The 144179-nt window shown below is 40.2% G+C and overlaps 3 protein-coding genes across 3 annotated transcripts; all 3 read right to left on the bottom strand.

The window, feature by feature from the left end:
- Positions 1-7135: 7135 nt before the first annotated feature.
- On the bottom strand, positions 7136-19666 carry fgf24 (fibroblast growth factor 24). Its single transcript, XM_080035660.1, has 5 exons — positions 19617-19666; positions 19396-19432; positions 14445-14622; positions 10664-10770; positions 7136-8999 (listed from the first exon to the last, which is right to left on the bottom strand). The coding sequence occupies exons 1-5, from the start codon at positions 19646-19648 to the stop codon at positions 8721-8723; spliced, it is 633 nt and encodes a 210-aa protein (XP_079891786.1). The 5' UTR covers positions 19649-19666; the 3' UTR covers positions 7136-8720.
- A 25622-nt stretch (positions 19667-45288) lies between these two features.
- Positions 45289-66822, bottom strand: npm1b (nucleophosmin 1b). The gene is made up of 11 exons (XM_080035712.1): positions 66746-66822; positions 66360-66442; positions 65270-65389; positions 64741-64834; positions 64208-64296; positions 64012-64070; positions 63860-63932; positions 57708-57806; positions 50639-50734; positions 50473-50547; positions 45289-48071 (listed from the first exon to the last, which is right to left on the bottom strand). The coding sequence occupies exons 1-11, from the start codon at positions 66792-66794 to the stop codon at positions 48018-48020; spliced, it is 891 nt and encodes a 296-aa protein (XP_079891838.1). The 5' UTR covers positions 66795-66822; the 3' UTR covers positions 45289-48017.
- A 5876-nt stretch (positions 66823-72698) lies between these two features.
- Positions 72699-84051, bottom strand: tlx2 (T cell leukemia homeobox 2; the record flags this gene model as incomplete). The annotated part of the gene is made up of 4 exons (XM_080036181.1): positions 72699-72915; positions 75453-75687; positions 76458-76670; positions 83544-84051. The coding sequence occupies 4 exons, from the start codon at positions 84049-84051 to the stop codon at positions 72699-72701; spliced, it is 1173 nt and encodes a 390-aa protein (XP_079892307.1).
- Positions 84052-144179: the final 60128 nt, after the last annotated feature.

The following is a 144179-nucleotide window of genomic DNA, read 5'->3' as shown; positions in this document are numbered from 1 at the left end:
AACGGCGTAAATAAAAAGTGAGCCCTTTTCTCTTTGTACAATGATATGATAGGGGCGAGGGGTAAGATTTGGCACAGGAAGTAGCTGGTATGGTCTCTGAGCTACACCAAGTTGGTTTTATTGACAATGTGGGGGCATTCTCAGCCTTCTGATTTGCTCCAACCTGCCCCCCAACCCCTTCCCTCCAACTGCATCCCCTCACTGGACCCCCAGAGCCCCCGCACTTCCCTCCCTCTCTGCCTCTTTCATTCTGTTTTAAAAGGGATTCTGTGAGGGGGAATCACTTGACATCATTAGTTTTGGAGAGCGGCCACCATGGCAGGGTTGCTTGTCTTGGCTCATGAAAACATATGTCAGATTAGCAGCAGAGGACCTGTGCTTCGACCTCAGGTGAAAGGTCTGCATGAGTGTTTTTTTTCTTTTTCTTCTGTTACCTACTGTTCTCCCCTTTCTCTCCGACCCAGATTAGATACAATTCCCAAATAAATCATTGCATTGGTTTTAACTTGACTGGAGGACTAAATTATATTTTTGCAGAATAATACAATTATCTAAGGATTTGGCATCTTGCTGTATGCAGGCAATGCTATGTGGGCTGTTCTTTATCTTTTGTTCTAAGAGCTTTATGTGGCCATATTAACCCGCCATGGGGTCCTCCTGGGGCAAGAATCAACTCTAGGTCCCTGCCAGCCCCCCTGCTGTGAACATCTCTTCCCTCACCAAGTACCATACTGGGTACAGCATGCACCTTATAATATTATAACATCTCCTGTAACCCTGCATTAACTTGTGATGTGGAATATATTTATTTATGTGTATATATGCATATGCCTGTGTGTATATAAAGACAAAGAAGAAACATATTGACTTTGGTCTGCAGTATTTGCATTTCCCCGCTGCAGAATCACATACAACACAACGCACAAGCAACACATCTAAAGTTCAATAAATAAATACATTGGAAGATTATTACATTGTGGATGGTGGAGTGGTGGATACAATTGAACAATTAATTTAAAAATTATTTCAATTGATTCCCCTGTTATGAGTTATATTATATCTTAGCTTAAAGGAATACTTCACCCATACGGAACCGGCATTCTATTATTATAAAATCGCTATTATAATATAATGAATTAGGTTTTTCTTCCCTCAGTCTTTCCTCAGTCTTCCCTTGGTCCAGCTGTCCTGTTAATCCTAACCTTATATTTGTACTAGTGTGATGTCACACTAGTAAGGTGTAGGGTTAGACAATGAGAACATAAAACACTCGTTCTGCCTTTTCTCAGGCTAGGATGAACCGATTTCAAAAATGTTTGCACATTTATACGACATAGGATCTCAGAGTTCAATGCACCTTCATATTCCCACCGATGAAGTAGGTCTTTAAGTTTTCCCACACAGGTTTAATTAAATGCAGTGGTAAACATTTCAGGAGATGAATATGATTGGGTCAATGTTAGTTGCTAATCCCAGTCCTGGTTCCATGTTAAGTGTTTGCTTTATGTTCAGTGTATGCTAATTTGACAAAATAGCCCCCCTGTTGTAAAATGGATTGAAAACATAAATTAATGGTGAATAATGTGGTTTTGTTATCATCTAAAATATGTGAAAGATTAAATTAAAGTTATCCTGATTCAAAAGCCTTCAGTGTAAAACAGAGATAGCAACCACATAGTATCCCTACTGCCACAATGTTACTTTTTTGTTGTGACCTTTTGATGTGGTTTCAAGCTCCAAATGTATCTTTTCACACTTGCATATCCTTTCTAATAATTTTCACTATTTAAATTGTGGTCTCTTTTTAAAAATGTTTTCATTTTTTATTCTAGTTTAGCAGTGTTATCTGTTAGTCTTGTGTTCCTCATGTAGTTGATTTAATACAATGGATTCTGAATACACTTTCCACTGAAAACGTGCTGGAAGAATCAATTTCAGAAAATATACAAATAGAATCCTTTTGAAAGAGGATTTTGAGGGAAAGATAATGAGAGCGCAGATAGCATTAATCCTTGTTCAGCTATTTATAGTTGCACATATTGTAGTCCCATCAGTCAAAAACCCTGAAATTAGAAGACAAATCAAAGCTAGCTCTCTGAATATATTAAATAACATGAGGCAAACTGCATTTGGAAATATTGTATATATGATTGTTTTCATATAGGGGAGAACGGGGGAATTTGAGGCATCGGGTAATGTGAGCCACCCCCTGTATCTAGGCAACGGAAAACATTTGTGTTCATGTGAGATATACAGTATGTTTTCAAGCCCCTCTCATTTCCCCATGGCCCTGAAAGAGAGGACCTCATGGTGCTGTGGTAAGCATGTTTTTTTCACCAAAATAGGTATTTTGCATGTAAAAGTTAATTTTCTTGCTGTCAACTTAATCAACTGTTGTGCCAAAGCAAATGTATTCACGTAGAAAAACTTCTATCATACGTGTTGATGAACTACCAACATATGAAACCATGTGATGCTGATAACTGAAGATTAGCCTGAAATGCTAAGAGATGTAGTTTTTTCTCAAATTGTGGTGGTGGGGGAAAGTGAGCCAAATGCTGTGGGGGAAAGTGAGCCACTGTCTCACTTTCCCCCACCATGAGACACAAGTTAAGTTTAGTCTTAAACATATTTTAATGTAATATTACATGACATATGTTTTATTTTAATGTCATACACATTGTAGAAAAGCCATCATGCCAAGGAAATACACCAGGAAGACGACCTGGGGCAACCACACGGAAAGAGCACCTTCTCATCTTTCCCTGTAACCTTCAGGGCTGGAAAGTAGAGTAGGCCTAGTTGTAGAGTATGACAGGCTGATGTTATGATCCAGTTGGGTCTTCTCCTGTGTTCTGAGTCCCAGGCTGTTCTCACTGGTTCTGATTTTCCTATGCTTTGACCCCCAGACACTAGCTGGCTCTAAGGGTCCTGTGTTCTGACCCCAGACTGTGTTCTAATCTAATTGGTTCTATCTTTCATTTGAATCTTATTAAAACCTTTTGAATTATAATATGTTGTATTTGATTTTGTTCAGAGTTACTTTCAAGTGTTTAGAAAATTTGCTTTGCTTAATTGACCAAACCCCATCATTCTTTTACGAGTCCAACATTAGTTCTGGAATGTGTGGCTAGCTTTCAGAATTCTTACTGTTACAATATGTGTTGTTATGGTAGTTTCAGAGTGGAAAAAGTAAGTGGATCAGTTTACCCCACAGCTGGGGTAAAGTGAGCCACATGACAACTTTTTTTAAAACAATAATATTTTCACTGCCCTTTGTCTTGAAAAAATTCTGCTAATGCCCATTTCTAGGAAACATCCTGAATTAATGGGAAATGTGTAAATTTGAGTGATACATCATTTTAGCTCGCTTAGAGGGGAGCAAATGTAAAAAGTGGCTCAGATTACCCCGTTCTCCCCTATGTGGAGCTCCAGACAGGTGGAGCTTAACAGATCAGGACTGCTCAGATGTCAGGTACGATTTTTTTTAAACTCAAGTGAAAGTCCCATCTTTGTGGCACTGCCACTCACTGATTTGTTTTCATAACAACCCACCCCCACCCTCCCACACACACATTTGGCACTTAGGCAAACTAAACCAAGCCATAATAAGTGTGTTCAAATAATATCTGAATATACAGTATACCTAAAAGGATAAACTGGTGTAATGCCATCATGATTTCTCATCCCACAAATGTAGCACTATATTCTTGAAAACTATTGTTGTGTCCTGATATATGTAATACTGAAAAAAGTCACAACTTAGAAATTTGGCCTTGATAGACTCAAGCGGTTCCTGCCCATTGGTGGGAAAGTGCTGATTAATTGTGTCGTAGCCCTGTGAGAAAGTACGCCCATCGCAAAGCACTAATTATGGGCCAGCCTGGCTGAGAGAAAAGGGGGCAAAACTCCCAACAAAGGCTCATCTCATATCTCAAGACAATGAGGAGCCAAAAGAATAGGAGAAAAGAGAAGTTAATGAGCTGTGTCACCTGGCATCTGTTGATTCTGGGACATGGCTTGACTGGAGTGTTTGTGTGTACATTTGAAAGAGAGATGACGTTTATTTTTATGTTTACATGTTTCTTTGCTTTGCAGAAAAGGGACACACAGTGAGTGTGCCCCTTTTCTTCCAGCGACATTACCTAATGGAATCAACAAAGCAGCAGCAGGTACAGGTCATAACTCAAAGGTGCAAATAAAAAACGATGGGAAAAAGTATTTTACTTTGTCCCCGTCTTTGGTGCCATGTGATCACTGTGTTTGAGAACTTTATATTTCAGAAATATGTGTGTAGTATGAAGCCTATCTGTTGACATTTACATTATATTAAATTTATTTAGCTGACACTTTTATCCAAAGCGACTTCCATTAAGTGCATCCAACCATGACGGTACAAACTCAGAACAAATGATTGTCTTCTCTGGTGTTTCAGCCACAGTTGCTGTCACTGCCTATTCCAAACACCCTATTTATTCTACACAAACAAAGTTTAAAAAAGTTTTTGCTTTTTGAAGAAAAAAAGTACAACACTTGTGTGCAACTTAGGACTTACGAAAAATGTGTACTCAGAAAATCTATTTAAGTGGTCAAATACCTTTTGGATTTGGGGAATTAGCTGTTAGGTTGAATTTAGATTAAAAAAAAATCATATTGTATATTTAGTTAGAATAAAATGGAATAAGGCTTTCACTTACACCTACTGACCTTTATTTTGACCCTCTTTCACAACACGCTAGCCACATGTTGTTACGAAGAGAACACAGAGGAGAGGTCTGGCTTTCCAGAAACTGTATGTACAGTAAGCACATTTGTAATCCTGTATAAACACAACTCAGCCATGTGTTCAAAAAAATTCTTCGAGAATCACTGAGTGTTTCCCCTGTGGATTTCGGTCATAAAAGCAGACCAGTCAACTGTGGTTTAGCGTTTAGCATGAGTTAGAAGGGCGGTAGCAGCAATGCTGTTTTGACAGTAAATGACGTGACGTGAAACTACATTTAATGGCACAAGGTATAGTTTGAACTCTATTATGTTTGGCGATGAAGTTTTGTTTTTCACTGACCTTGAGGGACAATTTCAGTAATATTTAGAGAGACAAAACTTGTTTTATGTCTCAAACAGAACACATTTCTGTTGACAGGGCTAATTGTAAAGTGTGTGGTGGCTGATCTCGAGGCCAAAGAACCACTTTTGGTTGTTCCACTAAATTTTGTATAACTTATGCAGAACCACAAAGATTTTCTCTAAATTGACACTGCTTTTCTGGTCATACTGTATCCATTGTGCCCAGTTTCAGTGTGCTGAGATTTACTAATAATAGAATATAAACTACTTGGCAAGCGGCGACTGCATTTAAAGATTCCGTCTCCTTTGAAAAAGGGGCTGGGCTTTGCAAAAGGGAATTCAACGTTTCATTTTGAAGTATTGGTCCAGTTCCAAGACCATCTAGCCTCCAATGATCAAAGGTCGAGTCAGAGAAAAGCCTAGCGGGAGGCTTATGCAAAAATGTCGTCTCCTTATTGCAAATCGCCCAACGTGGTGTTGGAAACCATCGGCGCTCGTTTAAATTTCAATATACCCAGTTGCAGTTTGGCTGTGCTTGGTCAACTTTGAAGTATGTGGATGAGACAAAAAAGAAGAAGAAAGAAAAAGAAAAGCTTCTTCCTTCGCATAAATAGAATTTGGAAGGTTTTGAAAGTTGCTGATTAAATTCCTTGACCAAGTACTGAATTTAACTCCCAGTCCTCCAGGATTAAACTAAAGCAATTTCCATGACCTAAAAGTATTTATTTTGAGTCATTTTAATCTTTTTAAAGGGTGTCCTTGCTGCTAGGACAAATGTAATACATGTTCTTGCCTACTGTTGTATGAGATCTTCCCTCGCAATAATATCATCATTCAGTTGTACAGAGGAGATAATAAGCAGTTAAAAGAGATGATGACAAGATGGAGGGACATAAAACATCCAATGAAATTCAGAAGTCATCTCGCCCACTTTTCTCACTGCCCCCCTCCCCTTCCCTTCCCAGCCAGCAGGACCTTCCGCACTGATCCATTAAGTTAATGGTGAATTACTGGGTCACACATCAAGCACTATGTTTCCACCTAAAAGCAGGCCAGACGTCCAAAATCCCATGACGGAACGGGGGACTTCTGGCTTCTTCTCTGTTGGAGGTAACTACCGGAGTGGAGTGGAGGTGGATGGGGGAGGGGGGCTGATATGATCGGGAGGAATTTAAACAAAAGTATTTTTTTCTCCCTCAAAGCCGCCATCTTTCAGTCTGACGGTTACTGTAAACATCATTCCAGCACACAGCATTATAAGACATGCTACTCCACATTCCTTTAGCGCTTTTAAAAGATGGAAACATTTCTTAAAATATTGGATGTTTACTGGTCTTGAGGATAGAGCATTTACATCAAAGTAAGTTGTGTTTTTAAGTGCTCGAAGGTTAGCAAAGTTCAACCCTGATCATCTTCTTCATTCTCTACACATAATAAGATGTTTTGTGTGTGTGTGTGTGTGTGTGTGTGTGTGTGTGTGTGTGTGAGAATGTTGGGACTTCTATGCCACTCACCACAGCTGTGATGCAATATTTAATCATTCGTTTCATTAAGGCATGTGTATCTTAGTTTATGACTCCGTAAAGAGAACATGGACAAAGATAAAATGTTACTTTCTTTGCCAGAAATATCTTTTATAATTATGTTATGATTTCAATGTTTAAAAAAAGCACCAACTGTGAAGTCTCAATGATATAAAAAGCCTTCAGAGGTGTTGCAATAGGCCTTTCTCGATTTAAAAAAAACACACTGCCCTTAAAAGCAGTACTCACACTTTGGGTTTGTATATAAAAATGCATACCTTGGCAGTATGCAAAGAAGGGAATGTACTCTATGTTCAACCAATCGCTACCTGCAGCATTTCTCTTCTAGGCAGTATGCTATTCCGCTTGCACCTCATATCATTCCAGTTGAAACTGGGACATTTTACCTTTCTCCACAAAACAATGAAGACATAAAATAAGTCCTTTTTAAAATATAGTCCTCATTTTATTAACAGAGGCCAAATAAAACTCATCACATTTTATTTACAAAGGGAGGCAATAAATATCTTAATAATAGTCATAAAATTATTTTTTGCTTACATTTGTTTAAAAAACACAAATCATAAATGTGTCATGTTGTTAGTAGCAACTCATACAAAACCCTGCCAGCAAACAGGTGAATATATACTACTGGTGAAAAGAGGCTGAAGTTCTGTCATCAATGAGAGAAAGGAATGACCCAAGCAACAGACTTTTTCCCTTTAGAATTCAGACACTAGCTTTACCACATGTTCTGGACAAGTTGCTCGTCCGAGGAGTGAAGTCTTAATTGTCAAATGTAGATTTATGAAGTGGTCAGGGTGGGTCAGAGCCAGAGGTATTCCCGCTCTGTGCATCACTGATCTGACACATAAGCACAGGGCTAAGCTCTCCCAAAAGCATCTCTGAGACTTTTCTTCCAGTGAGAATAAAAGGAGTGAAGATGAGCTCACGGTCAAAAGATGATTTTGGAAGGAGACAAAGAAGAGCTCAGTTCAGCTCCGCGTCTGCTGAAAGCTTTCTCCAGATGAACTGAACACAGACAGTCAGACTAGGTTAAAGATAAACAAAAAAAAAAGAACAAGGAGGTAGAGGGAGTCTTCATCACCAACCCCAAAACATTAGCTAGCTCACACTCAAAAAGAATCAAGGCATCCTGTTCTGGAACAACTTTTACTTTTAACACGTGAGGAAGAGCTGTTAAAAAAGTGAGTCCAATGGGAGAAAAAAAAGAAGAAGAAAAAAAAAAGAGAACGCCCGTCTCCCAAATGTGACGAAGTTGGAAGACTTTGTGGAATTATCAATCACGTCATCTGTAATATTTTTGTTTTGTATTGTTTTTTTCTTTTCTTAGGGTTTAAGACTAAAGCCACGGCCGGTGCCTGACTAGTCAAAGCATGTCGTGCTTTAGCTGAATCACAGGCTGCATGGAAACGTCAAGGAAATCACACACAGTACTCAGAGGTTCAGCGCATTCCAGGAGCCACACAGTGAAGCTGAGGTTGAGAGACATATGGGGAGAAAAAAAATAAGAAGGGAAAGAGAGAGACCTGTAAAATATTGCACTCAAAGCTACACATTTCTCCCGGCAGCGGCAGTTTCACCTGCGACTGCCACCTCTCTCTCCCGTTTCATCTCCATGGTGTCTGATTCCAGTGGAAAGTATGGGATCCGCGTTGTCAGGGGCAACACAAACAAAAACCGACAGGTATTCCAATAAATCTCTAGTTGGCTGATTTTTATAACATTGCATCAGCTCCTGTGTCAGCCCCCATTGTCAAAAAGAAAGTATGCCTTCAGCTCGCAGTTGAAACGTAGTTGAGGACGACAGCGACAGGAATTCTCTCTGAGGTCCTTTAGTTTATCCAGTATAAATAACATGACATACACATTAGCACAATGACATCAACCCAGAAGAATCCAAGAGTAAGGAAATGTTCAGTCATCCTGAAATACAAAAATAAAACATCTTTGACTTTTTTTTTGTTCTTTTTGTCCGTCTTTCTTTTACAGAAGTGAAGTCTTTAAGGTGTTCCTTTTGAGACAAGAAGCTTGAGATTTTCTTTCAGTTACTGTTTGTTTTTTCCGCCAACCCCTTGAGGAACAGTAGTGCTGTCCAACATGGTCCCATCAGTTCCTCTTGGAGTTGGGTTTTAATCGCCGAGCCCTTCGTGTCCGCTTAGTTACTGTGGTGAAACGAAACTCCTCCAGAGGGTCCAGCCTACCCTTGGGCGGGCGCTTCATGAAGTGGACTTCCTGCTGCCTCTGCGTGGTCCGCGAGCCTTTCTTGGGCCGACCCTTCCTGTTGAAGCCCAGGTACCATCCTTTGTACTTGGCAGACACAAGAGCTGTGTAGTTGTTCTCCAGGAACTCCTCGACAAAGACGCACTCCTGCTTCCTTCCATCGGGCTGTAAGAGGGGAAAGAAATAGGGACATGAATTAATTATTCACATTGCAGCAATGACCCCTTTTTCAACTAACATTGGCATATTGGTGTTTTTGGGGCTCTGAATGTGTTTGGGGTAAAACAGCATTAGGTGATTATGACAAAGTGATTATGAGGCAAATGTCCAAATTATAACAGGTTAAATTAAAAAGTTAGAAAGCAGATACAGTTTCTCTATGCTGGTGTAATATAATGGAAGCATGACATGAAGTTTGAATCAGGAAGTAGTTTTTTACTTAGTTAAACTTAAGTATTCACTGTCACATGGCTAAAGCCTTCACCTGCATGCCTTTACTCTCGACTGCACAATTGTAACATGAAACTAAACCCTGTGTAGTTGCGCCTTTTCACGGGAAAGTGAAGGTTTTTACTCTCTGGGCGCAGACAACATTAAAGAAGTGTTTTTTAGACAAATATTTTGTGATTGTGAGAACAACACATAATCACTTTCTTGCCACCTTGGAGAAATGAAATATCAATTCCGTGTTTGTCGCATAGGAGATGGTTAGCTTAGCTTAGCGTAGCTTAAATACACTATAATAAATGGATAAACAAAGGAGTGTAATACAGTATGTCCTCTAATCTTACTCTCAGCAAGAAAAGGAATTTTTGCCTGTATGTTTATGGAAATAGAATTTGAAAATCTGTCTTCCTAGCTGATAATGTACTGAACTATGACCACAGGAACATTTGCAATGAAAAACGTGCAATTACAACAAGATTGCAACTCTCTGTCAACAGATTTAATGGAGTATTCTCAGTGAAATTTGTGGATTAACCAAGGTAACAGCACAATGTTTGTAGGAAAACACAGTGGTGGAGAATTTTAAAAATTAGGGCGGTTGTTAAAATCTCTGAGAAAGATATCTCAACAGCTGGGCCCATAAAAACCGAAATTATCTGCATGTGTACAGAGCATTGGGTGTATTTCTGTGATTTACAGTAAAACTTAGTTTTTATCATTAAGCAAGCTGAAAGCCAAAGTCATTTTATCCAAATGTTTTGAATACTTCTACAGTGGCTTAAAGGAGGAAGTCAAAGAACATTTTTTAAACACAAGAGGCCCCAGCAAGTAAAACTCAAAATACATGTTTCTAACAGATGACCATGATGAGAGAGTGAAAACTTACTGCAGCCCCACCAACGCTGACAGCATGAGTTATTAATGCAACAAAATCACACGTGTGCCTCCACAGTGTACACTTTCAAATATTAACTTATTTTCCATATCGGAGCACTCGTCCGCAGAGTCGCATGCAGTCATCCCGCGCTTGTGGCCACCTGGTGTGACTAAGTGATATAATTGCAATGGCATTCCTCCTAAGTGACCATTAGTCTCTCAATGCATTGTGGTGATTGCAGTCCGTAATTGACTGATCGAGTGTCAAAGGAGTAGGCCGATTACGTAATGGAAGAAGGGCTGTGAGTTATCAAAGGGGTTTTGTTGGGGTGTACAAAAAACAGCAGGAGAAAGCAGATTGGAGGCTGCGTTCAATTTAGCCACGGATAAAGAGCTTCCATTTAAACTATTCATATTTATATTAGAAACTGGAAATGTACTATTGTAAAGGGAAACACTCAGCTAGAATATCAGTTTCTACAATTAAAAACCCAAAAGATACTCACCCTTCCGACTATTTTGCCCTTCTCGTTCATGCAAATGTAATGCTCACTCTCTTTTCCCTTTATTCGGATGTGGCTACCGAAGGTTTCTGTCTCGACAACAAGAAGAGCTGAAAAAAAGAAAGAAAAAGAAGACTATTAGGGGAAAGTTTTCCCTCTCACGCAAACATGGTTTAAGGATTCCCTTAAATAAATATATATGAAACCGATTTATATTTCTCACGTAGTCAGTACAACAGTATCTTTATTACTGTTCTTTTTTCTTAAAAAATATATTTGTTGGATTTTTCTATTTAATGCACGGAACAAACATCCAAATGAAGCACCCCTCCAATACCCCATAACACAACATTCTCGGTCCAAATAAGGAATGAACTTGCATGCAAGATATACATATAGACCATCACTCATTAACAAACACATATAAAAAATAAAGAATTAAAATGTAATTATAATTCAGTTATTCTATGTTCTCCTACATTTACCATTTCCTCTCTTCTTTTTAACTACTGTACTTTTTTTCTTAATTTCTTTATTTTAAACGTTTTATATTCTTTGAATTCCCCACATATTTATGATCATATTTGATTTCCAGTCGTGTAAAGGAACCCTGCCAACTGAAAGTTCCACAATCGAGGGGCTGACAGAAGCACTGAGCCCCACAGACATATTGAGCCTTTGTGCTCTCATTAAATTGTTTACAGTAATTAAGTGTTAGGATATTGATCATTCACAAATGGTTCGTTCTTTTTAATCATATACACCACCACAAAGCAGGATTTTAAGTATACTCCTTAGGTATAAGGAGTTATCAATAAATTGACTTGAAAAACACTGCAAATGTACATATTTGTATCTGTGAATATGGAAAAATGTATTAATAGAAATGTTTTAACCTTTTTCCCCAAACAAAAATGTAAGAGATGAACTTTGGGGTCTCCAGAGCAAATAGTGCAAGTCGTTTAAGTCACATTAAGTGTGTTACTTTCTTTATACAATACCATATACGCATCAAAAAAACAATACCACCATCACTTCAACCTGACACAGCAGTAATCCACTCTCGAGACGCATCCCGGCAGCTCTTTTATTCCCCCCACCTCCCCATCCCAAATGTTAACCCCTGCGAGGTCACCTTTGTCTCGGCTCGCCCCTCCAACAGCAAAGAGATCTGCCAAACATTTGTGGAGCGGTTATGTGCCCCTCAGGATTAGGTTTCAAGTTCCCTTTAGTCTGTGCTCACTCAATCAAAAAGTTAAGATGATCCATTTGTTTAACACACAGGGCCATTCAGTAGCGCTCAAGGGAGCAGAGGAAGAATAGGCGAAGGGGATGGGACGGGCTTGAGGGCAGAAGTAACTCCCCTCCTCCATCTCCTCTCCCATAACCCTTAAAGCCAACCTTGGGAGGAAAGTGGGAAGAAGCAAACCTGTCTCAAAGGTGAAACGAAGGGAAGGCGGAAGTTAATCCTTCTGTTGTTTAAAAAAAAGAGATTTATGCTTGTACGTCGTATTTGGAAGCTAAAGAGTAGCATTTCTGACTTTTTTGGTCGCTGGAAAGATCATTGTCGATCTATTTGGGGTCCTTGAGAAGGCAAAAACATCTGACAAGACTGGTTTGTACATGAAGTGGATGATGTCTTAAAAAGATACTTCGACTCTGCAAGTCAAATCAGCATTCTTTTGACAACACTGGCCTTCTCGCTCTTTGCTGGTTTTTGAATGGGGACCAAAAAAATTCCCTGTCGACCCAGAACATCAGATAAAACAATAAATCCCTCCCTGCTGTAAGTCATCCTCTGTCAGTGGCCCCTACCAAACCCTATATTCGCTAAATGTATGAACAGGACACTTCATTAATCTATTGGAAGCCCTCGGAATGCAGGAGAGTTTTGTGCTTCCCTGTGCTCATGGTGATATAACCAAATAAGTGGTGTTGTTTTTTTTAATGTCACTGTGATGTTGTGTGTGGTGGCTGTAGATATTCTGTTGTTTTCTGTCTCAGGCTCAAGACGCAATTTATGGCCATAGTTGGTCAGAGGGGGGTAATTTACCAAATTTGACATTTAGAACATCATTTAACATTAAAACCAACTTTCAGTGACCTCTTAACCAATGCAATGTTTTCTTCCTTGGTGCAATATGAACAATGTGGGTCCATGGGCATTTAGCATTTAGCCTTAGCATGGGGGTCACCTGTCAAAATAAGCTAAAAACTCCTCTTATTCCACAATGCAGCGTTTATCAGTTTAAAAGCCTTTGCAGTGACCGGCCATCTGCTCTGAGTGGACAACAAGCTTCACATACGACGGATTGCTGGGAGAAAGGATTGTTCTAGTCTTCAAAAGTAATGAATATGCTACGCTAATACCTAAAAAGAATAACTCCCACACGTTGACCGCACTGCTATGGACTTAGCTCTACATCCAAGTAATATATTACTTTGGTGGTTTGTGGCCCTCTGCCGTATAGGTGCAGTGACTGAGTGTGGATTAAAGCAAGGAAACTGTCTTCCTGAGCTTTGCTAGTAAGTGCAAAGGAGTTCACAGGTGCCAGGTACTGCAGCTGGATGAGGAGGATGAGGAGGAGGAAGAGGCGGGGGCGGCAGAAGGAGGAGGGGCAGAGGGTAGAGTTGGCAAGGACTCATGTGAAAAAATTGGATCTGCTTCCACTCAAGCTCTAACAAGCAGTGAGGAAACTTCGCCTCGGTGCATCCGTGATTGAATACACTCACTCAAGAGACATTCAAGACCAGCAATTTGCGAGCCGTGAGTCAGCTGTTATGAGCAAAATATCTGCAGGAAAGCACAACACAAACTCAGCTGCCTTCTGTTTTCTACCACTGCATCAAAGAGTGCTTCACTGACCGTCAATTTACTCATTCCTTCAAATGTGCTTTGATTAAAAAAAATTATGATTTGTATCATTTGTTTAGTCTATACAAAAAGCTAAATGAGTATATCAAAAGTTATTTGAAGCATTACATTGACTATGAACATTATAAATTCATGTATACGTTTTGTCATTGTAATGTTTCATGCTTAATATAGCCCAAGTTGGCATGAAATACTTCTCCCTGCTTCACTGAACCAAAGCTCCTTGATCGCTTCTTTCAAACATTAAATGCAATCAAGACCATTGCAAACCACTATGTAGTAAAGAAAATGAGAATGTTCATTTAATTTTAACTTCCTCTTACTCTTTCAAGTTTGAGGACAATACATTCCAAGACTTTGGATTTGCACCTCCCAATATGGACAATCACAGTCCCCTTCCATGTGAACACAACCACATTGTATTTTTTTTAAACTATAACAGAAAGTTGAGCAATGCCACATGCAGGATTGCATCCTAAATCAAAAACCGAAAAACTCAAAAAACAACAGCAAATAATATTTTGCCAGAAGGCAAACCAACAAGTCAGTTTTGGCTCGTATTTGTTATTATGGTAGAAAATCATTGGCTATTTATCTACCAAGAAAAGAAAATACAATTGCTTTGGATCCCCAAATAGTAAACATCCAAGGTCACCAATTTCATAATCTTCCCATCCGCCCTAACCAAGAGTTGGTGGCTCCAAAAAGTCATTATCCACTTTGCCCAACCCAAACACAGAGCATAGAATACCCACCCCCAAGCAACAGGAAGTAAACAGCCAAAATGTCTGAAGAAGAAAGAAAGAACCTCAAGAAGCACCCATGCCTGGCTGGTAGGTGGCGGTAAGTCATCCTGTTATAACCAACTAGCTAAAGTGTCAGGTGAGATGCACAGGAGTTATCCCATACCATACTTGCCCCCATCATCTCCGTTGGCGTTGATTTTCTTCCCCAAGATCTGGACATGTTTCCCTGTGGTTCTGCTGTAGAGCTGATAGATTCGGACCTGCTTCCGGCTCAGGTCGTCCGGGTTCCTTGTGTGGTTCTCGATGTAGAACCTGAAATCAGGTGAACTCTGCTGGGACTCCTGTGTGAGACAAGAGGAAACAAGAGAGAGAGAGAGGAAAATGAGAAACATAGAAAGCTAGATCGTCAGAGATCATCGTGGCACAGGTGTTGATAGTAATGTGTGCTCTTGCTTTTATGGGCCCTGTGTCAAACACATTGTGCCTCAGGGGCTAAAAACCGAGAAACCAACCTGAGAATTTTGCTGTGGCATTTTTATGTTTCCCTTCTTGCTTTCAACTGGCACATTTTATATGCAGGGCATTTACAAGCTGATTACTACACTACAAGATGTTTTAATGAAGTCACCCTTTGAGTAATAATCCCACAGAACAAGTGCAAAGCCTATAGTGCAACCTTCTGTTGCTTTGTGTTGAGACAGCAGTATACTATGTGCCCCGGGCGATATTGAGAAACCTGTACTCCATTTCTACAAGCAAGCAAGCCACCAGCAATTATACACCTGAAGCATCCAGACCTGTTGCACTATCATCAAACAAATATCTGCCCGCGGGCGAAGTGAGGTCCATAAATTAGGAAAGGCAGCAGGCGGAAGGCAAGACTGAAAGATGGCAAGAGGCACCATGGAGCACAAAAACGTCTTTTGGATAAAACTGTCCAATTCCACCTTTCAGGATTCACTAGCCTGGTGTTTATGAGTCACCTTAGACCCGACATAAAAACAGAGGAAATCGCAGACTTCGACAGCATGTCAGGAAAGCAACTGTGTCACCCAACACGTGGAAGTGTAAGAGGAAACGTATACTTTCAGAAGCCCTGGAATCTCGGTTCACGCCAAGATCCCATTTCCCCAGCTGTATGGTGTGGTAATTGCACAGTAATGGCTTTTTATGTGGCTGCTCTCAGGTGGCTAATTATATACACATTACATACCCCAAGTCCTTGTTATTCTAACTTTAACAAATTAATGACATGTAGCAAACATGATGTGGCCTCAGAAGAACAAATTCTTAAAGCCAGAGAGGAAAAATAAACAACTCATGCTAATCTGAGAGCAAATCTTATAGAGGCTCCAAACATGGCCATTTGAGCCAGGTGTCGTACAAGAAGTGCCCAAATGCAGGTGCTTAATCCTTTTAAGAACACCTTCCATGGAGATGGGTCCTTCAAGTTGGATCTCCGCTGTCCCCCAAAAGCGATGGTACAACTTTCCAGAAGCCAAAACCAATGGTGAGTTTGGGCAGCAACTTCTATTGTCAAAAAAGTGTCCTCAAATGCCCAATACATTGTTAGATATAACATTCAGCACCATTTATCTGGCACATTTGGAAAGGCTATTGAAATAGGATTGACTTGTTGGCTCATTATGACGTATTCAGTCTAGAAATGTGGACCTCGGAGGATCCAGCCCCTGAACTAGGACACAGCTTCTGTATCTTGACATTTAAGTAACACGCCCGTTATGTTACTTTTGGCAACTGGCAGTGTAGGAAATAAGAGGCTGGATATCAAAATGCATTACATACTGATGCAACACATTTGTATTGCTAATATTGACTTCAAAGTATCAAGTATCAACATTAACATGATTTTAATCCATGCCTAAAGGGATTTTTATTGGTCAAATCATTATTTTATGGTCAATCCTAAGTGAGTTGTAGATGATTCAACTTGTCAATGGATAATTCATTTTGTCTCAAAGCAAAGACATCAAACGTTTCCTCTATATGCTCATAGGTTTCAGCCCAACCACTTTTTTCTCAAAGTAAGTATTTCCTGCATCACAACCTGCATGAAACAACTTCACAGCCATGGTTGTATTTTAACTGTCTTATCCCAGTCAACTGAATGTTGAAACCAAAATTAATCCAGACCAGTACTTTCTGGAGCCCAAAACTGTAACCCTAACCCTTGAACAGTTTTATGGCAATACGAATCACATTTGAACCAGATCAGGGGACCGATAATTAAGCAGCAACTTATTCAGTTGCAGACAAACTTGCAATTTTCAACAAACCTGCATGAGGCGTTTAGGGAAACACACAACTGTGGTAGAGTCAATAAATGCATACAGTCAAAAAGTGTCAAACTACAAATGTCCTATTCATTGAAATAAAGGCGACGTTGAATGAGCTATGTTATTGGAGACCAAGGAGCTACAAGAATAAGTGAGAATTTTCAAAATGCTTGCTCCCAACAAAAAGTAACTAACACTCATAGAAGCTTTCACATTAAAATCCAAACAGTTGGTGGCTAGTAGGAATTCCCAAAGGAAACTCCAGAAAACTAAGCATTTTAGAGCCCTGCAGTTAGCATGAGAAGAATAAGGCACAACGGCTGAACCAACAAAAAAATGCATCACCTACAGGACTTGTTATCCTCATAACAAGATATCGTAGTATCCCTCAAATTATGTGGCAGCTAATTTTATCAATTGCACTCCGCTAATACAAAATTTGGACAAAGGGTGTCAAAAAGAAAGAAGCTGGATAAAAATGAAATGCTGTCAAAACATGTTTTTTAGAATTCATCTTTTATGTGTCCTAACCGAAACTACACACAAGTGTGTTGTAAAGTATGCATCCATTTCAAAAAGTCACTCGAAGTTGGCAACTCTCTCTCAAAGTGAACCTCAAAGCTGATTAGCAAGAAAAAAAATTGGCCTCACTGGGTTGCGACGGGATGTATCCCAAATCTTCCCATCTCTAAACAAACACAAAGGTGTGTTTGGTAGACAGTTGCATTTTGCGTCAAGAGGGAGGCAAGCCTAAGCACATGGCTGAGGTGAACACCAGCGACAACAGTTTTTTTTTTATCATGCTGTCTCCTTTCTTCAAAGACATGGCATGAAAACGGATATGGTTGAAACTTCAAAAGTCTGGCGCTCATCTTCACCCAGGAAGCTTAGTTGTCGCATCCATCTAAGATACACCTTGCTATCTGTTTGACATACACCGACGGGGTCACACACACACAAGTAGGGAAAGACACACGCTCACATGTTGGCAGCAAATTCAAAGTTTACTTCCAAGAGCGGTTGCTTCTGTTGCTTTTCCTCATGGAATTTTAACCACACTGTGACGTGTAAGAGCCATTAACAGCATGTAGCAGTGCTGAGAAGCAGAATGGGCCAACAACATGGAAAGGCAATGAGACAGGAGGGCTATTCCTGCATGTTTTCCTTTACTTTTGATTATTACTCTGAAAGCATTCAAAGTGCCACAATGCATTTCCTTTGTTTGTTAAATGCCTTTATCTAATCTGACTTTTTCAAAACTGCAACAAATATGCCACTCACTTCTTAAAACAGCAAAAAACATATACATATAATTTGTCAGTGCACCATGTGTGTCTGTTGGGCCAAATTCTGCATGAACCTGTCCCACAAGTGAGGAGTGGTCAGTCGACACTAAAACTTTGTTTGTGCCAGCTCTGTTAGAAGAATCAGAGCACAGAGACTTGCATAACTTCGCAGTTTTATATATTTTTTTCGCTTTTAAATTAAGTCAGAATTTCATAAAGAAGTCCTGGAAAAGGGTACTCAAGGGGTTCATCCTCTTGTCTCTGAGAGCTATTGGCTCCCTGATACAATGCACTAAATGAAAAAAACAGCAACTTAGCACACTAAAAGTTGTAAAACTAATACAATTTATTTTATATGGGCCTAGTTTACTAACAAACTTTTCATCCTGCATGGTTGTATTAGCCCTTAAAGGTCAAATGTTAACTGTCCTTTGTATAATTCAGATTTATTTGACAGAAATTAATCTTTCTTGTAATCTGTTAAAATATATAATAACATAAAAACTCAAATCAAAATGTTTCCAACCATAGGATGCCTGTGTGTAAGAACATTACATTTTAGACTCTTTACTTTTAATATTTAGGATCAAAACAACGCCGACATATTTATTTTTCAAAAACAGCACCTGAACGATTATGAACAAACACGTCACACCATTAAAGTGATCAGATAGCTTTATGAGTGAATGGAGCGTGCTCTTTGCATCTTATCTGAATCACAGCGCGCAATTAGGTGAGTGGATGCCTGCAAATCATTACTGTTCAAAGTGAAACGCAACTAGTAAAGAAGAAAATGAGGCAACGTGCGCCAAACGAGCCCATCTGCTCAAAGAACAACTTTTAACCCCAGGGATCAAAATATTTATTGCACAATTCTGTTGTAAAAAAAACTGCTACTTGAAAAGAACAGGTTTTAATTCGTTGCTGCCATATAATTGATAATATTGAATGAAGATATTTGTAGCTTAGTCCGTGTAAAAAACAGCTGATACCCTCAGACTAAAATTTCCTCCGATGCCGAATCCCGTCAGACGTTTATTTATGACTAGGGGTTAAGGTTCGGCATTTTAAAGGGATTCAAATAATTGCATTTATCTAACTGTAGTGTTTGTACAGTGCTCCATAAGGAGGTTGAATAAAGTTGCATTACATTTGCTCAGTGTATGACACTTTGTCTAAAATCTCCCGTCGCTAAGCAAATTTATGGAGCCTACTGTATTTAGTATTTCCCCGTTTTTACAATATTCTTGATCTTTTTATTATTTGTTTTTCGCATATGCTTTTCTTATACAATTATTATTACCTTTATTAGTAGGCTATTACAACTTTTTCGGGGTACTCTTAGAAATATTAATCAACATGAATTTAACTCTCAATTTAACAAGCAAGTCAACCCTGCGTTTAATACTGTGGTGCTGGAAATAACCCATAGTCCTACGCATCATCAGTATCAATAACATTAAAAAGATGCACAGTGACATGCAAACAAATTCACACACACAAATACAAAAAATAGTGGCAATAAACATACCTGTAGCTGGAAATAGAGTACCAGAAAATGTAAACACCTACATGAGAGAGAGGGAGAGAGAAGAGAGGAGGGGAGTGAATCACACTGGCAATTACAGGAAGAATAAACGCAGCCTTCCCGGATGAAAGCAATGCGTAAAATATCCCGCTTTTGGCGACTTCTATTGGTAAGAATGTATGATTTTATGTGCAAAAGCCAAACAAGAGATGTGGAACACTTACACGTATATGAATCTCGAAGGAAGCAGAGACATCTTGACTTCCAGAAATACACCTGCTTCCACAGATTTAGAGCCCCGCGAAAGGTTGGCGAAATCGCCCCCCTCTCTCTCACACACTTTCGCTCCCTTTGCGCGTCCTTTACGCGCACAACTCCGGGGGTAGGTAGGAGACTGATTCCCAGTGTAAGGATATATCACTGGAGAGCAGCAGCAGAGTCACAGGGTGCAACATTAGGTGCTTCCTTGTGTGTGTGTGTGTGTGTGGGGGGTTATCCAGAAGATAGTTTTTTACAGCTGAGTCTCCTCCGCTCCCTCAAATCCCGCAACGTCTCCGTAAACCGGTGCCAAAGAATGGATTCAGTGTACAACCTCTCCAAAAAAATCCACTGGTTCAAAAAAGTATCCTCCGAATTCTGCGCACCTATATTCAGCCAAGTTCCCTCTATCAATCCCGATCTCGCTGCTCCAGAGATCACAGGCTTCTAAACTCCGTCCGTACCTGCGGGGGATTTCTACACCTTGCATGGGTCATTTTATTCTACCAAGTGCTAGCGGTGGGAAGGGGAAAAGTGGTGGATAATAAAACGCCCTTCCATCAAAAAAGAAAGTAATACGTGGGCAAACGAACTCATCCAAGCATTGGAAGAAAAAAGTTTGTTGAAAAAGCAGTTTGGAAAACGCAGCGGTAGCAGTGGATCTGTGGAGAGGTTTAGGGGCTGGTGATGGCGCAGCAGTGCCTGTCAGTGGTGTTTGTGCGTCTGCGGCTTGAGATTTGGGCACATAGAGGCTTTTTTGTTGTTGGTGGGTGGAAACATGTCAGCGGTTTGCACCTGATAGGATAATCTTGGAGGGACCATCAGCATGGAGAGGGTTTTTCCCTCTCGGTGGGCAAAGCGCTGCGCATATGAGAACAAGAACAAGGAGATGAGCAGTGTTTTGGTTTGTTTTTAAATGGTATTTTTATTCATAAGAATTTTTATCGAGAATACGTGTTTAATTGGAATTCTGTCATTGACTAATACAACTATCCACGTCCAACTGGAGGCACGGGATGATGTGAATATTTCTTTATTTCTGAGTTTTCATGTAACTTGAATATTACGTCAAAACAATATTTTAAGTGTGTATGCATGTAAAGCTAATACTAAAATGTAGTTTTACATTCTTACCGTCGGGGAATTTAAAGGGAGTTGCTGTGTTGTGACATCTACAGAAACTGCATCTCTCAACGTCTGTTATTTGGGCTTTTAAACCGATGCTGGTTTGTGGATTGGCCTCGGCTCTCCCAGACAGCATTCAAATGCAGGTTGTTGTCGACCTCGATTTTTTTTCAATAACGTGCTATAACTTATCCCGCATTTAAATGAAAGAGAGGTGTGAATGTGTTTACGAGCTGGCAGCAGTAAAGTGAGCCCACATCCCTGCTGCCATTAAAAAAAAGAAGAAAAGAAAACCTTTGTGGTTCGCCTTTATTGTCCCATTAAAACTGGATCCTCGGCATTCCTGTCCCATTGATATTCAAAATGATTCTAAATGATTACATACATAACTTCCCATGTTGGCTATTTCAAAGGGCCTCCTGTAGTGAGTTTAGTGGGATATGAGAAGGAGCATTACACTATGACTTCCAGCTGCTGATTAACATGATGCAAACAGCCAGCAAAAAATAAATAAAAAATGTATCCATAAAAAAACTTAATTTTAAAGACTAAATGTATATAATTTATAATGACTAGTTAAATCACAAAACCATGTCCTGTTGTCTGCAAGCACATATGTGGATAATGTCGGTTGATGTGGGTTTACCCTGTGATTCATGGCTGTGTGCCTAACAAGAAGACTTGATCCTGCCAACCACTAATAATCCCTGTAACACAACTGATGTATAATGTAATTTAAAACATGACTAATTTAGCCTTGCCTGCCTTAGGGTTGGAAATCACAGCAAAGTAAAGAGCAAATAGTAATTATTGAGAAAAATATTTTGATGATCTCTTTACAAGAACAAGGCTTTAGGTTCTGTTAGATCACATAAGAATTAAAATAGCCGCTGCACACCGCCGCTAAAGATGTAGAAGTCCAAAATAAAGGCACCTGATAAGTGATTTAGAAAAGGCAGGATGATAAACAGCAATTACAACACCGACTGCGATAGAGCCAGCATTGTGGAGTCACTCATCGCCTCTTAAGCTCATGTTTGTGACAAAGTTCTCAGAGCATGACTGTAAATCCACAACTGAGAAAAGAGAGTCCGGGAGCAGGCTTGGATGTGGCCACCTGGGAGGAGGGAACGTATCCCTGCTCGTGGCAAAAAGGCAGATCCAGCATATGTTTAAACACCTTTTATCATTATATCAGTCTTAAGGTTATGGAAAATAATTAATGGCCGCAGGATTTTTTTTTTGCATGGTTCTGCCATGCACTTGACTGGACTAGCAGTCATTTGGGCTGCTGGCCAATCAGGAGTCAGATGGACATATTTATTCCAGAAATGTAAACTTGTGTGGCACAAAAGCAAGCAAAGTGGACTTAAAACTAAATTTCTTCCCTATCTAAACATAATTTAACTGAGGAAAAGGAATGTATGATATAATTTCCCCTTTGAAGACCCACTTGTCATTTTACCATGTTTATCCATGATCTGTAAGCTTTTTAAAAAGTTGAACTGCATTTTGAGAATAAAGTGACAAAGGATGTAATACAAGGCAGTTTCTTTTTCAACTTCAAATCTTTTGGATTTCAACCAACACCCCAATACAGCAAATGTAGCTCCAGTCATTGACAACATGCTCTGTGGATTATCCACAGTGAGTGGGACACTGTTTTAAAAATGTAGTATTTCAATGCTTTCAGCAGAGAAAAGTACATTATATGTCGCTGGTCGAGCATAACAGAATTGAGCTTTATGAATGGGTAGAACTGTTTCACAGTCCAGTTTCTGAGGATGGATGGGGTAGCAACTCAAGAGTTGGGATAAGGTTACCCACAGAGATTAGCCGACAAGAGTGAGGGAGTGAGAAAAACATGCAAGCAAGTTAAAGGTCTTAGTTTACCTGGCTTGCTGTGCTTGGCAGCCAATGAAAGTGCTCTCAAACCAAAGATTCAAACGGAGCCTGAACTGATCCTCTGCAGCCGAATTCACCAATTCTATTTCAATTTTGATTGAAACAAATTGAACTTTTAAGTCTAGAGAGCTGCAAAGTGGTGAATTATGTTATTTAGACAACTCTTGGGCTCCTTTCAAGCCTTTGAATTTGAACCACGCCACGTCCGTGCAGCTATGCGTGTCTGTCCGCAGCGACGGGACTGTGGGAATGTCACCGAGGATATCTCATTGAAGCCAAAGGAGGAGGCATCTGAGGGCGGGCGAGCGCTCAGCGGTTCAAAGGGCCCTAGCAGGCATTTAGGGCTTGACAAAAGAACTTGGCAGATCAGTAAGTGAAGCCCAATGTACTACATTAGTGTCAGGACCCCCTCCGCGTCCCTCCCACTTTGCACTTTCATCTCTGACACGGACATATTGACTTAAAGGAAAGGAGGGGTGCCAGGGAAGCAAAGGAGGGGTGGGGAGTTGTGGTGTGTGCCGAGAGGGGTGGGGGGGGTTGTGTATGTGCCCTATTCAATTCCCAAGGTGAGGCGATTGATGCAAAGGGGTGACCACTGACTCATATAAGCCACCCAGAAGCCTCTTTTTAACTAGAAGTCACAGGCCGACAAGTGCGTGAGACCTAAACGGGACGTCCCTCTTCCTCTCATCTCACTGAAATCAGCCTCACCCCATTAGTATATGCTGACCCCACCCCCGCCTCCCCACACACACACTCACATCCTTTTTCACACTGTCGGACATGCCCTTTTGCAGGCTACTGAAGTCCAACGGCTAACACGGGTTTGGGTCGTAACAGGGTCGTGACACCTTGACATTGTGGAGGGTGACAGAGAGAGGATCCAGAGGAGGGAGGGTGCAGTTAGCCAGCTACCTCAGAGACCTTTCAAGTATCACCCGAATGAGAGGGAGGTGAAGAAAAAAAGAAGCAGGAAGTGTTTTAGTAATTTGTCCCCCGTCACAAGTTGTTTGCATGGAGTCATTAAGAGTCATTTAGATTTTGCCTTGAAGGTAAGTTTGGTGTGGGCACTCTTTGGGGGACAAAAGGGTTAAAATTATAGTGTTGCTCGTAAACAAATCATCCATGAGCACCATAGGACGTACAACATATTAATGTTTCCACAGACTTCAATCACCTGTTTGACCTTAATGATGATTTAATCCTGGGGGGCGCCTTTAGCTCAGTTGGTAAGGCGTCCCCCTCCCGGGCCGGGCCCAGCAGCAGACCCGGGCTCGATTCCCACCCGTGGTCCTTCTCTGCATGTGACCTCTGTCTCTCTGCACTATCAATAAAGCATAAAAATGCCAAAAAAATATCTTTAAAAAATATATATATATATGATTTGCTCCATCTCATCCAGCGCAGAGTCCAGAGATCTTCAACAACATAAACAAAAGTATGGTCTCTGTTGTTGCTAGTTGCTAACAAGTGAAATAACTATATGGGAAGACATGCATTTCGAAGACATTGCAGAAGTGTTTTTGCTTGGACAAATTATTTGGCCATTGTTCAGTATAGAGGAACTGCCAAAGTGTGTCACAGTGATACAGTTGAATAATAATCAGCTGACCGACCCAATGTGTTCTAGGTTTTTGGCCCGTGTTCGACAGATGAATATCAAGTCATATGGACGAGCAGAGGTAATGAAAAAGTCATTTCTGTACAGACTTTTGCTGAACATATGAGCGTCTTAATGACATAATAATATGTCAAAGCTGGGTGGACTAGTGGTGAAAGTTTCAAGGTTCAAGGTTCAGTTTGGGAAGTAATATGATGTAAGTGTTTTTTTTGTCAGCTTTCTTTCTGTTTCCTCCCTGAATTGAAGGACCCCATAATTGTTTTACTGGACAGCAGTAATTACCAAAGGAAGGCGCTGGTTGTTTGTAATGTGACATAAAATTGCTAAGAGCCTCAGAAACAGGCCAGAAGGTTTGACTCATTCACGCAAACTGTGTTATTTGACATTTATTGAAAACACCTAGCTGCTTAAATGCATCTTCAACCCTTGACGAATTGCAGCCTGTCGCTCTCATTAATGACATGAAGGTCCAAAGTAATTTAAAAATCAGCTTTAAAACAGCTTTGGAAAGGTGATGCTTTGAAATCAAAAGGATGTTGAAGCCCACCAAAAGTGTGACCCGGGCTCACCCACATAATTTGATGACGACTTTGATTTTAAGACATTACCTTCATGTTAGGGGTGAGAAGTACTAAGTGAGTGTTCAAAGGCGAAACCTGTCAGGCTAATGTTTATCTGATTACTGTGCAATCTGAAAAGCACTTCCTCAGGTGCGACTGGTCTTTTGTGCCCTTGTTGGGGCAACGCATGGGATCAGTCTCATCTAGTGTAACTATCAAATTCAGGAACTTTTTAATTATTACAATGTAATTTGCCAAAACTGTGGGATACTACTGTATTGATTAAATACATCACCATACACCCGAATAACTTATTTTTAAAAACTATAAGGCTATGTGCTGCATTTTGGTTGATGTAGGGTTATAATGACCATTTTCATGAATGGCAAAATAAATTAAATCCAAATACAGTTTTCAGTTTTGGTCCAATGGGACAAACCTGGATCCAGATCAATACAAGGGGTCAGTAAGTCCACTATACAACTACTAATGTTCTCCCTTACAATTTTAGTTCAATAATAAGTTGCATTGGAGTGCGGCTGCTGCACACAAGTCCTATTTTTCTAGTCACGAAAGGTCCCACTGCAGTTGGACTGGAGTCCCTACTTGAGCTGCCTGCCTCTGCTCTCGTAAACTAGCCTGAACCTGCAGTTCCACTCATCCTAATCGCTGAGCCCAATCCATTCCCCTGTCTAGCACCTCTTCAGAGGCCGCTTGCCCCTTTGTTCTGACAATACACAAACGACCATTCAAATGGAGGGACTCTGTAATCAGTGAAATACTAGCCTCTGGGCTTTGTAGAATAGAAAAAAGGGAGGGAGAAAGAGAGAGAGCAACATAGAAAGAGAAGAGAAAATCCATCCATGACCAATCAAGTCTAACTACCTGTCTGGCTTTTTAGCTGCAGATGTTATTTGGAAAAGAGGGGAAAAAATGTGCCCATTCCAGATGTAAGATGTACAAAGGGAAGACAGGATGGTACCTCCACCCACCGAGAAAAAGGCAGGGCCCTTCCACACCCAACCAGCTTTGGTATGGCTGATGTTGTTTTTGCCCTTGCCTACGCCATTTCCTTCAAAGAAATATGCGATGCATTGCATCACCTCACATTTAATGAAGACTGAGTAAATGATAAATAAAATATGATTGAGTCTTCATGTCAAATCATGCAGAGATCTAACTGGATCATGTGGTGCTGAACTTCACTGGGGCATGTTTCTGGATCTTCTACACAGGTAAATGAATATGAATATCCAAATAAATGCATTTATGGTGAAAAATAGAAGCGTTAAAAACTTTCTGTTATTAGATATCCAGGGTGTTGTTGTGGATAGATGTTTGCTGGTTACTTTCAGTAAAAAGGTACCCAATATACACATATAAATGGTTGTTGAATATGGTTTGTGTGCGTTGCCTTACTTAAATGCAGTGCAACGGTAGAGCAAGATCACTTCTCTGGATGAAAGACATTGCAGAATAGATCACTTTGTTGCATATGTGTATTCGGTTCATGCAGTTTCACCTTGCACCACAATCAACATCCAGTGCTTGTAAACAAAAGACACACGGTCAGATTGTGTATTGCAAAGAGGTTGGCTAACCTGTTGTTGGGTGCTGTCACTTGCATGGTAACAGGTTTTCGTTTCTAACCATAGTCCTGTAATTTCACCTATGATGTAGCGCTGGGTGATATATGAATATAATGTTAATACAGTGATGTTAGTTATCATTTAAGTATTTAAGACCAATGTCAATGAACTAATAGAGTTTTGCGAAGTCACTGAGTTGATGAAAATTTGGTCGATCAATGTATCCATATTATTAATTGTTCGATAACCTCTGGCTCAGTCTGGAGCAATGTCCAAATCAACACCGACAAAATACATAATTCAGAATATGGTGATATTTTAGGGAAAAAAATGCTGTAAAATAATGTGCATGACCACTCAGCTCAATTTATAGTGATTCATTTTTGTTTGTGGCAACAATTATATGTTCACGAGATATCTGAAAATTAAATACGCCATTAGTTAGGTTCATGCTGGTAAACTAGCATGAACCGAGCATGTAGCTAAAACGAAAGCAGTTAAACACGTAAATCAGGTTAAAGCATATTGCAGCGTTAGTGAATGTGTGTTGTATGTCAAGAAATGCATTAGCTTGACCCAAAATAAAGCGTGGGAGGTTTTCCTTGGCATGTTGTAAGTCATTCCTCCTACATACTCCTGTTGTGAAAACCATTTTAAATTGTGAATCATATCTGTCCAGCCCTGCGACTTTTCCTACCTGTGCAGGAACACGTGGCTAAGTCAATATGTGTGTGTTTGGTTTTCAAGGTATAGAGAAGCACTAAGAACTTATTAAGGTTTAAACAGTGCAAGTGTGGAAACATCCCATTACTGCATTTTCTCCTATTTTTGGCAATTGTATGTGACGGATAATTTTAATGTTTACTGTATTTCATTGTTTCCCTTTTATCTACGATCCCATTGATCTTATTCTTAGACTTCATGTTGAAAATAAGATAACTGATTGCAGTCCCAGAAAATCAAAATTGGATAATCCTTTCCTTTTATCTGTTGTGTCGTTAACACATTCTACTGGACTAATGTTGGGTGATAATATTCTAATCCCTTTTGACGTGTATTCAATATAAAACAGTACAGACACATCATATATATTTGTTTAAAATGATAAACTTTATTGTTTTTTGTAAGTATACACACATTTTAAATGTGGTGTCTGCAACACATTTCAAAAAAGTTGGGACGGGCATTTTTACCATTGTTTTATATCAGTAAGCGTTTGGGAACTGAGGACATTAATTGTTGACATTTTGAAAGCAAACTTATTTCCCATTCTTGCTTGAAATAGAACTTCAGATGCTCAACATTCCGGGGTCTCCATTGTTATATGTGGTGGTAATGTGACAGGATGTGACTTCCCAAAAATTGCAGTGTGACAGGTACACACAAGTGAAGGAATTTGCTAATTTTAGAAGCTTGATTTTTGTTACTAAAGGTGAGTTTAAACCCATTTAACAATTTTAATTTCTTAATAGTGTGTCCTGTACTACATGTAACCTAGTCTGACCATATTTCATGAACAAATCTATATAGAACACGTTAGGAAAATATAGCTGTGATGTATACGTCACATCGGGCCTTTAGCCAAAAAATAGTCATGGAAATCCTGATGTAACATATGTGTCACAATACCAACAATGTGTTTCAAATATATTACAAAACTATTTTTGCATATCTGTAAATAAAACAAACACAATATTACTGTCCTATGCTGGTCCCATTTGAATGTAGGCTAATTGTTTTACTCTTCCAGTAGGGTTAGGGTAACCTACTTGTATTTTTTTTTAAAACATCAGAAATATATTCTATGTGGTCCACTTGGTCTGTGTTACGCTGGCACCGCCCGCCCACATTCTTCTGCTCAATTTGAATTTCCGTTCAGTAGTCAGTCTGGATGTGTGGTATATTAGTGTGTTTTCTCCAGCAGATTTATGCCGGTCCAATCAGCGAATAGAGGGTGTGGCTGAGAAGAATGACGTTGAGTTTCAGTTTTAGTCAGAAGCCAGCGGATGACGTGTCACGACCAGCCGTTATGCGATTGGTCGGCAGTAGGCAGATCCAATAGTTTTAAACTTCAACAGACACCCGCTTTCAAGTGAGGTAACGTTTGTCAATTGAGCGATTCCAGACCTTCTGTACAAACGAAACAAAGTACGATGGTCTGGTAGGACCAGGCTAGGTCTGTGTTATGCTTCGTTTCCACCGAGTAGAGCGGGTCGGGTCAGAGCGGCTCAGAGCGGGACAGCTCACTTTTAAGAATCTCAATGGTGTTTCCACCGCCGACCCTACCCTTACTGGTGGGGCGGGGTTTAGGCTGGACTGCGATAGCCGCCGCCAGAATGTGGGTCAAACTATCGGGCTGTGGAACAACTGTGGTCAAGCCAGAGGTCTCTCGTTTTTGCTTGGTCAAACCAGCCGCTTCTTTATTTATTCCCCCCGTGTTGTTGTGAGCACAGAGACGGCTCGGTGCAACTGATAGAGACAGTGAACGAACAGCGCTGGCTGCGGCAGCTACGTGAAATTGTAGCATTGTGACACAGTGTAGCCAACTGATTCATTTAATGACGAGGAAAAACACCACACAATAAACAGTGCCACGCTCACATTTTCACCAAAACACAAGACTCTCTTCACTCTAGCCGAGGTGACTACACACGGCGGAAATTATTCTTTCGACCAACTGTGGTCAAGCCAGCGGTCTCTCGTTTTTGCTTGGTAAAACCAGCCGCTTCTTTATTTATTCCCCCCGTGTTGTGAGCGTGTATTTAGCCTAAAACTATCTAGGCTATGGCGTAAACACAGAGACGGCTCGGTGCAACTCAGTGAGCAAACAGTTTCCCACACAGCATTTGGCTCACTTTCCCCCACCACCACAATTTGAGAAAAAACTACCTCTCTTAGCATTTCAGGCAAATCTTCAGTTATCAGCATCACATGGTTTCATATGTTGGTAGTTCATCAACACATATGATAGAAGTTGTTCTACGTGAATACATTTGCTTTAGCACAACAGTTGATTAAGTTGACAGCAAGAAAATTTACTTTTACATGCAAACTACCTATTTTGGTGAAAAAAACATGCTTACCACAGCACCATGAGGTACTCTCTTTCAGGGCCATGGGGAAATGAGAGGGGCTTGAAAACATATATCTCACATGACCACAAATGTTTTCCGTTGCCTAGATACAGGGGGTGGCTCACATTACCCGATGCCTCAGATTCCCCCGTTCTCCCCTATGTACTTTTCAGCATTAATGACGCCTTCACAGATGTGCAAGTTACCCATGCTTTGGGCACTAACCCACCCCATACCCTCACAAACGCTGGCTTTTCAACTTTGTATTGGTAACAATCTGGGTGGTCCACAACGTCCATGATTTACAAAAACAATATGAAATGTAGACTCGTCAAACTGTTCCACTTTGGACAATTTGGACCCGTTTTCAATCAATCTCTCTGCACTTATCATATCAAAACAAATAAACCATATTTTTAATCTTCCCATCTCCTCTGGTATTGTTCCTAAAGTCTGGAAAAAGCTCACATTATCACATTGCATGAAGGTGGTGACAAAAGTGATCTCAATAATTACAGGCCAATATCCAAACTCCCATGCCTGGCAAAAAGTAGAATCACTATTTTCATCTATCACTTATTAATAATCAGTTGAAAACCTTTTTATCCAGTGCTTCCATTTGCAAAAGTCTTACTTATAACCCTGCACGCACACCAAAACCTCCATGAATGTTAGTGGCAGCCGGCAGTCATTAATTTTCACTTTATTTTTCGTTACGAAGGGCGATTGCAATTTAATGCATGTATGCATTTAAACGTGGTCAAGACAATGTACTGAAGTCAAACCAGCATCAGAATGGGGAAGAAAGGGGGTATAGGTGACTTTGAACATGGCATGGTTGATGGTGCATGGCAGGATGGATCCATACTTTCATGTTGTTTACGCCAAATTCTGAACCTGCCATCTGAATGTCGCAACTGAAATCGAGACTCATCAGACCAGGCATGATTTTTTAATCTTCTATTGTTCAATATTGGTGATTCTGTGGGAATTGTAACCTAATGTTCCTGTTTTTAGCTGACAGGATTGGCACCCGGTGGGGTCTTCTGTTGCTGTAGCCCATCTGCTTCAAGGTTGGTCGTGTTTTGCGTTCAGAGATGGTATTCTGCCTACCCTGGTTGTAACGAGTGGTTGTTTGAGTTACTGTTGCCTTTCTATCATCTCAAACCAGTATGCCCATCCTCCACTGACCTCTGACTTCAACAAGGCATTTTATGTCCACACAAATGTCGCTCACTGGATATTTTTTCTTTTTCTGACCATTCTCTGTAAACCTTAGAGATGGTTTAGAGTGAAAATCCCAGTAGATCAGCAGTTTCTGAAATACTCATAACAGCCCTCCTGGCACCCTCAACATTGCCATGTTCAAAATCACTTAAAACCCTTTTCTTCCCCATTCTGATGCTCAGTTTCAACCTCAATAAGTTGTCCCGTCCAGGTCTAAATGCCTAAAGGCATTGAGTTGCTGACATGTAATTGGCTGATTAGTTATATTTGTTAACAAGAAAATGAACTGTTGTACCTAATAAAGTGGCCGGTGAGTGCAGCTTTCTTTGTGGATGTAGTGACGAACTGTGTTTACAAACAATGGTTTTCTGAAGTGTTCCATGGCCCATGTAGTGATCTTGTTTATAAAATATATTATTTTCATATCCCCTTTATATCCATTCATGATCATCTCACCTATTACCAGTTCACATGTTTATGCGAGTATTTAAAAAAAAATATTCTACAGCTTTCCCAATCTTTTCCTCCTGTCCCAACTTTTTTCAAATGTGTTGCTGGCTTCAAATAGAGTATAAGCATATAGTATTTACAAAAGACAATTAAATATAATATATTGCCTTTGTATTGTTTTCAACTTGATTGTATGTGAAAAAGAATTAATAAATGATTACATAACGTCTCAACCTTTTCAGAATTGGGGTTGTACAGTATATGCTCACTTCTTGTCTTATCCGTGTGCTGTGGATAACCAGACAGTAAAAAAACAACAACTGCACTGGCAGAGAGAAAACCTATCATTGTAGTTGAGGTTAGTGTACAATTGGCTTTAATTACAAAATGGAAGCATTCACTTTGTCAAAACCTCCAGGATAATATGTTAGGGAAGCTGGAAAAGATGTCAAGTGAGACAACATGCAGCCTCATAGAGCTTCAGGGCTGAAGTCATTACATATATCAGCTTTTTGAAGTTTGGGGACTGACAAATTACCTTGTTGAACCACACTGGTTTGAGTGAGGCATGTCTCTCAAATATATAATACAAGTGCTGCCTAAGGCTGCTGATGATCTTAGACTGATTAGTGTGAAACAGATAAATGTGCCTTCTGTGTTGCAGTTGTAAATTAAAATGTAAGTTAATTTAAACTCTTACCTGTGGTCACCACAAGGACACTACATTTTTGTTTAAAAAATAAAAATTTCATAAATACATTTTTCACAGAGTTTATTTACATAGTTTTCTCCATCGTGAAGTATGTTGTCACAAGCTGGGTGTTGCTTGCCCAGAGCCACTGCCTTTAGATAGCCATTTGCAGAGCCTTGGCGGTGTATAAACACACACATTCTTTCAGCACGCACACACTGCAGGCAGGTAGCAGATGATGAGATATTAGCAAATTTTTACAATAAGTGTTCTGGATTACAATGACTGAGTCTATCTATAAAGCAAGAAATGTGTGTCTGTCTGTGTGTCTGTCTGCAACTCGCATCGAGTTTTAGTCAGATAGGCCTGAGCTACCGGATATTGCTTGTGCACGGCACAAAAGGTGTACATCCTTAATTTTGTCGTTTTTTGGACCAAATATGTAGAAGTTATCATATTTATATCATGCTGGCGGCGCATATACACATTCTGAAGGCCACAGTAACGACGGGCATGAAGTAGTCTCCGGCTAAACCCCACTCCCTCTGATTTGATTGGCTGCTGCGACCAAAGCTTGAACTGACGAGCGGGACACACACAGCAGACACAGCCTGTTTTTACTTCCTCATGCAATGCACCCAAATTCCAAGCAAAATGTTCTTAAACCTTTTCACAGACATCACCAACTCCTAAAAGCTGTCTGCTTTAGGGGCCACTCACACTAGGGCCGCGGCCCCGTGCCCGAGCTCATTTGCATACTAAAGTCTAGAACGTTTTGCTAGTGTGACCACGCCATCCGTATTCCAGCACGGAACAGCCCCTTGGCCATGGCACACTTGGGAGAGGTGTGCCGTGGCCAAAGCACAGATGCTAATGAGATGACACGCGCACAAGCAAGCGCACAGGCGGCGTTCCTGACGTGAATTTATTAAGGATGCATAGTCCGTTAACGTCCGCTGCCTTACAAGTCGGCACCAGAATTGCCCACCACTTGGACTTGTAGCTACATAAAATGTGTGAGAATTAACGTGTGTGTAGGCCTAGGTGTGGGCTAATAAAAGAGGAAGAGAGCTAAATAGGTGAGCGCATAAAGCAAAGCAAAAAGGTTTTCGTGTTTACTCACGTTCGTTAGAGGATTTTTTTCTTTTTCCTCCCGGCAGCTGTCATAATACTGCCTTTACGCATGGCGGTGGAGACTAACCCAAAACAACACACAGCGGGACTCCGCGGCCCGGTGATAAGGAAACAGTAGCCTACACTAAGGTTTAACATGAAACTTTATAAAGACACTTTATGAGACTGTCCACCGCGACCTATTACGTCAAGGCTACATTTTTAAAAAAAAAACAATAGTTTAAGGATTCTCGTTGCTCTAATGTGGAAGTGGAATATTTGATGCAAATTTGGCCGGATGAAAATATTCACAAACAGTCGTATAGCCTACAAGTAGCCTACGCTCCAAATCCTAAACGCGCACGGTGACGTAGGCAAGGTGCAATCGTGCCCAGGCCACAAGCAGTGTGACCACGGGCCAGCGGGGGGAGTAGGGAGGGGGGGAATCGTGCTGAATCTTCCTGCAGCACGGAACAGGCAAACTTGCCTAGTGTGAGTGCGCCCTTGGTGTTAAAGATAGCACGTTATGCTATTTTCACTGTTATAGAGTTAATGTATAGTTAAACAGTGACGCTAATTTCAGTTAGCGTGTCAATAGCGTTTTCCATTTAAACTAACACGGTCTCGGATAGCTCTGCTACCGGTGAATATAAACACGATCGCTTCCACAGAATGTTTGAAATCCGTTAGAAACACCTAAACGAGCTAAAGACTATAAGATGCAAAAATGCCCTTCATTTTGTTTGCAAAGATAAATGCTGTTGCCTTCAAGCTGAAATTACCAATAAAAAAATGTTTCACCTGCTTTGCCTGTAAAGAATAGAGGATTATATGGCGCAACACATATGAAAGAAAGAACAAAAACAACTGTTTATGTGTCCCACTTTGATAGACGGGTTACATTTAAGCAAGCATAAGCTACCTGCTTCCTATGGGCAGGGCCGACGGACTGCGGGGGAAAGTGCAACAGTCACGGGGGGGCCCAAGGCAGAGGGGGGCCCATCAGAAAAAAAAATAAAAATTATCTTTTTTTTTTTAAGAGTAATGTGGGGCCCCGATCTTCGAAGGCCCTGAACAATGCCATTCCAAAAAAAGAAATAATTGACTGACTCATGATAGGCCCCTGACCCTTGCAAGGAGATCAGGGGCCTGCGCATGACTAAGGCATGTGTGCGGGAGAGTAAGCAGGAGCAAGCCCACATTGAATTGAACTGGTGGCGAAAATAAACGCAGCGATGTTTCTATGGGGATATTTAGCTGTACAGATATAAGTGCTGGCAAAGCTAGAACAGTTTAAGACTCCACATCACTGTGGCAACACAACCTATCAGCTCAGAAAGCGCAGAAAAAAGTCTGATAAATACATGAGAGTGATGGCCCCTGCAAGTTTCAGTAAGTTTAAAGAAGTGCCACACTGTTACTGTCTTTGAAATGCATTTTGACATTTTAAGGGGAAAACACATTGTATTTATTATTTCAACTATTGAGTTATTTGTAAAACAGCATGCTAGTGTAGGCCAACAAGATTTATTTTCTGAATTTTCAATGCTGCTTTATTTTTATGTTTTAAATTGGGAAAGACATGTTCCAAAACGACAAATAACCTTTGCATTTAAAAATAAATCAAGCAAGTAGGCTAATAATAACCATTAATGAATTATAGGCTATCGCATCACAGTAGGCCTATTGTCCACAATAATCACAGCCCCCCATCCATAAAGGAACTTTAAAAAGTTGAATTTGCACTTGTTGTGCATACACAAGTGTATGGTCTATTATTTGTATTTAGTGTGTCTGCATAATATTGCACCAAAACAGTTGAAGTTTTCTTTAATTGTGTTTTGTACTGTCCATAACATTTTACCTGCACATAGCAAACAAAATTGCACAACTGTAAGGTCAGTGTCTGTTGTATTTTTGTATTCAAATAAACAGTTGTTTATTTCTATAGTGCGCATTGGCATCTTTGAGCAAAATACTCCCAACATTTTCGCCGGGGCGCTTCGCACATCCTGTGACCCTGGCTAGTGACCACCTTGACTAAGACATTTTCTGGGGGAAACACCGGGAAAAGTAATGATTTGGTCATTCCTCAAATACATGTATTGTGGAGTTGTCTGGCTCAGAGAGCCATGTGTATTGTAAGACCGCCTTTCAGGGGGCCCATCAGGACTTTTTGTATAGGGGCCGAGAATTTGGTGCTACGCCCCTGCCTATGGGCACTGCAGTAGTGCCTTTAATTGCTCACATTTGGGGATTAGGTGATATTTGTATAAATGGAATTTACCCTGGCAGCAAATGGAGTTGACGACGACCAGACAAATTGCACATAAACCCTGCTCAACAACAGTTGCAACCATGGTCAAGTTTTATAAAGCTAGTAGAACTATGTCATTAGAAAAAGCAAATTGGGATATGCTTCGCATTGCGCTTTCCAGGGGAGGCTGATATATTAGCAGTAAAAAAATGAATTGCCAACTCAATTCAACAGTCCAGACTGGAAAGGCGAGTCAAAGAATACGTCTTTATCTTATCCTGAGTCTTCTGCATCTCAGGGATATTCTAATCCATCCCTACCACATTGCCATTGTAGACCTTCTGGACTGCCTCAGTGACCTTTCATAAAGATAAGCAAGGTTTGTCCTGTGATTACTTGCTATGTCCCTCCATAGAGGCCTTCCATTCAGGTTATAATCTAAGGATATCAGCAGTCAAGGTCAGTAGTTCTTATGTTGAACCTATGCAAGGACCTCCCCACCCTGTGTCATCTTGCAGTTTGGCAGAATTCCAGTGACACAAAGGACAACATCTCATCACTTTCTCCTTCCACAATTGTGTGGGGAGGGAACTGTCACCAAAGACACGGCATTATATTAATGAATATTCTCCATATTGGAATCCACAATCAAATCTCTTTTACAAGGACATGGGCAAACAATCCTGCAGTCTTCAACAATGTTGGAGCTTGATTTTAAATACAGTTAATTGGCAATAATTTCTTCAGAAAGATAAGAGGCTCTCGCAACTTAAAATGTGGATTGTTTATACAACCAAGTTATTTTAGCTTTAAACCAAACTGGACCTCAACAGATATTGATTTAAGTTTCACCTTCCTAAATTGTTTGAGGATTTGAATTAAATAATTGATTATGCGTTGGTTTAATATGTTTTAGCATAAAGTCAACTGCACAAGAGCATGTGATATGAAATGCATTAAGTAATTGCAATAAATACCAAACCATAAAGCTGTATAGACTTGGCCTCACTGGAAATATTTTGGAATACCATCTTCTAAAAAAAGCTGGGCTGCACAGTGTGCACGATTAATATAATTCTTAGTCATACACTATCTAGTTAAACCTTTATGGAACAGTTAACAGAAACTCCAATATATATTGTTTCAATAAATGTTCTCACAGTTGTTGTCACAAGCACTGTCAAACAGCAACAACAACAACAACAACAACAACACATGAGCTTTTCTAAAATAATCATGCAAGTATTACTTCAGAGATGAAAATGTGGGGGAAGAGGACACAGGTGAGTTTTCTTTAGCAATGCCTTATCCCACGAAGTCCCCCAGAACTGAGCATAACTCTGCGAAGCCTCTCCTCTATGTTAGGGGAAAAAAACTCAGAGTTTGTGGGCAGAGGAATGCAGCTCACATCTTTGCCATAGCAGCCGTAGAGGTAATGTGCTCGCGTGTTGGCGCTTGTCGAGGTGAGCACACCTCCCTCTTCTGTATTAATAACCGCATGTCCTATTGCTGTACCAACTGGGCTGTGTTTTACTGGGCCAGGGTTTGCTTACGGGAAGATAGATGATGAACTCCTCCACCTCATCCTCTAATTTACACTAATTACTTCCCCCAATGTCTGTTTCACTGGAGTGTTCCAAGTCCCCTGCTGAACAAACCCAGCACATCCCCACTTTGTCATCCCCCACATTTTCCCAATGTCAAAAGCAGATTTAACTGAATTTGACACGAAGAAATCAGCACCTAGAGTACAAGGACTTCATTTAAGACTGGTATGGATAAAAATAGCTCTGTTTAGTATTCACACTATTCATGATAATGCCACAGAGTTCACAAATCCTGACAGGAAAGAAGATGCCTGTTTTCTTTTTGTCTGTGTGAAGGAAAATGTTTACATAAGCGCATCATCCGTGACAATTGACTTATACATAGAAGGAATTGTTATTAAGATACAGTCAACTGTCAAAATCTTGCCCTGAAAGAGAAAATCACTGGTGATGACAATGATGGCTTCCTTTCCGTCTAATATAAACATACCAGCATGATCACTTTTTCCCCCCAGGGCAAATTCATTGTTCCATTTTGAAAGCTCTCCATGAATGCTTGAAATGTTCCCTTGATATTTTTTCCCTCTGCTCATTTATTTGCTTGTATCCAGGTGATGTGCCAACCTGTCACATCAAGCACAGACGGCCTTATTTCCTCAGAGCAAAGGTCAAAACAATTGTCATGGGAGGGAAAGGCGTGTGGAAGGGGGAGAGGGGAAGGATAGACCACACTTTTAGTTTGACATGTTAAGTACAAACTACCCGAGGAAACATTTATTGTTAACAACATGCTCACTCAAACATGCCAGTGACAGAGGTTTGACATGGAGGCAGGAATAGTCTGATAGATGTGATATTTTTAAATATAAAATTATCTTCAGTCGCATTCACAAACTGAGGTTGCACTGAAAATAATTAGGTCCTTTTGAGGGAGCCTGTGTTTTACCATATTTGTCTATTATTATTTTTTTCTAGGACAAAAAGAAGCCAATCAGAACCTAGAAACTATTTCTACTTTCAACAATCTGTCCAATTAATTAAGATGCCGATAAGGTCACACACTACATGGCTAATAAATGGTAATGAAGTCCAAAAAAACATATTTCTCTTCCACTAGGGACCGCAAAAGTGGAGATCTGACAATGCGGCTTTAAAAATAAACCTTTTGAAACACATCTGCATGTCTGATTTTGTAGGACAAATAATTAGCTGCTATCCAACATCCCTTTCTTAATAACAACCCTTATCGGCCGCTTTAGTCCTGACCACATGTCTTAACCACAGAATTATTATATAGTAACACGTGTTAACAACACCTGTTGTTGTGAAGTACGTTTCTTTCAAACTAGACACACAGATGTGTTTAAAATCACACATCCCTTTGGGTCGTGAGAAAAAAAGAGGGCGGAAATGTACATGCCTGCAGAGACATGACCTTACATTTCTTTCCAGCATAGATGTGTATAAAAATATTGTCCTCAATTAGATGTCCTGCAGGTAAACCGCAGAAAGACAATTCCACTGATAATACATCATTTTACTGAACTTTTTCAAAACTTTTAATGTAGTAATAAAAAACATGTAACAAAAAGATGGAGTTAAGACTTAAATAGATCCATTAAAACTAATATTTAGAGTAGGTTTACTTGCCATCCACCGCTGCTTTTAGCTACCAAAACTAGAGTTGTAAAAATGCAGGCTGAGGCGTTGTCTGTGGAGTGATATAGTCAGTCTGACAGTAGTGATAGCATTCCCTGAAGGCAGTTTAAAGAACCGTGTAGGATGATGTTGCATAATCAGTGCTTCAGATTCATGGAAAAAAGTGCCTGCTCTTTGAAAAAACATACTGACACTTCCAAGTTGTCTGGAGAGAAGCATGTGGAGTAACACTCTTGGCAGCAACACAGGTTTGTATCAAATGGAAATTTATAGCTTAATTGATACTAGTTGCTACAAGCCATACTAACAAAGGAGGTGATGAAGTGGTAACAACAAACGTCTGACTTTTAATGTGAATTTGAGTTTGTTTCTATAAGCTTATATAAACAGTTTTTCAAGATTTTCTATGTGTTCATAAATTACCAAATCACAAAGGTATTTGACCTTTAACCTAGATACAAAAATAATGTATGAATGTTTGTGTACACAAACACTCACTGGCCACTTCATTAGGTACACTGGTTCAATTTCTTGTTAACACATAACTAATCAGCGGACGAAACTGCCTTGTTGATGTCAGAGGTCAGAGGAGAATGGGCAGACTGGTTCAAGATGATAGAAAGGCACAGTAACTCAAATAACCACAACTAAGGTATGCAGAATACCATCTCTTAACGCACACTACGTCCAACCTTGAAGCATATGGGCTACAGCAGCAGAAGACCCCAATGGGTGCCACTCCTCTCAGCTAAGAACATGAAATTGAGGCTACAATTTGCACAAGCTCACCAAAATTGGACAATAGAAGATTGGAAAAAATCTTGCCTGGTCTGATGAGTCTTGATTTCAGTTGCGACGTTCAGAAGGTAGGGTCAAAATTGAGCGTAAACAACATGAAAGCATGGATCCATCCTGCCGTGCACCATCAACCATGCCTCGTTCAAAGTCACTTAAACCCCGTTTCTCCCCCATTCTGATGCTTGGTTTGAACTTCAGCATGTTGTCTTGACCACGTCTACATGTGTAAATGCATTGAGTTGCTGCCATGTGATTGGCTGATTAGCTATTTGTTTTTACAAGCAATTAAACTGGTGTACCTAATAAAGTGGCTGGTGAGTGTAGTTATAATTTGCCACTCGACCCATCCTGGGCAATCCTTCTTCCTTCGAGCTCAGGTCCTCTACCAGAGGCCTAGTAGGCTAAAGGCCAGGACACACCGGTCCGACTACCGACCGTCGCCCGAAAATGGAGTCTGCCAATTCAGGCAGCTCCAGTCTGCCCGCCGCGACAAAAAAAGTGCCATGAACACTTCATGGCACTTTTTTCACCGAGCCGACTACTGGCTTCCCGTACGCTCTGCGCTTGCGCGGGACGTAATGTCTCCATAACAGCAGGCGGCGCTAATCTGTATTGTGGCCCAAAAAAATACGAAAGCCGGAAATGATGGGAACGCTCTCTAGACCATAAAGAGCACCATTTTTAGCAGAGAGTGTTGAGCATGGTGTCGAGCATGCATCGGGTTGATGCATGTGAGTACTGGCTGAACGAAACAAACAGACAAATTAAAAAAATGGCTAGCGATGCGATACTGCTGTTTGTGCTACCCGCCTCACTTCCGGGCTTCACCGATTCGCTAGCCCTCCACCAATCAAATTGCTCCGACTGAAAGACTGCCCGACGCCGATTGAATATGTTGAATCGGCTGAAAAGAAGCCCGACGTCACCGAACACACCAAACAGATTTGTGTCCCCGCCCCCTCCAGACTCTCCGACCATGTCCGATGGCCGATTATCGCACCGGTGTGTCCTGGCCTTAAGGGTTCTGGGCAGTATAAGCTGCGTTTATACATATGTTTATTTATCTATTTATCTTCATATATTTTTTTAATTTGGGATTCTCATCCGTCAAAGCCAGTATATATTTAGCAACATTTACATTTGTAAAGTTTTTCATATATACATGTTCCGTGGTTATCAAAGACTGTCACATCATATTGACCAGCTAAATCCAAGTGAAAGCTGTACCATGTTATGGCTTTCATTGATTATATCCACAAGAACCATCATGCAGAAGAGACAAGAAAAGGAGGAAGTGAATAAAAGAAGGGACTGTATAAAAACCAATGCTAAAAATACTTCAATTGGCATAATGTGAATAATGTCTGTAAGATTTCCCTGGATGCTGGTTCTTATCTTTTTATGTCCATATTTTGTATTTTAGTCTAGCCAGTTGTTTGTTTGTAGATTAGCATCTATCAGTCACTTGTATAACATAATATGCAGGTTTATATTACATTGAGTAAGATTTAGTAAATAGTATTAGGTAATACAATGTTTTAAAAGTGCTAGGAAGTTTTTTAAAGAGCCATAAAAGAGTTATTCAAGTGGTGTTGCTGCTTTTACAGGAGATTGTTTGAATTGACAAGAACAGCTTGTTCCTATTAGATGCTATCTACTGTATATCCTCTCATGCAATTGAATTTTACTGAGATGTGTTGTGAAAACAAATATTTATGTGTTATGTGTTTAGTTTTCAGTTGCGTTGAGTACCTTTCTTTCCTTTTCATATTCAAATCACGTGTAAATTATGTTTTGTTTGTGCCCCAGAAGAGTACACATGATTCATCTATCAAAGAACATTTAATTCAACCACACACACACACACACTTATGGCTTTAGTAAGGCGGTCAGATGGTATAACAAGCTGGTTTTATAAAGCACAATCTGCCTTGTGCTTCACTCAAATGTTCTTAACAGCGGCACAAACACACTCACAAACCGAACACACCTGTTCTCCTAAGAGCACAAACACACACATGGGCTGAGGAGACACTCACATTGAGGCCTCTATCATGTCCCATATCGCGTGACTGCTCGATTGGAGAAAAGGGCGATATTTCCCTAATGGCCAAATGTTGTGTTTGGCTGCGACACCGAGGGTAGTGATACCTGCAGTCTTACATGTACTGCACGCCTGACTTGTCCCTGTATGGTTAATTATTATAGTAACACACCGACAGAATAAGTACTATTTAAGGCTTAGATCACCCAAATACAAATCAAATATATATTCTAAATGACCTCTAGTGTTGTATAGCCACTAAAGACACTAAGACAAGTTTTATTTGGGGCCACTCACACTAGGGCCGCGGCCCCGTGCCCAAGCTCATTTGCATACTAAAGTCTAGAACGTTTGGCTAGTGTGACCACACCATCCGTATTCCAGCACGGAACAGCCACTTGGCCACGGCACACTTGGGAGAGGTGTGCCGTGGCCAAAGTACAGATGCTAATGAGATGACACGCGCACAAGCAAGCGCACAGGCGGCGTTCCTGACGTGAATGTATTAAGGATGCATAGTCCGTTATCGTCCGCTGCCTTACTTGTCGGCACCAGAATTGCCCACCACTTGGACTTGTAGCTACATAAAATGTGTGAGAATTAACGTGTGTGTAGGCCTAGGTGTGGGCTAATAAAAGGGAGAGAGCTAAATAGGTGAGCGCAGAAAGCAAAGAAAGAAGGTTTTCGTGTTTACTCACGTTCGTCAGATGATTTTTTTCTTTTTCCTCCCGTCAGCTGTCATAATGATGCCTTTACGCATGGCAGTTGAGACGAACCCAACACAACACACAGCGGGACTCCGCGGCCCGGTGATAAGGAAACAGTAGCTACTTTATAAAGACACTTAAAATAACGATATCTGCCCATACAAAAAGTTCTGACTTGGATTAATTGATAGAGCGATCGATGTGTATAAAACCATCCGGTACGTATGGTCTGATGATGGGCTGTTATATTAATAATAAACAGCGTGCTGCACAAATATGAGACTGTACACTATTACATCAAGGCTACATTTAAAAAAAACAACAGCTTAAGGATTCTCGTTGCTCTAATGTGGAAGTGATGCAAATTTGGCCGGATGAAAATATTCACTAACAGTCGTATAGCCTACAAGTAGACTACGCTCCAAATCCTAAACGCGCACGGTGACGTAGGCAAGATGCAATTATGCCCAGGCCACGAGCAGTGTGACCACGGGCCAGCAGGGCGAGTGGGGAGGGGGGAATCGTGCTGAATCTTCCTGCTGCACGGAACAGGCAAACGGCCCTAGTGTGAGTGGGCCCTTTGTCCAGGTTTCGAGATGGCCGTCTCTTATTTCTGTGTTCTTTTCTTTAAATATAACGGATGGGGCGAAACTAGCAGTAGGAGATGAAACTAGCAGTAGGAAAAAAAAAAAGCTTTTATGTGTTTTGAGTATTGTGCTAAAGATATGATCATACATAAAGCTCATAACCAGTGTAAACATCACATTTATTGTATTTTGTTTTGTATTTAGTTTGTTTAGGTTCACATCGCCCAACAGAGGGAGAAAGCCTTGGAAACAAGAAGATAAATCGGAGGCGATGTCCAATATCCACATCAAACAAAGTGCCGCCATCAGCCAAACTGAGAGCCAGGCAAGAAGAGCTTTGGTCAGAGCCCAAACTAGCTAGTCCTCTGCAGAGATGGAGGAACATGTGGGAAGGATGACCAACTCAGCAGCACTCCGTCAAGCAGGCTTTCATGATAAAATGATAACATGGAAGCCACTCTTGACTATAGGGGATGATAGCCCACTATGAGTTTTTGGCGACATTCAAAGGACTTGTTGAACATGAGGAAATATATTCTCTGGTCCGGTGAGACTGTGACATAGCCTGGCACCGCCCACCTACCTACTTCCGCTCAATTTTAATTTCACTTCAGTAGTCAGTCTGGGGCTGCGGTGTATTCATGTGTTCCTGCTAAACCAGATTTTTGGCGGTCCAATCAGCTAACAGAGGGAGTGGCTGAGAACGATGACGTCAAGGTTGTGCGCCAGTTTCAGTTGTAGTCAGAGGAAGACAATGGATAAGGATACAAGACAAGCTATTTAGTGTGTTGTGGCAACGCTGCAGAATATCGATAAATTAAAGCCGGAGCAAGAACAAGCTTTGCTGAGTTTTGTTGGTTCACGGGCGTTCCCGGCACATGACATACGTCACGACCAAACGCTATGCGATTGGTTGGCAGATCCAGAGGGGCACTGGGCAGATCCAATCATTTTAAACTTCAACAGACACCCGCCTCCAAGTGAATGAACTTGTGTCAATTGAGCAGTTCCAGACCTTCTGTACAAATGAAATGAAGTACGATGGTGTGGTAGGACCAGGCTAACTGTGACAGGGAGATTGAACAAAATTGAGGGATGAATGCAGCAAAAATATAAAGAGGTCCTAGAAGAAAACGGGTTCCATAAGCGCACATGACCTCAGACAGGGACGCAGTTCACAATTCAGAATGACGATGACTCGAAGCATTGAGAGATCTGAAGATGGCAGTTCACAGATGCTTCCAATCCAATCTGACGGAGCTTCAGAGGATGTGCCAGGAAGAATAGGATAAACTTACCAGGTCCAGGTGTGCAACGCTTGTAAAGACTTACCTAAGAAGCCTCAAGCTGTTATTGCTGCCAAAGACAATTCTACAAAGTAATAAGAGTTAGGGTCTGTATACTTGTGTAGTTTGAGATTATTTTATTACATTTATAAAAATAAACAATGTGTTCAATTTGTCATTATGGATTGAGTGATGTTTGATGGGCTAAAATAGCAGTATTATCCATTTAAATTTAGATCTATAATACAATAACGTGTGTGTATGCTTTTGGGATGTCATTTTGGTGTGAGGGTGTGTGTCAATACCTCCAGGCTGGCTCAGTCAAACCCTGAACTGGAATTCAAGTCAACCACAAAGGGGGGATTTCCACGTGCCTCTCAGTTGTCTTGTTTGGAACATAAAATTGTGCGTCATCCCGTGGCTACATCCGCTAGTGCGCCTCACTTTCTTGTAGCTACAGGGCAAAAACTCTTAACTGGCAGTGAAGTAATGCCTGACTCACACTTCAGGTAAACGCTTAATCAATTGATATCATCATGTCATGCTTTGAAGTTAAGCCCCGGACTTCAGTGCCACCCAGTGGTGACAACAAAGATGGGTGGCCATTACAATTAAAGGAAAGGCTCGCCATTGTCCAAATATGCCTTAAACCAATACGAACATGTCCACTTGAACATTGAAAGCAAACAGGGGTGCTTTCAATGTTCAAGTGGACATGGTGTCTATAGTGTCTGCAGAAAATTACTTCATGAAGAAATTTCAATTCAAGTGATAAGGGTCAAAATCTACAGTCCTATTTCAGAAGGTTCTAAAGTTCTATAGAAGCTGAAATTAGGTTTCCACTTTGATTAAGTTAAGAAGTATTTTCCAAACTTTGTCATTTATGTGGAATAAATGTTTCTGTTTCTATCGGTCCCTCACAGCTTATCAAGCAAACATGTTGACTGTGCAGTCACTTTGGAAGATTCCCACTAAATTGAACCACATGTGATCTTTAGCTGAATGTAAGGTCATGTGTTGAACAGAACCAAGACAGTGGATGCCCTCTATCAGTTACATTAAAATTGCCTTGGAAAGGAATCTCACCAGTATAGGCAGGACTAACAATATTATTTAATTAATGGAGGTTATCATCGCCAATATCAACAGATAGAAAGTCCAAGATACAGATAATCAAACACTTATTGGTTATATATGTACCTCTTAAAGCTAGAAGAACTGTACTTGTACTCTTTGAAGTAGAGTGGATTGTTTCTTCCATTGATTGAATAATACAGGTTAGCTGCTGTTGATGATCCACTGCTTTCAAAGAAAAGGAAAAAAAGGGAATTTAATTACTAATTGGACTAATATGTTGCCCTAGTCTAACAGTAAAAAAAACAACCACATGAAAACGTGTGACTCAAAAACAGCTGGAATTCACTTTATTCAGGTAAAGTTAACAGGTAGGGAAATAAAATAATGGATGGATATATTCATCTCAACAAACCATGAATGAATGAATATCCCCCATTAGCAGTCATGCATCTCCTAATCAATTAAGTTTGATAAAAAGGAAAATATACACGTTAAAAACATTGACTCAGTCCAACCATCACCAGCTACTTGAACAAATTCAAATCCCACAATAGTACAGTGTAATACAGTTTACTTTGCATTGATATATGCAGAAAAGATGCACTAGCCTGGTATCTAGTCAAATCTAATTGAAGATACCACTCATATTTCAGGTGGCAGACAGAAGACACAATAGCAGATAAAAAAATAACAGAAGGGATCTTTGGATCAATACAGTAAAATTCATACATACGTTTCAAGACTACTTTAGTCTGATACAATGTTAGAACCCTTACTATTCCAAACCCAGAAAACCTGAATGACAACTTTATAAATCTGTTCTAAACTAAATATTATTAGATTTTTTGTATTACTCTAATGCTTAAAAATAATTATACCTAAACATACAGGATGTTATCAACATAGATCAAAGTCTCTTTTTCCTCCCTTGGACATATTAAGGTACGGTCTTGAAAATGACCCAGTACGAAATGAAAGGACGACAACGTCAAGATGACAAACTGCAGGGACAAAGGTAAGAAGTTAACAAAAGCGGGACAATATATCAAACCATTTAAAAGAAAGATGTTTTAGATTCAACAGTTCACACATAATTTCAAAATAGGACACAACATTTCGAATGAAGATTATGACCACAGATCCAAGCTGCAAAACCAGCTGTTAGCATGGGCGATTTAAATATACACTTAAAAATATAACTGTTCAGCTGCCGCAATTGTATATAAAAGCAAGATATATATTTAAGGAAAAAAGTTTAGAGCGTTTGATACAAGGTTTGTACTAAAATGCATGAAGCACTCAGTTAATAACTCGTACACAAAAACAAAAACAAATCCAACGGATGGCAACCTGCTCCTACTGGAACCTTGCTACAAAGACATCAGATATTTAAAACTCAAGATGAAGGTCAATTATCAGGGTTAATTCATTACTTAGCTTAGCTGAAGTAGTGCAGTTTACAGCTACAGAGTTTAAAATATCCTTTACAGACAACAGGAAGTTTGTTTTCAACTGCCAACATTTGGCTCATTAAAGGCGTTATACAGGATCATAAACACATTATACGGACAAAACAAGTGTCTGCTTATTGACACCAGAGCACCGATATACAAGAGTGCAAACAATTATGCAGTTGAGTCCTTTATTGGGTTTCCATAAAGGTGACTTCATGTTACTCTGATGTTATTTCCCGTTCTATGGTTATTTTGTAATAAATAAGATAATATGTGTTAAACATAGGCTTTTAATAGTTTTTTAGTGCATTTAAGTACATTGAAATAGCCTGGGTGCCATGTCGCAAATATAATCTTGACTATGTTGATGCCTTTTTTTTTACTTTTTTGATGTAATAAATATAACTTTAAAGATTTTCTTTTTTAGTTGGGGCACCTGCGTTGGTTCAACAGAGCCCAATATATGCTCTTGAGAATGTTTTGTGTACTGCTCTTTTGAACAGTTTTGCTACAGATGATTTTTGTCTGTAATCACAATAACAATACCATTTAAAATTATGACAGATGTTTACGAGCCTGATGTGAATTAATTAACACTTCAACTAATGACATCTGAAATAAGTCTAATCAGCAGGTTTTCTATATTGTTGATAGTGATGTAAGTATAGGTGACCCATATTAACTATTTAAAAAAAAATATTGACTCAACGAGTTAGCCAATTAAGATATGTAATAGTAGCAAGGTAACAGCTGCAAATATCTATATAGATATGTGTTAATTAATGTTTTAGATTATTCTTTTTTTGAATGAAATGTTATATAAACAGTTCAATGTTTTTGCCTATTTGCTTAATGACAGCTGGAAACAAAATAGTTGCCCCTGGTGCCAAGTTAACAAGAAAAATAAATTGTTTTCTGCATGTTCTGCTGCAGGGGTTAAAATGACCAAAAAACGGACGGATTTCTGTACAATATACATAAAGCAATTATGCCAGACAAATGCATGTTACAATAGGAAAGCGTGTTTTGTAGGCAAGATGTTTTGTAAAGCCAAACCAAAATAAAGAATAAAAACACTTGAGGAAAAATACATTGTCACCGCCCCACTGTATCAGCTGTCTTAACAATCATTGTATAATCACACAAAGTTGTACTTTGATTCATCATAGTTAACAGCAACATTTAAAGGCACATTCTGCAATATTTCCCACTGCATGGTTGACATTGTTGAAGGACACAGTGCCGTGGATGCAAAGCATCTGAAACCAGTCAATGACTTCAAATTGCAGAGCTGCAGCAAAAGCAATTTCAGCAGAACCTGCGCCAACTATACATGAAGGAATTAAAATAGTCATGACTACTATCACTACTATACTAGCTCCAGGAGGTGCTTCACTAAAAAAGACCATGACACCTGAATAATTACCGTAATAGGTATTCTCATGTACTGAGTATCAGCATTCAGTCCTTCTGTTCATTCCAAGTCATAGCTAGAAATTATAATATAATAAGGCCAAGTAGGAAAGCTCACTGACTATGCCTTTAAATATCTTGCAGGATGCAAAACATACAAATGCTTCAAAGTACACGTTTTTTCTATTTTTTCTCAATCTTCAGTGTTTGTAGAAAACTCCAAAGGTCCTTGACCACCTGATGAAGGTACAGAGAGGGGAGAGAGGGATAACAACAGAACAGAAGGAAGAAATTATAAATCATCCAAATGAAGTGCTATGTAGGGCTGTCGCGATGAAGGAATACCCCGTGCGGTGAGTCAGGGTGGCTAAACCGTGCGGTATGCAATATAATTGCTCCACCCCTTTTTTATGCCTAATTATAGGTCTATATTTATTAAGCCAACTTGTTTGTACCGTATTGGTCCGAATATAAGACGGGTTTTTTCCCCATTCAGCTTAATAATAATACTAGGCTATATTTAATACAACGCATTTCTCGCACTCAAAGTGCTTTACATAGCTTCAGTTGTGTTTATTCTATTCTTTTATCGGTTGGAACCTTGGAACCAACACTGTCTCTGTGCTCTCGGAAGCGGCCGGGACATGCGTGTGTGCAATGGGAGAGAGAACGCTTTGTGTGGAGAGAAAACAAGAGGCACGGGACATCGCAAAAGCCAATGCAAAGCCTCAAATCATTATGTTGCGAGTCAACGTATCAGAGGCAGGAATCGGCTGTGCGATCGACTTTTACTGTGGCAGTAAGGAGAGATCAGATTGCAAACTGCGCTCTTCCTTTTACGCACACCACAGTCGCCGTAATGTTTAGATTTCATCATTTGCATCAAAGCCCTAATGATAATAAGAATAAGAGGCTTTATTTAAACGCTGTCCATGCGGTCGCTGTGATTGTAACTTTATCGGCTGTAAACTGAAACTAACGGAGATCGCGGAAGCCTTCCAAACGACAACTGTAACGTGCCCCGGTTATCATTTCAGCCTTAAACCACGGCGTTAATAGCTTTCGTTTCAGCACTAGGCTATGTGATTAACTATGAGCATTAAATAAATATTGCGTCTCAGATGCCGAGGACAGCAGCGAGGATGACCGAACCAGAGCATAGAGAGATGACAGCGAGAGCGATCACAGCAGGGCAGAGGAATAAAGTCTGTAGTAAACACATCAGAGTTCGGTCTATTTGTAGGCTACTACTGTTCATTTGCAATGAAGGAAAGTGTTTTATTAATTGTTCGTATATGATTTTAATAAATCAAATTAATTTCCTTTTAAAAACATGATGTGGTCTTCAAATCTTTTTTCCAAATATGAGTTTTGAAAAACGGGGGTTCGTCACCTTTTATAACAGGTCCATGGACGTCACGTGCGGTTGTTGCGGTGACCGCCAATGCTCTGCGATTGGCTTGAAAATATTGCAGTATTTCATCTGTGCTGTTATCGCGACAGCCCTAGTGCTATGCAACATTAGACTCATGACTCACTTTTACTACAGCATGCTTTTGTGCGTCTCGCCTTTGGGAACGCTGATTTTAGATGGGGCTGTTATAGGGAACAACGAGGGGTTGGGTGGGAGCACCAGTACATACCAGAGTATATGACTAGGTGCTCCAGGTCTGACAGATCTCAGCCTTGGCTGATGAAACCAAAGCACTTCCACAGATGTTTCTACACACTGGGATCAACAAGCTGTCCCTGACCCAACTCCACCCCCACTCTTTTCCTTGTCCAACCAGCCATTGCACTGGTCTAAAGCTTTCACCTGCTATAATAACTGTACAGTAAATACTTTAACACTGCAATGTATTTACAGACGTTTATCTAAATGCTCCTTCCTACAGATGCTCAGATACAGAAAACACAGCTTTACTATTTCACACACTGGCTGAAATCAATTAGTCTGGGGCGATAATCTTAAGGTTTGTGGGTGATTGATTCATGCTCTGCAAAATAAAAAGTGCAAGGGATGTTGTTTGGCATCTGAAATGACAAGAGGCATTAGAAAAGATTGAAGTCCTGCTTTCAAAAAACCCTGTTCTGGGTTGGTCAAAGGCCTTGAATGTGAAAGAGACTGGTACCATCCACATACCAGCAGTCCCTTCATTAAGGCTACAAAAGACACACTCTCCAGTAAATCACTGAGAAAGAGTTTGCCTTGGCAGGTGTACTCCCATTCCATCTCAGAAAAGCCCACTGACACAGAATGAATATAAGTCAAAGGGAAAACGCTGTTCTGGAGAGACATTGAGGCATCATGGACAGTGTAAACTATGAGCCGGTGTGTGGAACAATTATGTATTCCTCCTGGGTATCTATCATGCCATAAAGCTCTTAAAGCTGAAATGATGGTTGATATAAATGTTTGCCCTTTGGCTACCAACACCCACCAACTGAATTATTTCTAGAAACAAAACATATTTGAATTGCTATGTGTTTAAGTCTAAATGCATAGATTGCAAAAGCAAAGGCAGGAAATTGTTATAACTTGCTAATTTCATAAAAAGGGTTCACAAAAAACACCATAAACAGGGGTCTCTAAAAACACACAGACACCTAAGATATCAAATGACTCATGATTACTTACTTTTTTGTCCGAGATTTTAAAAGAATTCCTCACGAAATTCTCAAACTTCTGCTCCGTCTTCGGTAGGGCTTTCCCCTGATAAAGAAAGCCAATAAATCATCAGCTTAACCATGCGTCAGACAGTCAATTAAGAGTGGTACTTTTCAAAAGAGGATAACAGCCTTACCTCCTTAGCTGCTGTTGACAACTTGTTCTTAATCTCAGTCAAAGAGGGAGATTTAGAAGGGCCAGCCAGGGGTTTGTCTTTTCCTTGGGCAGTTGCCTTGAAAACATATGAGCTAGATAAGAAATACTGGTGTATATTTTTCAAATAGGAAAGAGATGTATAGAGTCATAGATAAAAAGATATTGTCGTATAATGCCGCAATACTTTGGTTATTCAGGTTCTGATTAAGACTCCATGCAAAATTGCTTATTGTAACTGTTTGTCAATGAATCCATTCGCTGACCAGCAGGCCAGGCTGAGCTGAAGCCCTATCGTGACCCATTTTGTTTGGGTCTGTGTTTACAGACTTGGCATGGGCAACCAGCTGGAAGAAGATAAAAGCATCAAAAAGGACAACAAAGTCAAGCTTAATTACACAATTTATTTCTAAAACAAATACTTCAGGTACAAATTATGTTTTTATTGTTTGCAAGCCCTGACTCCAATGTGCAAAAGGATTTTTTCAAATGTGTTTTTGTCTTTAACCCATTGATGACGGCTGCTGCGCAATGCCACATTGTATCTCCTGCCTGATGCTGCTTCGGGCAGCATTGTTACTTTATCTAATTTTCATGGCGTGCGCAACATAGAATGCACCGTCATTGGTTCAAATACACATTAGGTGGGTTTTGTTGATTTTTTAAGACCACGTGACCAACCAAAAAATGTGTGGTTTGCCGAAAATCACGGCAATCAAAAAATTAATAAATAAATAATAATAATAAAAATACGCCAGCTGTGTCGGCGATAGTGTATTCCACTGCACACTCAGTCACTACTATCCATGCTAAAAGGAAGCAGGATTATAACCATGTTTAGCACATTATTTTTAAATATTTTATATTATTTATTCTTTTTTTTCTCCCCCATCTAATTTTGACGATTTTTAGAAAAATGTGTTGGTTTGTAAGCGCTAAAGGTACGAACACACTGCACTCCGCGGCGCGGCGGTTGGACGCGCGAATCGCAGGTTCCACGCCGCGTGATCATATTGGGTCATATTGTGTCCCCCGCCCGCCGCCCGACCAGAGTAGCCTTCTCCTACTCTGGGGATATGCTGGCGCTGGTGCTAACCGGTGCTGAGAGCACCAGTCTGCTGTGCTGATGGTGCTTTACCCAAGCTAACCGATGCTAACTTTGTTCATAAAGCAAAACTGATAGCTGTACACAGCAGGCAACAGACACAGAGGCTATTCACAGAACTTATGGGAGCAAACTGTGACTATTATGTTTTCATCCATCTTAATTTCCTCTGTCAGTCGTCCCGAAGCGAGAAGACGTCGGGAGGAGCTCAACGCTGATTGGCTATCGCGGCGCGGCCGGCGGCAAAAAGTTCAATATTTTCAACTTCTGCGCCGCATGAACCGCGCGGCGGCGCGCGAAATACATTGACTTTCTATGTAAACGGTGTGCAGTGTGTTTGCACCTTAAGGGAGCATGTTTAAATAAAACCTGTGAACCTTAACTTTTAAATGTATTTTATTTCATGTTTCTATGTGCTACACAGGCTTAGATATTAAGGTTTTGGTAGACTTTACAATTCATACTATTTTTTAAGAAAACCCTCAGGCATTAAGGACATGCATCCTAGATTGCCATAGTCATCAATGGGTTAAGGCATCCCCTACTACTGAACTCAAGGAAAACGGACAAGGGCAAAGTTTCTTTTTACTTTATCTTTTTTTATCACTTTTTTTTTTTTTTTTTTTTTAAGTGATGCGGTACATGACGAAACAGTGCGAGACATGACAAAAACACCATTTTGTGTGGGACAAGACTACATGAACACGTTTGGAACACGACAAGCTGTTGGAGACAAGACAACAACAACAACAAAAAAACGACAAGTAATACAAATAAATAAATAATAATATATATTATTATATATATACGATAAAAAAATAGGAAAATATATATATATATATATATATATATATATATACATACATATATATATATATATATATATATATATATATATATATATATACATATAAATACAGAAATAGACTAGTAAATAACTGGATAGTGCGTTTCTTCCTCCCCTGCTTCGCTTCCTCTGAGCTTGTTTCTTAATTAAATCAAATGAATGACTTCCGCAAGAAAAGACAACACTTTGTGTTCAACATTTATGGTCAAGAATAAAACAAAACTGTCACAAGCAACTACTCTTTATCACTTCTGGTGACAAGTAGCAGGCCGACAGGTGTGTCCAGACCTGGGCAGTCGAGGCCCTAGAGGTCCTAAAACAGAAGTGCATGAATGTGACACAACAAAAATACACACACACACACACACCATACGCCAGTGCTTCTCAAATGGTGGGGCGCGCCCCCCTAGCGCTTGCTAGCACTTTTTTTAAGTGCTAGCAAGCGCGATGTGTGCTTGTGTATGGTCATATCCGCGCAAAAGGCCGCGATTTGCAGTAAATTTGCAGTAAATAAATGTCCACGTGTCTCTGTAGGCTATTTAAAAAGAAATCAAGCATAGACTAATAATAACATTAATTCATTATATCACATCACAGAAGGCCTATTGGCCTATAATAAAAAAACACCACCTTAACTATGTTTACAGTTTAAAAATGTTTTGAATGGAATGCAAACCTCAGTGATTGTATGCAGAATGCTCATGCCAGAAACTCATACAGTGGTTTTGTACAGATAAATAAATAAATAAATATTAGCAGATTCTCAATAGTATTTCAATTTAGGGGGGGGGGCAAAAACAATTTTGTCCCCTAGGGGGGGCATGACAGAAAATAATTGAGAACCACTGCCATACGCCATGACTGAATGTTACACAAGCCACAGAGCTTGTCCCTACATGCAAGGCTAGTGTGGAATCCAGTGAAATTGCAGGGTTCCATTGATAGCGAGACACATTTGAAAGAAGAGAGAAACCACGTATAAAGCAACTCTTTACCCTGTGAGACAAAAAATGTATAAAAAAATCACCAATAAATAGATAGACGTCTGGTAACTGTTTTTCGTTTTGCTTGTGAGTGGGTTTGGATGAACATTTTTTGGATCAGATTTTTTATATTTTGATTTAGATTTGTACTTGCTGGTTCCAATCACTGTTATTTCACTTGAATCAGAAACTAAATATATATTTAAAGCAAAAACTGTTTATTTTCATCAAATTTACACTGACAAAAACACTAAATTGTGATAAATTACCTGATAATGTGTAATTAGTTTTGATGCACACATTTAATGTTTGTTTATGTTGAATTTTACATTTAGCAAACAACTTTAAAGCCATCAACAAATGCCATGTGTGACTACTACATACTTCCAACGCCTTTAGCAACTTCAGCCTTTAAAAACCAGGGTAAGGCTTAAAATGGTTAAAAAGAAAAAAGCAGGTGGACTGATCTTGAGAAAATAAATCCTTTCTCTAGTTTGAAAAATGCAATTATTCGTCCCTGTCCCCAAGAGTTCTGCATTTTATAGCACAGATCAAAAGGTTTAAAATGAAGAAAACCTTGACGCATACATACCACACTTAAAAAAAAGGAGCACATATGTTGCTGGCTCCTGGCCATACAATTCCACTACGTATTTATTATTTATAGGCGGCCTTCTACTTCCAAAGGACAGCTGTGGACCTGAAACAGCTGATAAACACACAAAGCTTTTTCATCTGGGCCAGACAATGATTACAGATGCCATGAGTCTTGGAACTTAATCACAAGCACGCTATCATTTGATGCAATCTCTTGTCTTCAATTCTACCAAACACATGGTTGTGACACCTTTGCTCATCAGGCTTGTCCGGGGATAGTAATTGTCATTTGGTTGGAATGAGACCGAGCGCCCTTGTCTGTGGAGAAAACTACCGTAATCTCATCTCATGACTTTTTATGATTGTTTATGTGTAAGGAAAGCAGTTGGTGTTTTAGAAATGAAGCACATATCCCCATCTGTAGAGTCATAGTTAGAAACAAACATCCTTACACTCACGAGAAAAGTAAATAAGTGCCAACAAGATAGGCACCTGCTGTAACACATGTCAATCAGTCGCTAAAAACAATGACTCACACCCTTTTGGGATCAGCCTGAGTGGAGTGGTTAACAGCTTTTATGACTGTGTGACGTGTGCTTGAAGGCATCATCTACTCCCAACCCATCAATCAAAAGACACCAGCTGCAAGATAAAGTTTCTTCAGATCAGCACAACTCCAGTTAGCTGGTTCTCACGTCGAGACTGTTACGCAAGAGGGAGCAGCTCCATGCTGGGCTCTGAGAGACGAGAACTGAGGTATACTGGCAACAGATCTGACAAGGCAAATCTAAGGACCGGTCACCTGCATTTAGCAAAGAAAAAAACAGACATCCACGCCCGCTCCCCTCGCTCCTCAGGGGCATCTGGAAGCGCAAGCTGCACCAGACATCAAACGCTGGTAATGAGAGCAATTGGGAGAAGGTGTGTCCAGGAAGTGAGGGGTGTGAAAGAGGTTGTAGAGCGGGAACAGTTGTTGTGTATAAGTGGCGAGGGGATGGGGGCAGTTGAAGCTCCACGGGGCCAGAAAGTTAAACGGCGAGGATGGTTTCGGCAGTTCAGCTGCCCCATCGGCTAATCCCCCAGAGCATTTCAAGAGCCACTGTGTTATGTCTGGGCAACAGCCACAACAGAACTATAGCTGCATTCTCCCACACACCATGAATGCTGGGCCCTGGGGGAAATCGCTCTCTTGCCTCAGGAATTCAGCAATCCTGTGGCTCAGTGTTCAAAGGTGGAGTCAGTGTTTCTGGAGAATGCTTTTTGTCAAAATCCCTTTTTTTATCAAAATCAGTGAATATCTCCTCGCATTTTTTTTTCAGCATGCACTCAGTATATGGATAGGTAGCGATCATAAAGAGATATTCACTGATTTTGATAAAAGGTTATGTTGACAAAAAGCATTCTCCAGAATTGCTGACTGTACCTTTGAATTGCCTTGAATTGTTCTATATAAATACACTTTCCTTTAACATAATAAGCATTACAAATCATTATTTAAAGATGTCAGACAGAAATAAATTGTAATGGTCTTATATGCATTGGGAATGCTAGTGAATGAGACGGTGTGCCGTCAGCATAAATGACACTTTATTACACAAGCAGCCAGCATTTGCCATGCATACTAGGGCTGTAACGATATGTGTATCGAACCGAGAATCTCGATACACAGAGCCACGATCCTGCATCGCGGTGTGAGAATGCAGAATCGCAATAAAGAAAATAAATAAATAAAATTAGGCTTAAAGGTGAAGTAAGCGATTTATTTATGTTAATATAAGTGCTAAATCGCTCTTTATTCATACAGTGATCACTTATATAGTGTGCGCGTTTCATAAAGCCGATCTCTCAGTCACTCGCTCTGCATGTAATCAGCAAATAAACTTTTCGGGGATCCCACTACTGATAACCAATCAGAAGAGAGAACGCTACAAACCGGCACACGTCTCACTGCCAGTGCACGTGCAGAGCGACAGATGGGTGAATGTGTATGCGCCTACAATGGCGGAGCAGGTCAAAATCCTACCCAATGTCTGTTTTGATAGTTATTATCATGTTTTATCACACTTATGGATCTGAGATGATGCTAGATAACTCGCTGCTTGAAGACCACAGTGCATTAATGTGGTGACGTGAGAACGAGGGAGGGGAGTGCTAACTGCAGTCACTGACAGGAAGTTAGCTTAACTGACCATTCTGCTTACTGAACCTTTAAGTTTTGGATAAAAGGCTTGGTGAAGGAAGCTATAGCTGTAAAGTGTATTTTTTTCTAACTTCATTTATGGTTTACATCACAGTTCAATATTTTTTATTTTTCAATAGTATCATTTTGTTACAGAGAAGAGAGAAATGTTTTATATTTTGTTACTTATTTATTCATGTTGCTTATTTTGTTCTTTGTGTTCAAATCTGGTCAGGTTAATAATTACTAAATGTTACATTTTATTATAAATGTTATTTAAATAAAATGCTTCTTAAATTCAAAAAAATTGTTGTATGTATCGAATTGTGGGTCAAAAATCGCTATGCAAATCGAATCGTGAGTTTTTTTCGTTACAGCCCTAATGCATACCAGCCCAGGCCTGATCTAAAACGAGTAACATGCTTTGGGAGATTTGTAAACATGCACAGAAGTTTCTCAATTTGTAACCACATGTGGACAACAGGGGGTTGGGGGCCTTCAAATGTTGCTGGCTGCAACACAAGACAACAGGGTCAGGCCAAGGGGTCGCAGGTTTAAACCTTGCCCCAGGAAAACCGTATAGAGGTCAGGTGTATTTGCTTAAAGAGAGGCAGAGTTCAAACTTTGGGTTTTAAGAGGCGGCTGCCCAAGACATTCCATCAAAGAAATTAACTATCAGGTTGAGCTAATTGCAATGTGCATTTATCACATTCCTTTGCAGTGTAATGGGAACTCTCTCTCCAGGTTTTCTTTTTTCCTCTGGCATGTTTTAATTGTAAATGCCAATAAATTCAAACAATTACCCTTGGTCAAAGACACCTTGCGTATCCTGAGGCTCAGGTTTGAGCATTAAAAGATCAAGTTGCTTGTAGAGCGGTTTCTCTTTTCTTTTTAAGTGCATTACATTGTGTAATGCATTTAGCTTGCAGGCCTGATTGGGGTTTGACTTCAGACATGCTCATAGTATTGCATCATTGCATCCTTCTTTGTCTATTCTTTAATACTCTAATAATACTTATTTTAATCATCCACAGTTCCTTTGCATAGTCTCAAAAAAATTTAAACAAACCAAATGAAATAATCCTTTGGTGGGGGATATGAGTAAAATGGTATGGAAAGGTGCACCATACTGTAGGTGTTGAATGAATATCACAGTTTAGTTTAAATATGGAGGGAAAACACACGGGTCACCATTATAGAACATGTGAACTTGCGTTGCCCTTCTAATACAGTACTGCTTGACTATAATAGCTGACCCTCTTTTTATTCTTTATAAATGTTGTTTAGCAATTAATCAAATAACAATAAGTAAACAAAGCTGAGCAGATGATCCAGACTTACCTTACTCTGTGGTTTAACGCCAGACCCTGGCGGTTTTCCTGCAGGGCCATTTTGTTTCACTGGAGTTTTGTTTGGCTTCTTCGTGGAGGACTGTGGGCCCTGAGAAAGAAAATAATCATAACCAAATTTAATATATACGACGAACATGGTATGACATCCTGAACTTTTTAGAAACGTGTGGGGTTTAACCAGCTCAATTTCTGACGGCTAGCCTATAAGTTAGTTTTGAACAATGATAGGTTAGTTGGATAAAATAGATTCAACTATTCAAGTGTGTGGGACACGCAGAGTTAAGTCGCTGGGACACACCTACTTGAAAACTTAAATATTTGTCAACTGGTATCTAACTGGTATTTAAGTATTGCCAACTCATCTACACTCGAATTTGGAAAAAGACACTTCAGTCCAAAGAGACACGGATGTGATCAGCCAATATGATGTCTTAAGTAGGCTAATCTTTAATCTTGATGTATTTTCCTTGTTTTACTATTTCTTAAATGCTATTTCTAATGTCTAATCTTGATGTTTTTTATGCCCCTGTAAAACACTTTGAAGGCCTTGTGTCTGAATTGTGCTATATAAAGAAACTTGCTTTGCCTACAATCAGATTAATCAGTACTTGATGAAAACAATGCCCTGACTAACTTTTAAGTAATTAAATGACTGGTAATTAAACTCCAAACACTGCTACGATGGTGGGTCTGCTTAGATTGCTGGCCAATGGCTATATTTCCCTCCACCCCAATGTGTGTTCCTGTTCCCTCTGATATATCATGTTGGATTTAATTTAGCCGCTTTGAAGCTCTGGTAGTTGTTTCATGTTGTTTTGAAAACTCCCATATCAAAGCATGAATTACCAATCCTCTTTTATAGCTGACAAATTATAATTGGCATGTAACATAATTTGAACCACATCTGTATGACTGCTTGCAATAGTGTTTACATTTCTTCTGAGTCTTTTTGCCATGAGGTGATCATGTTGTGCCTCCCTATCAAGGTCATAATAATAGCAATGCTGCACGTGCAGAATATTTTTAAACAAACAAATGTACAATCTACAACGGAAAACAACTAGGATAAAATCATACAGCTGTTCTAATGCTAAATTAGTAATGCCAGTACCAAGGATAAGACATAATAGTTCATTCTGATTAAATATCTCAGCGAAAACTTTTTGTTCAATCTGCAGGCTGTACTAAACACATAACCGCAACCAAATCAGAGATAAGTAGCCAAAACTGAAATGCTCTCCAAGCATCAGTGTTTAATGAAAATATAAAAGGAAGCACTGGACATACTTGGTAATTCGTCAATGATCAGATACTTAGTGCCACAATTACCTGTCACACTGGAGACTGTATAAATACCTTGTAATAGCCAAGGCATGTACCTGAAGTTCATGTGCGCCAACCCTTTCCTAGCAATTGCTGGTATTCACCTTGGAATGGGCTACAAGTGTAATTGCCTATGTTGACATAACTGCTACAAGACAATTACACGTTGTTTCCTAAAGCAATGTCTGGTGAGACAAGTTGCCGTCACGTTTTTTAGCCTTTTTAGAATATTTTTTATCACAAGGATATTAATGCACACAGTGCAGAACTAAATCAAGTATAGAAACATTGTGCTATCTTCAAATCGTCCAAAGATTAAAAAAGAAAATAATAATATTAATAGAAAGTGTAGGATGTAGTGTATTTGTGACACAATTTTCACATGTGCTGTTCATTTGATGTTTGGATTGGACACATTACAATGGAGGATGAAGAGGATGACACTGGTGAAAAAATCTATATTTCTGACTGCAATGCAGGAAAAGTCACAGATTTCCTCTGCACCACTGAACAAAGGAGTCTCATTAAATACAATTTAAGTAAGCAATTGTTTGTTACTTACTTTTCATAGCGATGCTAATAAATCAGAATATAAAATTATGCAACTCTATAAAAGTGTTTTAGAGGTGAAAAAAAACTAAATCATGCCGTGAAAAATTCAACACAGACAAACATTTGGCCGAGTATATTCACACCTAAAATTTAGCTCCAATGAAGGCAGGAAAAATGTTGCGATACCAGTATCAGCATGTAATGAGATATGATGCTTATTTATTATTATAAACGTAATGTTGTGTAACAGAACCAGCCAACAATACGACACAAGTGAAAAAAAATAGCATTAACATATTGCTGAATTACCAGGCATTAAAATGAAAACTGCTCCATGTCCTACTGTCTAGAGTTTAGTACTTGCATTACTAAAGAATGAGACATGATAGTTATGGAACTAAAGAGCACAAGGGTGAAGAAAAGGATTAAGGTCATGAAGGGAAGGGAGGGTTGTGGGGCGCAGGAGGTGGAGAACGTTTTAAGGAAAAGACAACAGAATAAATCAACAGGTGACAGAAATGCTCAGCTGTCATCTGACCCTGAGGCAAGGATCGGCGCTCACGTCGCAGGTATGCGCATCTGCCCAGCTTTGATCTTTTGCCTGGCACAGTTTGCGCTGGGATAGCGTTTAAAAAAAATGAAAGAAATCACAAACAGACACCGACGTAAAAATGAGGCAGATACACACATGCACCCACACACTTGCAAATGATTGTGGTAACACGCAAAACAAGTGTTCAAAGGCAAAGGCCAGGTGCAAGGCTGGAGTGGCATGAGAGACGATAAAAAGGAGCAATCATATTAACAGTGGGATGACAGAAGGACAAAGATATGCAGTTACAGAAAGATGGGGGGAGAAGTTTCCCATAACTGGTGTGTGTGCCTGTGTGCGCGTGTGTGCATGCGTGCATGTGTGTGTAAACTGCGTGCTTCTCTGCATATGTTCTGTTTGTATTATTGATGTGTGCATTGTGCAAGTATTTACACATTTAAGTGTATCTTATATACCTTTGAAAGAGAGAGAGAGAGACAGAACAAGCGAGCGAGCGTGTGAGTGTGTGTGTGCACGTCTGTATGTATGTATGGGATAACATAGTGCCGTCTTGCTGGTGAGGCGGTGAGAATTCAAGCAGATTACAGAGGAGAAATCCAATGATTACGCCACACAGACCCTGTGTTTTACTCCTGGAAAACAGGTGGGTACATGAGCGAACAGGATGAAAAAGTTCCATGTTTTGTCTCGTACAAAAAAGGTGGACGGTCAGTGAGTGCAGGAATGGGAAGGGCCTGCTGAAATGAAATGCTAAGGATACTAGGATACTGTCTGTGAGATTTTAAATTATGTGGTTGGAACAGCAGAGAGAAACTTGTTTTAAAGCAGGGTTTAAGGCTGAGGGCAAGCCCTTGGCTACCCTGACACCTGGTGGACAACAGGGGATCGAAAACCCTCAAAACATATTGCATCTGCTGTACAAATTAAAGCTTGATTGTCTACAAGGACATGTATGTATGCCTGACAGAAATGGAAGTGAAGTGCAAAAACATAAACAGGAAATTCTCTCAGACAGTAATTGAAGGTAAGATAAAACATTGAAAGTAGCTTAGAAAACACACATCTCAAATGGACCGTCTATATCATTTAATTCAAACATGATTTAATGTATTATTAATGTTTCCCTTAACGAGGAAAGATAATAATATTTTGGTTCACACTGTGATTATTTGGTGCAACTCAACTTAAAAAAACGATTTAAGTAAAATGATTTCACCTGTCCTGATGAACGAAACTGGGTAAATACTCCAGAGCAGCAATAAACTTGTCATCAGAAGCTCTAGGTTGGCACACTGTATTACCAATCATTTTAGATTACCCTGCATGCCTAATAATCCTCTCATACCTCTGCTCTGTATCCTGCAGCTACTGTCAACTGTTTTACACGGTTGGAACATTAGATAACATTTTGAATATTATTCATAAAAGAAACGTAGGGGAGAACGGGGGAATCTGAGGCATCGGGTAATGTGAGCCACGCCCTGTATCTAAGCAACGGAAAACATTTGTGGTCATGTGAGATATATGTTTTCAAGCCCCTCTGATTTCCCCATGGCCCTGAAATAGAGGACCTCATGGTGCTGTGGTAAGCATGTTTGTTTCACCAAAATAGGTATTTTGCATGTAAAAGTTAATTTTCTTGCTGTCAACTTAATCAACTGTTGTAACAAAGCAAATGTAATCACATAACTTCTGTCATACGTGTTGATGAACTACCAACATATGAAACCATGTGATGCTGATAACTGAAGATTAGCCTGAAATGCTAAGAGAGGTAGTTTTTTCTCAAATTGTGGTGGTGGGGGAAAGTGAGCCAAATGCTGTGGGGGAAAGTGAGCCACTGTCTCACCATGAGGCACAAGTTAAGTTTAGTCTTAAACATATTTTAATGTAATATTACATAACATGTGTTTTATTTTAATGTCATACACTTTGTAGAAAAGCCATCATGCCAAGGAAATACACCAGGAAGACGACCTGGGGCAACCACACGGAAAGAGCACCTTCTCATCACTCATCTTTCCCTGTAACCTTCAGGGCTGTAGAGTAGGCCTAGTTGTAGAGTATGACAGGCTGATGTTATAATCCAGTTGGGTCTTCTCCTGTGTTCTGAGTCGCAGGTTGTTCTAGCTGGTTCTGATTTTCCTATGCTTTGACCCCAAGACACTAGCTGGCTCTAAGGGTGTATTCAGACATGGAAAGTCCGTTAGTTCACTTGCTTTGGTCCAGACCAAATAGAATTTGGATTTTTTTTTTTGGTGTGGTCCACTTTCATATTGCCCCTTTTGCAAGTGAACCAGCATTACGAAGCAAAACCACACGTGATCTGAGGTCATTCATTCATTGGACAGACATTCTGGGGTGGAGAGAAGCAGGAAGAACGAAGTAAAAACTGCGAATTTATCATTGATATAATATGGGGTTAAAAATAATAAAAATGCCTACATCTAGCCTATAAATAAAGAAGAAAAACATCAAATTATTGTTGTTTCATATGGTTATAATATGTAGCCCTATGACAATGCCACGTTATGTGGCTTCTAGCCTACGATGTGAAACATAATTTTTACTGTATTTTTGCTGCTGGACGCGCGGCTCACGTGAAGAATAGGCTCAAACTGAAACACAACTGATTAAGCTGTGTATCAGCTGGGTGTCAGTTCGGCGCAGTTCAGCACCAAACTGACACGGGGACAGTATTGACGGTCCCGTTGGGAAGAAACACACACTTCATACAAAGCGCAGCGTGAACCTGTTGGCACTGTAGGCTACGGGAGACGCTCCTCTCCATCTGATCGCTGAACATATCAGCATGTGTACGCCGCACGCGTCATTATCAAATGTAATATTTTCGCCCGGTCAAACCACAACTAATCTTCCTAACAATGACGACAACAACACTTTCCCATAATGTGAAGCTGATGGCGATTTATTAAAAAAGAAAAGAAAGAAAAGGCGCAGTGCTTCCTGCAATTGGGTCGGATCGAGTCCGGCCAAATTCACACCACAAACGAACTGCAGCAGAGTGCGTTTCGAAGCCCATCGAGACCACCTCTTCAGCTGGGTCTCGGAGCGTTTGTTTGGTCCGCCCCCGAGTGCGATTTCTGTATTCACACCTGTCTGAAAGATGCGCACCGAAGGTGGAAGTGCACCTGAGTTTGTTTCAACCGAACTAAACACAGCATGTGTGAATACACCCTAAGGGTCCTGTGTTCTGACCCCCAGACTGTGTTCTAATCTAACTGGTTCTATCTTTCATTTGAATCTTATTAAAACCTTTTGAATTATAATGTGTTGTATTTGATTTTGTTCAGAGTTACTTTCAAGTGTTTAGAAAATTTGCTTTGCTTAATTGACCAAACCCCATCATTCTTTTACTAGTCCGACATTAGTTCTGGAATGTGTGGCTAGCTTTCAGGATTCTTACTGTTACAATATGTGTTGTTATGGTAGTTTCAGAGTGGAAAAAGTAAGTGGATCAGTTTACCCCACAGCTGGGGTAAAGTGAGCCACATGACAACTTTTTTTAAAACAATAATATTTTCACTGCCCTTTGTCTTGAAAAAATTCTGCTAATGCCCATTTCTAGGAAACATCCTGAATTAATGGGAAATGTGTAAATTTGAGTGATAAATCATTTTAGCTCCCTTAGAGGGGAGCAAATGTAAAAAGTGGCTCAGATTACCCCGTTCTCCCCTATAGAGCAGGCTTACTTTTTTGATCTCTTTCGCAACATTCTTCTGAGGCTTCACGTCATTTTCATCACTGTCGTCATCTTCATCGTCGCTACAAAAAGGGGGAAAAAAACGTCAATTCAGGTAAAAGACATTGTGACAGTTGGAGGACATTTTTTTTTTAAACGTACTCGTCTTCATCCTCGTCGCTATCGTCTTCATCCTCGTCAGAATCCATCTTTAGTTTTTTCTACAAGGAAAATAATGAATTATAATGTAAATGTGTTTTACAAACTTAATTTAATCTTGTTATCTTAACATAAATTAAGTTTATAAAAATATATAGTTTATGATTTCACTAAGATTAGCGCACAATGCTGTAGCTACCATTGGAACCTTCTTCCCCGACATCAAGCTTGCAGGTCGCTTCACTGGTGACGAGTTGTTCTCTTCTTCATCCTCTGAGTCCTTCACACCTGTAAATCAAACACTGGTCATTGGAACAGCACTGTGATCAATTCTGCATAGTTCATATTTAGCTGGACGGCCTTGTATGGACCTTTACACCTTATGGAAAATAGAGAGTGATATCTATTATCAATGAATCAGAGAAATCTTTCTTTTTTTCCCTTTTCTTTTCCATATTAATGACTGTAGTAGGGTTGTGAATAAAGCTAGTAAAAAGAGTAGCACTGTTTTTCTTATCTTCCTGTTATTAGTTATGTCCATCAAAACAGACTGTGGAGAAGTGATATCCCAAAATAAAACTCTGTAGAAATATAATGGAAATGTTAGATTTAATGGGCCTGTAAAACGACGCTCCGTTTACTTTCTACCTCTGACTGATAGAGAGTGGAGAGTAGGCCAATACTTTATTTTAATGGTGGGGCAGCAATAGCATCTGTTGCCATTATACTCACTAACAAAATGTTGCCCGCTGATGTGAACTGGTCCGGAGCCAGACTGGAGACGGAAGGTAACTGGAGGTGTGATCTCAAATCCACCTAAACTCATCTGGACAAGAAAAATATAACAATTAATATCAGGAGAAACCAAATGTAATAACTATTTGATTTGATTATGTAGAAATTTGAACCTTTTTAGTTTTTTATATTTACATGAAAGAGGCTGAAAGTTATTTTACTACACTATTACTATTTAGGTGAGGAAAAATTACAAAATGATGCATTATATAAAATATTTAACCCATCACCTAATAGATATCCCTTTTTTTACTCAGATACAAGTGAGCAGCCCTAAATACTTAATAAGAACAATAATACATTCAACTTACATAGTGCTTTTCAAACACTCAGTTGCTTTACAAACATGAACAACATACAGACAGACATGTATGCACACATTGATGGGGATGGGGGGCTAGGAGCAGGCAGAGGACTAGAGATGAGTCTTAATAGAAAGCTGTTGGTCAGCTATGGAGTCACTCACAGAGGGCAGGACCGACGGTTTCAGGACAACCAGTGGCACCTTGGTCGTTTTTCCATCGTAAGTGAATCCCTCCACTTCCACCGTGTGGAACTTATCCTCAGCATCTGCTCCCAGACACACCTGGAAAAGCAGCACAACTGACTCTGTACAACATCACCTCCATGTCATGACATCAGTCTAAACTGGGTCCTCCTGATACACTTTATCTGGCCTGTGATTCATCATAATGAGGGTACATGAATATTTGCCTTTAAGATACGTACCTCTAGTAAGGTTAGGAATTTACGAAATGTCTATTTTGTGTACAGGGTTAGCAAAAAAAAGTGCATTTCAATTCTGTAGAATTGTTAAACCAGATTTATGATTGAAAGTGAGTAAGGAGACAGATATCCCGATCTGTACAAGAGTTAACTAAGAATATAAGAAACAACCGGTCATTGGTAAGAGAAATTTAGGAACAAAAATCTGTGCAGATTTAAACAGGGAATTTCTGTTTCAGTGGCAACATTATCATGTAAAGCTGGAATGAACAGGTGTGTTGCATCATCCAAAACTATTCTTAAAACTTATTTTGGGGAAAACCATTTTTTTTATGTAAATAATGCTTTGGGTGTCTGAATTATACCGTATTGTGTTTGTTTTTCAAAACATGAATATCACAGGTTATTTAAAACGTTGGTTTTAACACTTGTGTGTATACCAGATCAAAAGTGTAGGCCTATAAGGACAATCAGACTGGATGTTAATCTGAGGAGCATATAATATAATCACAGTATACATTGAATTTATGAATTTCTTCAGTGTGCACTGTATGTTCTTGTATATCAATTATTCGTGTTCTCTTGCATGTGTTTGCAACACAGAAGGGTTTGTTATTTCAGTAAAGCAAACTATAATTCATAGACACAGAAGAACAGATGTTCAAGACTACGCCTGTTTGTTCAAACTGGGAAGAACTCATCACTACGCAGAAACAAACTACAAGTTGATATGTTTACTCGGTATGATAGTCTCCTTTGAAACATGCGTTAAAGCCGCAGTGTTCAGCGGGGACAGTTCATCTACGTGCAATGGAAAGCGTCTCCCTTACTGCTTTGAGTGACAGCTGTTGCTCCGTATCATCGTCGTCTACGTCAACTTTGAATTCCCGTTTGTCCGATTTGAGGGTACAACCTGAAGAAAGCGAAACGTGTGACTAACATTATATTTTCACTCGTCCTCAACAACATAAACACATGCATAAGTGGTTTGAGATGCAGGTGTTTACTCTGTGCTACAGCAGTGCATACCCGTGCCCTGCTAGGCTAGCTAACAAAAGAGCTGATTTGGCGCGAGTAGGGGAAGGCAGCTTAGCCAGCTATTCAGCTACCTTACTCCAGCTAAATATGTGAAATAGCTATGTGCATGAAAACATGAAAATAAAACTGATTGTGCGACGGAAAAATATATCAGGCTAGTCAGAATAAGCGAGCTCACCAAACAAGTACATTTGTGGTCTGCTCAAATCTGAGATATCGTCCTCCATCTTTGTTGTGGGTGGTTACACTTCCGCGGGCCGCTGTGACGGACACGTCATCGAGCCAATGGGAAAGCTGGACGTGCCAAACAATTAAAAAATAATATAACCAATAGACTTGGAGATGGGGCGGTTCAAATTAAACCGAGCTTTCTAATATGAACACTAGATGGAGATGTCGTAATGTAGATTTTACAAGCATATTCTATATACAGATATCATATGGCCTAGATACAAACACATGAACACATAAATAGCCTACATAGCCTACATAGGCCTACATGCAATACACCATTGATTATAACGGCAAAGTCCTTAACACGGTAGTCTATCTTCCCACTTCGCAATGGCTTCCTCTGATGAGCATTTCAGCATTTATATGAAGAATGGGATATTTCCCCGGATATTCTCCCTTATGTCCGTCGCTTAAGGTGCTGTTTTGACTAAATAAAGGCTAGTGATATTAAAAGTGCAGCCCAGGGGGCAGTTGAAGCATTTAAAAATAATTCAGAAGACCCATTGCAGTCCCAGATAAAACAGAGAAGAGAAATTAGCCTATAATGAAACTTCCCAAAACTGCACACAAAATAACATCATCAGTAGTAGGCCTACTGCTGATATTATTAACTCTATGTTTTAGTGTAGGCCTACACACAAAGTCTTCTTTTATGTTGATTTTTATGTTGATTTTAAATCAGACGGTTCATTATACGTGACTGGAAGACAAATAGTGATGCAATTTATTTATTGTGAGAACTACATTGTTATTTTTTTTTTATGCTCGTGGCTTGCTCTCAATATCAGAGCAGAAAGGCTTGTGAGAAGTCACTGTTTTGTTCAGTCACTGCAGGCTGGTTATTGTATTCGCAGGGGCTTGAGTCAAGGCCATTCAGAAGTTGGACAGTAACCTTCTGTACGCTGCAGGTTTCTGACCTCCAGTTTCAACATTGACAATTTTTTTCTTGGGCAGAAAAAAAATTCCTTTCACCTTGACTCCCACACATCTTGAGTAATTTCAATTCATGCAGAAAAAAAAATCCAAGGGTGCACCAGAATCTAAAACATAATGTGTAAAATCTAATTATGAAACAGCAGCTGATTTTGACATGTATTTGTAACCCTCTGTAATTGAAACATGATAGTGTGTGTCAGTATGACCCGTATTGAGCAGGAATTGAGTGACTAGGCCGCAGTACCAGTATAACTCAAAAGGAATGAGTCGTCTTCATGCTTGAAAGCTTGAGGAGCCTTTAATGTGTCACAGACTGCCAGGACACGTCCGCAGATACATTCCCATGCTTTGCACACTACAGATACCTGAAGGGGTATACAAAGTTGTTTTTTATATTTAATTGTTATCACTTTACTTGTTATTTATTTCCTATCCCCACCACAGCCTTTTACAAAAGCTAAGTGTGCATTTTCTATATTCTTTATAATTGTTTGTACTTATTTTAACCTGTTTCTAATTACAGTATACTTTTGAACCATTGTAGCCGAATGTAACGTATAATTTATTCCTTGACTTACAAACATCAGAGCAAAATGACTGATAATTATTGTCCTTACCAGTAACCGTGCTTACTTACTTAGCAATAATATAAACTGGCAGGTGTTAAAACATTTTTTATGTATGCATGTGTTTTGCTATTTCTTTGTGTGGGATGTAGATGCTTGCTTCCATTACCTGCATGTGCTCCTCTATGCAAACACATGCACAACTGTTTGTACACCCATATGAATGTGAGTACGTGCATACAGACAATACGAGTGTGCAAATGTGTAACTGATAGAGAGAGAGAGAGAGAGAGAGAGATAGAGAGAGAGAGAGAGAGAGAGAGAGAGAGAGAGAGAGAGAGAGAGACAGGATCATGAAAGCGTGTCATGTCAGCAGGTTGACTCAGCTCTGGAGAGTCTCTGAGTTGCTGTCAGACTGCTGAGAGAGTTCTTCATTCTTCACTTGACTCAGCTGGAAGTGACTCGATGCTCCAGGATCTTCCTGCCACAGTCGCCAACTGTTTGTTTAATAATCATAATATAACTGTATATCAAAACTATGATGAGGTACATTGCTAAAATGGTTACTCTTTTCAACCTGGTTCAGCATTTTTATTTTACAGGTAGTTTCAGACTAACTCCAGTCCCCCAGCTTTGTTTCTTAGCAACTGATTTTTTCCAAACAGTCGAGCCAAACCAGTTGCCAACATCTTTCACCAGAGCACTGTGGTTTTTGAGTCATAACTGGTGTCGGGTGATCAATGAGTAGCTTTAACAATAAATGGCTCTGGGAAAACTCACTTGTAATACCTTTTCATTTTGCCCGATTGAATGTCAAGCTGGTTTTGCCTCTGATTCAGACTTTCCATCAGGGTTGAAAGAAGTTCAGAGATTTAATGTGTTTAGTATGTCTCACCAAGTGGAGGAAAAAGTAGTTTGTATCGTTGCTGTACAACAGATTTCCTCTGCAATATGCAGTCCTTATTTTCCAAGTAACTCAAGGAACTAACGGGCCGTGGCGGTATTTTAAAGTCATGAACCATAAAAACCCTTTTGTCAACAAAGCCTCACATGTCGACACATTAGCAGTGACCTAATAGAGTTTGGCAGTGTGAGACAGCCGCTGCTTTCCTACAAAAGCTTATGGCTGCATGCAGCTGTCATTGCCTGAAAATGGTTGTTAAGACTGATATTAAAACATCTTGTATCAAGACTTGTTTTTGTGCCAAGCACATATGAGGTCTTTTCTTCTGGTTTGACTTTCTTATCATGCATAAACAATAACTCCAATAGAAGTCTCAGTAAACAATGGAATGTAATGCATCAAATAATACACTATTGAAAACCTTTGCTGTTGTTACCTTATAGCTGAGTGCAAGCATTGGACTGTCTGAATAAGCTGTATAATGTTGTTTGACCATTTCATGTATAATATGACATTTAAGGTCTGCCAGAATGTCCATCAGCTTTGCAGGATGTAAGGACTCAAACTCCCAAACCCTGACAGTGGTTGTTAACTGCTTTTCTCAAGAATGGAAACAACTGATGGGAGCAGACGGTGCGTGACACAGGGCACAACACAGCGTATGTGCTGAATAGTTTTTTGCTGCCCCTGTTCAAAACAGAGTGCCTGATAGGAAGTCTGATAAAGCCTGAGCCTCTTGCTCTTGTTCATCTTGTGTGGTGACATTTTATTGGATAAGGACAGGGCTCTTTGGCGGCAAGAAAGAGAGAGAGAGAGAGAGAGAGAGAGAGAGAGAGAGAGAGAGAGAGAGAATGAGAGGGGAGGAGGGTGGGAAAAATATCTATGGAGCCATGACAAGAGAGGAGAAAATCTTTAAGCACCTGTAGTAAAATACAATGCACGGTTTTGAAACCAGTAAAGGGAGGAATGTTTGCTAGAATGGGCCAAGTCACGTCTTCAAGGCATACGAGACAGAGAGATGAAAGCACAGGGGAGCGGAGGAAATGGGGGCTGAGAAGGCGTCACCTGGAGAACTGCCTGCTATTGACAGGATCCCAACCAGGCGCGACGCCCTGAAAACTGACTGAACATAGGCGCTATGTTACAGAGAAGGACTAGGATGGTTGGGGGTGGCTGCAGTTTCAGACAGCTGTTCCCATCCAGATCACTCAGAAGGCTCGAGCAGCCGGTCGCTGTTGATGTCCCGACAAAAGGCACAATATTTCTACCCCGCTGGAGTTAGCGAAACCTCAGTATAAACAGTATGTCATACAGGCTAGTGATTTACAAGAAGAACGGGCCCGCCAACAATAATAAGAGGCCGACATTATGCCCATTGAAATCGATGATTCGCAGTGGAGGAGAGGAGGCGCGGGAGCACAGCCAAGGCCCCATTTCCTGTTACGTTCATGGTGGTAAAGGATCATTTACGAGCAAGGAACCTGAATGATGTGTTTACTGCACTTCAAGATAGGTCGTTTTTGTTATGACTCGGGTGATAATGCATTTGCATGATAAGGTGGATGTGATGATAACAAATGTTTACGGCTGTCTGGTGTCTGTGTGAATCACAGAGACAACAATGGAAGCCAAAGCCAAAGAAATGGTGTGGGAGCGAACATCCAAAGAAGATAATGCTGGCGTCATTTAGGATCACAAGCCTATGTGTGCACATATGAGTTTACATTTCTCCCACAATAGATATACTCTTGTTTTTAGAGTTAGAGTTTTTTTTAAGCTTGCTTTACCTGCAGCTCAGACTATGGCTACATGACATCACACCTGACTAAAAAAATATATAGACATGATGAAAAAGCTTGTCAGTTTGCAGGTATTTCAGAGATTGTTTGAGGGTGGAGATTTCCATTCCTCCTGCAGGCGTCAGCTGATTGACTGGAAGCAGAGCGTAACCGTAATGCAGCGTCAATACAATAAACACAGGGACTCTGACCAAAGCAAAATCCAGCTACTTGTTTACCAGGACTGATAATCTCACTCTTGCGAAAGCTGTTTTCCACACCTCTGCCAGAATGAAGGGAGCACAGGGGCTTCTTATGGAATTCAATGCAGACTGACTGTGTGCAGATCCAGCTGGATAAATAGAAAGATGGGGGGGCGACATTACAGGTAAGGCAAACTTTAAACACATCAGCTTTTCTTGCTCCAACGGAAAACAAAATCTTGTATTTCACTAAAGTCACTGGAATAAAACAAAAACATAAACAAAGGTCAGCCAGCATTTAAAAAACTTTCTCCTGTGCACTCATTTTCATTTGAGCTGGCATTCGTTTTCAAACCTTTATTTATCCAGGGAAGGTTTTGCTTTTTTTTCTGCAACACTACTCCTTCACATTCACAGCTGGGAGCTGCAGTAATCAGTTTTATGGTTATAGAGAAGGTAGCCTATTGCAATCTCTTTCTGATACAGTCAAATGGTATCTTACCTTTGGGTGGTTTCAAACTGTAACGTATTATCAGCGTTGAATCCCACCAGGCTATACAAGCTCGCTAAAATCATAAAGTATTATTGCATGGTTTTCATAACGGTGACAAACAGCAACAACAGAGAGTGAGAGAACCCAAGGAGACACAGAGGGAAGAAAAAACAGAGAGGTTTGTCTTCTTTTCAAAAAGTCACAATATCATTTAATATAAAACACCTTTAAATTGAACAGAGTGAAGAATTCGCCGTCAGGACTTCCACCATCCATTACCATTTGAACACTGCAGTCCACGGCAGCTGACTTCAATGGTACTTCCGAGTGCACACAGAAAAGGGTTGAAACATGCATTTACTACATTGTACAAAGTCAAAAGCCAAAAACAGGAGGTCTTTTTTGCCATAATAGGCAGAGGGTCTCTGCCGCCTCGTGACGGATCCAGAGGCAAAAGGGGGGAACAGTCTTGATAGTTGGGCATGTACAGAGGTGTCCATTTGTTTCCTGGCACTTATGGATAAAGTGCCCTCCTCTCTTTTAGACCGACAGCTGAAGGAAAAGTGGAAACTTGGTGTGAGGCAGGAATATGACTTAACACAGATATTTAAGGTAACAGTTGTAGACTGTAGAATTGCAATGTCAGGGTGGCTCCTGTGCTGTGAAGGCCGCTTACAGTGTAGTGTAGGTCCTGGCAGTAACAGATAGCTGTCTCTCTCTACACACGCTCCCCCACCATGTTGCTGGTAACGATCAATATGTGAAGAAGCACAATGTCCATATTTTTTTTTTACCCAAAAAAACAATCATCATTCACCTGTATCTATGACAATCCAAAGTGCTGCGTTTTGAACGGCAAACACTCCTGAAACACAGTGAACATATTCCTCCCTTTTGTCCATTCTGACGAGACTTTAATAAACACACTTCACTCCCCACCCCCCTAATCCCTCTCCTCTACACATCTACTCACACACACACACACACACACACACACACACACACTGACTCACACGCTCACACTACAGATGCCACGGAGGTGACGGAGGTCACCTTATTGTCGTCTGCCCAGGGCTGCAGGTTCTGCAGGGCGTAGAGTGAGGAGTTGTGCAGGCAGAGCGGGTCTGGCTGCAGTGGCTGGCTCAACGTCTTCTGGAAGGCTTCCTGCTGAAGCTGCAGCATCAGCCGGTTGGCCTGCTGCCTCTCCGCCTCTCTCTCCTCTGCAGTCTGTCTCCTGGGTGGATGGAGGAGAAAAAAAAGGGGAGCAGAGGAAGATGAAACACCTACACAATCTTTATGTTTTATGAGGCAGGCACAACATATTGAGCAATGCCTCATACCACTGTATTGTTCACACTTTCCTTATAGACAGGCATTACATATATTTAAACGGGCAGGATTAATATTTAAGCATTGGTTTTCAATTAGGGGTCAGAAACCCACAATATGTCAAAAGTTAATAAAAATCTGACGGAGCATGAGATGAGTAAGTGGCTACAAGGAACTTTCAGTTTCATGTTAATTATAGTGGCCCCTTTGGACAGAAGCAGTAGTGTTTTCAAGATGCCAGCTGTTGTTCCTGTGTGAGCGTACCCCGAGAAAGGCATTAGGAAAAACTTTATAAAAATAGCGTTCTTTGTACTGATGGTCTCGTTTGCTGTTAAATGTTATTGTTGTTATGATCGTCCAAGAAAAACATTAGATTTTTTCAGAAAAATGTAAAAGTTAATCGTAGCTACTTTAGGAAGCAGAGTCATTTGGCTGAACAAAAGTTTAATTACATCTTCTCTATAGCCACTTAAAGTTTATAGGATGTATCATTGTAAATCTGCAAATTGAATCTGTTTGTTCGTTTATGCAGCACCTGTGTCAGTTATTTCAGCTTCAGGCTGGATGACAGATGATCAAGATGAGTGACAGGTGTTGGTGAGGGAGCGTAACTAACGGAGGGGGAGGAGGTACATTACACTTTCTGCCTCAAGCCGGTGAGACTTTACATCTGTTCTTTTTTCTTTTCTGTTCAATTAAAGATCAGTAACACAGATGTGTGTTTTCCTGAAATAAACACGTTTCAAAATGATACGTTCTTTGAATGGCAAAGCTGTAGTATCCATGTCGGAAAGTATCCAGAGAGAAGCAGACTCACTGGGTGAGTTTTTAGTGATCATCATACTTTGAGTATGCAGGATTATAGAATTACAAAAGGTAACGAGAGTCTGAAGGTGAAACCAGAAATACAGTATATGAGTGAAACATTTATGAATTTATTAAGAATTATATTAACATGATCCAAATTTTTCTCCTATTGATTATAGAAATGCAATTCTGTCTCCTGTGTGTGTGTGTGTGTGTCTGTGCTAATATTTGCCTATAAGTGCTGAAAGTTTCCCTATAAGCAACACAGTTTAAGGCATGATAAAGAATTTACGAGGCTCTATTGAGATCACAGTAGTGTTGCTAATAACCCACACTGTAATAAACAATCACTTGCTGTTACAATCAGCAGCCAAATACGAATGGCAGCTAGAAATTACTTGCGGAAGCACACCTCTGAAACACTCTTTCATGCACACCAACCTCCATCCATTAGCCACACATTATTGTTAACAGCATTATCATAATCTGATTCCCTGGCTGCTTATTTGATCATCGTCTTGTTACTAGCGTAGTCGTCACGCAAAGACATCCCTCATGCTCATCCTATCAGGTGCACACTACAGGGAAATGGCATAAATCTCAGCAAAACTAGGAAATCAGAAAAACAGACGAGACAATTCCCTTGTTACTCGTAACACGACGATCAGTCTTTGACTACGTTTGGTGGAAATGTCATTTTTACTGCATCTTGAAGTGAAAACTGTTTAATGCGTATGTACTGCTACTGGTTGTAATTGTTGGTCTTTCACAAATTGTTTAATTTCTTCAAACCTAATTTCAATAGTATCTGCTTGTTCGGGAAAAGGATATCACAAATACAGTGACTCAGAAATGTTTATCACAAAATAAAAACATAGCCTACGTTAACATAAGTGTTTATGTATATTAAATTTAGAACTCATTCTAAAAAGCTTTAAGATCATTTACCAATTGAAGCCCTAAAAGGTCATTGAGCTGTTGGTAATATGCTTTTGAAATATGTGTTGTGTCACTTTAACTATATGGGCAGGGCTTCATAATTACATTTCCTACTCATTTACTTCCAAATGGCTATAAACAACAGTTAGAATGAAGTGAATGAGTGTGTGCTTTTTTTCTGCCTGTGAGTGTTTGAGTATTGCTTTGGACAGCAGGTTTCTAAAAGGCCTTTCAGGAGGCTCACTACTCACAAGTAATTGTGCTTGGTCAAGTGAACTGGCCTCGACTGGCAGCTAGGCTAAGCAAAATGGGTGTTGTACGACGCCTTGGATGCTTCAGCTGCAGGCCATTTTACTTGTGTTTAAGGTAAAACAATAGTAAGCATTTTGGATCCAAGAGCTAAACACACTGCTGTCGATTTATGGCACAGGTAAAATTGGAAGGAATGGCTGCTCTGGGTGAACATCATGCCTTCATTTAGACAAACAGCTTTCTGGAAAAACCACAGTGGCTTCTTTTTTTCGCTTAAGAAGCTAGGTCATGATGGAGAGACAAAATGAGCTAAATATGGCATGTGGAAGAGATAATTGTGATGCTTTGTTTTTACTATCCTCTACTTCAACTCCAGTAAAGGACAACTGCACCAACATAACACTTTAACTGAAAGGAGCACCCTGGCGAAATATGAAATCTTACCGCCATTTTGTCCGTCGGTTCTGAAACCAGGTCTTGACTTGTGCGTCTGTCATCTTAAGGGCCTTGGCCAGGGTGGCGCGCTCAGCCGACGCCAAATATTTCTGCCGATGAAAACGTTTCTCCAGCTCGCAGATCTGCACCCGGCTGAAGGAGGTGCGAGGCTTTTTCCTCTTGGGCGGTGTGCGGTTCTGGTAAGGGTGGCCGATACGACGGGTCACGGAGAATGGTGAGAGAGCTGCTCAAAGAAAAGGGTGAGAAAAAAAGAAGGATTTGTTTGACTTTGTTTGGCTATTCAAGCATTTCACTGGATGGACTGTAGCTTTGTACGTGGTGACATCCCTTTAATATGAATAATATGGTGATATCCCTTTAAAAAAAGTCCACGGGAGCATTAGCAATAAGATTACTGTAAGTAATCGAGGTGTTTGGACTGTGGTTCTAGATTAATATCCGTTACTGTACGGAGTTATTTCAATTTCTAAACTGGAATGATCTGTGCTTCTGAAATAAAAACTTATTTCCCTTGAGGTTTTGTTCGTATACGCTCATGTTATAAACACAATTTTGTTAACCAGTCCTCGGAAGGATAAAATTATTGTCCATTTTGTCTTAACTCTGAAAAGCCAGTGTGTTTGGGGAATCTAAGAGAAGGCCCAGAAGCTGCCAATTGAAGAAGATAAATGTAATTACAACTGTTATTCCCTCGCCTGCAGCACAATGGTTCATACAGAAAGGAAGTCCAAGGAAAAGTCTCAGAGAGACATTCAGAAAGCTGGAGTATGCAGCATATATTCCAAAAGCAATTCAAGGAATGACATTACTCGCAACTGCAACTGAGTTAAACAATGGTAAACATCGCTGTAAATCAAGATCAAGCTTTGGCAACATTAAGTATTATTTGTGGCACTTTCACAAACAGTAATGTTCAATATCTAAAACGCACACAAGAGGGACTTGTAAATAAAAAATGGGGGAGATAGTGTTACTGGGGAGGGGGTGACTCACCTGGGCAAGCCCCCTTTGGGAAAGGATAGTCTGCTAGAAGGCCATTGCCGTCTCGCAGGTGTGCTAGCTCGGGGTAATAGCATTTGGCTAAAGTCTCCACCGTGCTCCAGACAGGGACCCTGCCGATGTCTCCCTTGGGGAGAGGACAGAGGGACCCGGCAGGCCCCGGCCCCCCTGTGGCCTCTCCGGCTCGACTCTCCTCTGCCTGCTCCGCTAAAGGAAAGGGAGACACATTCAGGGCCCACATCTGGAGCACAGCAGCAGCCGCTGTGCAGGCGCCGACGCATAGCAGCTAATCACATGAAGGGAGGCTGAATGATGAACAGAGTCTACTTTAACTGGATTACTACTGCTCTCTTAAGTTAGCATTTGGAAAGGTTTTCGCTCTAAAATTAGCTATTAAGAAAACATAAGTGGCAACTAGCATGGTTACAAAGATGAATCAGGCACATCAGAATCAAACAATCAGGGTCATCCACTGACAATGTGAATGTCAACATATGATTTAATAACCACTATAATATTATTAACCCACACAAAAAAATGGCACTAGTGCAGGGTATTTGCATTAAGCATTTGTCATTAAAACTCCTAACTCAAATGTAAAAGTATTGATCATGCACAAATACACAACTTCATACATATAGCCACCATTATTGCAGAACAGACAACTTATGTTTTACAGTTATTATGAAAAAAATAAATGTTGAATGTTGACTAAATGTTTTATCTTTGTAAATAAATTACATACACAGGTGTATGTATACAGGCCTGTTTCTCGTGACCTGAACTGCTTTGTCTTTGTGTCTCTTCAATAATATGAATTGCACACTGCCACTGGACGAGCATACAATGTGTTGGTCTTCCATATATGCACCCACTTCTCGCTGCTACACTTTCACATATCACTGTATATGGGTATTAATAACAATTTATCTTCTGCATCATAAAATATCTATGAATCCTGTCTATTTTGTCAGCCATGGGTAAACAGAAGATCGATAATTGTAATGAGATCCGTTTTGGCCATAGATCCACTCCCCAGCCACATTCTCATTTCGAGGCAGAATGGAAATCAACCACAGGAGCAAAGGAACAGTTTATGTCTCTTTCTGTATCTTAGTGTCATTCCACCCCAGCCTGCTGTTTCGCCTCCATGTCTTACAGGGTGTTTATTTGTTTTTGTTTTGTCAGGAAAGCTCACCAGAAGCCAAAATGAATATGAACACATCTGCATAGGTGTCCCATGGGGGGCCACGTGCTACAGCTTCTGCTGCTGCTCGCATAGTTTCAGCAACCTCAAAATTCATTTGCCGCACAGACAATGATGACAATTTGGATGGGGAATGGAACATGAAGCTAGTATGCACTCTGCAGTCGTTTCCAGGGAGCCGCCAACGTCCCCTGATGGTGCTCAACACGAGTGGCAAATTGAGGAGTACATGGGCAAATGATTTGTAAAAAATAAAGATGAATAGCTGCAATGTGCTGTTACAGCATAGGTCACATACAGTTAACATTACCTGAGAGCAATGATTAGCAATGAAAATGTAAAAGCCTGAAATGAAAACTCGCTCATTTTTTATCATGTTTTGTGCTGGATTTATGTTGACTGTGTCTTCTTTTTCTCCCTCTCGTTATTATTTTTAATCTCCTATGGTAATATTCCTGTAATATTACTATCAGGTTACACATAATGTTTTGCACTGCTGCACAAAAGTAGTATAAATGGTTATTGTATCCCTCTCATGTTCCTTGAGGGGCATCTCTGGTATTTAATCAAGAATGTGATGAAATTCACATGATGTTTCTGATATTTCTAGGAGGTGCTCATAGTAGACTGTGGTGCCTCTGTGTCCAATATAGTGGCCTCAAATGTTATGTTTATATATCTAAAATGATTTACAGTCTTATTTATATGGTGACTGTTCTATGTTGTTTCTAATAGATATGCATTTGAGCATTGAAATGTCTCTCTTTTTTGGTTGGCGCCTTGTTGCCCAAAACCTGGCCTTACGGGTCACATGCTGAGAGCGAACAGGCCTGCTGTTGCTCCCAGAAGCAGGTCTGGCTAACTAATACTGCATTAGATGGCTATTTTAGGCCATCTGTGGGCTAACTAATGGACCAGGCACATACAAGCACGTTCAGAGGCAACCCAAGAGGAAGACAGAATGCATGCAGGAGCCCTCCACGGTGTGCAAAATGCTGATAAATACACGATACAGTGGATACTGCATAAGTCAAATGGAATGTTTTGACTGAAGGTGTGAGGCTAGGACTCTTCAGAAATCAGATATGCCTTCATGTTTTATCCATTGCTATTATTATCAGGACTGTAAGCTATACTGTACTGGGTGTTTGAGCTTGTGTGATGTAAAAAGCACAGAATATTTTGGATTTTAAACCAACATCACAATATGAGGCTGTCCCTGCTCAACTTCACCAGCCCTAATGACATTTTATGATAACCCATAATATTACGGGATTGTTGTTAATCTTGAAATCATATGTGTTCATTGTGTCCTTAAAGAAAGCCAATTTTGTCTTGGTGTGTTATGTAGTGAATTACAGCCTAGTGAAGGCATACATAATATCAGACAATATGAAAACAACTTTTATTTAGAAAACCAATGTATTTTGACTTCTCTTAATTCTCATTATTCTGATTCTAATCACAGACGTAGAACATTATATAACAATCAAATATGTCTTGTTGTGGGCTAGCTCATAGAACCAATTTAGGCTACATCTCCTATGAAACAATATTAAAGTGGAGATTCCTAATCCCTCGGGGAAAAAAAACTGTGACTGTGGTAAAAAATTAAATAAAAAGGCATACTGTTTTGTGTCCCTACGTTAGGATTTCACTTTGAGAACAATAATATAATAATCAGACAATTTTTTCAGTTGTTTTCTTTGTTTTTACAGAGAAGCTGGGAAATTATAATATTTTTTTTAAAGAGAGAAACTCTTATTCCTGTAGAAAAATACAAGGAAGGAAAATATTGAATAAAAAAACTCAAATAATAAAATTATCAGATGTTTTCTTCCCCCCTCATAAATTAAAAAGAGCGAGAGAGCGCACTAAATCTTCTGGGTAATACAATTTAGCATAAGCATATGAAAAAATAAAATGCTACCATGGAGAATATGTTTCCCATAATAAAAACACGTATACTTAATAAGTCTTCTCGGTGACAGCGCCTCCCTTCCCCACTGCGGATATTACCTTTGTAGCAATCTAATAAATATATCCGTGAAGGATTCTAAAGGGGATATTGAAATATAGCACGAACATATATTGCTATTTATTACACTATACGGGACGCTGTCTTCTGTCACAGCGACAATCAGGTCAGCGGTGGAAACAAGACAGGAGCGGGTTCAAACAGGAATATAGAATCCTGTTTGTTTGTTTGTTCTGTGTGTTATTGGTTCTGTTTATTGTCAAGATGCCAACTGTCTACTTGTATAATTATAATCATAATAATAATTATTATTAGTAGTAGTATTGTACATTTGAATAATAATAATAATAATAATAATAATAATAATAATAATAATAATAATAATAATAATAATAATAATAATAATAAGCATAATCATAATCATAATCATAATAATCACAATCATCATAATTATAATAATAATTTAAATGCTAGTTTACAGCAACTTGTGTAAGTAGCCTATGCTTTTATCACGTTTGGCCGATGTACAGTACTATATTTGAATATTTGTTCATTTGGAAGAATTTTAACTGCCCACATTATGATTTCAAGATTTTAAATAGGCCTATAACGTGTGCTGTAAAACCTTCATTTTATTATTGTATTGATTGTAGCATTTTACTATAATGACTGTGTTATATGCATGTTACATTACTTTGCTTTTCTGTTTTCTGTTTCTTGTTTTTTTTCTTTTTCTTTTCTTGTTTTTTATACATTATGCCTATAAATCCATGTCGAGTGTCGTGCATGTTAAAAATTGGCTTAAGTAAAATAAATATAAATGAAAATTGTCTAAAATCCAGTCAAGTTTTTTAGTGCAGAATGGAAAAGCTTCTGGTGTCCTTCTACCGCTGCTCAATAGAGAGCATCCTCACTTACTGTCTGTGTGTCTGGTACAAAAGCTGCACAGTGGCACAGAGGAAAAGGCTCCAGGGGGTTGTAAAGGCAGCACAAAAAATCACCGGCTGCCCTCTTCCCTCCCTGGAAGAACTGCACAGCTCCCGCTGCCTCAAAAAGTCACACTCCATCCTGCAGGACTCATCACACCCCGGTCACAAACTGTTTCAACTACTGCCATCAGGCAGGAGATACCGGTCCATGAAAACCAGAACAAACAGACTTCTTAACAGTTTTTACCCGACAGCCATAACATCACTTAATGCTGCTAAAAACTAAGGCATAGTGTGACACTGTTGTGTAAAGCACATTTATGAATGTGGATGTTGTTTGGGTGTGTCTTATGTCCTATGTGTCTTATGTGTTCCTTTTTTTAATGCCTATAGTTGATAGTGACTATTTTATGGTTTTAATTTAGTTTTAATTTATTTAATTTATTTATTTATTACAAGGACTGCACTTAATTTCGTTGTACCTGTGACAATGACAATAAAGATATATTCTATTCTATTCTAAAAGGGAAATATCGCTGCTGTTGCTAAAATACTGCCTGCTACTACGCATGTCAGTACTTGCCTACTACCAATTACCTAGTAAAACTGTAATATTATTAAATAGAAAATGTATAATTCAAAAAACTAATACATGTATTTCTGCCCATAGGTTGAGTAAGCACATGGGGGAGTGGGGATCAACATGAACACGTCTTGTGTTTTAGAGATCATTTCTTAAATCCTAAAGCTTCGTCAATCCGCTTCTCATGATTCATAACATGATGTAAGCAAAATGAGAGAATTATATTATGGTGCAGTTTTACAAGTTTCGTTCACATCCCTACAAAAAGGAAAACAGACAAACAGCCATTGGAAATGTTTAGCTGCTTAAATCTGTACGAGGACGTTTTTCTCCTTCTGTTTCCAACTTGAACAGCGAAGAAAAAAGCGAGAGACGGAGAGAAATAAGTGGAATGGTCCATTGCCCAGGATGTGTTGTGTGTGTGTGTGTGTGTGTGTGTGTGTGTGTGTGTGTGTGTGTGTGTGTGTGTGTGTGTGTGTGTGTGTGTGTGTGTGTGTGTGTGTGTGTGTGTGTGTGTGTGTGTGTGTGTGTGTAGCTGCCGCTACTGTAGCTGCTGCTGATCAATACAGTGGAAAGATATAAGCTGCGAAATAATTACAGCGACACAAAGCTGCAGAGAAATTAAACGAGAGGCCCTCGGTGACTATGAGTAGAATTGATAAGCCTATTTACACTGTATCTTTTTGCAGTTGACATATCGTCCCCCAGTATTAAATAATTAATCAGGTAAAAAGAACGGAATGGTGAATATTTAATGTGTGGAGAGGTGGGGGGTGGGGGGGGGGGGGGGGGGCGTGCAAATCCTGGATGGTTATCATATTCATCTTCAAGAGATGATGAGGTCATGAGAATAAAATGAACAGTGGAGCCATCCCCCCATATGAAAACTAAATGAATAAAGACACACCAATGCCATACCTCTCTGTGTGAATTAAGGCCACTGATACTAATTAATTTAACATCTGGCCATTGGACAAAAAGGAGCCTTTTAACTTACACATGACAAGCTTTGTTGATCAATGTGCACTGTCTCTGGAAAAATACAATGATAATTAATTATGCATGAAAACATCTGTAAATTAATTTTCTTTTCAAAATAATGAGTGACTATTAGGTTATGTTGGTTGCATGACGGTTTTTGAAGCAACAAGAAAAAAGAACCTCATCATGGGAACTGGCTGAACATATTATTATGGCATAATATTATCAGAATCATGCCATAATAATGCCTCATAGGCATACTAATAGCGTAAAGTTCATTTGAAAGAAATCAATTAAGTATTGCAATGCTTTTGTCTTAATTGTCTTAGTCAACAAACAGTGTGTAGTCTTATTATTGCATTACTGCTGCGTCGTGGTATTTATTTTACCGATTGCAGCGGGGCAAAATGAAATTCAAATGTATAACCTTGCAAAAAAAGAAAGGGAGAACGTGAATTTATATCAGACCCTTGTAAAGAAGCTGGGTCGGCAGTGTGGGCTCCATTTGTCCAGCGAAAGTGAACAGAATGAGTTTACTATAGACCTATATGAATTATACAAATGTATTTATGTATTTTGTAATTTAATTGTGGCCTTTCCATTCGTGGAATATGTATTTTGGAATTGGAATTAAAATGCTATAGTACGCTTTGTGGCACACACGGTGAATCCATAATAATAATTATAGGCTACTATTAATAATAATAATAATAATAATAATAATAATAATAATAATAATAATAATAATAATAATAATAATAATAATAATAATAATAATAATAATAATAATAATAGTCATTATAGGCTATACATTTCATAATACATTTTAACCTCCCAAATGGTATAACTAGAATGACTCATCCTCCTGTTTTCTCAATTGTCTCGAGACGCAAAGAAAAAAATCATTCATCCTCATGAAAAGACGGGCAACGTAGTTATCCGTCATGCGCTGTAAATGGAGAGTGATGGTCCAATACTGATTCATCAGCATGCCCATGTCAATTTCGCCACTCGTTTGTCAGAAGGCTCTTCCACCAATATAACACGGACTTTGTGTGTGCATATAGGCTACTACGATTCGTTATAGATTACAGCGTAAAGATGAAACCAGCCTCACTTTGCTGAGGTACCAAGGCCCACTTCAGCCTGCACGTGCACTTCTTGGTACGGTGCATGTTTTTTAACACAAAATACACCACTCAAACCAAGGAAAATATTGACGCTACCTTTCTGTGGTGGGGTCTTGGGGCTCATTTATGTATTATGGCATGGAATGCAGGTGAAGTTGCGTGAAAGATAGATTGTATAGCCGACAGAAATCCTCTGGCCTATAGCTGTTTTCAATACAAAGGCACAAATCAGACTTCAGGTGCTGCAGGGTCACGAATAAAAATAGTTTTACCTGTTAATCTGTCCTTGGCAAACCTCCTACTGCTCTCCATCCACGGGAAGGTGAAGTTTGACGCATTCCCCATCCCCATCCCCATCCCCATGCCGGGCACCGAGGCGATGCCGGGTCCGAGGCCCGGTGGGTGCCCTGAGGGGGGCGGATGCGGCGCAGCAGCGACGGGCGGAGGCGGCATTGGTCTGTGCGCCGGCACCCGGATCACCCCGCCGGCGCCACCCGAGTTTACGTTGACGTTCATGTTCATACTGACGTTCATGTTCATGTTGACATTGTAAGAGCTGGCCAGACCTGCAGCCATGGAGCAGGCTGGGTTGTAGACACTGTTGTAGCCGTTGCTGTAGACGTTGGAGGCCAGTGCGTAATCCGGTTCCCCGGTCCGGTTGGGAAGCATGCAGCCGCTGGACTGGTCCGAGCTGTTGAGGATCTGGTCGATCCCGAAGCTGATGGGCTCATGTTGCTGCTGGTGCGTCTGGTTCACCTCCTCGATTCCGGTGTGCTCCATAGTTTTTTTTTTAAATATGTTCTTGTATGTGTTTGTCAGTCTATGCTCTATCAGTGCTCGGATGTATTTTTGCAATCTATCTCAAAAATGAAATGTTTGTGCTGCAGTATTGTTCTGATGTTTGTTCTCAAGCATCGACGCAGGCCTGCGCTACTCCCAGGAAACCACCAACGTGTCCAGCGCCATCCAATAGCCTAATCTTGCCATTGTTTTTGTCCAGCAGTGGGATCATGTGTTCCCCTAAATAAAAATTCTATCCATCGGACTAAGCAAAAGCGTATCCATGTTTTACAGCGCGTTCTTTCCCAGTGAACTACACACGAGACAGCCTCTATAAAAACAAGAAAAAAACAACCGAAGATGCCAAAATTGTTTTATCCCGAGTACGTACAGAGGAAAATCCGTGATTTTCTTTTAGGGGGAGACAGTTCTCTTAATGCGCTTTGTTCGCCTGCAAAGGCAATCCATACACAGAGGGCATGGCAGGGGTACGTACCCAAGCTCGTCGCATCAAAAGAAAGCAAGAGACAAAACAAAACAAACCCGAAAAGGCGAAAGCCCACTGACCTCGCAGGCAGAGGATATTAATTGGAAGGGAGAGCAAAAGATGGCTCTGCTGTGCCGAACGGTGAAGTGCGTTTCAGCAGGTGAGACAACCCTCTGCGTAAAAGCAGCCATTCGGTCATCCAGCCGAACCTCCCTCCTCCTCCCATCCCTTCTCCCCTCCTCCTCGGCATAGGGCAGTTGTTTTGCTTCGGATGTCTTAAAGAAGCCGCAGCTCTCTCTCTCTCTCTCTCTCTCTCTCTCTCTCTCTCTCTCTCTCTCTCTCTCTCTCTCTCTCTCTCTCTCTCTGTGTCGTCTGCAGCTTTCCTGGAGTTAAAGAGAAGGTTCTGTGCCTTTTAGTGGCGCTGACAAGTCGATGGAAGCGGTTTCCAAAACAGTTTTGGCGTCAACACTCGTTGAAAATGCTGAAGTTAATTGTTTCATGCAAGGGCAATCTCTCGTGTCAGAATAGATAGATTTTACACTATGGTTTTCCTTTGATTTTCATAAGGTTCTTTTAATTTTAGCATTTCTTTCCATCTTTCCTCAGAGACTCTTCATATTACCCTGTCTCTTTAAAATGTATAATGATCAGCATTTCAAAAAAATCTTATCCCTAAGTGATGCATAGGGTCATACCCTTTGCACCCGAAGGCTCCTCCTTGCTGTTGGACATTATTTTGTACAGAACCTGACTTTGTTTTCAAGGTAGCAATGAAACACGGAGGCCTTATTTCTTTCTGTGTTTGTTTCTGTAGGCTGCTACTCACTGTCTGTGTAATTAAACCAGCCAAATATTTATCCATGGACCACCCAGCCCCAGTTTAGGGACCATTAGCCAACGTTTGGTTCAATGAGCGCTGAGCGAATATAAGACGAAACGGCGAGATGCGCCAATGGAAATGATACCCTCCTTTTACTTTAGCTGGCAGGCGACATCAGCACACTTTGTCCTACAAGACACAACAAATACCGGATAGTATCCATCTAAAGAGAGAGAGAGAGCGAGAGCTGCTCAGTGCTGAAACACAGTAGAGTAGCCCATGGGCCTAATTTACTAAAAGCAGTGGTAGGCCCATTCCAACAGAAGGCTACCACAAAGTATGCCATATTGAGCCTGTAGGGGGACAAACAGACCAGATGTATCAGATGGATAAATAGATAGATAGATAGATAGATAGATAGATAGATAGATAGATAGATAGATAGATAGATAGATAGATAGATAGATAGATAGATAGATAGATAGATAGATAGATAGATAGATAGATAGATAGATAGATAGATAGATAGATAGATAGATAGATAGATAGATAGATAGATAGATAGATAGATAGATAGATAGATAGATAGATAGATAGATAGATATAATGATAATTAAACAAATACATGGCAGCTGGAGTGAGATCATGAAGCCCAATGTGAAGCGCGCGCGTTGCTGATTTGCACAAATTATTTAACCTTTCTTCGCCCGGAGCGACGACGCGGTTGGCCAGGGTCTCAATTCAATAAAAATGAAAAATCGCTCATAATAAAAGCGCGACGCGGGGAAAAGCGAATTTAATATATCACCGTTTTATTACGCACTTATTTCACTTTCCGTGCGAATAAAGATATCTCTCAACTGCACAAGGTGGCTAGAGGGAAGCATAAAAATCAATTGTGTGAATTCAGGGCCATATCAATAACGGCAAGGGGACGAGAGCGGTGCGAGCGCGGCTGGCTATTAGGCCTGTTTATATTTGCGCGTTACAATAAAATGAATAGAGACGAGAGGATGCACTGAGCCTCAGATCAGCTTACTGACAAGGTAATTGGCCGTTTATGCAAAAGCAGGAAGATCTATGGGCCGGAAGGCGGAGAATAATGTTTGAAAAGCCTCGTCGGGATTACACATCTCTCCCAGTTTGTGATGTCAGAAGCAGCAGCAGCATGGATGTGATGTGTGATCGTGCGTCACATTTAGTGCCACAGATCAAGATGTTTATGTGCACCAACACCGGGGTTCCCAGAATTAATCATGTCTATGGATGTCAGTTTGACGTGGAGAAAGAGGAGAAAAGTGTGCGTAAAAAATCCAAATCTGTTGTTACAGAAAAACACTCTTCTACGTTGCAGATTGGATGCCATGTGCATCCGACTGTTATATTATAAAGTAAGACAAATACCCTCTATGCACATTAATCATGGCCTTTTCCGACTGAATACAATTACTTTAACTGAATATAACACACGCATGCATTCATTATAGGGTTGATCTGCACTTCGCTCTATTCATTTTTTAATGTAGAGGACTCCCATTCCACATAAAGTGTTCTCTTTTTATGCCAGATCTAAAATCAGATGCCAGATGCTTCTGCTCAGTGTTGGTTTGGAGTGGCATGACTCTCCATCACTGCAGCGAAGCACGACAGAACACACACAGCTCCTCCCTATTCATATTTATTTGTGGCAACATTGGGTAACATTCATTGGGTACCTTCTTTGCTAATAACCACAGAGACACCTTTTTGTGTTGGTTGATGTTACTCATTCTTAACTGTGAAAGCAAATCAACACTCGTAACCTTCAATCTGTGCCAACTTTATCCGAGCGTGAAACACCTCATATTTATCGAGGACAAATTGTTTATATATATATATATATATATATATATATATATATATATATATATATATATATATATATATATATATAGAGAGAGATTTTATATATAGATTATATATATATATATATATATATATATATATATATATATATATATATATATATATATATATATATATATATATATATATATATATATATATATATATATATATATATATATATATATATATATATATATATATATATATATATATATATATATATAGATATATATAGATATATATATATATATATATATGTGTGTGTGTGTGTATTAGTTTCACAAAACTAATATAAAGGTTTTGGAAACCAAGGGAAAAGGGACTAACATTTTTAATATTGTTCTATGTAGCCTATTTTGACAACTTGATATTAAAATTCAAAAATACAAAAAACAAAAAAACAAAAAGCAAAAAAAGCAAAAAAACTAAAACTAAAAACATTAAGTGTCAATTATTTATTTGTGGAAACCTTTATTGGATGACATGTGAGACTACATGCCGGAATCCTGCAGTTAAAAACCAGTCCCGTTCATGTGGAGGCGAGGCCGTGCAGGTGCGTGAGTTACCGGGCTCGTTGTCCACATGTTGAACACAATGAAAAGTGTGAAGCTCCTATAATCAGGAGCTATATCACAGCTCTCTTCATTAGATCTGACAACTAAAGCCTACTCAACAAGTCACCAAGTGTCTTGTTTCATTATTCTCGGCATTCTGGCCGTTCACTGTGATCTGTTCCCACGAGCTGCTGTTTTAATGAAGCAAAAGGGAATTCAATATCTTTCTTTTAAGTTATCTGATTTCTAATGAGCAGTTTGGGACTCTTCAGACTGATGTGTCACCGTTAACTTCATGAAGTGTATCATCTAATCGTCTGATCTGTTGTTATTTTCCCCTCTGTTACAACACAATTCTGTGTTTTCGTTTATGCTACAAATGAGCCATTCCTATTATATATATTTTTTTTTCATAAATGTGTTCTTCACGTTTTTTTGTGAAATGTGTTATTTTGTCTGTATAGGCCTTCAAAAAATGATTTAACCTTGTAAGACCTTTTACACCTGACCGTTTCACAATATATAGGCTCCCTGGACCTCTGCTCTGTGAATTGCTATTGAAACATCTTCATTAGCCCTTTTTCTCTCTATTGTCAGACATCTTTCTGTCTCGTGTGTAAACAATGTTTACCCACATGGATCAATAACATAGTATCTTATAGTCTATAGCTGCAAAACCAGTGGATATTTAAATTATTATACATTCTTAAACCAAGATCCCTGACTTATTATGGGCTGCCACTGAAGTATTTATAACACAGGCCAATATAGGTCGACCTACATAGTTTTTAAACGCAAACGTGACACGATGCTGTGCAGGATTGTAATCAGCAATTCTACTAATGCAATAAAACCCCATTGCCAATTACGGTGTACCCCCACCACCCCCATGCATGAACCCTTTCTCATTCCAACCCACGCGCGCGCGCACACACTCCCTCTCTCACAATATGAAAGGCCCTCGATGACTTTGCCCCAAGGCGTTGTCTATGGTTGCCGGCTGTGCGTGATGAATCGTTATCTCCAGGCCATGTTGCTCGTCTGGGTAATAAAGTACCAGCAAAGCGGAGACAAAAGGAATTTGTCACAGTTGTCTCCCCGATATATTAGCAACCTATCGGCCGGTTTAGTTTTCGTTTGGGGGGCCAGAGGCCAACTCACCTGATTACGAGGACCTGAAAATTAGAGGCAGAAAATGGCAAGTTGCAAATATGCTTTCGTCACCTAGCCTAAATATGTGGTGGTGGTTTTGTTAAGGGGTTGGAAGAGGTCATTTAAAAACAAGTAGTACATAGACTTAGGCATAATACTGCCAATACAAGTATTCTTTAAATAGACACATAGGGGTTTCGGATCAGCTTGACTCGCAGACTGACAGGTGCGCAACGCTTTCGGACGCCCGAAGCCAATCAGAACTGCGGATTCTAAAGGCAGTTTGTAGACCCATAATAAACATGTAATGTAGACATCACATGTTTTTAGTCCATTGTATACCTGTGTTAATATATTTTTGTTATACAAAATATGTTTTAATAAAATAATAATTGTTTAATGTATGAGCAGTTTCCTGTTGTTGCGATGGGCGAATACTGTTGAAGAATTTAATGTATAATTGTACATATCCTGTAAGATGAAAAATTATTTGCAACTACAGCTGTCATATAAATATTGTGGAACACAAAGTATGTTATTTTCCCATGAAGTGCTGTGGAGTAGAAGGGGAATCAAATGGACTCAAGTAAACCTTTAAGTGCAACAGTTCTGTTTTAACCACTTGGCCAGTGCTCTTCACAATTATCACTATTCAGATGATTAGGGCTCCTATGCTGTTCCTGTTAATATTGTTAGATATTGTTTTGTGTCATTAGTTTTCTGTAAAGCCTCCTTATTAATGGTCATTAGAGTTTTTCCACAGTTCATCATGGAAAACGTTTCCTTAGACTTGCTGTTCACTAACTGTTTCCTTACAATGATGGGACCCTGGGACAATGATGTTGATGCAGAAATCCACTTAGTTTTATTACAAGTTTAATAATTTTTATTTTTCACTTAGTTAAAGCTCTGTTTGGTGATAGAGATTTGACCTGGATTCCCCCACTGAAACACCAAAAGAAGAAATGTTTATTTGATTAAAAAATATGTGTTTGGACAAAAATGGACATGCATGGCAAAACTCCTTCACATGTTGTCAGCTGGTTGCTGGTTTAGGAGTCTTATCCAAAAAAATCATAGCAAGAAAAATTGTAAAAAGCATGCACAGCATACAACCTCTGATAATGGACCTATGTCTGCTTAGTTGTTCGATAACGGACACTTTTAAATTGACAGCTGAAATGATCCCAGACCTGGGGAGGGAGAGTGAAAAAAAACTGCCTCTGCAATCAAGGATGTTGGAGATTAGTGTGACGAAGCCTGTCATCCTCCTCTCTCCGAGGCACTGTTTGGCTCTTTGCTGCTGTTAGGTTGAATTTCAGGGGAAACACACAGAAAAACAACAGTGAACTAACAAAGCAAACATTCAATGGTCAGGGGAAAGGGGCTCATTTGAACCGTAAATGCCTTTAACTGTTATTGTGGCAAAAAATAAATAAATAATTAAATACGTTTTTTTTATATTGATTATTTTTCCTGCAGTTGCCTGGTCAGGATTTTGGAAAACTTAGGCCGAGTACCAACATTAAACAGTATTTGACTTGACTATAAAATGTATTATTGACCAGAGCAACTTCTCTTAGTGCCACATTGGTACTAAGATTTACTAAGAAATACTTCCTGGACTTCTACATTTTTCCTAGTAATCAAAACAGTTCCAATTAGGTAAAATGATCTAATGGCACACTGACAATATAATGTTTTTTGCGTAGCATTGCAGTATATATAACACAAAGGTCATACAGATGCAATTTGTGGTTGATTAATGCAAAATCATTAAGGTTCTCCATAGATTTTCTCCAAAAACATTGATGCAAATGTTTGATGCCAACATAAACACAACTTTACAGACCTTTTTACTTAGAGTGTGGGATCATTGTAAACAGACAAAGGCAAATCTCTGGTTGCCCAACCGTTTTCCCATAAGCCAATGAGTTTATCCCAAAACACTTTTATAAACTTGATGAGGGCAGAGTTGATAACATAAAGAGAAATATAAAAATAATTACATAAACATATGAGAAGGTGTTCTGCATATTTTCTTACTCCTGTGCCCCAACTATTTCACACCTTGCTGTTTGCACTCACTGACGTTAAAATGTACTGTAACTTTTAAAATCTGAATCAGGTCCTGTTAAGATAAGGTATAGTGGTTTTGAAAGCTTAAAAATTATTTTTTCCATTGGGAAGAAATCTATTGCGAAATCTGGACTCCACAAAAATATGGAACATTGTGTGTTTTTTTGGCATTGTTATGCTTTATTGATAGTGTAGAGACAGAGTTGAAATGGGGCAGAGAGGGGAGTGACATGCAGAGAACGACCGCGGGCTGGAATCGAACCCGGGTCCGCTGCTGGCCGAGGCCCATGGGGGGGACGCCCTACCAACTGAGCTAAGGGCGCCCCCAAACATTGTGTGTTTTTCAGTTGAAATGCATGAAAGGGTGAATGGGAAAGTCTGTGCCTTCTCATGTTCCAAAGCTCTGACCAAAACCTTCCGAACCAATCAGAGTAATTAAACTGATATCATCAAATGAGACACTCAAATAAACATGTTTGATGGCATTTAGACAAAGGTGTACTATGTCAAAGAAAGCAGTTCTTTATTGTAGTGGATTTTCTCAAATTTTGTTCAAGAGTAATTTTTTTCTTACAATGTTGACCTAGTTAATTTATTGTAGTTGCTGAAACACAGTTTTATTATTAAAAATGTGTTTACATTCAATATCACCTCAAACTGATTGGTTTGGATGATGTTGCAGTTTATATTATGTTTACAGCCTCTCTGACTATCTACACGTTTGGACTCACCATGTCCCCAATATGAATTGAATTGTTCAAATCCAACATTAAACATCATAAGCACTTAAGCATTAACAGCCAAACATTTAAAAAATTGATAAATAAAAACACAATGTAAAATGTTACTTTTCTTTCACTGCAATAATTAAATGTTACACATAATCACCAAGAGCTTCTAAACGCTGCCACCCTTAAGAACCATTATTCACAGCAGTGGAACCTCTTTTCTTCAGGGTGTGCAAAACCATCCAGAGTAGTCTGCCTACTGGGTCTTTTTCTGCTCAGAGTGTAGGCTTCGGCATCACACTGCAAACCCTTAAATAACCATTCAGCGCTGAGGAACCCTTTTTATCGAGAGTGCGGAATTACATTATTCTGCATTTGGAGGGTTCAGTCCTTGACTCTTCGCCTCCCCTCAGGGGAAAACCTGGCGCCTCTTGCCCGGATCAGACGACTCGAAACTGGACGCAGTGGAAGGGAGTAGAGGAGGAGGGGGGGGGGGGGGGGCTGTGAAAAAAAGAGAGAGGAGGGATCGCTGAAATGGGACTGGATCGAGGGATGTCATGTTGCTGCACTGAGCGTTTCAGGCCTGACAGGCTGCAAGAAATATAGGTAATTTCATTATATTCAATTTAATTTAACATTATAATTTTATGTGTTTATTTTCCTTTACAAATAATTATCCGATTAATATATATATTCGTATTGTTGTTGATAGTGTGATTTCTATTATAATTCAGATGTAATCTAAAGCCTATGTTATTTGTAAACAATTAGGCTAAATATAAATAAAAGTAAAGTAAATACAAATTATGTTCATATCCAACTTTTACCCTTGTGAGCTCAGTTTATTTTTTGGGAGAAAATCGACACAAAACTGTATAATAAAATACGTAATATCATTATTGGACGCGGGATTTCTCAACTTTATCTTTTCCCCTTAAATGCAAACCGTTTAATTTCGCTCTTCCCAGCTGTTTGCCTCGGATAAACCTATCGATTAGACATCAGTTAGACTCCTAGCCAGGGCTTTATTGAGTAAGTTGGTGAACCTTAAAGTGAATTACAGGAACTGCTCTGCCCCTCCGGTGGACTATTTAGTTGAATCTAATTTTCTTTGATAAAGACCATCTATTTTATTTACTCTGATCGCCATTTTCATCGGAGGGTACTGAGTTTTTGGAGAGGGGATTGGGATCCTGGATTGATCTAGTTTTGAAGATTTAGACAATTTGATCCGTCAAATGTGTAATACATTATTATTATGATGAATTTGATGATTATGATGATGATGATGATGATGATGATGATGGTGATTATTATTATTATTATTATTATTATTATTATTATTATTATTATTATTATTATTATTATATTGTTGTTGTTGTTGTTGTTATTATTATAGGCCTATTTTCCCTACAATGTCAAAATACACCTCTGCTTTCCGACTCTAATTTCGCAACTGCTTGATCAATTATGTCTTCAGTAAAACAATTCATATTCTCTCAATACATTTTTCTTTAAACAATCAATACAATCTTGAAACTATAGTATCCGAAATTTAAACATGCATTGTTCTCGTTTGTCTGCAGGAGCCACTTAAATCAACAGCGCTGCACAACTGCTGCAAGACGCCCCTTCGAAGGAGTGAATTTTTTGGGGGGACAATCAGGACCATCAAACTACCTCTTGCATTTGTGTTGTTAAATGTAAATACAGTCGGTCTTAGTAAGGACTTATTATGTTTTCTGGAAAACACTTATGCACTTATTTTTAAAATAGTTATGTCTTGTCATGATGCAGGTTTGTATAGCCCACAATGTAAATATTTAATAAAGCCTAATTCAGCCACTGAAGGCAGAATATCATATGGCAGAATATTCGGTGACGTAGGCTTTCATATAACGTATTGATAGCTTCATTTTGTTATGTATGTTTATTCTTTATGTGTTTTTACATTTAGAAAAAAACTCTTATTCGTTGCATGCAGGAGAACACCGTTGTTTTGCATATTGCTATGATTCATGTAGGGTAAATACATACATTAATTAATGAAACAGAAATTCATCCAGGCATAACAAAGCTAGACACATATCCACAGGACGAATAAAAACAAAAATTGACCGCACAGTCTGCAATGCTCATCCTTAACAGGCCGCTCAGAGTAGCCTGTTGTATGCTACACATGCGTCGTATTTAAAGTGTAATTGGCCATATCATTGGCTTTTGTCTTGTTGACAAAGCGGACAACAGGAGCGGTAATTTAATTTCCTCCGCTGCATTGAAGAGCCACCAGCCGCCTGTCAGGCCGAGCCCAGCCTCCCCGACCCCGGGCAGCGGGCAGGAGTCACTGCATAGCCCCGGGCGCTTCTGGAGAGGGAGGAGGAGGAGGGTGACATCTGCCTCCACATAAAAGCGAACATGAATGATACCCTGGGATGTGATGGAGGCTTAACCCACTCCTGTATAAACTCATAGCAATAATAGCAATATAATATTAATAACTCGGCTAATCGTCGTTAATGAAGAGGCAAATTAGAGAGAGAGAGATTGGCATTTGAGTAGGCCTATAGTTTGCTCTTTATTTCATGTCAGTTTGTTTAATATTATACCTAATTAATTCTGTCATATAGGCAACACTACTTCCATTAACTTTCCTGAGAATAGCGACTTGCAAAGCCAAATTCATAGATCATATTAATGTAGCCACATTATGTGAATTAGTATCAAATCATTGTGGGGATATGGTCTCTTTGAAGATGGGGAAATAAAAAAATACAGGCAAGTAGGTTTTACTTTAATAAAAGTTCCTTTTCATTATCAACAACAAAGATATTTTAAATTTAAAAATAAAATAAAAAAAAAATCTGCTGGAGGATCTCAAGTGGAGAGCAAAAAGATAGCAACAAGTTTAAGACAAAATGAAAGCAGCTGAATAGAAGTGAAATCCGTGTGAATTAACAGTGGGCCATTCATTCCTTAGAGAGCAGAACAGCCAGAAGGCTTCTTGATGTCACCTCCAATGAGAAACATAGTAACAATAAACATAGACAGCAGGGTTGTAATGGTCGGTGATCATCATAAGAAAAATGGATGATCATACACAAAAGCTTAATGATTCTTTCAGAAATGTAGAACACTTTGGAGGGTATTTATCCTCCATAGCAACAACACAATGTCCAAACTCAATAAACCCCAATTTTGGAGAAAAAAAAGACTATACTGAACATTCAAAACTCAACATCACAAAAAAAAATTGCTATGTTTTCAGGTCATTAAATAGTAAAAGTAAAACCCTTTTCACAGACCGGATCGTGGTTTATGTTCAAGGGATCAACTAATGAGTTTAGGTAGAAGGTTGAATGCAAAACAGGCTTTTATAAATTAACTCTTTATTGGCATATTGGTTGCAACCCATATTGCACAGCTGAGTCAAATGCACTGCGTGAGTGTGTGTCTGTGTATTTACTAGCCTAGAACAAGGAGAGAGAGAGAGGGGGGGGAGAGAGCACATTAGGCCTGAGGGTGCATCATTATTAGAGAGGGTTCCCTCCCTCTCCACCTCTCTCCTTACCAGCCTCTCTCTCATCCAATCACAGGGGCGGTCGAAGCACAGACAGGGAGCCTAGCGGTCCGTAGCCCAACAACACCTTACTGCGCGGGCCAGTGCAGTTTTCAGCTCTCTAATTACGCTGTGATACAATGCAATATTCCTCCGCAAATATTCCCACATAAATTCATTTCAGGAACCCATTAAAGATACAGTCCCAGTACAATACAGCACAACGCAGAGCCAAATGTGCATCCAAGTCCCCCTGGTTGGACGGCAACCTGCTAGGCATTAACTCAACATAATGTCTCACAAATTAAAGTATTGCTGGGTCTACCACCACGGCGTCAGATAAATGTGCTCTATTAGGAGGCCCCAAGCTGTGCGCAAAAACAATTGATTGCTTGTTTGTGTTTTCATACGGCTTCTGCGAACACGCAGGGTGATGGATGAGAGCCCGCCATCTCGAGTTGCTGTTAGTCGATTGCTGTGCTGTTTTTTTTCCCTTCCTGTAATAGTTGGTCAGTCCACACACACACAGCTTTATATTTTCTCTATTGAGGCTGTAGGGAGACAGTGCAGAGGGGGCAGAGGGGGGTTGAATCCAGGCCAATAAGGGCAGATGTGATTGCAGAGCCAGCAAGGTGTTAACTGCTGTAATGTTCACACCGCAGGACTTCATGCTGTTTCTAATCCCTGCCAGTGTCAGATTTTATCCTCAGTTTTTTGTTGTTTGTTCGCGTCTATTTTTGGGATGTGACCTTTGTCTGATTCCAGTGCAAGCGGACAATGTCAAAAAGACACCAGCCAGCAGAGCAGAGGAACAGGCAACATGAGGCATCTCATGTTTTATGTTTATTTATTTTTCTTGTATCAGACATATTTCAGCTTTACACACAGTATTAGCCTGATAGACTAAAACTGGGTCTCCCTGGATACCAATTACTGTAAATAAAGCTATTTGGCTCTCTTTGCATTGTTGTGTCTTATTGTACAATACGCTAACACTGGCTCACTGAAATGTGTCACTTCCTACTTCCCCAATTACTTCTATCACATTGCTGTTGCCATGCATGGATACTGTTAAAAGTTGGAACAGTTGGCAACAGACTTCATCTCAGAATCATGGACTGTCTTTTCAAGCAAAAGGGTTCCCAAACAACAAAGGTTTTTGATTGGCAGCACATCATGCTACAAAAGTCCTCATAGATGATATGACCAATGTATGAAAACACTAATGAAATTGCCAAGGTTTGGATACATGTTGACAAGTTAAAAAAATGTGGTCAAAGTTATAGCAAAAGATTGTTGTCATGCTTAAAAGAAAAAAACAACAACATTAATATTTGGTGTCAAAGTTAGACGCTTTGTAAGGTCATAGCTCCACCCGGAGCCCCTTCTCATAAGAGGTTTAGCTGTTTCAGAACAAGAGCACACACTTCTGCTTTTGCTTCTGAAGGACAACAGCAGTTAGTCGGTTTTCATTATGCTATTCTGTTGAATATTGTCTTAAAAAGGTTACAGGGCAGTCTCTCTTTATGTGGGCTCATATCATGAGAAAGATCAGTTTTGTTACTTTCAATCTGTGATATAGTAATGAATACCTGCTTGAAAATGTAATCATCCATTTACACCATTTGCTTTCAGGAGCTCCAACATGTAATCTGATTATGCGCATTTTCTGTTGGAATGTACTGTCTACCACATTTAGTAATTTGACCATTGTTATTACTATAAACTATATGATTACAAACTGAGAGGCTTGTTCAAAAAAAAATTTTTTTAAGAAAGTTTAGAAAAAGCCAACCAAAAAATAGCAAGCCGTAATTTTGAAAAGGAGAGATATACTGTATACAAAAACGTCTCTCCTTTCATCACACAGCTTGTCTCATAATTCACATGGTGGATATCTTATGTTGGCTAAATGCAAATTACTGAACTGAAATGACTGGGCTCTGTCTCGCTGTTTTTCCTTTAATCTGTCATGCAGAATCTGTAATCTGTTCTCAGATTTCTTTTTATAACCTTGCAACAAGGCTCTTTGTTTTTTAATTAACGTATAAATATTTAGTTCAAATTAACATTCATTGGATCAACATCAATCATCTTGAAAACAATAAAAACATAAAAAAACAAGATTTCTTCTTTATTTCTAACCTCATATACATGCACATATTTTGCTAGCTACTGCATGGGGTGAAGTAAATCTTTAATCATATCTGTGCTATTATCTGGATAAGAAAAATGGCTAAAAGCGTGAAGGAGAGCAAAGCGCAGCATTTTAAACAACACTGCCCCTCAGAGTGTCTTGGTAGATCCCAGTCCTTGCTGTAATCAGAGTAAAGGTGAGAGCGATGCCGGCTCTCCGGGAAGATATCGCTGCATTAATTGATGTTTAGCTTGATCAGTCTCACAGGTGCTGATTGCAGGTGTAGCAGCAGAAATGATGAGTATGCCCTCTCCCATTGCTCTTCACCATTACTCATATTCACCCATCTCTCACACACCTCTGCCCAGTGGTAAATACCGATATGGGTAAACTATGACCTCCAGTGTGTGATCAAAGTTAAAGACATAACTACAAATATCAACAAAAACAATTATGTGTAAGCGTTTTGTCATGTTTTCGTCTCCATTATCAGGCCCTCCTCTTGACTGAATCAGCAGTTTCATTGTTGTGACTTCCTCTTCGAATGATGGATAAAGAATGAATACAATACAAGTTCATGTTAGCTAAACATCACGAGTAAATCCGATTCAAAGCAAAGCTTATGAATAATCGCAAGGATTGGCCCCTTTGTGAATTTTCTTTTTGAAAAAGTTTGCTCAGAAAAATCCCAGACAGAAAGAAAAGGAGTCATATGATGTGTATAGCCGGCTGCAGCAGGTTTGTATGCAGTAGATGCTGCATACAAGTCTCCGGCTGTAAACTGGGTGTTTTATCTTGGAAGCGAGCAGCCAAGAGGAAGCCTGGCTGCAACGCCAGCCAAGGCAGCTAATTACATTTTCCTTCTCGACAAGAACGGAGGATTCCTTCCTATGTTATTAATCATAATGAGGGGAATATAATAGAATACCATACATCATGCTGTTGACAGTCGTAGTTTGCCATTTGCAAGCCCAAGCATTCTTCTTCTTTTAATGGCTAAACTGAATTAATGTACACGAGTCCCATGCCCATAATCAATTGCAGATTAAATTTAAGGCCTTTTAGCCTCACCCTCCACGATTTTGGGTGGACATCAAGAACCGTCTAGTCCAGTAAATCACTATTTGTGTTTATATGCGGTGCATGCATCACTGTGTGTGTATGTGAAACTGTTTCACATCAGCTGAACACAATCTCAAGGAAACAACGAGCAGCCTAGATACCTTTTCTGACGAGAAAATAGTCATAGTAAACATTTTGCAAACTAGTGCAGGCTATTTTTATAACAAGCATATATATTGTAAAAATGTAATACTGAAGATGTCTGCTTAATGTTTACTGTCAATGTTGCTAATGCCCCTACAATTTAATTCATCAACTTCAGCATGATTAAAGCTGGGGTATGTAAGGTAAGGTAACTTTATTTGTACCCGAGGGTAGATTTGGTTGCAGTTAAAAAGAATTGGCTGCTTACACACACACGCAGACAACATTACCAACATCGACAGACAGTGACATAAAAGTGACAACAGCTCCAGACATAGGAACATGGAATAAAAGCATACAAAAAGGTATTACTATCAAAAGATAAATAAATACTGAATACAAGCCATCATGGCAGATACAAAAAACAAGGTCAGAATAAATAAATAGATGAAGAAGGCCGTATGGTCTGTGATTTCGGATTGGTCAAAGTTAACATGAGCTGTACACTTTGACCAATCAGAGCGATGCTCCGATTCTCTGTTCTTATTGGCTGTTGGGACTGTCCATTCACTTTGGCACAACGTTGTTGGTGTGCAGAGAGTGGGAGGGACCAAAGAGTGGAGCGGTTGAGGTATTTGGATTCGAATCTCTATCCCAACTGCTATTTTCTCCCCAAATCCTCCACCCCAGCTTTAAGGTAGTTATGGCTAAAACAGCATTCAATTATATGTTTCATATGTACACTACATAGAACCAAATACCATCTAGTTTAAAAGTAAAATTTAAATGGTAAATGGACTCTACTAATATAGCGTTTTTTTTCACAGGCCCAAAGCGCTTTACGTTGTGCACATTCATAAACTGATGGCAGTAGCTACCAGAGGGTGCAAGCTAACTATCTGGAGCAATTTGGGGTTCAGTGTCTTGCCCAGGGACACTTCAACATGTGGCGGGAGGCAGGGAATCAAACCACCTACCCTGCAACCTAGTGGACGACCACCCTACACGATTCCGCTAGCTACCCGCAGGTGGTGTTTGGCTAACATGTTAGCTATTACCCCTTTAGAAGGCATTTATGGCAAATTCAAACACTTTTTCAAATCAGCTTCTTGCTATGACGGGTATACTTCTGTGCACCAAGCAGGATGAGTTGAATCATTGTTTGCGTATTTTGCCAGGTCACTCACAATGGAATTAGATAAATCCTTACGTTTTGAGTCTTTAATAAATAATACGTTACTCTGTACCGCCCTCTGGCAACAGAAAACCTTCTTGTCCTTTACACCTCACAACAAATGCAGCAATTATCAAGCATCGTTCCCTGTTACAAATTAGTTTAATTTGATCTTAATTTGTAGAAGATTTCTTTGGGCTTGCATGTGTCTGTAAAAGTGTTTCTGTCTTAGATCTGATGTTTAAGGCGACAGTAAACTGTGAACAGAAAGAAATATTTCTTCTCCTGTTGGCAACCCAACAAGCCGATTATATCACTGTGTTTAATAATGGCACTAAAAATGAAAAGATCCTGGAGGTAGCTATACCTCCTGAACTGGAGAGAGAAACAGCACTGCAATGTAATTTATCGTGCTGAGCTCACAGCCCTCAGGCTTCTCCTCAGAATGAAAAAAAAATCTCAAAAACTAACAAATAGGAAATAAAGGAATTCTCCTCTTAATCCTCCTCACCTTAAGGGAGAAAGACAGAGGTTAAAGACTTCCCGGCCCTACACAAGCGAGGTAAGGTCCAAGTCAGTCTGGTCAGTGCTTCGATAACTTCATCAATCCTAGAAAATGCAATCAGATACAGTCCAACTCTAAGCTGTGGTTGCCCTCTGGGAGGCTGAGAGAGACATTCATTTTGGCGAGGAGGGCACACAATCTCCCTTTTGTAATTAAGAGTACCCAAATAAACTGTGTGTCTTACCCCTGAAGTGGAACAGTTACAAACAAATAAAAGGCTAATGAAGAAATGATTGCTCTTTTAAAGGAAGAGGGAAGGGATGTAATCAAAAAGGCAGTCAGCTGCTTGTATCAGCACTCCGAACTAGCTTTGCTCATGGTCGAAATCAGATGAAAACAAATGAGGATGGGTATGTGTATGTGACTGTGTCTTACTTAACAGCCTATCAAACTAAAACGTGTCTGTGGAGATGGAAAGATGGATATATACAGGTGGTTGGTCAATGCCTCTTTGACTGATTGACATCCCTATGGTTAAGGATGGGTTAAAGAAGGGTTCCTCTGATTCTACATTTAAAGTAATAGTCATCTTGTAGAAATATGGTGATCAATGGTTTCTGGGAGCTCTGTCAAGTGTAAAGACACACTAGTGATGTCATCACTCATCAGGGTTATCTTGGCCTCACCTTGGAGACTGAAAGTTTTGAACAAAAAATCCTGCCTTACATAGTGGGAGTGTGGAGCCTGGGAGACAGTGATTTATCAGACAGACAGGGTCTGACAAAGTCTGTTTAGTTGAACTATGGGAAGTGTAGGACACACTGCTTTTGGTGCTTGACCCCCACTAGGGACAGGATATCAAACGACAACTGATCCTGGCCTCTGTTACATTGATTTGGACCATTTTTTTTGGATCAGTCTCTCCCAAATTCCCCAACTTTATGGAAGCACAAAACTAAATCCCTGGACAACACTGCATGCAATCTAGGAAACCAAAGCAAGAAGCCAATATTGATCATCATTGGTAGCAGACATAGCCCAAACTGTGATATTTGATGTCAAAGGTCGGGCTTTGTACATCAGACATACTACTGTATGCTGCTAACAATGTCATATGCTAGCCTGCACAATGCTGTGAAAGCTCCAAAAAGCTAGACAATATAATTATTTTATTTGAAATGTTTAACTAAAGGACACTTCCATAGATTTCCTGTGAGGACAGTCTTGGACAGAGTAATTTTTTGACAACACTCAATAATTGCCATTTTAACATAGTTTATAAAATTTTCTTGAACGCACATACAACAAAAACACCACCCCAAGACATCACAACAGGTAAATACATTGGGACATAAGATAAGTAGTAAACCCCTACTGAGACCATAGTCAGCAGCATTTATTTAAATCTTTGCAGATTAAAACAAAGAAAAAATATCTTAAAAATCAAATGCATGTTTATACATTTACCTGAATAGCATAAGTAGCTGAATGAGCTCAGTTAAAATTCAGTTAGCAAAATGCAAGGATGATAAAAATGATTAGTGTTAATTAAAAAATAAAACAAATTTTGTAGCAATTAAACTTAAATTGAGCAATTTGTCTATCGGTTGTTGCTATGTTTTAAAGGATCTTAGTACTTCTTCTGTCGCTGTCTGTGTCCACTTTGGGCTGGAACTGTGGATCACTTGAGCATGTTAAGCATCCATGAGCTGCCCATTATTAAAATGTTTCTCAGTGTCTCTGTTACTCCGTTTCTTTAAGTGTGGGCAGTGTTTACTTTTCTTGGCAGATAACTGACGGCAGATCAAGACACTGAGCCATTTGCGATGAAAGGTTTTGACTGCAGAGATGAAAGTTTGTGAATTCCAAAGTACAACTACGTCTCCGGTTACAAAGCGAGGTCAAACCACTTGCGGTGACTAGATTTTAGTGGTGAGGGCGCCATAGGTGGATGAAAACACACAGCCACAGCAGACATGTCAGCTATTTCAAGATTTCAGCTGTCTCACCTTGTCTACCCATATAAAGATCATTTTTAGGAAGCCCTTAGAAAATAAGATTTCTTAATTTCTCATCAAAAACCTGACCACCCATGGACATCGTGGCACATACCTTTGTGCAGAGCCGTTGCAGGGGCTTGTTGGGGCTTTTTTTGGTGTATCAGAGTTCATCTGAAATGTGAGCTTCCACATCTGCGTCTTTCCACCAAATTCTTGGCTACTGTAACTAAGGGGATTGTTTTGTTCCACGGCAGTGCAACTTCTAGCCTCCTTTGACTGTCCACCCATAAAAGTGTCAAGGTTGACATATCTGGATTAAGAATGAGCGAAGCGGCTGCCATTTTCAGCAGCCTGTGTGAAACGTCCCTGTCGTCTGCGGCACGGCCTTCCAGCAGGAGGAAAATGCATTAGTCCCAACGGATCGTGGTCCTCCGGAAACCAGATATGGCGCTGTTATTAAGAAGGACGCAAGTTAATTTATGTCAGAGCTTTGAGTGAGCCTGAAGCAGGTGTGGTGGGGTTAAACCTCAGAACAACAACTGGCTCTGTCCCAAGGTTGTGCCTCAACTCAAATCCTTTTATTTCCAAAGATTATTAGCTACTTGTAAAGTTAATATCAGTCTAAGTAATGATGTTTTATTGGAAGAAACCCTGAGGATCTATAGAAAAACAAATACAGGAACATGCAGGCACACGTTTCCACCGCATACAACGAGTTCCTCAAGAGGTTCAAAGCAGGAAACAGTACTCTAAACGTTACACCTCAGCAAAGTCAGAGGGGGAGCTTGACACTGCTGAACTTTGCACGGCTTGTCCGTGCAGGCAGAGGGCCTCCGCTAATATCGACGCATTCCCATCTGCCATTGTCTTGCCAAAGCAGCAGCCTTGGAAAAAACAGCAGGCCAACATCTCCCGCCCTCTCTTCCTCCCCCTCACTCCCAAACCAGTGATCGACACACTGACTCATGGAATGAACACTTCAACTGAGGCTGAAAAGAGGCATCTGGATAGCATCTCTTGTCTGGATCCTCTGAACTATCCAGCCTCTTGAAACGTTTTGTCGCCATGCTGTCCAGGCCGTGCCATTTTCATTCCAGTGCAGCCTCTCTGCTCTTCCACCTGTCATCTGCACTCGGAGCTCCCAGCGCTCGACCTGCTGACAGCCACTGAACGTGAAGGGAGTCACAACAGCAGCGTGGGGGGGGGGGGGGGGGGTTGATATAGCCTGTGCACTGTATTTAGCTGTCATTAGGTCCCTCTGATGATTGAGTGCTAATTTTTCTGGTAAAAAATAAATTGAAACTTTTTGTGGGGAACTTATATTTCTGCAAGTGACAGCAGGGAACAGAAGTTATCAAGAAGATTATCAATGATAAAGCTTATTTAGTTTAAGTCCACTATGTCAGCAAGAGACAAAAGTTTAATCACCCTTTTTTCATAATTCTATTTGATCGAAAACAGTCGATTTAACCCACCATATACCATAAAAATATTTTCAGAGGCAACTGCAAGTATTATAGTTTCTCTACAGATGTGGTTGAGTTATTTTGCATTTGTGTTTCACATCAGAAACAATGTTAGCATTTGAAATGAGATAAATTGTGAAATATTAAACTAGGATAATACTTATTTACTTTTACTCAAGTAAGATGGTATTCTTGTTATAGGGATTTTATTGTTGTATTATTTAATCAGTAAGGATCTCAAACAGTTCCAAGATCTCAGACGATAGGAGCAAGTTGAGTATTTATTGTAGGATAGTGAATGAGAAAATTATTAAAAACAGAGCATCTGTCTCTATAAAAAACAACAAAGACATGTATTCAAGCAAACAAGCCTCATGCATCTGGTTGGTTTATTTGTGGACTGTTTTTGCCTTGAAAAACGCTATATAAATCCAATCCATTTTATAGCAGATGCTGTTATCCAAAGCGTCTTACAACTGGATGTAAGCAGTTAGCATGAACAGTCTTGCCTAAGGACCCTAACTGGACTTGCACCGCCCTGAAGGGGAGCCGAATCCTGGTCTCCCGTACTGAAGTGAGTGGTGTTACCTACCTAGCTATAGAGGGCTTGTGGGCACCATGAGCATGCACTGCTGGAGGCAGATTGTATTTCACTCTTAAATTTCAATTTGTGTCTTGTTGTTTCCTCTAATGCCCATATTAAGCTAAAATTACATTTGGGCAAAAGGGTCTACAGTATTTCAATAAGTAAGAATGTGGCATGTGTATCTGCTGCAGCCCCACTTTGTGATTCAGACTGCCACGATTGCTTCGATGTCATGTGATCACATGATAAGGCCAACTGAGCAGGATGCTCACCAGGGTGTAATTAAAACTAAATATTTCCTACTTAAAGTACTACAGCAGCGAAATTCACCTTGGTGCCAAACTTTAGTAATGAAAGAAAACTGCATTACATGGCAGTGTTATTACAAATGTTCCATGTAGGAATAATTAGAAATAGAATAAGCACCATTTTTATGTCTGTCTCTCTGCAGGTGACAGCCAATTGTCTTTGCCAGGGTTCCTCAGTGAAAACACAACATATAAAGTAGGAATAATTAGACACAAAACAACTGTGTGAAACAACTATTTCCACTCTCTCAAGATCATCAGGCAGCATGTTAACCTACAGGGGTCAAACATAAAATTGAGTTTTTCATAAGATTCCTTTCGACACTTCATGACCAGGACAATATCTGCAGCCGTTAACATTTGCCTCGATCAACAGGGTAAAACGTTTGAACCATTGCACTTGTGTAACTTTTAGAGCGCCTCGATACAAATCTCTTGGTTTTCACAGGATGTCTCCTTTATAGCGTGTGAGAACGCCCTCAGCCACCATCGCTGAAGAGGTGATGTATGGGCTTCAAACCATTGATGTTGGTCCATAATAATCCCAGAGACAAGGCTGGGAGTGTTTTGAAGAAACACACATACTACCACCATGGCTTTACTTTAAATAAAGCTGGCCCAGAGTCATTCATCCATCAGCCAATCTCTGATCTCCTGCTTGACAGATGCTGAGGGGAGATCAGGTTGACGGCCATTAAGAGTGAAGATGGTAATACTGATGAAACCTTTTATGTGCTGCGATAAGGCAGAGGATTGTTGCTCCAGCTTTCCTTGTCAATGACAGTTTGTAACAGCTGTGATTTATATCGCGAAAATCAAACATTGTTTTCCAGAGCTTCATAAAAGTATTTTTGAGTTTAGAATGTCTTTTCAACATTTATCTATTGATCAAAGTTAAGGCTAAATGTTTTCATTTCCTATGTTATTTTTTGCCATGGGCATGGTGGAGTGTTGTTGTGATTGGACTTGTATCTTCATTGATACTCAGTTTCATTGTTCTGGGTGGCAGCTCGCTATCTTTCGGCAAACGGTGCCAAAAAATTCTGTTCAAATCAGAGCTGTCGCAGGCAAAGTGACTGAACATTTTGACAGTAAGATTACTTTAATATGGCAATATATATATAATCTAAAGGTGTATTTCCACCACTAGTAATATAAAAATAAAAACCCTAGAGATGTTATACCAGTACATTTTCAGCTAGCTAAGTTGGCAAACTCACTTTAAAATTGGACAACTACCAAGACTAAGGTTTGATGAATTTGTCTTAACAACTTTGATTACAACATAGCCTTAACGGTTTTGGTTTCAGGTTTGTGGAGCGGACAAAATAATGAGATACAATTTCAACATTTATGTACAAGCTTGACAAGATAATTAATCATTGCAGGGCTGCCATTATGGATTGCATGTCAGGTGTTGTTTTTCATTCATCTACTGTCTTCAATCATTAGCTGCTTAATGCCAATTCATCACTTTATCTCCACGAGACAATGAAACTCACAAACATGCACACTGTAAATAATACAATAAAGGTGCGAACACACTAGGCACTTTACACGCGTAAGATTTACGTGCGTAACGCAGCTAAAATGTTGCTTGATAATTTTGTGTGAAAAATGGTTATACGTGCGTAACGTGCCTAGTCTCCCTCCCGATATTATATTTCCCTAATCAACCATGGCTGCGATCAGACCCGACCCGACACAACAGCGTGCATGTCCGCACAAAAACAACAACAACACAGCCAACAACTGTGCCAAAAGACAAACTGAACAGCACAAATAGCCTAGCATTAAAACAGCATTGCATATTCACGGCAGCTACATAACAAACACAGTTACAGCAGCATCGGTGCACGGTGGCACAACATAAAGGCAAGTAGTCAAAATTACCCTACCTGGCTGTGACAGGGGACCGTGACAGGGGAGCGTGGCTGGCGTAGATCAACACCGGTGCTTCGTGTACTTGTCGTGAAAGTCCCGCGGACATAGTCGTCATGTTTGGGTTCATAATATGAGGCGCTAGCCGCCCGCACACAACAAGTTAACTAATGCTATACGGCGCTAACTTGTTTTATCGGCTAAAGCACAGCTACACATATTCACTGAATTAACCAGGAAGTCCATTCTCCTGGTTTACTCTCCCCACGTCTTCTAACCCCGAGCGGCTTCATACAGCACCAGCCGCCCGCAATACATTTTCCTCCTCGGTGTCTCTCATCAGCCTCTGTGTACAGTACACTGTTCTCCCACTGTGCCAATGTATGTGACGTCGGGTCAAGCCCAACGCTGATTGGCCAACGCGGCTAATCGTCACGTGTAGGAGCGTAAAAAGTTACATTTTTTGAACTCCTCGCGTAGCTGCGTAGGCGCGTAGGTGCGTATATACGCAGCTAACGCGGCTAAAATGTTGCTTTAGCGCGAGTGGCGCACCTACGCGCCATGTACGCGCGTAAACCAATGGTTCCCTATGGAAAAACGGCCGATTTTATACGCGTCTGTACGCGTGTAAAGTGCCTAGTGTGTTCGCACCTTAAGAGTCACAGGAAGTTGAAATTATTGTTCAGTTTATATACAGTAGGTGTATTAGAGTGAACACAGGCTCAATCTAGTTAAGTCTGCTGTGATTGTTTTACCTGACACTCCCCTCTTAACACTTGTTTATAGTACAGATTGGCTAATCTGAAGAATCTAGATAAGGAGAAAAGCAATACTTAGGGAGGAAGTACCCTTATGGGACAACTAAGCCAAGCAGCCAGCATCCTCCCACTCTCACAAATCCAACCGCTGCAGATCTAAAAACTGAGAGAAGATAGGGGCCAGAGGAAGGCATGTTGAATTGCACATTTGACTCATGACTTGCCCTAATCGTGCGAATCTACTATGTGAATGATGGTGGGTAATGGGGTGTGGACGGCAGTTTCTCACTAAGTGCCATCATTCATTCATTTCAAGCCTCAGTAGCTTCGCTTCAACTACCAGATAAAATGAAATGCTCGACAGACTGGAGCAACACAGGGCTGGACGACAGCAGAGGTAAGTTTGTGATGTGAAGGTGAATTTGAATTCATGCAGCTGATCAATCCCCCAACATCTACCACCAAGTTGGACAATGAATTGTCACAACTTCAGCCAGTATTTAGTTTGTTTTCATAAGTCTGGTTTCCTGGTTTCCTTTCTAACTTTCATGTCATTTCAGACCCGGCCACTCTCTGCACTCCCTGTTAATTGCATTCACCTGGCTTGCCCTGACTCACCTGCTCCCCATCTGCTAATCAGCCCCTCAGTTTATATACCAGTCCATTTCCCTCAGTCACTTGCCAGATTGTCCTAGTGTGTTCACCCAGCTTTCATCCTGTGTTCCGATCCTGCTTGCCTGTTCGTGTTTCGACCTGTCTTTGGACTTTCCCTTTTGCCTGCCCCAACTGGACTTGTTTGCCATGCTGTCTTACTACCTGGTTTGTCATGAACTGTTTCCTGTGTCCTGCAATTGGGTTCTTGTCTGTCTTTCCCTGAAACCCTGACATGAATGGATCATTAAAAAACTACTATCTATTTGTGCACACCTGTGCTTTGTCAAACAAGTACTCCACATTAAAAATGCAATCAACCCTAAGCTTGAAATAAAGAGGGGGGGGATGAATATTAAAAATATTAAAATAATGTACAAAAAAATCCATTAATGAATAACAAAAGAAAAGATGTGACTGTTATAAGGAAAAAACTATTAATTTGACATCCGTTTCCCCGGCAGCAGCAACCTGAGACATGATTATCTTCAATACAACCAAATTCTCATAACAAAATAAGAATAAGCATCTATCTCCTCGCTCAGCGACTTCCCTGCTCAGCGTCCCACCTCCACCAATTGAAACCACAAACAAAGTAAGTTTTTTGTCAATGTCAGCAACACGCGTGCAAAACCAATTGCACTCAATCAGTTTAATCTGCACTGGGCGCTATGTGGTGTCGGACTCACGCTGAGAGTGGCCTCTTGTTTCAAATGAACTCTCAATCTCTGCCCTTCTTCCTTTACTTACCCACCCTCCTCCTTCCTAAACTAAAGAGCTCTGCTTCGGGAAGAGATGTGCTGCAAGAAATGTATTTCCCAACCGATCATGACAACCTTGATTTTTACTTAAATGGAATGTAAGGGTAAGTGTAATAAGCCAATGTGTTGGACTGTTTTGTTTTATTATTATTATTATTATTATTATTATTATTATTATTATTATTATTATTATTTATTGTGTACACTTTATTGTTGAACTATGATGATATTTTGAAATAAAGACCTCATCATGTCAAAGGTCAGGTTCTCAAGAATGTGTACTTTCAAGGATATACTGTATATACCATTTGGATATGATCTCTTTAATGTTCACAAATATGGAAATTTAACCATTTTCACCACAAAGGATAGGTTGCAAATTAAAATTTTTTTTTTTGCAGTGTGTTCGATGCCGCACAGTTGCTGCCTAAGCAGGCAGATCCTCTAATGAACCAGCAGGTATCAGCAGATGTGGGTCCATAACTTAATTTCCCCCCTCAGCTATAGAGAAGATCCTATGGCGTGTAAGTGGTCTTGATGGATGAGCACTACAGCTCATCATACCCCCACAATCAGCACCAAACCCAAGCATCCTACCCCCTCCAGCAATGTCTTTGCTCTAAGAATAACCACGTCAGTGTACATTTTAAATGGTTTCTTATTAATTTTTAAAGTGTTCTATTCATGATCTTTGCAAGTCCTTGGATTTTGGTAAAACCTCTATGTCTGGTGTCTAACACATGGGCTTTCCTTTTTTTTCTTTTTTAGGAGAAATATTTCTTACTGGTTCATCATTCAATACTATTCAACACACTTGTAGAATGGTGGACAACTGCAACATCACAAGCCCACATTCATAAAAGCAGCCCCTAATTTTGTGCAAACACACCTCAACAATTCTTCAAACATAAGAGTATCAAAGCAGTTGAAGTTTAAGAAACAGAGAGTGAACATTGAGTTGGAACTGTTTTGGAACATGGTAATTCTTTCAAGTCAATCAAATGGGTAATATGGCCTGACGGACTGCAGTGAGAACGTAGCCTGAGGGGTGTTTGAGGGACCAAGTAAACACAATAACCCTGACACACAAATCCAAACCCACATACACACACACCACACACACACACAGAACATCTTCTCAACATATCCTCTGTCCATCTCAAGGGCAGAGAGCTGTGTTTGCTGCTTGAGGTCCGAGGGGACCATGTGGCCAGGCGTCCATGAGGGGGTAACTTGAGTAAACGCAGGGTAAGGCCACCATGCGTCGATGCACTCTGTTGACTGTTCCAACAGACATGTTTTCCCAAAGCATGAAAAAAGTACACTAAGAGGGGTGCCTTAAGTCATGGCTCGGTTCACTGAGTTATCTCGCTTGCAGGAACCTGATCTCAATCACTTAAAGAGTGTCTTCCCCTCAGCTGCACTGCTTAAACCTGCTCTCATGGTACAGATTTGAACCTTAGATGTAATTGTCACATTAAGACAGAAAATTGGATTTTTCCATATGTCTCTCTTCATAAACAGCAATGTCTGAAGCCGCTACAAGGTTCCATAACATGTCTAAGTGTTGGTTGGGTTGTCTTTTGTCTACATTTTTCCCTCCCTTCAATTCACCTGCGGATGCCGTCGCAATCAAAAATGTTAATTACCCAAGTGGCTTAATCAACATTAGAATAATTACGCCATTAGAATACAAGCAAGCTGTGATGAATATGGGATGGTAAACCCGTGTAAAACATGTGCTGTTTATTGGATTAACATCAGGATGCAAAGATGGCTCCCCAACCGATAAAAACAGGTGATTGATCGAGAGTGAAAAAAAAACTACTGAGGAAACAAAGCAGAGGCTGGATTCCTTTAGTGTAAAGCAACCAAGAAAATAAGTTTGCTACGTTCTCTCTATCATGTGTGAATATTTTCTGTGGTCCTTGTGTCTCTTCTCTGCTACCACATTTATATCTATTTTTTACTACTACAATACCTATTAGCCTCGGCTTCCATAGCTATGGAGAAGCAGCAAGTCAAAAGCGTGAATCAGAGCCGCAGAGAATTTAAAACCCTTTTGTTGTAGTCATAAACAAAACACCAATGTTTCTGAATCAATAAAAAAAATCACTGATTTAACTGATTTAAGTTGTAGAATATAAAATATTTTTTTGTGGACTGCTATTTCTTGCCCAAATTAATGTAACTTCACTCCAGAAGATCAATATAGGCTTACACGTTCAGCTTGTAAGCAAACAATCAGATACACCATTTCTAATTCTGACGAATTTTGACTGACGATTCATCCATGTGTATGTATTTTTTGGTGATCCAAGTTGTGAAGGCATTCAATTTATGAGTGAAATAAATAAAATAGTCTGATAGAACCTTTTAAGGTCATGGCAAGTGAAAACTGTTAATAATTATTTTTAGTTCATCAAAAAAACATAAAATGACTTCCAATCTACTCCACTTATTTGAAAAAGAAGCTAAAATAATTGATTTCCAATTGAACGAGAACTGGAGTCAGCCACTCAGATTATCATGAATATTTAAGTGAGCGGTGAATAAGTGGTGTTTAAGGACTGTTTTGCTGACGTTTTGACCTTAAGTGTCTCATTTTGGAGAAAAGGAGGGCAGAGTTTTTTGGGGGTAGCCGGGTCAATATTGAGAGACACACACAAGCCAATTAATGCCGTAAAGTGTCTTTTCTCCTCTTTCTTCTGTTCTTCCTGAGTGACAGACTGAACTCTAAACACCATCTGCTTAAAAGTCCGCCTAAACTTGACCCGGCCTCCCCTGAGGGCTTGGCTGACCTCTGCAGCCAGATCATGCACGTGGTATACTGTCCAGAAAGAAAATAAACCTGGAGTCACGTCAGCTTGACACGACTTGAGCATTCGATGATTTATCACGTCTCGGCCTGGAGAATCATAACCTGCATTCAGCAGCACCATCAAAACAAGAGCAGTAGGAATATAGCGGGCGAAGGGGGATAACATTCACAGCCCATAAATCTGCCAGAGACGTCCACAAGTGTTCTGTCTTAGCCACCATTTAAGATGACGGACATGAGGGCCAGACAGTACGTTACCCAGAATGCATTCCACACAGGCGTCTGAGTGAGGTGCACTTGCGCTGACTCGTATGAGGGCGTCGTTGATTATGCAGGATCTGTTTTTCATCTTTTCTCACAGTTTGAGACAATGTCTGAGATACCCAGAGGGCGCAGACCAGCTTTTAATTATACAGGGAAATGTTTTATTTTTCTTTATTTGAAACAGGAAAATTATTCATTGTGTCTTCCATATTGTTTTAGAAAAAAGGCAAAGATGACAGGATACTCATTAAATGTAGGACTATTTGCATTTGTTTTCTCCTCTAGGGGACCTGTGGGGCAGTGGATACTTCATAAACATTAATATACAATTATTTTTATTACTCGTGTTGATACAAAAAAAAGAGTTAAGATGCATTTCACATAAAATCTTTGTTGACTGAGAGTTTTCCCTCATGAAGATGGAATAAGTTTGAATCTCTATATAGTTTTTTAGAGCCGAATAGAGGAATATTGTCGTTCTTCAATGAAACCACATTAATTACAGTGTAAATAAAATTTAAATAAATTTGTGTTTGACATCTTTTGGCCATGTTATATTTGTATTCATTGGAAATAGATATGCAAACCTTGAAACCACTCTAACTTAAGTGAAACACTGTTTCTAATGAAAATACCATAAGGACAAATGAGGAGAAAGGTCCTAGCTGGGATTTTAAGAAATATTGGTGATGTTGGCTAAAATCATATTTCCTCGTTGGAACATTTGACTGCAGTTAAAGATACACTGCAGATCAGTTGCAGCTGGGTTAGGACATCAGGACCTGCAACACTCTGTGCTGGGCAATAGATAACATGCTGCAGCTATTGATCTCTGCTGGTATTTTAAGTTTTGGGTGAGGGGCGCTCTATCAGGTTTCCAGGCACAACTGCTCAGTCTGCTTGTTAGCTGCCCAATCTTTAGAGCCCCCTTATGTTCCCAGAGCTGGTCACTTGGGTTGGTCTTCTGGGTTAGCAGGCGCTTAAGAAAGATGTATGCACATCCTAAAAAACAACAGATATCTTCTTATAAATAACTAGAATGTATTCATCTTTAAGAGTTTTCCATTGTTGTAACATCTCAAGTTTCTGTTTCAAGTATGATCCAATTCTTTGCACACTACTCCCTCAAATCCAGTTTCAGACACAATCATGTTCAAGCCATTAGGAAAGATAGATGCAAAGGCTGATTTGAACCCACCAGCCATTAGTACCACAGTAAGAGACAGAGATCCTGGCAGTGTGGATGATTACAGATACTGTGGTGCTATTTAAGGAAATGCCCATTTGGCACATGCATATTTTGCCTGACACCTAAATCCTCATTTTCATCGATGCATTTCATGGGATTTGTTTTTTAATTTAAAGACACGAAAGGAAAACAAAAAAGACATACAGCGCCGAACATAATCATTGACATAACCATTCAACAGTAGTTTTGAGCTTCACATCCGACCCTGATAAGCACATCTCTCAAAACAAAAACTCACGGCTCACAAGGGAAATAAGCAACAGTGAGCCTAATGATGGAAACAACTTAATGTGGCGGCAACATTGCCCAGACTCCTCCCTGACAGCGCAGTTTGGCATTGTGTGCGAGCGTAATGTCCATTTGGGACAGACAAGCTAATTTAGCGTGCCCGAGAACAACACCGTGCGGCCCTAATGATCACCAAGCCACCAACATTACCTCGTACCACAATCACAGCACCGGAATGAAAATAATTTGAAACTTAAGCAGGGGTTTTAAAGACTTCCCTGTCATGTCAAACTAACAACCTAACAGGAAATATTTGGAGGTAAAGAGTCCTAACATAAATGAGCCACTTTGCATTTTGGGTGTGTCAAGCCTCCGTATTCACTTCTTTCTTTACAAATAAATTCCCTTAATCTGACTCCGATTATTCACACAGGCATACAAACATATTCCTACCCACATACACACACTGTTGACCATACTAACTACTGTTTAACCCTAATTCTGGGCCATAGAGATGGCAGGCATGAGACAGACAAAGAAAATTAGTGCTGTAGGTGAGTACAATCATTGTCACATCAGTTAAACCACACAACGGGATATTGATAGACAAACTGCGACTCCTCCAAAAGGAGCACTTCACTAAGGTGCTGTAATTGATCGTGTGAATGATGAACCCCCCGGATTGAAGTTTGGGCTGGCGGTGGTGGTGTGTCTCCAAAAGTCTTCCCCAGGGAAAGATCTTCCCCACCTCGTGCCACTGGCCTTCTCGGTAACGCTATATCCACATCAGAAAGGCTGGCCCCATTGATTTAGCACTTAGCTCCATAGTCCCACATGAACAGTTATCATTTTTGGCTAGGGGCCAGAATCCAGGCGTCAAAGTTACGAATCGATGATCGGAACTTTGGAAATGGGGGTGGCAGAGTTTGGAATTAGGTATAAATTACAGGAAATGTGGACATAATGCAATGGGTAAATGTACAGGGGGCGTATAAGGAGGCAATATGGATACTGGCATTTAGAAGATATACGTCTCAACAGGTTAGAAAGTAGGTTCAGGTTATATTAAACCCCTGCTCCTGTTGGGGACGGAAAGCACATGAAGACGTTTAAGGGGTCTTTTCAATTTGCATTGAATTTAGTAGTGTTAGTTTTTTGTCATGGCACCAGTCATGAAATACTCTCGAGCAATCAGGGAACTTTCTCTATTCCGTCAGGAGAGTTTTGGTTGCACTCCTAATTTCTTGACAGTCTGTTTAAGCACTCTCTTGGGACTGCAGGGCAGCATGGAAGAGCAGATGGGACATTTTGCTTAGGGATCATCTGCATGAGATTTGAGATCTGACCCCTTTCACAGGGGCCACAGTTTGTCTACATGTTTGCATGTCGGAGTTGCTGAGAAGGTCTATGTGAGCTCTGAGATTTCACTAAAACTTGTGGTGAAAAATCACACCGGTAGAATACATTGTTTACAACCTGCATCAAAACCTGCTCATGACAAGTGATGAATTCGATAAAATTGTTCATTGTCAATGCAGGAAGGGGTGGGCCCTTCATTTAGGGAGTTGAAGCTGAGGTGGTGGTGCATCTGAAGTCAAGAGTTTGTGTCACATAACAGTACAACAAGTATTGTTATGTTTCTTTACCCCACCATCTTTAACTAACCTTAAACAGGTGTTTTACTTGATTGGCAATACACCCATTGTTCCATTGTATGAGCTTTCCTAACCATAACCCATTTTTACTAATTTTTAAGATTTTTTTTTTTTAAGAATTTAAAGAAAACAGATTTTAAAGAAAACATTTGACTTTATAATGCATTGCCAATGAACATAATTCAGTGCTGTGCTCCATTTTTTCTACTTAAATCACTCAACAATTTCAGATACTTTAGGCTTAGCCCCTTAAAGTTTCTTCAGGTTGAGCAGCAATACTGTCAGACTGGATACATTTACCGAATCTCGTCTGTAACGAGTTATTACCTTTGTCGGGCGCCACGTCAGGTCAAAAAATGCCCCCTAATTGTATCTAATACGCATATTTCACAACATGTTGTGAGCAATAATTGCTTAATTAACTGCCTAGAATGTTCGACTGACAAAACTAGCTCTAACTAATTACTGATCATACAAGCCCTTCATGCAAAACTGAAAACAATTACACTGATAGGATGTAACGTTAATTTAGTCAACCCCTTCAGGAAGTGCAAAATAAACACTTTTCAGGTATCATGGCAGTGCCAGATGCAAACGCTCTAAGGATTGGAAGTTTTTAAGTTAATATTTTTCTTCCTCTGCTTCCAGTCTGAGATGTGGACATGCCAGGCAACGCGACAGCGCCACGATGGACAACAACATTCATTGCATGTTAAAAAAGTGGTAAATTAGTCGAAAGCTTATAGCGTTAGTTTTTGCCGTTTTTGGTGGCAGCCTTGAAATCGGTGATGGCGGCTGAATCCAAAGTTAATATGAAGGAAAAAGTTAGTGAGAAGCAGAGAGAAGTGCATGCAGTAGATTAACCTGCAACAGTTTTTCTTTTTTATGTCTGCCTTATGGCACATTTATAATTCAAATGGTTAGCATTGAAAGCATCAAAGGCTGGATATATTTTGACTGTATTAATGCTTGAATGTATAAGTGGAGACTGTATTAATGTGAAAAAAAGATGGGAGATTTCTTACTCGGCTTTCCAGCTTACATAAATATTCCTCTATATTCAGTTTAGAAAAATAAATATATTTCTCAACCTAACATTCCCCCCCTAAGGAAGCACGTCCTGGTTAATCAAGCCTTATTACCCTTTATTGGAAATACTATTAACGGAGCAGCAGTTTCTGAGTGGAGTAATTTAGCATCGTCTTCCCACGTGGTCTAAAATTAGGACGGGTAAACTATGTTATCATTGTCTTGTTTATTCACGTAATAATTTCTCATTTATTTAGATAATCTAATAGTCTACCCATGGATTAAACAAATAACACTTTTGGAAACCTTATTTTAAGGATGTGTTAAGTAGCCTGTAATATTCCACGTCTCCTCCGCAACTGGAAGATGAGTAGCAGATTCATAAATTATCATTTTAAATATTAATGATGTGATTTTACCTTTTTTTTCAGTGAACACCCTCACCGTGCTGCTTAAAACGTACGTGTATTACCAAACGAGGTGCTCTGAATCTACAAAAAGTACCCGAATTATTCTGACTGCAGCTGCATCGCCCTCACACTGACTCCTCTAAATATTTGCAGTTACATTTGCGTAACCCTTCCACGATCGGCTCGTCAAATATGGAATCACTTTATCTGGCAATGAAATTTGCATGTATTTATCCCTCAAACACTCAAGCTGGTTACTATGTGGTAGAAGAGACTTATCAGGGTAACTCACTCTGTTGAATAAATAATTCGATGCTGACGGAAATTCTCTTGGTTTTGTTAATAAAATGTAAACACAAATATGGGAATTACCTCATTAAATGAATCACCAAGCAATAACATACAAACACAGTAAACCAGCTTGGTTTGAGGTTTTTGATTCAAATTTGAATTTGATATAAAAGTAATTGTATCAGTAAGTGGAGAACAGAAGGGAAACAGCATTATATAGCAGCCAGTCCTACAATCCGGCTCAACATCTCCGCTCAAGAGGTCTCGTAAAGATTTGCAGAGTTTTTGTTCTCTAAGCAAGGAGACAAATTTGGTGCCATTGAAACAAATGAATACCACCGTGTCTTGGAGGCAAATAAAAAGCCTTCACTCTGAGTGGATCTGAGCAGCCAGGAGTCATAGTCGACTCTCCCTGGTGTCAGCTCCAGCCTATTAGTCTCTATAAAGGATGATGAATTAGAGACAGAGGCGGAGGAAAGCCTCTGTACCGATGCCGAAGATAGAGGTCATAAGAATGATAAAGTGAACAGCATGAGCACTTTAATGGCCGACGCCAGCAGAGAGGGGATTTCCATGTCCTTCCTGCTCACTTTCTGGAGGCTAGTACAAATTTGTGAGCATTTCCCTATGAACCTGAGTTCTCCCAGGTAGGTAGGTCATGCACTATTTTTTTTGTACCAAGCTGACCTTGTTGTGTTTGTATTCTTATTCTTATTTTTTATTAATTTTTTATTTTTACCTTTGCTGATGGACTGCTGTCAGGTTAAAAAAAGTCACTACAAAGACTGACAGGAGCCATCTATCATAGACTAGATCAAACCAACTGATTGTCAAATCATACACAATGGTCTGCCAATAAACGGCAATTGACAATTTGTTTTGTTGAAATAACACAACAGGGTTTTCTTTGGCTCATGCGGCAGTGTATTTCTGCTAAGCCAGATGGATCAGTATGACTTTATAACGTGAGAAGTCATATAGTTATGAGGATCAGACTCATACTTTTATCCGTAGAGCCCTGTGCATTTAAAAGTCTTTCCAAGTGTATTCATACTTATTACAGTATAATTTAGCATATTTCATGACGGCAGAATCTTGCAAAAAATAACTTTGTAAAATTATTTATTTTTCCATTTTTCAATGTTTCCTCATTCAAATACGAGTTTCTCATTATAACAGTGGAGGGTTTAACATTTCACGGCTTTAAAACATGAGTCTCACATTATAACCCAACTCGGTTACAACATCAAAAACATTTTGTTATAGCAACACATGTTTCACATTATAACATGATGCGATAAACAGTACTGTAAACAGACATATCAATTGTTCCTGACAAGGTAGCTACTGTAGTATCAAACTACTTGCTTCAATAATCCTTTAACACAATTTATTCTTTTCAGATTTTATATTAGTTCCAATATATTACTGCTCAAAATGTTGTTGGGGTAGAAAATTAATTGTTTTGTAGACTTTTTTTTATTTTAGAGATTGGCAGACATTTATAGTTCATTGCATTAACAAATGATGCAGGCAGATCAGTACAGCTTCTGAAATAAACCTTTTGCCTCCCGATATGAGCGTCAATCAGAACTTTACTACGTGCGACACTGAAAACAAATGGCCATCATATAATATTCCGAAAGAAGAAACACTTAGTCCGAGCTCTTAATGGATCTTTGTCTTGCAAACCCTTTCATCCCACATTGACAAACGAGGCACAGTCCTACCTGGAATAATAGCCTATGCATTACTTCAATGATAATGGCTGGACCTCAATGAGATCATGTGGTTTTCTTTCTTGTTTCCCCGCTTCAACAGCAATTGTGTTTAAATTTAAACTAATAAGCCTTAGTCTTACAATATCAGTTGGCCCGTAGCTTGTACAGTACATCAATAATCTGCAACTGTAATCCATATCTATGTTTAAATGTCCAAAGCAAAGACGTATGACTGCCAGTCATTCTGCAATTTCTCATCCAACAGCTGACCTTTGTTTTGCTTGTCAACTGAAAAATCATGATCAACAATTATGTTTTTTCTGCTTTCATATGTCATTTATCATGACCGGTAATCTGTAATTCTGTGGGTGTGCATTTTTGTATTTTGGGGCAATATTTGCAGATAATGACACACTGCTGCTGCTTAGCGGCGAGGCACAGTTACTAGTTGGACACTCTGTCATAAAAGCAGATGTTTTGAAAGTGACACATCTTCTCTGGGAATGTTTTAACCTCTGCTTCTGCTCTTCTGCCATGTGCACCTGCAGTATCTCCTTCCCTTGCATGGATCACTGACAGCTGAGTAGCGGTGTATTGTGTAACTGCAGGAGCCGTGGCAGCAATATGCTAAGTGACTATTAATCATTATGGTGACAAGTAACAAATAAAGGCAAGATGTGGGAAGACACTTGGATTTGATTGATGTTCTGCAGGAAAAGTCGCCTACTTGCTGAAGAGACATTCTTCTTTTTTGAAGTGTGTGAGTGTGGGTTGTTTTGCATCCTCTTTGCAAATCCACTATTTGAATAATTTGACACCGGATTTGACAATATAATTGCTTGTATGAAATTAAAACCCATTATAGAAATTTGAAGATGCAATTAAAGCCTTGCTCTTTTGTGTGGAACATGTGGTTCTCTTTTCTTTCTTTGCAAACTATCTTGCGTGACATGTTTGATGGTTACTATGACATTGATAAGGCGTTAAGTGGTTTATAAACTTGCCACGCAGCAGGGATCAACGGCTGAGGCCGTTCCAATGGATTCCTCAATCATTTCTATGTTAACCGCAAAGAGGCATTGGGAGGTCATCAGAGCGTTAGGTCTGACAAGTTCACTCAATCAAAGGGTAAAGTCATGGGATCAAAAATATAACAACCACAAAGCAAATAATCATGGTTTGCCTGCTTGACATATGACTGCCTGGCATACTGTGTGATGACATGAAAGGGGTCACGTAATGAAAATCAAGCTTGTGTATATGGATACAGTAGTGTTATCTGGTAGCTATTATATAGGTAATTTCATCAAAGGATAGAGACACGTGTCGCTGCACATTTGCAAGTTTTGTTTGTCCAAGCCACGATTAAATATTAGGTTTGGAGGAAGTGAAAGGTCACATCTACTATGCTTGAAGGGCCCTTGAGCAATACAAACAAGAGTAAAGGCCAGGCCACTCTGCAAGAGCGGTTGTTTAAGGTGTGAATGTTACTAAGAGCACTTCACACAATGCTGATGATTATTGTTGGGGTATTTCTTGCATTTAATAAAATAATGAATAATAGATGATAAACAATTAATGATTTGTGTGTATATATGTGTGTCATGTGAAAAAGTAAGTAACCTAGGGAAAATGTTGATTTATTCAACCTACAGTATTTCTACATGTAAATTGTTGATCTTCATTTTAACAGAACCTATATGATAAGGGTTATCTATCTATAAAGGTATGAACACACTGAACACGGACGCGCGTCAAGATTACATACAAAGTCAATGTAAAGGGCGTGGATGTGCGTCGACGCGCATCATCTGAAGCACTTCATCTGCGGCGCGTCATTTGCGGCGCAGAGAACGCAGAAAGTTGAAAATATTGAACTTTTCGGCGTCCACGCGCCGCGATAGCCAATCAGCGTTGAGATTGCCCGGTTGTCTGCAACACGAGGTGGGCATGTGGAGAGGGAGGACATTGGGCTTCCAATACATTCTGCGAAATATGTGTATTTTGCATCTGTTTAGCTGTTGGTTGTACTTTAGCCAAGGTAGTGCCGGTTAGCATAGTGAAACTCATCCAGCTGTGTGCTAATATGAACCCAAACTTGACGGCAGCGTCTGTGTGGAATTCCAATATAGTACAGCGAAGCACCGAGTTGTCCTCCGCCAGACCCGGCGCACTTTCGCTTTCAGGTGTGCATCCTTGATTGATTTTGAAGTTTTTTGGACCAAATATGTAGAAGTTACCATATTTATATAATGCTGGCGGCGTATACGTGCGCACACTGAAGGCCACAGTGAGCACGGAGCATGAAGTAATCTCCGACTAAACCCCGCCTCCCTCTGATTTGATTGGCTGCTGCGACCAAAACTTGAACTGACAAGCAGGACACACAGCAGACACAGCATACTTCCTCATTCATTGCACCCAACTTTCCAAACAAAACGCTCTAAAACCTTTCCACAGACATAATCAACTCCTCAAACCTGTCTGCTTTAGTGTTAAAAATCACACATTACGCTATTTTCACTGTTATACAGTTAATGTAGTTAAACACTTCCGCGACAGTGATGCTAATTTCTGTTAGCGTGTCAAAAGCGGTTCCCATTTAAATTAGCACGGTCTCGGATAGCTCTGCTATCGGTGAATGTAAACACGATCGCTTCCACAAAATGTTTAACACCTAAACAAGCTAAAGACTATGTAAGATGCCAAAAATGCCCTTCATTTTGGTTGCAAAAATAAATGCTGCTGCCTTCAAGCTGCGATTACCAATAAAAAAAAATCACCTGATTTGCCTATAAACAACAGAGGATTATATGTGGTGAAAAAAAATATTAAAGATAGACCAAAAGTGACAAGCGATGTGAAGGCCATTTCAATGACTGTGACACTGCCTGTGTAGGCTACATATTTTTCTGTATCCCACTTTCATAGACGGGTTACATTTAAGTATGCATAAGTTAATACCTGCTTCCTACGGGCACTGCACTAGTAATTGAACAAAAAACAAACAAATTATTCTTTGGAAAAAGTAAGCACATCCCCGGCCTCAGAAGCTGGTATTGCCTTCTTTAGCAGGAATAACTTATTTTAGATGTTTTGTTTACCTGTCTGCCATTTCAGTGCACTCCTCCATGCGTCAGTCCATCAGCTGCGAGACATTTGAGGGATTCCTTGCATGTAGGCCTACATGTTTCAAATCCCCTGACAACATTCCAATGGGAATCAAATCTGGGCATTGATGAAGGCATTCCATAGCTCTTCCAAAACGTCTTCTTTTTGAGGCATTCCTTGGGGGATGTCCACTATGCTTAGGGTCACTATCCTGTTGATAGGTCCACCTTCGGTTCCCAGTCAACTTTTGGACATTAGGCGTACCATGTCATGAAAAGTTATCTGGTATGAAAACTAATTAATAGCACAATCTATGATTGTATATTGTTCCAACCCTGAGACAGCATAGCAACCCCAAGCCATAACATTTCTACCACTATGCTTTACATTTGGTTTTATGATGGCCTAAATGCAGTCTTTGGTTTGCAAAAATCATGAATTTTTGGAAATGTGGCCAAATCACTTGGCTTTGCCAAGATATTAATTGGCAAATGTGAAGGCTTCCTCCTGGCACACCTCTTATGCAGGATAAATATTTATCTTTCTGATTGTAGTCTTTGCACCATCAGCTGCAAGAGCTACCTGCATACCCTGTGATGTAATTTGGGGGTTTTAGGAGACTTATAGCCTCATACAATCTGCTCTGGGCTGAATTTGCTGGGGTGGCTAATTCTTGACAAGCTGGCAGGAGTTTGAAATATTCTCCACTTGTAGATGATCATCCGTTAAGTGGACCCCTTGTCAGACTCACAGACAACAACAACCGTGTTTCTGAAGGACTGACAGTTATTTTGATCTTGTAACAAAGAGCGAACCAGACACTGGATGTCTGAGTTTTAAACAGACAGGTTCCTCTAGGATACTCTCTGTATTTAAATCTTGTGGCTTCTTCACAGGCTAAAGCTAGCCACTTGTAGGCCTCTCTGGAAATTGTTTGGATTTTGGAGGGTGGACAGGACCTCTGGAGAGCTGCATGCAGGATAAGCAAGGCTAAGCAGGCTGTTGATGCATAGGGTGTCTGTTAATAAATCCACATTGTCTTCTTAATTTTAACATGTCATGTAATGGATGTTAACATAGGAACCATTCAGGGTTGGGGGTACTTTGGAGTTAAAGGATTGGACCTTTGACAAAAACAATTCTTAGTATTGAAAAGAAAAGCAAGTCATGTGACATACTGTTCTCATCTAAGTCATTGAGTAAAGAGTAACTGTAATTATTTACTGATAAGATTTTCCAAATATCTCGACCAAAAATGCTCGAACTATTTCAGGAAAGGTGCAAAATGTAACATAACACCTCAGTTATACCCTGCCTTTTTTCTAATTCACTTCAATGGACAAATACCAAGGATGTGTCTAGTGTTTTGCTGCTGCCTTCCCAACTCGTGCAGAGCGGAGGCACAGGTCAGGTTTAACTTTTCCCTGAAAACTCACATCTGAAGTGGTTTTATATGGAAAAGTCATTATTGCAGAGCGTCATCAGCTTATCGAATTGCAAAGTGCACCGCTTCTCTTACTTACAGTTTACAGTTTGTGATTGCACCACTCAGTTTTCTTTTGTTTAGTACCGTGAGGTTGCCTCCTTTTTCGAGGGGCTGCTATGTTGTGGACTTGAAGGCTAATGTGACAGTACCTGAAGACAAACAAGACAAGATCCAAGGACTGATGACCTCTGTAATTGCTTGAAATCCTTTCACTTTTTGGGATGATATTAGTCCTGACTCCTGAGAGATGAGGGCTTTACTGCATCATTGTTATAATAATGCCTGAGAAAAAAGGTGTCTCACAGTGGACAACAGAATTGCTTTTTTTGCTGTAGAACACACGCACGCCTGTCATCCTAGGACTCTTTCCTCTTCCATCCTGTACGTTCTCTATCACTTGGTGATTAGGGCACATGGATGATGGATGGATGGGCGCAGAGAGGAGCTCTTTCTGTGCCTCTGCTCATGGTCTGTATGTTATGGACACGCTCCCCCTGCGGCGATCAATCCGGTACCACGGCCTCTCAAACCTGCGTCCAATAATGCGACGGCACTTCAGACTAAAGAAGCAACAGGAAGCATGAGAGAGAGAGAGTGAATGAGCAAGAGGAAAGGAAAACAAGCTGTTCTTGCTGACATCAAATGTACCTCAGAGGGTCTTCAAGAGGAAACACTGTGCAAGCGGGGTCCCGGTGCAAGTGCCTATGGACGGGAAGAAGTGACGACAGGGCGGCGAAAGGAGGATGAGCTAATGCAAAATGGGAGGGGGGGGGGGGGGGGTAGCACAAATACAATCACATTGGATCATTTTGGTAGTAAATAAAATACTTATTATTGTGATTCACATAATGTCGGGATGGCAAGGAAGCATTTTGGGAAATGCCTAATGATGCATGGCTACAGGGAGAAGAAGATCGACTAGATGCATTAACACATAAGGGTATCAGCATTTACAACCCGACAACAGTGAAAATGTTGCGTCAAGATGCGTTCAGCTGATCTAGAGTTTAAACACATTTGTGTGAATGTTTAATTAATAATGTATCGCTCAAGTTCATAATTGAATATGTCAACATGTAAATATGTTTGCCAACATGGAAATCAGCTTTCTCCATTTAAGAGATAATCATTGTTTTCACATTGTATAATCATGTGAATTATCATTTTATGTTACAACTTTGCATAGTGATTTAGGCTTTCATAAACTATTTTACATTCTTTGATGATAGTGCTTCACCACCTTCCCACTTGTTATTTACCTAAATATAGTGCAGTGTTTTAGTCAAGAGTGTAAGACATTTACACATTTGATGTGTGTGTCTCTGTTTGTTTCCATCAACCACATGTTCACGGAAACATGACAGCATTTCTCAATAAATTGGAGTACCATTAGCTATGATACACCATGGCATTTCATTACTGCTGCCCACCTAAAATTACCTTTCGTGTTTTATTACTGAATCTGACTCTTCAGCTCAACATGTTAGTTAGTTAGTTAGTTAGTTAGTTAGTTAGTTAGTTAGTTAGTTAGTTAGTTAGTTAGTTAGTTTATTCGTCAAATGCACAACATAACAGGCAAGCAGTCATAGCTGGCAATGACATTTTTGTGTTCCAAGCTCTCCTCAATAATGCAACAATAAAAAATGTAAAAATAGTATAGAGTATATAGAGTAAAAGAGTAACAACGTATAGTGCAATAAGAACCAAATTTTAGATAAAATAAACCTAGAATATATGTACAGTATATATATATATATATACAGGTCCTTCTCATATAATTAGCATATTGTGATAAAGTTCAATATTTGCTGTAATGAAAAACAAAACATCCCTATCTAAAAAAAATTAGCATATTTCATCCGACCAATAAAAGAAAAGTGTTTTTAATACAAAAAAGTCAACCTTCAAATAATTATGTTCAGTTATGCACTCAATACTTGGTCGGGAATCCTTTCACAGAAATGACTGCTTCAATGCGGCGTGGCATGGAGGCAATCAGCCTGTGGCACTGCTGAGGTGTTATGGAGGCCCAGGATGCTTCGATAGCGGCCTTAAGCTCATCCACAGTGTTGGGTCTGGTGTCTCTCAACTTCCTCTTCACAATATCCCACAGATTCTCTATGGGGTTCAGGTCAGGAGAGTTGGCAGGCCAATTGAGCACAGTAATACCATGGTCAGTAAACCATTTACCAGTGGTTTTGGCACTGTGAGCAGGTGCCAGGTCTTGTTGAAAAATTAAATCTTCATCTCCATAAAGCTTTTCAGCAGATGGAAGCATGAAGTGCTCCAAAATCTCCTGATAGCTTGCTGCATTGACCCTGCCTTTGATAAAACACAGTGGACCAACACCAGCAGCTGACATGGCACCCCAGACCATCACTGACTGTGGGTACTTGACACTGGACTTCAGGCATTTTGGCATCTTCCTCCAGACTCTAGCACCTTGATTTCCGAATGACATGCAAAATTTGCTTTCATCCGAAAAAAGTACTTTGGACCACTGAGCAACAGTCCAGTGCTGCTTCTCTGTAGCCCAGGTCAGGCGCTTCTGCCGCTGTTTCTGGTTCAAAAGTGGCTTGACCTGGGGAATGCGGCACCTGTAGCCCATTTCCTGCACACGCCTGTGCACGGTGGCTCTGGATGTTTCTACTCCAGACTCAGTCCACTGCTTCCGCAGGTCCCCCAAGGTCTGGAATCGGCCCTTCTCCACAATCCTCCTCAGGGTCCGGTCACCTCTTCTGGTTGTGCAGCGTTTTCTGCCACACTTTTTAAGACTGCCGACCTGACTGCTGTCCAGAAGGCCATCATTGACACCCTCAAGCAAGAGGGTAAGACACAGAAAGAAATTTCTGAGCGAATAGGCTGTTCCCAGAGTGCTGTATCAAGGCACCTCAGTGGGAAGTCTGTGGGAAGGAAAAAGTGTGGCAGAAAACGCTGCACAACCAGAAGAGGTGACCGGACCCTAAGGAGGATTGTGGAGAAGGACCGATTCCAGACCTTGGGGGACCTGCGGAAGCAGTGGACTGAGTCTGGAGTAGAAACATCCAGAGCCACCGTGCACAGGCGTGTGCAGGAAATGGGCTACAGGTGCCGCATTCCCCAGGTCAAGCCACTTTTGAACCAGAAACAGCGGCAGAAGCGCCTGACCTGGGCTACAGAGAAGCAGCACTGGACTGTTGCTCAGTGGTCCAAAGTACTTTTTTCGGATGAAAGCAAATTTTGCATGTCATTCGGAAATCAAGGTGCCAGAGTCTGGAGGAAGACTGGGGAGAAGGAAATGCCAAAATGCCTGAAGTCCAGTGTCAAGTACCCACAGTCAGTGATGGTCTGGGGTGCCATGTCAGCTGCTGGTGTTGGTCCACTGTGTTTTATCAAAGGCAGGGTCAATGCAGCTAGCTATCAGGAGATTGGAGCACTTCATGCTTCCATCTGCTGAAAAGCTTTATGGAGATGAAGATTTAATTTTTCAACAAGACCTGGCACCTGCTCACAGTGCCAAAACCACTGGTAAATGGTTTACTGACCATGGTATTACTGTGCTCAATTGGCCTGCCAACTCTCCTGACCTGAACCCCATAGAGAATCTGTGGGATATTGTGAAGAGGAAGTTGAGAGACACCATACCCAACACTGTGGATGAGCTTAAGGCCGCTATCGAAGCATCCTGGGCCTCCATAACACCTCAGCAGTGCCACAGGCTGATTGCCTCCATGCCACGCCGCATTGAAGCAGTCATTTCTGCGAAAGGATTCCCGACCAAGTATTGAGTGCATAACTGAACATAATTATTTGAAGGTTGACTTTTTTGTATTAAAAACACTTTTCTTTTATTGGTCGGATGAAATATGCTAATTTTTTGAGATAGAGATTTTTTGTTTTTCTTTACTTTTTTGCCAAAATCATCAATATTAAAACAATAAAAGGCTTGAACTACTTCAGTTGTGTGTAATGAATCTAAAATATATGAAAGTCTAATGTTTATCAGTACATTACAGCAAATATTGAACTTTATCACAATATGCTAATTATATGAGAAGGACCTATATATATATATATATATATATATATATATTTATATATACATTGGATCAGCGTTCTCGTCGCGCCCCCTGTCAGTACCCAGGCTCGCCTGGGGAAGCCAATGATCCTTCCAGCAGACTAAATTCTACTAGACGACGCCTGAGAGCCAAGTCAAAGAATCCTAGTCACTATCCCAAAGCCGAAAGCAGCGACAACGACCAGCCTCAAGAGCACCTAGCAGTTGGACCTGCCCTCCGAATACTACAACTGAACGTTGAAGGCCTTTCTGCAGCCAAGCGACACCTCATTGAAGTCCTGGCACACCAACACTCCATCGACGTCATCTGTCTCCAAGAGACCCACGTTGGCACAGAGGAAGCGGGCCGCTACACCATCAATGGCTTTGATCTTATTTGCTACACTCCCCACGCCAAACATGGACGTGCCACCTACGTGCGCTCTGAGATAGCTGAAGCAAGTCACCTGACCACAGCAAATTTCTCGGACACCATAAACATTGGTGGTTTCCACATCGCCAATGTGTACAAGCCACCAAGTGCCAACTGGGATCTGCAAGTCCTACCCACCTTACCCCACCCTGCCATCTACGTGGGAGACTTCAACAGCCATCACCCTGACTGGGGTTACCCAGCAGTGGATCATGATGGGGAGGCACTTTCAGACTGGGCGTCAAGAAATGATCTTGCTCTCATACACGACCCAAAACAAAGAGGATCATTCCACTCTGCCAGGTGGAAGAAGGACTACTCTCCTGACCTGTGCTGGGTCAGCTCTTTGAATGGAACCCATTTCCCTGCACAGATCCTCATTCTGGAAAACTTCCCACACAGTCAACACCGCCCCTCACTCATACACATCGGCCTACACCTTCCAGTCATAAACAGCCCAAGAAAGATGCGCTGGAATTTCCGCAAAGCCAACTGGAAGGAATACAGCGCAACCCTAGACCAGAGTGTTGTTACCATCCCACTCCACACCATCACTGTAGATGAAGCATACAACCGTTTCTGCAGCGCCATCTATAAAGCTGCCCACAAAGCGATACCAAGAGGCTATCGCCCTGTCTACATCCCATGCCTGGATGGAGAAAGCGCTGCCCTCCTACAAACATACAAAACATCAGGGGACCCTGAGATAGCAGAACATCTCATTGAATCACTATCTGCAGCTCGGCAAAGGAAATGGGAGGAGACGGTAGCAGAGCTAAACTTCACCCACTCTAGCAGAAAATGCTGGAGCCTCATCCGCCGCCTAGGAGCCGCACAGAAACCCCCAGCACAAAGCCGACCCTCTGTCACACCAAACCAGGTTGCATCCCACCTACTCAATGTTGCAAAAGCAGCCCAAGACAAGTCCACCAGAAGAGCTGTCGCAACAGAACTAAGGACACTCCGACGAACAACTGGAAAGGAAAGAAACTCTAAGCCCTTCGAAGTGGCTGAACTGGAGAAGGTCCTGCAGGGCCTGAAATGTGGAAAGGCAGCAGGCTATGACAACATCTCTCCAGAGTTCATGAAAAACCTGGGCCCCCGAGCTATAACCTGGCTGACCCAGCTCTACACCAGGGTCATACAGGCTAACTCCATCCCAAAGATATGGCGGACAGCAAAAGTCATTGCTATACCAAAACCTGGCAAAGACCAAAAACTACCAGCAAGCTACCGCCCAATCTCTCTACTATGCGTTCCACTCAAAATCCTAGAACGCCTCATACTACAACGTATATCTCCAGGAGTAGAAGAGATTCTCTGTGTGGATCAGGCAGGCTTCCGCAAGGACCGCAGCACAGGAGAACAAGTACTGGCCCTAACAACCCACATTGAAAACGGCTTCGAGAAAAAACTGAAGACCGGGGCAGTGTTCCTTGACCTCACCGCAGCATACGACACTGTGTGGCACAAAGGCCTCCTCCTAAAACTCCCTAAAGCACTCCCTGCCTGGGCAACAGAAATCATCCAATCTCTGCTCTCCAACCGCAGATTCAGAGTTCACCTTGGACAGAACAAGAGTGCATGGAAAAGGCAGAAGAATGGGCTCCCTCAAGGGTCAGTCTTAGCCCCAACCCTGTTCAACCTCTACACAAACGACCTACCCACCTCCATATCCCGCAAATTCATCTATGCAGATGACATCTGTTTGACCTACCAAGCACCAGATTTTGGTACATTAGAAGCAGTGCTCAATGAAGACCTTGCTAAACTGCATGAATACTGCAAAACCTGGCGCCTAAAACCAAGCCCAGAAAAAACGGTCTCCAGTGTGTTCCACCTCAACAATGCAGAAGCCACAAGAGAACCCAACATCTATCTGAACAGGACCAAACTAAAGTATGCCCCCACTCCAACCTACCTTGGGGTGACCCTTGACAGGACCCTATCCTTCAAAGAACACCTCAAAAGGACAGCAGCAAAGGTGAAGTCCAGAAACAACCTCCTCAGTAAGCTTGCTGGCTCAAAGTGGGGGGCAGCAGCCCCCACTCTGCGTACTTCAGCACTAGCCCTTGTATTTTCTGCAGCGGAATACTGTGCCCCTGTTTGGTCCAGGTCATCCCACACACACCATTTGGACACCCAACTGAACTCTACAATAAGGACCATCACAGGAACAATCCGCTCAACACCACTCCCCTGGCTCCCCGTCCTAGCCAACATAGCTCCTCCACACATCCGGCGAGTAGTCCTTACTCAAAGGATGCTCCAAAAGTCTAAAGACTCCCCTCACCTTCCAATTCACATGGACATTTTTAATCCACCCACAGCACGACTTCCATCTAGACGTCCAATTTGGAAGAACCCACCACCAGCTGATCTCACCATCCAATCAGTTTGGAAAAAGGAATGGGAGTCCAAGGATGTCCCAAATCAACATCTGGTGTCAGACCCCACCCTACCGGTCCCTGGCACCAATCTTCCAAGGAAGCAGTGGACAACATTGAACAGATTCAGGACTGGACATGGCCCCTGCTTGGCCAGCCTTCACAAATGGGGCAGCAGCCCAACCCCACAGTGTGCTTGTGGAGAGCTGCAAACAATGCATCACATCATTGAAACATGCCCTCTACAAAAACTTAAAGGAGGACTCGTCACCCTTCATACAGCAGAGCAAGAGGCAACTGCTTGGCTAAAGGACTTTGCATTCGCTAAATAAATAAATAAATATATACATACACATACACACACACATACACAAACATGTAAACATGTATGTAAAGAATACATATACATATATATATATAAGTGTCTCAGACAGCAGTTAAGGGACTTGCGGAGTTCAACATTCTTGTGCTGCTCGGAAAAAAGCTGTTCTTGAACCTGGTGGTTCTGGTTTTGATGCTCCGATACCGTCTGCCTGACGGTAGCAGAGTGAACAGTTCCTGGCTAGGGTGGCTGTGGTTGTTGAGAATGCGCTGTGCTTTTCTCCAACATCTTCGGGTGTAGAGGTCATGTATGGATGGCAGATCAGACCTGGTGATGTGCTGTGCGGTTTTCACGACCCTCTGCAGAGCTTTACGGTCGCGGTCGTTGCAGTTTCCATACCAGCTGGTGATACAGCCGGTCAGGATGCTCTCGATGGTGCATTGGTAAAAGTTGCAGAGTATTCTGGAGCCCATACCGAACCTTCTCAGTCTGCGGAGGAAGAAGAGCCGCTGTCTTGCTGCCTTAACAACAGTGTCAGTGTGGTGTGACCAGGACAGGTCCTCAGTGATGTGTACGCCAAGGAACCTGAAGCTGCTGACTCTCTCTATGCAGCCCCATCTATGTGGATGGGGGTGTGCTCTCCTCCCTGCAGCTTCCTATAGTCCACTATGAGCTCCTTTGTTTTGGTGACGTTGAGGTGGAGGTTGTTGTCATGGCACCATGTTGACAAGGCCCTCACCTCCTCCCTGTAGGCTGTCTCGTTATTGTTGGAGATTAAACCAATGACTGTGGTGTCGTCAGCAAACTTAATTATTTTATTTGAGCTGTGTGTGGCCATACAGTCATGCGTAAACAGTGAGTAGAGGAGAGGACTGAGCACGCAGCCCTGCGGTGCTCCAGTACTGAGAGTCAAGGTGGAGGAGGTGTTGTTGCCTATCCTCACAGCCTGGGGTCTGCCCGTCAGGAAATCCAGAATCCAGCTGCATAGGGCTGTGTTCAGTCCCAGGTCCATGAGCTTGGTGATGAGTTTAGAGGGCACTATAGTATTGAATGCTGAGCTATAGTCAATAAAAAGCATTCTCACATAAGTGCTCCCCTGATCCCGGTGGGAGAGGGCAGTGTGGAGTGTGAGGGCGATGGCGTCGTCAGTAGTCCTGTTTGGCCTGTAGGCGAACTGTAAAGGGTCCAGGGTGTCAGGCAGAGAAGAGGTGATGTGGGTTTTGACTATCCGCTCGAAGCACTTCATGATGACCGATGTAAGAGCTACGGGGCGGTAGTCATTTAAACAGAGGGCTTTTGATTTCTTGGCCACAGGAACAATGGTGGTTCTCTTGAAACATGTCGGGACCACAGATTGTTGTAGGGATGTGTTGAAGAGGTGAGTGAATACATCCGCCAGCTGGTCTGCACACGCCTTCAGTACTCTGCCCGGGATGCCGTCTGGGCCAGGGGCCTTGTGAGGGTTTACCTTTTTAAAGGATTTGCACACCTCTGTCCTTGATATTTCCAGTGGGTAGGGGTCCTGGTCCATAGGCATCTCCAGGGCAGGGGAGTTATGCTCAAAGCGTGCATAAAAAGAATTCAGCTCATCTGGCAGAGTTACAGACACCTTCTCAGCAATGTTGTTTTTTCCCTTATAATCCGTAATAGTTTTTAATCCAGACCACATGTTTCTGGTGTTTGAGCCATGGTAGTTTGCCTCCACCTTGGCTCTGTATTGTCTCTTTGCATTGTTTATTGCCTTCCTGAGCTCATACCGGCATTTCCTGTATTCGTCAATATCCCCCGATCTGTGAGCGTCATGACGTTGCTTAAGCCTTAAACTGACTTCCCCGTTCAGCCAAGGCTTCTGGATATGTGTTAGTTTTGCTCCTGAACAACAAACCATGTGAACATTACATGCCTTCCATCATGAGTGTGTATAGGGGAGAGTGGCCTAAGTTGTGCCGGTGGGGAAGTTGTGCCACCCCTTGTTTCTAGAAAACCATAGAAGAAATTGGAAATGTGACCACATATTTAAGAAGAGCCATCCATTTAACTCATCCTGTAAAGAAGGGAGAAACATGGAATAAGATATAAGCACATTTAAGCTCAAAAAACTGTTTTTGCCTCTAAAAGTAAACATTTCCATGATCAAGGTTTTTTGATTATTGAGTCTGAACAATTATAGACACGTTTGAAAACATTTGACACATGTTTTAGTGCTTCAGTATGCTACACTTTGTGTCTATATAGTTAGCACGATGTCAGCCCTAACCTGCTGCATCATGCTTATTATCCAGAATTCTGGGGTTGGGGTGATTTGTGCCAGAGGGCCTAGGTGAGTTATAAGTAAGTAAGTAAGTAAAAATTATTTATAAAAGCACATGTATAACAGTTTGCACTGTCCAAAGTGCATTCAGTAGGTAAACAATGAAATAACAATAACAAAAATAAAAGACATAAAGCCCGTACATCCACATATAAACAAAGATAGTAGTGCAGAGGTAAGATAGTTAATGGGGAGGAAAAACCAGGGTGTACAGATGGGTTTTGAGCCTTGATTTAAAGGCATAAATGTAGGGGGAATCGCATATGCCAGGTGGCAGTTGGTTCTACAAGGGCGGAGCAGCTAGTGCAAAGTAAATTTCTGAGAGTTGTGCCATTGGCATGGCTGTTTACGCTGGTCACCAAAAGAAAGTTATTGTCTACTGTAGCTCAGAAGAGACTGACATCTCCATTCCACTTAACGACACCACTGATGAGAGTTCAGATGGCCAGAAAGATGATGATGGTGACTTTGTCATTGTGAGCTTTGCAGGTAAAACCATTAGATCTGCTAGGCCTTGTTTAAGAAAATTGTCCTTCAATCTTTGTAAAATATTTACTTTAAATAAACCTTAAATAAGTAATTGTCTTATGGATTTGTCTTGCATTACAGTTTATGAGATATATATCAATGGCACAATTCACCCCATGGTATTCTCTCCAACGGCACAACTTACACCACACCGGGGGCAAGTTGTGCCACAAGACAACTTTTTTTCAGAAAGCTATATTTCTTCAACAGTTTATTCCAGATCCAAAGTTTTTATTGCCAGGGATGCACAACACCCTGAAATATATGTACATATTTGAGTTGGAGACTTTACTGTCAAGGCCTCACTTTAAAGTCACTTTGAGTAAAAAGTGGCACAACTTAGGCCACTCTCCCCTATTGCTGTTGTTCAATAAAAAATTGTTTACATTAATTTCAAGGCACAGTTAAAGCTGGGGTGGAGAATTTGGGGAGAAAATAGCAGTTGGGATAGAGATTTGAATACAAATACCTCAACCGCTCCACTTGTTCTCTTTGGTCCCTCCCCTATGGTCCTTCCCTGACACGCTCTACACCAACAACGTCGGTGCCAAAGTGAATGGACAGTCCAAACAGCCAATAAGAACAGAGAATCTTTTTTTTTTTATTTTTTTTTTAAGAATCGGAGCCTCGCTCTGATTGGTCAAAGTGTACCGCTCATGTTCATTTTGACCAATCAGAAATCACATACCCCAGCTTTAACCTCAATTAATTTACCCACATATAGTGTATACAAAATATATTAGTCGACTTTTGAAAACTTGCTCGAGCTGTATAATCCATCATAGTGAACATCAAGTTTGCATTAATGTTGTCAATGTTGCATTATGATTGTGTGGTAATGCAGTTTAAGAGCCAAATGATTTAATTTGAAACGTCTGCACCGCATTACCTCATACTGATAATGTAACTTTGACAAAAAACAAAGGCTGTCTTGATGCTCTCTGTGATGGATGACACATCTCAAGCAAGCCAAATAGTATTTTAAAGGACACCCATACCAGAAGGAAATGAATATCGACTAATGGATGAATGGACCGATGGAAAAAATACATGCAGATTTATAAAACAAAGCTCTATGGATTGCAAAATCATGTGCTGTGGGGTAAAATATTGGCTCAAAGATGCCCTATAAATCAAGATTATTAGAATCTGATGGTCAATTCCAAACCCTTAGTTAATTTAGATTTGTACAGAGCCAAAATTATTAAAAAAAAAATGTTGTCACTGTCTACATTATGCTGACACTAGGCCCCCATTCCTTTTTTCCCCAAAATCGGAATTGTGACTTTAGATGTTTTTTTGATTTATTGACTCTCCTTTAAAGATTTTTTTTAAACTTAATTATATGGCAACAAAAAGCAACAGAGAAGAGACTAGTGACAGTTTGAATGGCAGCGATGTCATTAATGCTCCCATGGCAACTCACATGGACATGCCTGTCACATCCTCTCAGCCTGAAGACACTGTATTTAATTGAACTGTCATCTTTAGGTCAACGTAATACCATTCCAAATGTCAGGACACTGACTAGCATCACCTCTGACAGCAATTACAAATGAATCCAGCTCCACATCAGTTAAATCGCTGATGTCTTCCATACCAGATTGATTGTCCCTTATCAATCAAACTGTCATTTAGACTTTTACATGATGAATGTCGGATGGCAAAGTAATAAACATTTACAAATGGATAACTGATGATTTTCATCTCAACTGCTGACTGACATAAAGCTTCAGCGATTCCAACTCTTTTTTTCTCTTTATTTGCAATTTGTTGTTTCCGAAAACTCTTTGTCAGGTGGGAAAAACCTTCTGCCACACAGGAAAGGGTGCGCTTTAAATTTGTATACAGAATATAGTTTTTGTGGAATAAATTGAAGGAAAACAGGGTATGGCATTTATAAACAGCTTCAGTGGTTGAATGGCAAAAAAAGATCCCCCAACGAGAGTATTAATAAAAAAAAAGGCATTACATTTTGGGAAGCAACAAAGAAGCCACAAACTGATTAAATTAAACTGAAAATTGAAAATATATCCATAGCCAATTAGGAGCTTTTTCGTATCAAACCCACAGTGTTGACTAGAGAATTAACTTGGAAAATTGATTTAACACTTCTCCAGTGATGTCGGATCATTGAGCCGGGGCGGCAGTGACAATAGCTAATATACCCAAAGTGTTGGATTGGCTTCAGTAATTGCTGGTCGGATGTGTTTTCCCACCGATAATGTGTCTTTGCTGTCATGGGGTTGCTGCTTTCCTTCCTCTCGCTCCGTCAGAGCCCTTACTGTCAAAACAGCACAATGAAGATGGATGACTCTCTGTCTGGTGGATAGCGAGGGATGAAGAGGAGGAGAGGGGAAGGGGGGAGGCAAGATGGAGGGAGAATGCAAGAAAGACAGACAGAGACCAAACAGAGGTGAAGAAGGAAGGAGAGAAAGGAAAGACTAATGGGAGAGGGGAGGCAAGAGTGAGAGTGAGAGAACAAGATAGGGAGATACAAGAAAGAGATCTCTTTTTTTTAAACATGGAGGAGGTTGTGGCACATATTGAGGCGTTTCCTCAATGTAGACTGAGCCGTCACTATGGTGTGTTTCCTGTGTGTGTGCGCGTTGGCCTTGGACCAAAACCAAAGAATGGGAATGGGAACTCTATTTTGATAGTCTCCCTATACACAGGGCACCGAAACAACCCAACTGTCAGCATTTTATTTCAATTTTTAAAGATGATAAATCTGTTTTTCACTTTGTTAGTAGTCTTTTTTTCCCAAGGCTTACAGAAAAGCACATGTGAATTCATCAAGTGATTAATTCACATGCAAAAGCTTAATTTCAACAAAATTTAACGTTGCAATTTTTCTCACAAGGTCCACTATTCCCAGACAAGATGTCGTTAAATTATAGCGTGAAAAACAAGAGTAAAACAATGGTATTCCATAGAATTTGATTACAACACAAAAACTGCTTTTCATGTTCATAATATCTTGTTATTTTCCCGCCTGTGTTAGGTAAAGGTTTTTTAAGCATAATAAAATAAACTAATGCAAACACTGAAACCTGTCAAAAATGTCAGTGAGGCTCTTAACAGAAAAAGAAAGTCAATTATTGTACATACCTCTAGTAGGATAGTTATTTTCACATGACAAAATACCGTAGTCCACACTGTCAATTCACATGATGCTGTATATCAAAATAACTGCTACATAACAGGAAACTCCCACAGTCTTTACGAGACTATGTTCTTCAAGCTGCCGCACAAACACACACATAGACACACACTCACACCCTGACATAAAGCTGCTTCCCTTGCTACTCCATCCATTAGCGTTGACCTTTGACCTGACCGGTTGTGATCATGCGATTGTGCAACACAGAGGTCACGCTGCCTTGTCAAAACACCAGTGCTGATGCGTGACAATGTGGTAACCTACGTGCCAATCTGTTTGAGGTGATGCTTTTGACTGGCTCACTCACTCATTCCACGGCTCTTGGTGCCTGCTTTTTGGCAGACTGAGATCTATGGATCTATAGTGTTACGATCAGTGCTGTAACATCAAAGAGGGTGTGTTGTCCTATGTGATTGTGGGAATCATGGTCATTAATAATCATATTTTGAAAGGTTTCGAAATATATATAATTAGGAAGTTATTTGTCATGTTATTTATGATACTGTCAGCTTATGTTTTTTGTGTTGTTATTGTTTTCTGCAACTTCTTTTGTACATATCACTGGACGGTGTGGGACAACATTGATAAATACATTGTTTTTGGGGAAATTATCAGTCGCAACAAGGAGCATGTCACAGCGGCTGTGTAGTGTGTAGTTATCAGCATTTTCTCAAAAGAATGAGTGTGTGGTAGATTTGGAAGTATAGTCTGTTTGGCCATATTTGAACTGAAGTTTGCACAATTAAAAGTAAATGATTTGCTGCAACTGACATAAATGAAATCTACAAAAAAGATATTTACTTATTTTTATACAGCCACCTTACAAGCATACAGGGAGTGAATGCGTCATACTCCAGATTTAGGCCATCACATTAGAATTGCAGTAATCTGCAGTTTGACCTTTGTTGACTCCTATTGGAGACCACTAGGAATTGCACTTAGTATTAAGTGTTTTCCCTCCCACAAAAGCTCTGCCAGTGTTCACCTAATTCTAATTGTTCAACCATAGCTAAAGCAAAATATGAAATATTCTCAACATATATTTAGTAAGAATGTGATATATTATACAGGGGATGGGAACACATAAGTTGTTGTTTCAAATTGGAAATTTGTGTTTTGGGGCTTTGGGACTAGCACTATCCTCCACCAGAGTGAGATAATGGTGGTGAAAGGTATTTGGTCATCAAACCTTTGAAGCAGTGGACTTTTTACCTGCATGATTTTTCCAAATGCTCTCACATTAAGTCCCTCTCTCTGGTGAGGAGTGTAAAGTGAGTGATCTGTCATCGAACCAGAGCATCTGTTGTTTTCCGTGTCAGCCATGAAGGACAACAGGATTTGTTTGTGTACCAGCCGCTGTGATTCAGGTAACGTATTAGTTGAAGGAGATTGGAGGCAGGGAATATTCCCTGACACTAATGAATATCAGTTTTATTAGGATATGATTGCGGCTATCAAAAAGGTTATTGCTTTCATAACATTGTATATTAAAAACAATTTAATCTCATCCTTGTAAACAGTAATTCAATCCCTTTCAAGCTGCATCTCATGTGATTGATGCCAAAAGCATTAGTATGTCATCCATACAGTGTCACTGGGAGACAAGCGCCTTATTTCATGACACCTGGTTCAGCAGGAGTTTATCGACAAGTGTCCCAGCTTTAGAAAGGAGAATGTTTTCCTCCCACCGATCCACTGCATTTCAGTTCATTCTAAATGACTTTAAAGTAAAAATATTAGGAAGAAATGTTCGCATACACCATTTGTAATAGAACCAAGGGGGGCAGACCAACTTAACAAATATAAGCCATGTGAGGTCACGCACACGCCCTCAATATAGAGTTTGATGGCGTGTAATGATTTCTGAGATGATTCGAAAATGGACGATGACCTCAGTTGTCCCCTTTTTGGCCACCACCATTTATCACGAGACCTCCTTCCACTGCCGTCTTTAAGAACTCTGATGATTAAGAGTTATATCATCGCAACTGTGTCCCAATTTGACCAGAATCAAGAGAGAAGAAGGAGGGAGAGAGAAAGAGAGAGAGAAGAGAGAGAGAAAGAGTGAGATAGAATGAGAGAGAGAAGCTTTTAAAAGGATTTTGTCGGTTATTGACTGGTTGCACTCTTCAGCTAATAGCCATTTAAAGATTATGGGCCTGCTGGTGGAAATCAAGGCCTCCATTGTTTGCCTTATTGCATTCTGGCAGATGGGGGCTGACACAACAACATGCAGCATCCCTCCGGGCACGCTCGCCGAGCACCGACCCTCCATCAGCAGATCTCCTATTGAACTGGCCCTAATAACTGGCCATGAATTATTAATCCACCTACCATATTGAAGACAGGGAGAGAAGAGGAAAAAAACAAGGGAGGATTGTGGGCCGGTTTCAGCGAGTGTGATTGGCGTACAGGTGCCAGTCGAAGGAAAAAGGTCCGTTTAAAAAGAGTCCCAGGGCGGCCATTTCTCGGAACGGGGAGGACATTCCGATAACTGGCACGGGAAGATAAAATATATATTCATTAAATGTCAGATTGCTGATGAAATGGGTCCGATCCATTAGTGGGTAGCGGAGCGGCCGGTTAATGTTTCCCGGTTGTTCTTGGGTTGGGTGGCTTTTAGTGTTGCTCTGGGGTTACTGCTGCTGGAAACAGGATCACTCGATCTTTTTGCGAGGGTAAGAGCAGGTGTTGTTCAAAATAAAAAGGAAACACTTTGAAAGTATGAGTCAAATGCACCTGTTAGAGAAACCCAATAACTTTGCTGTGTTTCCAGTGAAGTGATTTGCAGTTTATGTCTTCCCTCCTCCGGTCGGGTTGATTTATTTGCAGGGATTGATTGCTAACTTTGGCTAGACTCACTTCTCTTTTCTTAAGCTGGCACATAATGTGAGGGCAAGCACATTTAGTCAAATGAGGCTCACAAATAATATTTAGTGTTTGTTTTGATTCCAAGGTCAGGTCAGGTGGTATAAATCATGTTTTCAGGAATATAAAGCTCTTTTTGTAACTACTTATGGCAAACTTCACCCATCATCTGGCATTCCCTTTATAGTTCTACTAAGCTTGTTCTTATGTTGGTGACAAAAGCAGACATATATGATCGTTACAATGTCACCTGAAAAGTACTACCTGATTTCGAGACATTGAATTGAAAAAGCACTGGAAACAAGACAGATGATTTCCTCCCTTTGCATATTTCTTTATTTATGTCAAAGATGTTCTGGAAATATTATTTTAAGGTAAAATGTGTGGGTAACAATTATGAGCATTAACAGCTTCAAAGTGAAAATAGGCTAGGAGTTTTCTTATAATTTACTTATGTTACTTGAAGCAAAGGATTGTCAACACAAACAGTTTGCAAAATTTGGCCTGGGGTCTGTTGGTGATACTTTCCAAAGATGATGTGCGAAGAGGAGACGTGTCAAAACATGTCAAATAAACTGTCACACAATGTATATGGATACAAACCACACTGAAACAGACTTCTGTACAGTCCTATCTGTTCTTTATTTGGCTGAAAGTCTTAACATTACTATTTATTGAGTTCATGAAATGACAAAAGGCTTTATTTGTAGCTTTGTGGTAGTTTTCAGTGGGACATCAAAGAATATAAACCGTAATCACAGCTTAGAATTTCAATTAATATGCCTTTCCTTTGTCTGAACAATATGACTGCAGTTCAGCCCGTTGGCTGAAAATTGCAAGTGTTTAACATTTGGAATTTTGCTTTTCATTTTCTTTTCCTTTTTTTACCTACTGTGTCAGCCGTAAGCTCCCAGTGAATTAAAAAGCCTTTGGCAGGACTGTTTTCACTTCCTGTTAATTCGAAATGAAGTCTACCCAATCGCCTGATGAATTGAATTTCCTGTGTCAAAAGCCTGCGATTTCAAAGAAAATAATGAACAACGCCCGCAGAATCCCCTTTCAGATTTCATTACAAGGGAGAGGTTCTAATTGCGAGGAAATTACATTTCCATCGCTTTCTCTTTCGACGAGTTGTTGGGCTGGCGCTGATGATGTGGTGAGGTTTGCTTCAGTTTGACGCTTTGGATCCCCTTTAAAAGGCAATCATCTCATGTTAACCAAAACCACAACAAGAATAATACAATCAGCTCCTATCAAACACAAGACAAATGTGTCACTCTTTAGCCAGTGAGCGGCCAGCGGTGGAAAGCTTCTCAAACATCAAAGAGATGAGATGATGAGTCTGCCCTCATTCTTCTGCCTGAAAGCTGCGACTTGGATGAGTGCCCCCATTTCATCAGATGGACAGACATCAAGAGCATGAAGTGCTCTTATTGCAATAATAATAAGAGCAACATGAGAGCCCAGAGCAAAAACTCTGCTATGTTGCTTGCAGTGATACTTGCACACACTCATTTTAGTCAAAAACATACACTTTTGTATGCATGTTTTTTGCCAATTTTGCTGAAGACTTTCCCAACGCAGAATATGTTATATAAGTTGAGGAAATGCGAGCAAAGGGAAACATGTATGATACCTTATTTTTCTATTCAGACCGCAACAATTTTGAACAGTCTTTCTGTGCAACAACTTTAAAGGTGTCATTTCCTGTATGGGTTTCCCCCAGGAAAGACATACCTGACACAAACTAATGTGAAACCCAGACTCTAGATTCAGTGTCTTTAACATCTCTGTGCATCATATTTTTGCAGCTCAAAGCTAACAAAACTCAGTCCTCTTGATCTCTGTGGTTATTCTTTAAGATCAAAGTTTGACCAGACATTTCAAAACAACATAACGTAATGGCTCAAATGTGTCACTTGACAAAGAGAGGGTAAGTGTGTGTGGAGAAGAAAAGCAGACAAAAGCTTCGTTGCCTTTTCATCCCTTATCCTCATCTGTGTTATGAATTACCTCCATGCTGCCTTACGTCTCTGGTGCATCCCCCCTCCCCCCCTCGTCTCGCTCTCCATAAGCATCATTCAGTAGCGAATATAATCTAATTTAAATGATTACTTTTTAAATTAAAATTTTTGCTTTTAACTCATCTGTAAATAATATGACCCTGGGATTGTAGTGCCTAAACAATGCCGTGTTCTACCTGAAGGCTAACCCTAACCTATAAAAAAGGGTAACTTCAATAATGGGAAATGTTATGTTGGATGTTTTCATCTCAGCCAACAATTTAGTGAAGCAACTACCACATGGTATTAATGGTACTTTCATTTATCTCATTAACATATGTAATTCATGAAATGTTCTGGAAGAATTTGTCATTTTGCAATTCTGAACTGTCCTCAATGTATCCTCTCGGTTAAATCAATCTTAAATAAGACTGAACTAAATTAAATGTTTGTTTTCTGTCAGGGGCCATTGGAAGCCAGGGCAACTGTTGAATTGCTCATTGAATATTCACCACAAGAACACACAAGGTGTACTTTAGCCATTCAGACGGGATTATAATGAATGTGCAAATAAATCATCTGCACACAAAAGTGAAAGAGACCTGAAATGAGCTGAATCGTGTGCCGTGACAAAATTATATGGGTGAACACAGTCTGTGTGTGTGTGTGTGTGTGTGTGTGTGTGTGTGTGTGTGTGTGTGTGTGTGTGTGTGTGTGTGTGTGTGTGTGTGTGTGTGTGTGTGTGTGTGTGTGTGCGCGAGTAAGTGAGTGAGAGAGTGAAGAGAAAGAGAAAAGGAAAGCGCCTGCAGGCAGAGAATGAATAGAACGTGGAAATGGGGAGGAGGGGGCCAACACAGAGCAGGTCAAAATGAAACACCATCTGGGTACATGAAAGAGAGGTGGAGGGGGAGGGGGGGTGAAACAAAACAAAAGCACCAGTGCTGCCAGCATGTAGCCAGCGACGCCACAACACTGTCACCTTCAACGTTGTAACTCCCCACTACACCCCCAAATCAGGTTGAGTATTAGGGCTCGCCATCACTCATGCAGACCCTCCCCCCTCCTCTTATCCCCCTGTGGGTTCAGATCATTGCCAAAGGAGCCACAGGCCACTTGCAGGCTGACAGTCAGCTCCTCTAATGGGCCTGGCTGTTTATTTTGTACCGCTTGGAAGTGGATTAGCTGGAGGTAATTATGGTTAATGATCTGCTCGCCTCACCCCGCTGATCTGTAGTCACCCGTTTGCTTGGCTAGTAGCAGCATAGCATATAGCCACCGGCACCATTAATATGGGATAATGTTACCTATTTGAGCTACAAAAAGGGAAAGGGGAGATGGACATTTGTCGGATGGATCCAAGTGCGAAGGGGGTTTCAGAGCGAAATGACGTGGCTCCATTTTGGAGTGAAAGCAGTGTTCACCAAGGTTCAAGGAGCTTTTCAAATTACAATTTGATTACGTCCTCTGACATGTTTTGTAAGGAAAGACCTCAGAGCAAACACTGTTACATTTGTGATCAACTTTGTGGGGATATTCCACAGTGGGACTTAGTTTCGAAAGTAGCAATTTAGGAATTTAAGTGGCCAATGACCCAATATTGCCTGGGGTTGATTATTGAAAAGCCCAAACATTTTCTTGGTTGCATCTTTATTTTTTTTCTTAAAAAAAAAGTCTAATTACTATATTTCAGGAAGATAACAATGTGTCTACCATCAGTCTCACTGTGAGATGTGCTTGATAGTTTCAGGGGCCATACATGCAACCGCATGTTCACACACGTACGTAGATATGTGAAAGTGAGTCAGACTTATCATTTTGTCAATATCATATTGCTCAGGGTTGTCAGGGATCAGACTATGCACTGGAATATCATTATTCATTCCACAATGAGTATGTGTTAACTTTTACAGTGAATGTATGATCTTGATCTTCAATTGCAATTTGAGATGACAAATAATATTACATGGAAATAAACAATCATGTATTTGGCGATTCGAGCTGGTTGTGTTGAGAAATATTTCAACATGATTGCAATTATTATTAACTTTAAAAATCCTTTAAAAAAAATTCTAACCCTGCACACTCAGCCTTCTTGAATGGGGAGGTACTGTTTATTCACTCATCAATTGGTTGGTAAGTTTGAGTGAATGCTATTTATCATCAACCACAGAGTGCCATACAATTTATGCTGGCAAGTTCGTACTTGGAGTTATTTAGTTATGTTTGGCTTGCACCACTGGAGTTAAGCCAACTGGTACCAGGAGTTGAAGTTCAGTTGAACAGGATTTCTGTGACATATTTTTTTAAATTATGATTTATTATAATAGTTCACAATGTTTAAGAGTTAAACCTAAGGGAAACCCCTGTCAGGAAAATGTTTTCCTATATTATTTTCTTAAATGCAGTACTGTGCTTCCAATACATTTAAAGGATATTGGCAACATCTTAGAAAATTCATGAAGGCAGTACTCAAGAATTTTCTTTTATCATGAATGAACAAATTAAACATGAAGGGGTTTCACTTTGGTCCTCAATAATGTTATGAATTTCAATAAAATGTAGGTATAACAGATAGGCTACAATTAAGGGGTGAGTTGATGATAACCTGGAGCCACAACGGCAAAGGAGGCGTTTTAACCCTAATTTTAAAACGGATGTTCGATGTTTAATGAAATCAGGAAATTTTCCCCAGTTATGGTCAATGCAGTTCATGGCTATCCTAAAACCATTTATCTCATATTGCAGCATTATGTGTAACGGGAACATGAAACTCTCCTTTAAAAACGAGACATGCACATATACACACATGCACTCACTCACTCACACACGCACACACACACACACACACACACACACACACACACACACACACACACACACACACACACACACACACACATACACACATATGGACCGTCAGTCAAGTAAACCAGCTGAGTGACATAAAAAAATCATGTCTTGTGTAACCCACTTCTTTCACATTCATCCATCTTGAAAATGCACCAGTAATAGCAACAAAGTGGTTTTTCCTCCCCAAAATGAAGTTTTACTTAATCAAATCAAGGGTCAGAGAAACATATCTTTGCGCGAAAAGTACAGGACACATCAGGGTTAAA

Source organism: Ammodytes marinus (genome assembly GCF_949987685.1).
Source record: "Ammodytes marinus genome assembly, chromosome: 10".
Taxonomy (NCBI): Eukaryota; Metazoa; Chordata; class Actinopteri; order Uranoscopiformes; family Ammodytidae; genus Ammodytes; species Ammodytes marinus.
Note: the sequence above shows the minus strand (reverse complement) of the source record. Positions and strands in the feature narration are given on the sequence as shown.

Excerpts from the sequence above, each read along its gene's own strand:
- fgf24 (XM_080035660.1), bottom strand. The coding sequence starts at position 19,648 with ATGTCTCTGCTTCCTTCGAGATTCATATACGT. Across the intron at positions 19,433-19,616 it reads CCTTCGAGATTCATATACGT|GTGTTTACATTTTCTGGTAC; the intron begins GTAAGTGTTCCA and ends TCTCTCATGTAG. Across the intron at positions 9,000-10,663 it reads AGGGCAAAATAGTCGGAAGG|CCCGATGGAAGGAAGCAGGA; the intron begins GTGAGTATCTTT and ends CCCCTCTTACAG.
- npm1b (XM_080035712.1), bottom strand. The coding sequence starts at position 66,794 with ATGGAGGACGATATCTCAGATTTGAGCAGACCACAAATGTACTTGTTT. Across the intron at positions 65,390-66,359 it reads AACAGCTGTCACTCAAAGCA|GTGTGTCTGGGAGCAGATGC; the intron begins GTAAGGGAGACG and ends CTGCTTTTCCAG. Across the intron at positions 50,548-50,638 it reads TGTCAACAGCAGCTAAGGAG|GGGAAAGCCCTACCGAAGAC; the intron begins GTAAGGCTGTTA and ends TTTCTTTATCAG.